The sequence below is a fragment of the Papaver somniferum genome, chromosome 1 (genome assembly GCF_003573695.1).
Source record: "Papaver somniferum cultivar HN1 chromosome 1, ASM357369v1, whole genome shotgun sequence".
Lineage (NCBI taxonomy): Eukaryota > Viridiplantae > Streptophyta > Magnoliopsida > Ranunculales > Papaveraceae > Papaver > Papaver somniferum.
This window is the reverse complement of record NC_039358.1, coordinates 216,230,788-216,374,966: the sequence shown is the minus strand read 5'-3', so window position 1 is coordinate 216,374,966 and position 144,179 is coordinate 216,230,788. Positions and strand designations below refer to the sequence as shown.

General features: G+C 37.1%; 8 protein-coding genes, 1 long non-coding RNA gene and 1 pseudogene across 11 annotated transcripts; 7 read left to right on the top strand and 3 right to left on the bottom strand.

Moving 5' to 3' along the window:
- The first annotated feature begins 30,441 nt into the window (after nt 1-30,441).
- Nucleotides 30,442-31,449, top strand: LOC113360118. The gene has a single exon (XM_026603664.1). It carries the CDS (start codon nt 30,442-30,444, stop codon nt 31,447-31,449), a length of 1,008 nt encoding a protein of 335 aa, XP_026459449.1.
- Nucleotides 31,450-31,704: 255 nt separating this feature from the next.
- On the top strand, nt 31,705-33,193 carry LOC113360109. Its single transcript, XM_026603659.1, has 3 exons — nt 31,705-32,251; nt 32,338-32,459; nt 32,747-33,193. The coding sequence occupies exons 1-3, from the start codon at nt 31,705-31,707 to the stop codon at nt 33,191-33,193; spliced, it is 1,116 nt and encodes a 371-aa protein (XP_026459444.1).
- A 611-nt stretch (nt 33,194-33,804) lies between these two features.
- Nucleotides 33,805-34,416, top strand: LOC113336779 (annotated as a pseudogene).
- A 2,840-nt stretch (nt 34,417-37,256) lies between these two features.
- Nucleotides 37,257-39,398, top strand: LOC113336774 (amino acid transporter AVT1H-like). Its single transcript, XM_026582452.1, has 3 exons — nt 37,257-37,613; nt 38,024-38,631; nt 38,718-39,398. The coding sequence occupies exons 1-3, from the start codon at nt 37,316-37,318 to the stop codon at nt 39,249-39,251; spliced, it is 1,440 nt and encodes a 479-aa protein (XP_026438237.1). The 5' UTR covers nt 37,257-37,315; the 3' UTR covers nt 39,252-39,398.
- A 23,430-nt stretch (nt 39,399-62,828) lies between these two features.
- LOC113336766 lies at nt 62,829-65,830 on the top strand. 2 transcript variants are annotated; one of them, XR_003354012.1, is made up of 4 exons: nt 62,829-63,492; nt 63,572-63,746; nt 63,934-64,678; nt 64,804-65,830. It is a non-coding gene; the product is annotated as an uncharacterized LOC113336766 (long non-coding RNA). The 2 variants fall into 2 exon arrangements; XR_003354010.1 differs by having other exon boundaries at nt 63,572-64,678.
- A 2,241-nt stretch (nt 65,831-68,071) lies between these two features.
- LOC113360099 (amino acid transporter AVT1H-like) lies at nt 68,072-69,755 on the top strand. The gene is made up of 3 exons (XM_026603649.1): nt 68,072-68,348; nt 68,470-69,074; nt 69,222-69,755. Exons 1-3 carry the CDS (start codon nt 68,072-68,074, stop codon nt 69,753-69,755), a joined length of 1,416 nt encoding a protein of 471 aa, XP_026459434.1.
- Nucleotides 69,756-71,302: 1,547 nt separating this feature from the next.
- LOC113360094 (amino acid transporter AVT1H-like) lies at nt 71,303-73,126 on the top strand (the record flags this gene model as incomplete). Its single annotated transcript, XM_026603641.1, has 3 exons — nt 71,303-71,612; nt 71,853-72,457; nt 72,593-73,126. Coding segments are annotated over 3 exons (1,449 nt in total), but the record flags the coding sequence as incomplete, so codon positions are not given.
- Nucleotides 73,127-111,480: 38,354 nt separating this feature from the next.
- LOC113360087 (intracellular protein transport protein USO1-like) lies at nt 111,481-117,703 on the bottom strand. The gene is made up of 6 exons (XM_026603635.1): nt 117,292-117,703; nt 117,133-117,186; nt 116,690-117,064; nt 116,464-116,608; nt 115,927-116,388; nt 111,481-111,866 (listed from the first exon to the last, which is right to left on the bottom strand). The coding sequence occupies exons 1-6, from the start codon at nt 117,565-117,567 to the stop codon at nt 111,481-111,483; spliced, it is 1,698 nt and encodes a 565-aa protein (XP_026459420.1). The 5' UTR covers nt 117,568-117,703.
- A 12,742-nt stretch (nt 117,704-130,445) lies between these two features.
- Nucleotides 130,446-131,647, bottom strand: LOC113336762 (chlorophyllase-2, chloroplastic-like). Its single transcript, XM_026582436.1, has 2 exons — nt 131,318-131,647; nt 130,446-131,234 (listed from the first exon to the last, which is right to left on the bottom strand). The coding sequence occupies exons 1-2, from the start codon at nt 131,585-131,587 to the stop codon at nt 130,545-130,547; spliced, it is 960 nt and encodes a 319-aa protein (XP_026438221.1). The 5' UTR covers nt 131,588-131,647; the 3' UTR covers nt 130,446-130,544.
- A 643-nt stretch (nt 131,648-132,290) lies between these two features.
- On the bottom strand, nt 132,291-137,455 carry LOC113315818 (carbamoyl-phosphate synthase small chain, chloroplastic-like). Of its 2 annotated transcripts, XM_026564069.1 has the most exons (11): nt 137,333-137,455; nt 137,019-137,207; nt 136,803-136,935; nt 135,356-135,444; nt 135,205-135,265; nt 135,045-135,112; nt 134,789-134,917; nt 134,426-134,535; nt 133,992-134,339; nt 132,732-132,897; nt 132,291-132,598 (listed from the first exon to the last, which is right to left on the bottom strand). In XM_026564069.1, exons 2-11 carry the CDS (start codon nt 137,182-137,184, stop codon nt 132,555-132,557), a joined length of 1,314 nt encoding a protein of 437 aa, XP_026419854.1. In that variant the 5' UTR covers nt 137,185-137,207; nt 137,333-137,455; the 3' UTR covers nt 132,291-132,554. The 2 variants fall into 2 exon arrangements, with proteins under 2 accessions (XP_026419854.1, XP_026419859.1); XM_026564074.1 differs by having other exon boundaries at nt 137,019-137,392.
- Nucleotides 137,456-144,179: the final 6,724 nt, after the last annotated feature.

Below are 144,179 nucleotides of genomic sequence, written 5' to 3'. Positions count from 1 at the left end.
AACAACTTTACTTTTGACACAATATGAGACCTTCAAGTTCACGGACGCAAACAATACATATCCCATAAAAATATTGCAATACTTCAAAACAGATTAATACTGCAATAATATCATCCTCCAAATATTTTTAGAATTTAAAACCAATAAACCTAAAAAATAAACATAAGAAGATGAAAACAAAATAGTTATGTGTAGTCACAATCTTCGTTATTCAAAACACTAGTTATTCTTCCAACTAATCCAAAAAGAAGACGTACTAGGCATTAATGAACTTTTCCAAAGTTTCTTCAGAGAACTCCTTCTCGTTATTGAAGAGTCCATTGACAAAGGTATCATTCAACTCCTCCAAATCTTTTGAAAACATTTTCAACTTACTAAGTTCTTTTTCTAGTTTTCGTACAGTGTTTCTAGACTGAGACAGCATTCGTTCATAGTGAATTATATCTTCAAAGGATGCAGTGATCCGAGATTTTAAGTTGTTTCTTTTGCTTATGAAATATTTTACCAGGTTCCTAAAATTTTCATCACTTTGATAAGAAGACAAGAACCAGTTTAAGGAAGGATTTTTACCATTAATTGTAGCCTTCACTTTCTCAAACTTGTGGAGGGAATTCCAGTACACCGACGTACATTAGCTTCCGGAGTTGCATTCCTACTTGTGATGCATCTAGTAACAGGTGCCATGGAACAGAAACTTTTGAGACTCACCGTTTGCGAACGACTAAAACCCTGGACAAACAAAAGATTTTGTATTTTTAGAGATTTATATAGACAAAAACAAAAATAACCAAAAATACATTCCTTGAGCCAAAAGACGCAAATCCCCATTTTCTCAAGACAAACATGGGAACGCGAACGTCTAGGGTTAGGCAGAAACGATGGGACCAAAAAGCTCCCCTTGTTTATCCCATAGTGACTTTCTAAGGTAAGACACATGAGCAGAGATTCTTCTTCTTTTTTTCCTGGAAGCGCTTGTTACATAGGACTTGCTATATTTATAAGTAGGTTGAAAGGACAAGGAGCATTCCGTAGTAACAAACATTTCTTTAGACTCAAATTCTTCAACTTGTGAGTGTCCTTGAGGAATGAGTCTGAGATTATCTCTGAAACTGTCTAAATAATCTTCCCTATTCCTGGATACACATATAGAACCAATATTATAGACCTTGAACTTGCACGGTACAAGATTCCACACAACTTGTCTATGAAGTTGATCTAACTCATCATTCATTGTCTTTTCCCAAGAGAGGTTGTTTAGAGTTATATCAATATTTTCTGGTTCTAATTGGGAAGAACAACAATCAACCGGAAGTTCTCCTCTTGTTTTGATTGTAGAGTCTTCTCCATTTTTAGAAACGATAGATGACACACAAAGTTGAGAATCGCCTAACACATGTAGAAAAAGACCACAATGACTGTCACTACACCATCGAAGGGAATAGGAGGAACGCAAGGCAATATTACCCATATTGTCAGTACTTTTCTGTTTGGAATCTCCTGACAGAATTATATGTCCTTTTTGAGTAACCCAAGGTTGCAAAGTATCCTTGCAAGAATTACTCACAGCCTCCAGACTCTTTAAAGAAGACATGCAGGCTTGTTGAGGATGATTGGATGAGCATCCATATAAGCCAGACCCTTGGCATTTGTCTCAGTGGTTCCTAGTCACATCATTTTTCTCAACAAATAATCATTGAGCATTATCTGAATGGTGAAAATTCTTTAGAAATGAACAACTGGATTCTCTTAGATTCAACGAGAGATTCTTACTAGATATCAAATCCTTAAGAGTTGCAATTTCTGCAACAAGACAAGAATAGATCCGAATTTTTTTCTTCCAATCTCTTTTGAAGAGTAACCAGTTTATCAGACCTTTTCCTACGGTTGTTCTTTAAACCTGGTGAAGCGTCGGTTGAGACTTTATGGTCCATATAGTCAGACCGCCACAAACACATACTTTTGAGGTCTTTAAACTTTTTTTCCTGCTCTGATACCAATTGAAAAAGCGGGGGGTCTAACAACACCACCCAATAATTCGATTAGCAATCTGTATGGACTAACTCCGAAATACTTTTCTAGGGAATCAACTAGACAGTCAGACTCAATCTAGATTAAAGTAGCTCAAGGAGTTAATATCTCTCTCTTGATTTGATTTTTACTCAAGCTAAAAACGATAGCGAGTCTTTATCGATTACAAGGAATAACTTAGACGGTACCAAAGACCAATATCCAAGGATCAATCAATATCAATCAACAACCAAAGGTTGGATTTACAATTGATGATCTTAACGCATAACCTGTATTATTTCAATTATATAAAATATAATGCGGAAAAGAAATAACACAGACACAAGAAGTTTTGTTAACGAGAAAATCGCAAATGCAGAAAAACCCCGGGACCTAGTCCAGATTGAATACACACTGTATTAAGCCGCTACAGACACTAGCCTACTACAAGCTAACTTAAGACTGGACTATAGTTGAAACCCAATCAGTCTCCCGCTAATTCAAGGTACAGTTGTACTCTTACGCCTCTGATCCCATCAGGATACTGCACACTTGATTACCTTAGCTGATCTCACCCACAACTAAGAGCTGATGCAACCCAAAATCACAGACTTGATAATAAACAAATCTGTCTCACACAGAAAAGTCTATCAAAGGATAAATCTGTCTCCCACAGATAAACCCTAGGTTTTTGTTCCGTCTTAAGATATAAAATCAAGGTGAACATGAACCAATTGATAATCCGGTCTTATATTCCCGAAGAACAACCTAGATTAATCAATCACCTCTCAACAATCCTTCTTGATTACACAAGCGGTTTGTCGAGGAATCACAAACAGTGAGACGAAGATATTTGTGACTTCTTTATCTTGCCTATCGGAGAACTCTCACGATCTCAATCCAATCAATAGATTGTACTCGTATGATTGAAGATGCAAGATTAGATCACACAACTACGATAAAAGTAGTATCGGTCTGGCTTCACAATCCCAATGAAGTCTTTAAGTCGTTAACCTGGTTTTAGAGAAGAAAACCAAAGGTTAAAGGAGAATCGACTCTAGCGAGCGCACTAGTATCACACAGACGTGTGGGGACTAGTTTTGCACAATGCTAGATGTGTCCTTTATATAGCCTTCAAATCAGGGTTTTTCCTTAGTTACAAAGCAATCCATATTCGCCGTTAGATGAAAACCTGATTTAGATTCAAGCTAATATTTATCAACCGTTAGATCGAAAACTTAGCTTGTCACACACACTTGGGTAGACGTTTACTGGGTTTGTGAAAACCATGCCCAAACGTGTTTGTGTATGTTGGTTCAACATAGTAACCCAAAAGGTTAACCATATGAGAAATTCATATTAACCTAGTTCTTTTACATCATAACTAGTTCAATTGACTCAAATGAACTAGTTAGAGAGTTGTTCAATTGCTATGAGATCTTATCTAACTACACAAGACACAATTGACACAAAGATGATTCGATTCGATTGAATCGGCTCATAACTTTATAGCCACGGTTTGCATGAAGCATTCCTTAGTAATTTGAGTTTCATGTTCAGAGCACATCTTTAGATCATAACCACTTAAGCTCACAAACAAGTTCGCGGACTTAAGGCAACCGGCAGAGTTTTCCAAACTCAGCAGAAAATCTCGGCAAAGAGACTTCCGCCAGTTTGCAGACTAGGTTCGCGGACTAAACACGCAAACGAGTTTTTGGAAAATCCCAGCAGAAATTCTCGGCAAGAGAACTTCCGTCAGTTCGCGGACTGAGTTCGCAAACTGAGTTTGCGGACTTGGCAAAGCCAATTCCTCCGGTTTCTCTCAATCAAAAAAGTTTGAAAACTTCGGATTAAGGAATACATGGTTATGTAATCTAAACTCTCATTCCAATAATTGAGACATTCCTAGAGGACGTTATATAGCCGTTATTCACAGACCGTTTCACGTCAGAGCAATTCTCAAAATAATTGAAACTTTTCATGACTTTCATCACTAGGTGAAGATAAACTTGATCAAAGCGAAACGCTTTACCAACACACGATTTCGAGAAAAAGATAAGAGTGCATACTCAGCTCGAGATGTCAAATGTGTATGATCCAGTCTATATAACATACGACTTTTTGTCTCATAAGAAGTAGGAGATAGAATAGATAGACTTTTGAGTGACAGATAAATTCAAGTCTCCACATACCTTTTTGTTGATGAAGTTTCACGGTTCCTTGAGTAGATCTTCGTCGTTGTATTATGAATCGCCATGAAGTCCTTGAGCTCAACTACATTTTTTTATCCTAGTCTGAGACTTAGCTATAATAGACTAGAAATCAAGACTCATAGTTTTGATCACTAACATTGACAAACATGCTTGATATAGCAACGCATGCGAGGTCGACAGAGCTATGTTCTAACAGAGGGTATGAGAATAGAAGACAAGAAATCTCCCTAAAGATGTTAATTAGTCATATAATAACCGAGAGATCATGTGCTCAGTTTTACGTGCTTCCTCACCCTTCATAAGATTGAGCACAAGGGTGAGCATGCACATTCCAACACGAATAGTTTGTGTTGAGTTGATCCTTATCTTGTTCGTCACGAGTGACTAAGACCGAATCATCATTCTTGACCTCTTGCTTGGTTTGTTTTCTCTTGTTCCATCTCTTGTTTTTCTTCTTTGAATTGTGATGAAGAGTGTCATTATCACAACCTTTACTAGTACAAGAGATTTCAGACATGATGTCTTTCTTTAGTCTTTCAAGAAGACTCTTGTAATTATTGTCACCAACAATTAACAGCTGACAGTCATTCTTGTGACTAACTTTTGGTCCCTTCTTGGCTATGGAGTACTTCGGGACACATTTAGAGTTGGGTTTCGCATGAGCAACTTTCTACTACATACCATTAGGATCATTGTCCTTTTGAATATTTTGCGAAACACCCTTTCTCCAATTTGGAACATCAGATCTTGTCTTTGCATTTACAAATTTAGCTCTCTTTCTATATTTGGGTCTTTTATGAGATGACATTGTCGAGTAATATGCAAAATTTAAACTATCATTATAATAATTCTTTTGCCTAAACTTAGGACAATACCGATCTGAGTTCTTATGAGGAGAAAACTTAGACAATTCGTTTGATACAATAGAAAGTGCATCTTACGAACTTTGCATCCCCATTGCAAGTGTCCTTTATTACCATAATAATAACAATGCTTAGTATAAATATACGAAGTATGAGTTTTAATGTTACCTTTTTGTGGTTCCTCTTGCATTGGAGCTCGAAGAGTCTTCTTCTTCTTCTTATCCTTGTTCAATGTTGTTGCTTTCTTGACATTAGCAGAAGTTCCTTCTTTGATTACTGCTAGTTGAACACTATTCTTAGGCTTGAATGACTTTTCTTCTTTACAAGAAATATGAGCATCTTTGTCATCAGTGGAAGCCTCTGGTTTAGAAGAATTTGTAGCTTTAACAAATTTTACCTCTTTGCTAATATTTTGAAGCATATATTCCCTTATAGACCAATCCTAGTGTATCACGATGATTTCTACTTGCTTCTAACATTGAGGTTAAATTTTTTGAAATAACATTGAACTTTTTAAGGTCCAAGATTCTTCTTCTAACGTCTTGATTTTATCAATAGCACCAGCTAAATCAGCCTCAAGGTATTTTTCTCGTGAGAGATATACACCTTATTTCTCTTCAAAACTCTTTTGTTGAGAGTTAATCCTTGCATCAGATTCAACAAGTTTCTCTTCCAACAAGTGTATTTTTTCAAGAGAAACATCACGCTCTTTCTCTAACAATTTTGTTTGAGAGATACTAGCACTGGATTTTTCTTCAATACCCTGTATTTGTCGAGAATTAAACATTGCTTCCGATTCAGCACGTTTCTTTTCCGGTAAAAACAGTTCTCTTCGAAGATTTTCACATTCTAATTTCTTAGAATTTAGATCGTTTGCACGATCTTTAAGAAGATATTCAGCAGTGCGAGAACCACAATATTGTCCTTGAATTTTTTTTCTCAACTTCTTGTTCTGTCGACATAGAGGAATCAAGAGATCAATGACATCAGAAGTTTTGAGTTTACTCTTTCCCAAAGGCTTCAATATGTTGGAGTATTTTGAGATATCATCATCCGCATCTCGATCAATATCTGAGTCACCATCATCGGATATTTCATCCAACTTATTTTCTAGGCATGATTCCCAGTTATCACCAATTTTTACATCATTAACAAGATGAACTTGTCCAGTAGATGCCCTTTCATGAGGATCTTCAGATATTGAATCATAGATCTCATCATCAAGTGTTAATTCAAAACTTTTGATGTCTTGTTTTACGTTAACTGAATCATTATCAGGTTCTATAAAAACCATTTCTAGATTCCAGTCTTATAGGTTGGATCGCACCAAACACATATTGTTAGATCTTTTCGTGTTTGCCTGCTCTGATACCAATTGAAAAGGCAAGGGTACCCAAATATACCTCAAGCTAAAACTTTTACTACCTATAAGTCCTTTCTCCAAAAGTGATTGTTTATGGACTGAGTCGAGACAATGCAACTAATCGGTTCACACTTCGCGTGATCGTCTATGGATACGAGATCGAGACAATACAACAATGAAGTATGTTTACTGATAAAAAGGTTCGGACTTAACCAAATACAATAGGATTGCTTATCAAGTAAATATGAATTAACGTTTGTGTAATTTACTTTAATTATAATAAAACAATTATAATGCGGAAATATAAAGTAAATGACACAGCAAGATTTTGTTAACGAGGAAACCGCAAATGCAAAAAAAAACCCGGGACCTTGTCCATAATTGAATACTCTCAGGATTAAGCCGCTACACAAAATTAAACAAACTTCGTATAGTTGAGACCAAGCAACTAAACCTATAGTTCACCTAGTTCCGTATGTATTCCCACACCTCCGACTTATGAATAAGTCACGTACTTGGAACAATTCCTTTGGTTAGTATCCAAACAGTAAAGGAATAACAAATCTATTTGGTATCAACTCTATTCAACCAAGTGATGTGAGTCGGACAAAGGCTCTTCTGTTTATCTTAACATAAACTCCTTCGTCAGGTTCTTAGAACTATCTTATGTTCAATCACCAAAGGTAATTGTTAAGCTTTTGCAATCAATACTTTTAATCACAAAGAATTGTATTGATGACGATCTACACAACTAATCAATCCAATCTACCACAAGGATAAACCGATTATAGTTGGATCCTCTTATACCGAAACAAGTATTGTGCACACCAAAGATTATGAACCCCAAATCATAAATCTTCAATATCTTCTTTGTCTTCAAATCTTCTTAGATCTTCAATAAGCACCTGCACACAACAACTTGAATCTCTTGTGATGAATCACGCACATAACGGAGTCTGTTAACAATGGATTATCACAAGATCGTCTTTAGCACTAACAACAGTATAAAGATCCATGTCGAAATTTCGATCTAGTTTGAGTGAATCTTATATTAGAAGAGAAGATTCTCAAGCATAAACAAACTAGGTACAATCAAAGTTCAACCACCGTTAGTCAATCAAATCAATCGAAAAACACAAGATAAACCGCAATTATCTGGTTTCCCACCAACGGTACTCGTAGAGCTTCTCAATCCCAAAGAAGACTTTAAACTGAGCGGTCGTAAGAGATTTCACCTAATTAGGTTACTCTCCTCTCCGAATAGGCGGCTTCACCAGTAACAACACAACCGAGGAAGTTTGCTGTCACGAAGGATTAGTTTGCTAGATATGCAAACTTCAAGTATTTATAGACAAGGAAGTTTGGACACCAAGGAATTTCCAAAACCGAAAATATTCTCAAAGATATCCAATATATTCCAAATTCGGTTTCCAAAATTCCTGGAAATGCTCTGTCCAAAATAATGACCGAGAATCTCTTTGGAAATCTCAACTAGTAAATGCACATTATTAATTCTCATTTTCCTAAAATAAAATTAAGACCTTAATTAAAAGATTCTTAACTTATTTATGTTTTGATCCTGAGATTTTCTTCCTGTAGCTATTAAGGAATAACTTTGAACAATAAAAGATAAACATTACTGCATGTGTTCAAAGTTTTTCGACATCCTTACTTTTTAAGTCCTCTTTTATACTTACACCCTTGAAACCGATTTGTCAAACTTCCAAACAAGTTTAGAATTGGTTCATCTGATTTTCAAGAACTATGTGATTGATCAAGAACACTCAATCACAAATCATGGGTTTAACGGTTCTACGAAAACAAGTTTCGGTTATACCTCCATGTGAGTACTGTACATAGTCACACTATCTTTCCAGAATTCGGTTGACGAGGTACTAGGATCGGTTCCTCACATATATAGGGTAACTAACTTATATGTGTTGCATATGTCCATAGGATCGGTTCCCCTTTGCCTAAAACCGTGTTGCACATGTCCATGGGATCGGTTTTCCTTTTTTCTATAAACCTTGCTGCACCTCATACAAGGATAGATTCCCCTTTTGATGTGTTGCACCTCTTGTTGGGATCGGTTCCCCTTTACCCAGATTCGGTCAACCACAAATCACAAACTCGATAATACCATCTCAGGTGATTACTTAATATCGGTTTCACTAATATAAGTCATACCAATACATAAGTCAGGCCTTTGTGAACAGTTTTACCAAGAACACAAACAAGTCGTGAGCAGTTATACTAAATCACCCATATTGGATGTTCACAAGAAATGCAATGAATAACAATCCCAATAATGCCTGGCGATTTCCTTTTCGATTCATAAACAAGTTTATGAACTTACTTCCTTAAAACACATGTAAAACATTGTTTCCTAGGATGAAATCCTCACCTCATACCATACATATTAAAAATAACATTTAAACGATTATGTCGATGTCTTATCTACAAAGTTTAATGGTTAAGCAATAAACCTTGTATTGCATTCCTTAATACTATGTCTATCTAGAGTGTTCATGCTTCGCAGTTTTATTTTCAATATGCACGACTTGAAAGATACGTTAGGGAATGAAACAGTTCAAGTCAAATATCACTAACCTCAAGTGGAAGGATGATGTTGTCGTTGTAGCTTCTTACTTCTTCACTTCGTCAAGTCTTCGCAATACTTGTAATGTCTCATATCCTAATATTTTCAAGCTAACCTATACGAAGTTGACTCTAGTACATAATCAAGCGACTCTTAAATGAGTTTTTGTTCACTAAAATATGACAACCAAACTTGACATACCAACGTTTGGTGGGTTCAACCGAGCTATGCTCTAACAATAATAGAATTCAAGCCATCTGAATTCTGCTTAACAAAAGCCTTTTCATCGTTTCAAAAATCCACTAAGCGTTTAAACTCAGTTTCTTAATTTTCTACCTTCGGGTAATTATAACCATCGACGACTAATAGCCATTGTTAGATCACTACCCGGTCAAGCTCGCATGCGTTGCTATCTCAAGCATGTTTGTCAATGTTAGTGATCAAAACTATAATTCTTGATTTCTAGTCTCTTATAGCTAAGTCTCGGACTAGGATAGTAAGTGTAGTTGAGCTCAAGGACTTCATGGCGATTCATCATACAACGATGAATATCTACTCAAGGAACCGTGGAACTTCATCAACAAAAAGGTATGTGGAGACTTGAACTTATCTGTCACTCAAACGTCTATCTATTCTATCTCCTACTCTTTGAGACAAAAGTCGTATGCTATATATATAGACTAGATCATACACATTTGGTATTTCGAGCCGAGTATACCTCGCCTATCTATATCTCGAAATATGTGTTGGTAAGCTTTTCACTTCGACCAAGTTTATCTTTTTTCTAGTGACGAAAGTCATGAATGTTTCAATCACTTTGAAAATTGCTTTGACGAGAAATAGTGTAACAACTATATAACGTCCTATAAAAATGTTTCAATGATTGGAATGAGAGTTTAGATTACATAACCAATGCATTCCTTGAACCGAAGTTTTCAAACTTTGTTGATCAAGAGAACCGGAAGTATGGCAAGTGCCAAGTCCGCGAACTCAGTCTGAAAACTGCCGAAGTTCTCAAACCCGAGAATTTCTGCTGGAGTTGACAAACTACTTGCGTGAGCCAAGTCCGCGAATCCAGTCCGCGAACCGACGTATTTCTCGAACCCGAGAATTTCTGCTGGAGTTTGTAAACTCGATCCGGTGTCTTAAGTCCGCGAACCTAGTCTGCAAACTTGAGAAGGTTATATATCTAAAAATAATTTCTGAACCTAATCTTAAAAGACTAAGGAATGCATTTGCAAACCGTGGCTATTAAAGTTCATGAACCGATTCGAGTGAATAAAATCATCTTTGCTTCAATTGTGTCTTGTGTAGTTACAAAAGATTTCCTTGCAATTGAACAACTCTCTTAACTAGTTCATTTGAGTCAATTGAACTAGTTATGGTGAAGTAGAACATGGTTGGTATGAAATTCTCATATGGTTGACCTCTTTGGGTAGACTATTTTTGAACCAACAATATACACGTTTGGGTGCGGCTAACAAACCTAGAAGCGTACAGTCATTTATGTATGTAAATCTAAGTTTTCGATCTAACGGTTGAGAAATATTAGATTGAATCTAAATCAGGTTTTCATCTAACGGTGAATATTGATTGCTTTGTAACTAAGGCAAAACCCTGATTTGAAAGGCTATATAAAGGAGACATCTAGTATTGTGCAAAACTAATCCCCACACCTTTAACCTTTGGTTTTCTTCTTCTAAAACCAGGTTAACGACTTAAAGACTTCATTGGGATTGTGAAGCCAGACCGATACTACTTTTATCGTAGTTGTGTGATCTGATCTTGCATCTTCTATCGTAACAGTACAATTATATTGATTGGATTGAGATCGTGAGAGTTCTCTGATAGGAAAGATATAAAAAGTAATCACAAACACCTTCGTCTCATCGTTTGTGATTCCACGACATCTTGTTTCGCTATTATACGATTAGGATTGTTGTGAGGTGATTGATTAATCTAGGCTGTTCTTCGGGAATATAAGACTGGATTATCAATTATCTCCTGTTCACCTTGATTATTATCAAAAGACGGAACAAAAACTTTTAAGGTTTTTCTGTGGGAGACAGATTGATCCTTTGATAGACTTGTCTGTGTGAGACAGATTTATTCATTGTTAAAGCCTGCGATTTTGGGTCGTAGCAACTCTTAGTTATGGGTGAGATCAACTAAGGGAATCAAGTGCGCAGTATCCTGCTGGGATCAAAGGCGTAGGGAGTACAACTTTACCTTGGATCAGTGGGAGACTGATTGGGGTTCAACTATAGTCCAGTCCGAAGTTAGCTTGGAGTAGGCTAGTGTCTGTAGCGGTTTAATATAGTGTGTATTCAATCTAGTCTAGGTCCAGGGGTTTTTCTGCATTTGCGGTTTCCTCGTTAAAAAAATTTTGGTGTCTGTTTTATTTCTATTTCCGCATTATGTTTGTTTATATAATTGAAATAATACAGGTTGTGTGTTTGAATCAATCAATTGGAAATCCGACCTTTGGTTGTTGATTGATATTGATTGATCCTTGGACATTGGTCTTTGGTATCGTCCAAGTTATTCCTTGTGTTTGATTATAGACTCGCTTATTTCTATTAGCTTGAGTGAATCAAAACAAGAGAGCGATATTAACTCCTTGAGATACTTTTATCTAGATTGAGCCTGACTGTCTAGTTGATTCTCTAGTAAGTGTTTCGGAGTTAGTCCATACAGATTGCTAATCGAAATATTGGGTGGTGTTGTTAGGCCCCCGCTTTTTCAATTGGTATCAGAGCAGGCAAACACGTTCATGACCTTATAAGTCTGTCTTTGTAGCGATCTGACTCTATGGACAGCTATGCTATCTCAGTTAACGTACCACCAGTCTTCGATGGCTCAAAATACCTATGGTGGAAAATTTCTATGCGTACTTTTCTTCAATCGCGTGATTTCCAATCATGGGTTTATGTTGTCAATGGCTATGAGGTTCCCGTCGTTATAGTTAAAGATGCTATCATGCCTAAAAACATTGGTACATATACTGCTGCTGAGTCTCTTGCTGCAAAGCAAAACTCCGAGGGTTTGAATGCCATAATGCATGCCATTATCCCAGATATTCTACACCATGTGGCTTCTTGCTCCACGTCTAAAGATGCTTGGGATACTTTAGAAACTGTATTTGAAGGCAACACCAGCGAAATGGAAGCTAGGATTCAAAACCTTAATTCCGATGGGAGAACCTTCATATGGCAGAAGAAGATTCATTTGATGAATTTTATCACAAAATGTATGAAATTGTTAATGCATCCTGTGCATTGGGTAGGACTATTCCTGAAAAGGAAATTGTGATGAAGATTCTCAGATCGCTGCCATCTAAATACGAATCTAAAAAACATGCCATCGTTGAGGGAAATAACCTTAATACTCTTTCACGAAATACGCTTGTTGGGAAGCTTAAAATTTTCGATCGCGAACTTAAAGATAAACATCACATGTCTAGTAATCATATTACTACTACTGATGGAAAATCTCACCGCCCTCATCTGATTAATAAAAATGAGAATTGCTTTATTTCTACGTTGTCTCTGCTTATACAACAGCTTCAGAAAATTCTTAGACGAAGTAAAAGAAAGTCTCAAAAAGAGGTTCAATTGATCAAAAAGAGGGATAAGAGAGTTCAGAAAAACTGCACTAGCGAAACTAGTCTCTTGTGCTATAAAAGTATTCATACTCTCAATGGTCCATATTTTAAGGAGAATAAAATAACTAAAGCATGGATGAATACTCTGGATTATGATCCTGAGGATGAAAACCATGGATGTTCTTTTAATCTCCTTGCTGAAAATCACAATCGTGATCCTTATACGACATGTCGAATTATTCCATCCATGTCTCATAAGCTGTGTCAGCAAATGTCACCTGACTTTATGTCACTCCCTAGTCATCTTGACAACAAGAGTGATACAGAAAGACACAAGATGCAACCAAAATTTTCGGGTTCCTTGTGTAAAAATCAGGATCATCTTAGCACAAGTAGTCAAATGCAGTCCTGCTCTGCTAAACGTTGTGTGCAAAAAGGGAAAAAGAAACCTTGTATGAAATTTTTTTTCTCTAAAAATTTGATTTCTAGAACAGTGCAGGACTTGCGCAATTCAACATTCAAGTTCCTCAAAACTGTGATTAAAAGGGAAAAGAATGATGTGCATAACTCCTTTTTAAAGAGTAAGCATAAACTTGATTTAACAAACAATTCCCCTTTTCATGAGAAATATCCCAGTCTGATTGGATTGGAATAAACCGTTATCTTGTTTCTCATGATTCTCTCACCTGCTCCTCTTAAGCAAGAATCATGATTTTCAAGAGGGTTGTAATGGAATGTGTTTGTTATTCTCTAGTCTACTCTTCCCTAGTATCGTTAATTGTTCATGTACGGTTTCTGACTCTGTAAAAGACTTTTTCTGAAGGTAACCGAATTTTGTTAGGGTTTGGTTAAAGGTCGTTTTTGGAATTTTTCCATCTTAATTCCTTTAAATTGAAGCCTTTTTTTCTTCTGAAGGATCATTTCATTTATCTTCTCTATCATGTCCTCCTCTAGCCTTTCTAGCAAAGATAGTGATGTATGGACTGTTCTATTTCCTTCAAAGAAGATTCGGGTTGATTCTTCTGATAACGAAATGTGTTATGACAAGAGTATGTCATCCTCTGATTAAATTCCTTATGTCTCACAATTTGATAAGCTCTCTTTAACCATGAATCTCGTATTGGAGCAAGTACGTGGCCCGAAAAGCGAACTCGAAGCTTCCTCCAAAAGACTTGAAACAAAAATGGATAATCTTGAATCTAGGATTGATCTAATCAAAGATGAGATTGACGAATATAGGGAATATGAGAATAACCTTCAAAGTAAGTGAAATGCATCATAAGAGTCTAATTTTGAGTTGCCTAGTATGTCTTCTTTTTGTCTTAGTTGGAAGAATAACTAATGCTTTGAATAGCGATGATTGTGACTACACATAGCTATTATTTTTGTCTTCTTGTTTTTAGGTTTGTGGTTTAAAATTTTAAAACTATTTGGAGGATGATGTTTTGCAATATTTTTGATTTTGTTATATTGCAACTTGTTATGGGATATTTGTGTTTACGTCCGTGAACTTTGTTGTCCCATATTTTTGTCAAACGTAAAGTCGTTCACGATCGGTAGTCATGGATTGGTTTAAGAATGAATAGACTTTTCACATATATAAAAGTTAAGCCTATATTGTCAACCCTTGACGGAAGATAGGTTAAAATCTTTTGTATCCAAGGATTATTGCTATTGTATATGCTTGTACAAAAGAATGAATCCTTGTGTATTCCACGGTATAGATCTACATTGATCCATCTTCTTGTATTACCGTAAGGCTCCGTGATGTGTCTTATGTTGAGCACGATACAACTAAGTTAATTATTCTTGATTATCTTTGTTGGTTGTTCCGTAAGGTACATTATGTTGAGCATTTTAGAACTAAATTAATCATCTTGTTGGTTATTTAGTTATTAATCCACAAGTTCTCTTGTGTTGATTACATGAACGATTAAGCCAATCACTCTCTTGTATGATTAACTTAGTCGTTACTCCGTAAGTTTACTTATGTTGAGCACAATGAATTAAATTGATCACTTTTGTGGTTAATTTGATTATGTATTCCGATTAGATTATTCATGGGTTTACTTATGAATAATTTTATTGAGTGTTGGATATTAAAATCATTCTCATGGTTTTGGTGTCCAATGAAATCCTTCGTTTCTCTTGAAATTAAGGTCGCTCGTTGTTGTTCCCTTGGGAATGACATCAAATGTGGGAGAGTTCTTTTGAACTTGTGCTTAATGGTCATATCTTGAGGAGTGTGCGGGTGTGGAATTTTAGAGGGGTTATCTTGTATCTTTAAACTCCTTGATGAATGTTGTTAGCTTCGGCTATATGATTGCATCTAAATAAGATGATGTGTGTTTATTTCTCTCAGTCATGAAATGTCTCTTACGGAAATTTCATTATGATCCCGTTCTTGTACCTTTGCCAATTTTATTGACAAAAAGGGGGAGAATTAATATGTAATTCACACTACAAATACATATGGTTTTCGGATCATTGTGTAAGGGGGAGTGGTTTTCATGTGAGATGGAGTATTGACTAAGGGGAAGTGATACATATCACCATAGTATTATTGTTGAAGTTGTGATACAATTGGACTTTGAAACTATGTAATAATACTATTACACTGCATAAAAATGATCGAGACTGATGCTTTCTGATTGTTATAGCTACGGATCTTCAACAACGATGATGCTAAACTTACAACCTTTGGGATCATTGGAGTGCTTGGAAGTGACGAAGATTTCGAGGAATGTTTAAGATTAGAAATGTGGAATAGGAGCTACTAAAGTTTCATTATCTTTTTGGTATTCCATATGTATTGATAGTTTTGTCACTAAAATTGACAAAGGGGGAGATTGTTAGAGCACTGCTCGGTAAAACTCGCATGCGTTGCTATCTCAAGCATGTTTGTCAATGTTAGTGATCAAAACTATAAGTCTTGATTTCTAGTCTCTTATAGATAAGTCTCAGACTAGGATAGTAAGTGTAGTTGAGATCAAGGACTTCATGGCGATTCATCATACAACGATGAAGATCTACTCAAGGAACCGTGGAACTTCATCAACAAAAAGGTATGTGGAGACTTGGACGTATTTGTCACTCAAAAGTCTATCTATTCTATCTCCTACTCTTTGAGACAAAAGTCGTATTCTATATATATAGATTAGATCATACACATTTGGTATTTCGATCCTCGTATACCTCTCCTATCTATATCTCGAAATATGTGTTCGTAAGCTTTTCGCTTCGACCAAGTTTATCTTTACCTAGTGACGAAAGTCGTGAATGTTTCAATCACTTTGAAAATTGCTTTGACGAGAAATAGTGTAACAACTATACACTGTCCTCTAAGAATGTTTCAATGATTGGAATGAGACTTTAGATTACATAACCAATAGATTCCTTGAACCGAAGTTTTCAAACTTTGTTGATCAAGAGAACCGGAAGTATGGCAAGTGCCAAGTCCGCGAACTGCCGAAGTTCTCAAACCCGAAAATTTCTGCTGGAGTTGACAAACTACTTGTGTGAGCCAAGTCCGCGAACCCAGTCCGCGAACCGGCGTAGTTCTCGAACCCTAGAATTTCTGCTGGAGTTTGTAAACTTTATCCGGTGTCTTAAGTCCGCGAACCTAGTCTGCGAACTTGAGAAGGTTATATATCTAAAGATGATTTCTGAACTTAATTTTAAAAGACTAAGGAATGCATTTGCAAACCGAGGCTATTAAATTTCATGAACCGATTCAAGTGAATCAAATCATCTTTGCTTCAATTGTGTTTTGTGTAGTTACATAAGATTTCCTTGCAATTTAACAACTCTCTTAACTAGTTCATTTGAGTCAATTGAACTAGTTATGGTGAAGAAGAACATGGTTGGTATGAAACACTCATATGGTTGACCTCTTTGGGTAGACTATTGTTGAACCAACAATGTACACATTTGGGTCCGATTAACAAACCTAGAAGCGTACAGTCATTTGTGTATGACAAGCTAAGTTTTCGATCTAACGGTTGAGAAATATTAGCTTGAATCTAAATCAGGTTTTCATCTAACAGTGAATATTGATTGCTTTGTAACTAAGGAAAAACCCTGATTTGAAAGGCTATATAAAGGAGACATCTAGTATTGTGCAAAACTAATCCCCACACCTTACGTGTGATATTAGTTTGCGTGCTAGAGTCGTTTCTCCTTTAACCTTTCGTTTTCTTCTTCTAAAACCAGGTTAACAACTTAAAGACTTCATTGGTATTGTGAAGCCAGACCGATACTAATTTTATCTTAGTTGTGTGATCTGATCTTGCATCTTCTATCGTAACAGTACAATCATATTGATTGGCTTGAGATCGTGAGAGTTCTCCGATAGGAAAGATATCAAAAGTAATCACAAACACCTTCGTCTCATCGTTTGTGATTCCACGACATCTTGTTTTGCTACAATACGATTAAGATTGTTGTGAGGTAATTGATTAATCTAGGATGTTCTTCGGGAATATAAGACCGGATTATCAATTGGTTCCTGTTCACCTTGATTATTATCAAAATACAGAACAAAAACTGTTAGGGTTTTTCTATGGGAGACAAATTGATCCTTTGATAGACTTGTCTGTGTGAGACAGATTTTTTTATTGTTAAAACCTGCGATTTTGGGTCGTAACAACTCTTAGTTGTGGGTGAGATCAGCTAAAGGAATCAAGTGCACAATATCCTGCTGGGACCAGAGGCGTAGGGAGTACAACTGTACATTGGATCAATGGGAGACTGATTGGGGTTCAACTATAGTCCAGTCTGAAGTTAGCTTGGAGTAGGCTAGTATCTGTAGCGGCTTAATACAGTGTGTATTCAATCTGGACTAGGTACCGGGGTTTTTATGCATTTGCGGTTTCCTAGTTAACAAAATTCTGGTGTCTGTGTTATTTCTATTTCCGCATTATATTTGTTTATAGAATTGAAATAATACAGGTTGCGCGTTTGAATCAATCAATTGGAAATCCGACCTTTGGTTGTTGATTGATATTGATTGATCCTTGGACATTGGTCTTTGGTACCGTCCAAGTTATTCTTTGTGTTTGATTATAGACTCGCTGATTTCTATTAGCTTGAGTGAATCAAAACAAGAGAGAGATATTAACTCCTTGAGATACTTTTATCTAGATTGAGTCTGACTGTCTAGTTGATTCTATAGAAAGTGTTTCGGAGTTAGTCCATACAGATTTCTAATCGAAATATTGGGTGGTGTTGTTAGACCCCTGCTTTTTCATCCATGTATTAAAGTCTCGTGATTGAAGAAAAGATCTCATAGCAGATTTCCGCCATAGATAGTTTGTTCCGTCAAATATTGGCGGTACGTTAATTGAAGTCGATTCATGAGAAGTCGAGTTCATTCTTATAGGTTGGATCGCACCAAACACAAATTGTTAGATCTTTTCGTGTTTGCCTGCTCTGTTACCAATTGAAAAGACGAGGGTACCCAAATATACCTCAATATAAAACTTTTCCACCTATAATTCCTTTCTCCGAAAGTGATTGTCTATGGACTGAGTCGAGACAATACAACAAATCGGTTCACACTTTGTGTGATCGTCTATGGATACGAGATCTAGACAATTAGGGGTGTCAACGGGTCCTATCGGGTCCGGGTAGTATACTATCTGGAACCGGACCCAGTAATTTTAATAGATTCAGGGTCCTAACGGTTCGGAATCCGGTTCCTAAATTGATGGACCCGGAACCAGACCCGGTAAAAATCTTAAATACCCGTCGGATCCGGGTATTTTTCGGGTCCTCTAAAATCAACAATATTTTTTGATAATCTATTTTTATATTTGTTATATTATCTTGAATCTCATAATTTTTTATATAAAATTATTATTATATCTATGTAAATGTTTAAATTAAGACTAAACATAAGAAAATGAAGCATAATCGAAAAAAATTTAAACGAAATCATACGAAATCTCTCTATTTAAAATAAAAATAACAAGTAAAAGATTAATATTCGGGTACTCGGCGGGTAATACCCGTTAGGACCCGAAAACTTATCGGTTCCTAACGGGTCTACCTTTCGGGTAGTGATTTTTCTAACGGGTCCAATCTTAGGACGCGGAACCGAACCCGACACACCCGGGTCCGGTTCGGTTCTGGTTAATCGGGTACCCATTGGCAGCCCTAGATACAATACAACAACGAAGTATGTTTACTTGATAAAAGGTTCAGACTTAACCAAACACAATAGGATTACTATCAAGTAAATAGGAATTGACGTTTGTGTAATTCACTTTAAATTATAATAACAACAATTATAATTGCGGAAAATAAAAGTAAATGACACAGCAAGATTTTGTTAATGAGGAAACCACAAATGCAGAAAAACCCCTGGACCTTGTCCAGAATTGAATACTCTCAGGATTAAGCCGTTATACAAAATCAAACCAACTTCGTATAGTTGAGACCAAGCAACTAAACCTATAGTTCACCTAGTTCCGTCTGTATTCTCATGCCTCCGACCTGTAATAAGTCAAGTACTTGGAGCAATTTAAAGGCACAACAAATCTGTTTGGTATCAACTCTTTTCAACCAAGTGATGTGACTTCGACAAAAGGATATTCTGTTTACCTCAATATACTCCTTTGTCAGGTTCTTAGATTTATCTTATCATCAACTACCAAAGTAATTGTTAAGATTTTTCAATCAATACTTTTAATCACAAAGAATTGTATTGATGCTCGTCTACACAACTAATCAATCCAATCTACCACAAGGATAAACCGATTATAGTTGGATCCTATTTTACCGAAACAAGTATTGTGCACACTAAAGATTATGAACACAAATCAGAAATCTTCAAAGTCTTCTTTGTCTTCAAATCTTCTTAGATCTTCAATAGACACTTGCACACAATCAACCTGAATCTCTTGTGATCAATCACGCACAGAACAGAGTCTGTTAACAATGGATTATCACAAGATGTCTTTAGATCTACAAACATTCTAAATATCCCCGTCGAAACTTCGATCTAGTTTGAGTGAATCTTATATCAGAAGAGAATATTCTCAAGCATAAAAAAACTAGGTGCAATCAATGTTCAACCACCGTTAGTCAATCAAATCAATCGAAAACAAAAGATAAACCGTAATTATATAGTTTCCCACCAACGGTATTAATATAGCTTCTCAATCCCAAAGAAGTCTTTAAACTGAGCGGACGGATTTCTCCTAATTAGGTTACTTTCCTCTCCGAATAAGCGGCTCCACCTGTAACAACACAACTGAGGTAGTTTTGCTGGCTCTGAGGATTAGTTTGCTAGAAATGCAAGCTTTGATATTTATAAACCAAGAAAGTTTGGACACCAAGGAATTTCCAAAACCGAAAATATTCTCAAGATATGCAATATATTCCAAATTCAGTTTCCATAATTCCTGGAAATGCTTTGTCCAAATAATGACCGAAAATCTCTTAGAAAAATCTCCAACTAATAAATGCACATTACTAATTTTCATTTTCCAAAAATAAAATTACAAACCTTAATTAAAATCTTTGAACAATTAAAGATAAGTGTTACTGCACATGTTCAAAGTATGTCGACATCTTTACTTTGTAAGTCCTCTTTCATACTTACAATCTTGAAACTGATTTGCCACACTTCCAAACAAGTTTAGAATTGGTTCATCTGACTTTCAAGAACTACGTGATTGATCAAGAACACTCAATAACCAAACATGGGTTTCACGGTTCTACCAAAACAAGTTTCGGTTCTACCTCCATGTGAGTACTTTGCATAGTCACGTTAGTTACCGAAATTCGGTTGACTAGGTACTAGGAACGGTTCCCCACATATATATGGTATCTAACTTGTACGTGTTGCACATGTCCATAGGATCGGTTCCCCTTTGCCTAAAAACTTGTTGCACATGTCCATAGGATCGGTTCCCCTTTATATTAAAAACTTGCTACACCTCATACAAGGATCGATTCCCCTTTGTGATAGGTTGCAACTTTTACTAGGATCGGTTCCCCTTTACCCAGAGTAGGTCATACCAATAACACTAAATCGATCATACCATCTCAGGTGATTACTTAAGATCGGTTTCACTAATAAAAGTCATACCAATACAAATGTCAGGCCTTTGTGAATAGTTTTACCAATAACATAAACAAGTCATGAGCGGTTATACTAATCACACATATTGGTAATTCAAAAGATATGCAATGAATAACAATACCAATAATGCCTGGCGATTTCCCTTTCGATTCACAAAACAAGTTCATGAATTTACTTCCTTTAAACAAATGTAAAGCATTGTTTCCTAGGATGATATCTTCACCTTATACCATACATAATCACAATAACATTCAAACGATTATGTCGATGTCTTATATACAAAGTTTAATGGTTAAGAAATAAACCTTGTATTGTATTCCTTAATACTATGTCTAACTAGAGTGTAATCATTCATGCTTCACATTTATGTTTTCAATATGCACGACTTGAAAGATACGTTAGGGAATGAAACAGTTCAAGTAAAATATCACTAACCTCAAGTGGAATGATGATGTTGTTGTTGTAGCTCTTTACTTCTTCACTTCTTCAAGTCTTCGCAATACTTGTAATGTCTCATATCCTAATACTTTCAAGCTAACATATACGAAGATGACTCTAGTACATAATCAAGCGACTCTTTAAATGAGTTTTGACTCACTAAAATATGACAACCAAACTTGACATACCAACGCTTGGTGGGTTCAACCGAGCAATGCTCTAACATAGCCAATGCGTGAAGTCAGTAAAGATATTGAATATATTATAATAATGGCCAAACAAACTCCTCCAGAATTTAGTAGCATAAGGGAAAGTTATGAGAGTATGAGTGATATCTTCACTAGCATTATTGCATAGGGTGCAGGTGGAGTCAATGTAGTTGAGGATGCTCGCAGATTTGGCATTTGTTGGTAGTATTCCTTGAGCACATTTCTACACAAACATATGGATTGAAGGAGAGGCATCAAGCTTCCATATCTGGCTCCAAGCAGGATTATAGCTGTCATTCTTGTATTTGTCATGAATTTTTCTATCATAAAGTGATTTAACAGTGAACTTTCCATTATCAATTAGTCCCCAAGTGATAGAGTCTTCATGTTGTAAATTCTTTCTGGCGGATTGAATAGCTGCCTGATCTTCTGTAGAGAACCAAAGGTTAATGATGTTCATATCACAATTTATTCTACTATCTATCAGTTGATTGACAGTGTTTAGAGTGGTAGGGCATTGAGGAGGTTTTGGTAGGATATTATCTTTTTTATCAATTCATCTGTCCTACCAAATCCTTATCAATCAATCTGTCCTCCCAATAAACAAATGACCCTTGATCGTTTGCGTGTTATTTCAAGAAATCACTCCAACCTTTTAAACAGAGAAGTAGTCGCAAGAGCGCGTTGGGATTCCCCTGGCTAGCCAAAGCCCACAAAAAAAATATTTTTTTAACTGCCTAATAATGATAAGATTTGTATTATCCATATACTAGGTCTCAACCCGTGACATAACGACACGGGTAAGGATATGTGTTTCAAATGTATCCATCGATTCATACATGTCGTAATTGTCTGAGAAGAATCGAACCGATCGATCCAGGTCTAATTTTTTTGAGGAGTTGGTTAATAAACATGTCCTTATCCTCGAATCTTTTAATATTGTGTATGTAAGTCATACAACCCTTTGGGACAAACATAGTTAATCGTTAGAGCAAATCCTATGGGAAGTAGAACATTACTTCGTTCGCTACTTCAAAAAAATATCATCAAAGATCATTCACCAAACTTGTAACAAAACTAAAAACACCTAAAATTACTTTAAAATCAATTAGATTAATCTTGCAAAATCTTTTAACATTAGAATTTAATTTTTCTTTTTGATATAAATTGTTGGGTTTCCAATCTAAGTAGATTTGTGTTCATTAATTTTCCTAAAATTTATAGTAATATTTAATTCTTGATCCATTTCTTTCCTTGGCTCTTTACCTATTATCTTGAACTATTCCTCAAGCATGCATAATTACACGAAGTTGGGTAGAAATGACAAAAACAGAAATCATGACAAAAAAGGGAATAAAGAGAGATGTGAGAAACTGAATCGATTACAATTAATTCACGCGTCGCCTTGCATAATCCCATGAAGTAGGGGAGAAATAATGACAGAAATAGAAACCATGACAAAAAAATGAATAAAGAAATATGTGAGAAACTGAACCGATTACAATTAATTCGGTGTAGCCTTGTGTTTCGTCAATTTTTTTTATAGGTTTCATTTTTCTTCCTGCCCCCCATCCGGCAGATCTTAAAATCACAATATTTTCTTTTTTGGAAAAATCTGGCCTTTAAAAATTATTTTAATTTAAAAAAAAAGTAATTTGAAAACTAAAATCAAATTAAAACAAAGCAAAGAAAATTAAGTACAAAATTAACCAAGGGTGACTAAATAATTTACCTATCTTAGGACACCTTTTCTCACCCTACTACCGCTACTTCTTCCACCACCACATTATCGTCACCACTCCACCAGTCTCACCAATACCCACAACCATTATTCCCACCGTTGATCCACCACCACCACCCACCATCACAACCACCATTAGTGCTTAATTTACTTATCTTAAGACCCCGTTTCTCACCCTACTACCACTACTTCTTCCACCACCACATTATCGTCACCACTCCACCAGTCTCACCAATGTCCACCACCATTATCCCTACCACTGCCCACCATCACAACCACCATTAATGGTTACTGATATGGTTAATATCAAATAAATTTATTATGTATCAACAAAAATATATTCATTTGATTAATTAAAGAAACTTTTATTATGAAATATCAATTGAACATTTATTATTATATTTTAATTAAATGTGATCATTAATAGCGGTAGATTTATGTTCTACGAGTATAAATTTAATCGTTCTTTATCTAGTCTAAGTTGTCCAAACTTTTTTTTTGATTCTGGAAATGTAATCAATTTTATTTTAATACTAAAAACCGTAATTTGTTCGATCGGGTACTATAAATAGGTGGGATCCCATTTGGGTGATCCAGCGGTCATGATTATATCATCTTATATGATTTAGTATCCTCCTCAAAATATTTGTGTTTTGTCCTTACCAGTTATGCTAAAAACAGCCAACCACATCTATCACAATAAAATGATGTGATTTTGTAAAGACACAAAACTATTATTGTCCACTACTATTCACTAACATCCACCATCGTACGTAAAAACAGCCACGCCCACTAGTTTTTCCACCACCAGTAATGTTACCACCTCCACCACTCACAAATACCCGCCACTGTTTCCACCACCCACTGCTTCTTTCACTACCACCATTAAAAATTATTAATATAATTTTTAACCGGGGTCACTGTAGTACAATGGTAAAGTCACTGGGAGATGATGTCAGTTACATGAGTTCGAAACTCGCCAACACCAAATTCTTAGCCGATCAATGTATATATAGTTTTTAATTTATTAATAAAATATGTATTCATTAGATTCATTAAATGAACATTCATCATGAGCAATTAATAGGACACTAATTAATAAAGTATTTATAATGGTTAGTTCAAAAAACCACGGCCATAAATTTATCCCTCGACAAATTTCGGCCGCTCTTTATCTAGCCTAACTTGTCCAAACTCTGTTTTGTATTCTAGACATGGTATAAACTTAGTTATACTTAAGATCAGGATATACCTGGAGAACTTGAATGCAGATGATTATAAGGTTGGGTATATATCCTCCGTCCCGGCTACGATGTGGTCGGGCCACATCAAACAAGTATGTGGCCCGTCTTATTACACGTATTAGAAAATTAGTTTTAAAATAAAAAGTATCCTACTTTTTCTCATATAAAACACATAAAACTACTTTTAACTACTTATTCTAAAAATTTGCCCCCTCTAAATTCCCTAAAAAGTAAAAAGCTAATGGTTTCTAATACGTGTCAAGAAAATAACAGGATCACATACTTGTTTGATGTGGCCCGACCACATTGTAACGGCTTTTTCTACCGCGCGTATAAAGAGTTAGACATTTTCTAAGCGCTTTATCTCTATACAACTTGCATAGAGCTATTATTACTCATTAAGGCATTAAAATATCCTTCAGGTCCCCTCCCACACACATTCACTTTGCAGTGTCACCAAAGATCTACAACAGTGTCCGTAGATTTTACAATGTTGTAGTAACATCTTTGTTACAACAGTGTCATTAGATATTATATAATTTTTCAACAGAATCACTAGATTTTATATAATTTTTCTAAAGGAAAACCTCAATCGGATTTTGGTATCGGAAGACAACTTTACCTTTAAATCTCTAATAATTGGCAAAATTTTGTCTTTGAATTTATTATTTTACAAATTCACGGGCTTGTTCAACAATACGATGTCTGTCATATGGGTTGTTTTTCTATAGGGAAATCCTCACACTCCTCTATATCTGTTGAGCCTCTCCCACAATCAGCAAGAACTCAACACCAGCCGGCTAAGTTGTATTAGGCGTTAGGCGACGCGCCAAACCCTTCACCTAGCGCCCAGGGCATCTAAGGCGCGCCAAGACGCCCGAGGAAATATTAGAAAACACAAATTTTGGTCACACTTTGGTGCCTTGGGTCTAGGCTTCACTTGGGAGCCTCGTGCGCCTAAAGAGCCTAGGCGAGCACGTAGGGAGCCTTTTAAAACATAACCGGCTGGTTAGTTCCTTCTCAAAATTGCAAATCATAGTAGAAAATCGCTGGAGTGATAGGTTTTCCTATGATTTTTTGTTCGGTGATGCAACACTGTAGTGGGGACACACATACATACCTTGGCATCTAGGATTAAGGTAAGGTTTCACCTTGCAACTTTCAGAGAAAATGCAGCGATACCCAGGAATGTGATTCCCATTTAATGTACAAACTATCGTCCTGGCATGAAAAAGTGGTTGGATATTTTTGTGCTTCTTCAAAGGATTTATTCCTTATAGAGCTCAATCAAGAACCACGGGGTTGAATTTAGGTACTTAAATAAGATTCAGTGCATCGAACCTGAACTTCCCATACTCACCTACAAACGCATAAATGTAGGGACTGAAAGATAAGAAGGCGGCCTTGCGGTGCCCTCAGATTGATCCATCTGTACCTTGTCCAATACATTTTTGTCCCTACTGGCAAGCCTTTCTTGCACTTTTTCCTACCGTCACATGATCTTTTACACTCGTAATAGTATTCTGCCTCGAGCAGGTTGCACCCTATGTTATACCCCCTTCCAGTCACAGCCGACCACAAAAAACTTGTTCGTTGTAGATGAGGGTAAATCGACTTCCATATTTGATGCTTGATTTACACAGCACCAAATCGCCAGACAAACTGTCACATAATTTTGGTATCATGTGGGTACCATATGCGAAACCATGCAGCCACTTATAAAGTATTACTGTGTGAACTTTATTCATTAGTAAAGTATTATTAAACTATTACCAAACATCATGAAAAGACTCAAAACCAACCCCAACTCGGAAGAAGAAAGAAGTGTAATGTGCATCAATTGGTAATACCTTGGGTTGGTTGCGCAAATAAATTTCGATCGGTAGAATCAGAGTAAACCCTTTCTCACCACCCTTCCTAATCGTACCTTTGATAGAACTCCACTTTTATCCTCTCGTTCAATTTATCATGGTTCTGCAAATGAAATAGAGGAAACGGTATTAGAGCAACCACAGTCATGGAGGGGACTAAATACTAAAAGCCATACTAAAAACTAAAAAAAATTGGGTACAGTGGAGGTGAAATGCAGTGGTGAAAGACTAAAATTTAATCAAGCGGACGATATAATAGCGCCCCAAGTTAAACGTAAGTATAACGAGCGTATGACAGTGAGGCGTGGGTATTGTGAACGTACGTATGAGACGCTGGTATTGTGCACGCTTGGATAGGGGCGTAAGTATTACAAACGCATGTAGTGAGACGGGGATAAAAGATGCGTTTCATGGGACGTTGTACACGACAAACACACAGGTCCCCATTTTGGGCGGATATATTAACCACGCCTGGTGTGAGGCGCAGGTATTATATGAGTTTGGCTGCGCGGAGCTAATAACTGCGCCCCATTCAAACGTTGGTTTTATTTCCGCCTGAATACAAACGTTCATTATACTTGCGTCTAATCTCAAACGCTATTAATACATGCGCCCCACTATATGTTGATTTGGTCTGGTTAGTGACTACATTTAGTTTCAAACCCTAATTTTCCATACCATATATAGCTTTAGTCCCGTCCACTGTGGCTGGTTTTTGGACCAAATTTGGGTATAGTACCCGAATTTGGTCATGACTGTGGATGCTCTTAGGTAACCTATATTGAAACTTCAAAAACCCAAAAATCTATTCAAGAGAAGCCCTTCGGAACAATGGTTATTGATGACGACCTCGCCCTTAATTACTTTTCGTTTTATAATGAAAACGGGGACGTGTCTTTTGATATGTGGCGTTTTAACTATTGCCAGAACATGCCTTTTCCAAACAGTTTTCCATGTATTAGTATTAGTGACTGTTCGTTCCAAACGACGCGTACTTCTTATAAAACTTTCTTAACCTTTCCGGATATGACATGACATTTCCTGATTTGACATGTCATTTGACGTGGCACTCTAATATTTCATCATTTCTGAAAACAAAACTAGTCATAAAAATCCAAGGTGACCAAACTGGTTGTACAAAAACCCCACTCAAATGTTGGGATCCATTAAAACTCCATCGTAAACAAAATTAATACAAAAATCCCAAATTTTTAAAAATTGATACAAAAACCCCAAATTTAAATGTTGGTTTCATCAAATTTTATTTTGGTTTCATCAAATTTATGATGAAACCAAAATAAAATTTGATGAAACCAACATTTAAATTTGGGGTTTTTGTGTTAATTTTGTTTTGATGGGGTTTTTGTGTTACTTTTGTTTTGATGGGTTTTTTATGGAAGGATGGTGACTAGGGGTGTCAACGGGTCCGGGTCCTCCCGGGTATCGCTAGACCCGGACTCGGACCCTACTTATAAAGGTCGGGTCCGGTTCCTAACGGTTCCGGGTCCGGTTTCTAAATTTGTGGACCCAGAACCGGACCCGTTTAAATACCCGGGTACCCGTCGGTTCCGGGTACCCATTGGGTCTAAAGAAAACTATTTAAAAAAATTCAAAAACTTAATATATTTCTCTTTTTAGCTTGGATTTAAGTAATTTTATAAAAAATTATTATTATTTCTTATGAATGTACTAAATAAAGATTAAATATAAGAGAAAAAATTTAAATGAGTAAAATATCAAAGCTAAAACTAGAAAAAATACTTATAATTTTGCTAAAAACATGAATAAAAGAATGAATAAACAGGTACCCGATACCCACAGGTACCCAATGGGTATTACCCGTTTGGACCTGTTTAAATTCGGGTCCAATCGGGTAATTACCCGCCGGGTCCTAAGTAGCTAATGGGTCCAACTTTAGGACACGGAACCGGACCCTGATATACCGGGTCCGGTTCCAGATCCGGATAATGGGTACCCATTGACAGCCCTAATGGTGACACCCCAGAGATGTCACCATCCTTTAAACCAAAATAAAATTTGATGAAACCAACATTTAAATTTGGGGTTTTTATGTTAGTTTTATTTTGATGGAGTTTTTGTGTTACTTTTGTTTTGATGGGTTTTTGTATCAATTTTGTTTAAGATGGAGTTTTAATGGATCCCAACATTTGAGTGGGGTTTTTGTACCACAAGTTTGATCACCTTGGGTTTTTATGACTAATTTTGACCAAAAAAAGAAAAAAATATAGTATATGTTTTACTGATATGAGCGGCTCAGCCGCAATTCCGAATTTCTTTTTTTGCATGAGTAAAAGTGTTAAATGTTTCTTCTTTTCTAAAAATAGAAGTAGTTTTTAAATTAGAAGCAAGAAAAGTTTTTTTGCTTCCCAAAAAGATTTTCTCTAGCTTCTGAAAGGCATTGTGAAACTTAGCTCCCAAACTATCCCTTGCACGCTCTCTTAGAGAGTGTTAGGCTAATCCCTATGAGCTAAATTGAAGTACTAGATTGGCCAAAAAGTGTTGTAAATCAAAAAATAAGTGTTGGAAAAAAGTTAACATTGATAGTTGATAGTTCTCTCACCTAGCAAGTGCTCGCAGTCCAAGTATCAGCGAGATTGAAACGTTGAACCGTTCGGCGCTTAAAAAATGGTCTAAACGCTGAACCGTTCAGCGCTGGGAATTTTTTTTCTGATCTAACGGCTGAGATTTAAAGCGCAACACGGTTCGGCGTTATATGGTGGTCCCGCTGCTAGACTAGCCATCCCATAAGATTTAAGAGGTTGCCCATACTGACGTGGATGGCCAATCTAGCAGCTAGATATCTAGCCCATAGAACTAAGACTTAGAAAGGTTCTACGCGTGAGGAAGTAAAAGTAGAAGTTATAATACCTCCTAGAAGTTAGCAGCATTTGCTTTTATATATAAGTCATCATTTTGATTCTGTCCCCAAAATTACATTGGGTTATTAGACTTATTCATTAAGACGATAATCTACTTTTAGTATTTGGATTCAGTCTTGTAGTCTTCTGGTTAATTACATGGGTCATGGCCCAAGCACAACGTCAAATTTACGATGCTAGGGTCTAAATTTTTGGCTTACAATAAGATTCCAATAGTTGATTTTTGGCTGGATAAATTATTTATTTTTTTTGTCCGGAGAATTGGCTCGGATAATATAATCAATAGTAACTACTATCCAAGGTAGTCAATTTCGGCCATCTCGGCCGAAATTCCGCCGAAATTTTCCTTTTCGACTCGTGACATAGCGGAATACGAAATTCCGGTGATACGAAAAGTGACCGAAAAAATCGATTATCGGCCGAAATTCCACCGATTTTACCCCCGAGATAGGGTGTTTTAGTAATTTAACCTAACTAATCCTAATATCTATTCCATAGATTCACTCTTCTCCACTTCGTTTCTTCTTCAGTCTCCGACTCTCTCTCACATAATCGAAGCAAGGTATGTTAATCGAAGCAAGATTAGGGTTTGTGGTGTTAATCGAAGCTAGATTTATATATTTTGACTTTTGAGAACTTTTCTATCATATTGTGAGTCCTTTTGATGTTAATCTGAGATTAGGGTTTTGACTATCAATTGAAGCTTTCTTTGTTTAATTACTGAATTTGTTTTTCATGGGTTCTTTTTGATTTGTCATGGGTTCTTGTTGATTTGCTGGTGAGGTCATTAAATATTGAGTTCACTTCATAGTTGTGACAGTGTTTGATGCATGTTAGGGTTCTTGTTGATTTGCTTTAGTAATGAAGAATTGGGTGTTCGGTTTCCTCAGGTAGCAGTATTAACTGCTGGTTAAGCTCAAGAAGTATTTAATTTTGATTTGGGTGGCTCAAGTAATAGTCTTCTTTCAGCTGGATGTAAATCTGAGGTAGGCATCCATTCTATGCTTCTCTCAGGTAGGAATGTGGTTGAGGTGATGTTTGTGTCATTATCTGATATCAATTTATGGACTATACATCGATGTTCATAAGTAGAGTTTTATTAGGCAGTGGTAATAATTTTGTGCTAATAATTAGTTGTATTAGCCAGTGGTGTACCAAGTTCAGTTGGCTCCCAATTGTAAGAAAGTTCAGTTGGGTAATAGAGTTTGCTTATTGTTCTCATAATTTCAATTTGACATGAATTTCAGGTTGTGATTATGGATTCTTCTAATGCATCCAATTCTAACAAATCAAACACTACATGTGGTCAATACTCCCTCAATCTTCTAGTCTGACTCAAAAAAGAGATCCAGCATGGAAATGGGCTACGTGCAAAGATCCTGCATTTCCGAAGAAACTAAGTTGTACGCTTTGTAACAAAGAAATGCGTGGTGGTGGAATTACTAGGCTTAAGCAGCATATCACACAAGTCAAAGGGAATGTTTCATCATGTATGAAAGCAACAGTTGAAACTATAAATGAAATTAGACAAAATGACAGTGTAAAGAAGTTAAAGAAAGCTCACAGGGATAACGTTGATGCTATGTATCGTCGCACACAATCTGATGAGAAGTCTGATGCTGATACTGATGATGAGGACCATGAGGTACAAGAAGTTGAAAAGGATTCTAATGTGGGCAGTAGTAATCAAGTAGTTGTTCAGAGTCAAAGTAAAAGAAAATTCAAGAGCCAAAGTAGTTCTAGGGGTCCAATGGATTTACTCATGCAGACAGACCACCAGAAAACTCAGCAAGCCACTCTTGACAGAAACAGTTCAGCGAAAGAGAAGTTAAAGAAAGATGCATGGAAAAGCATTTCAGCTTGGATGACTGAGAACTCTATATCTTTTAATACTGTTCGATGTCCAAGTTTCCAACAAATGATCTATGCAATTGGTGAATATGGTAAAGCTATGCCTGCGCCATCTTACCATCAGATTCGCACAAATCTTTTCAAGGACCAGTTAGTAGAAACAAAGAAGTTTGTTGATACATTTAGGATACATTGGAAGAGGTATGGATGTTCTATTATGTCCGATGGTTGGACAGATGGGAAAAAGCGACATCTTATTAACTTTTTGGTGAATTGTCCGAAAGGGTCAGTTTTCTTGAAGTCTGTAGATGCGTCAAACAGAACCAATGATGCTGATTTCATACGTGAGCTTGTAAAGGAGGTAATTGAAGATGTCGGGAAAGAAAATGTGGTTCAATTCATTACTGACAATGGTTCAAATTTTAAAAAGGCTGGGAAAGATTTAATGCTTGAATAACCGAATCTATTTTGGACTCCTTGTGGTGCTCATTGTGTCCAGTTGATGCTAGAAGAACTTGGTGACAAGCTTATGCGAATCAAGACAGCCGTCATTCTAGGTAAAAGACTTGTTACTTACATTTATGCTCATTTTCAAGTATTGTGCTTGATGAGGGAGTTGACACGTGCAGACTTACATAGGTCTACAAAGACTAGATTTGCAACTCAGTATTACACACTAAAAAGTCTTCAAAAGTATAAAACTCCTTTACAAATGGTGTTTGTGAATGATAGGTGGGCAAAAACTAGATTTTCAAAAGAAACTCTTGGAATTAATGCACTTAAAATTGTTACAAGTAGCACATTTTGGGAAGATGTTGATTATGCTTGTAGTGTGCTGAAGCCTTTAGTTAAGGTTGTAAGGTTGGTGGACATCGAGCGCAAACCTACAATGCCTTCTTTTTATGATGCAATGAGGATATCAAGGAATCAACTAGAGGAGAAATTCAGTGAAGATGATGATACGTGGGGTGTAATTAAGGGTTGCTTTGAGAAAAGATGGAAGAATAACTTTAATCATGCTCTACATTGTGCGGCATACTATTTGAATCCTTCCATATTCTACACTATTGAAGCTTATGAAATGGATAGTGATCCAAAGTACATAGAAATCAAAAGAGGACTTCATACAGCAATGCAAAGGCTTATACCCAATGAAGATGAACTTGATGCTGCTACGGGTGAATTGAGAAAGTATGCTGATGCTGTTGGGATCTTGGGATCTCCGCCTTGCAAAAGAAGAAGAAATAAGGATCAACCTCGTAAGCTTGTTTGTTCTTTAAGTTTAAAGTTTGACTACATTTGTGTTAGATAGATTTTATAACTACTTTGTTTATATTTATAACAGATGAATGGTGGATTACATTTGGAGGAATCGATGCGCCAAACCTACAAAAATTTGCAATCAGAGTATTGAGTCTTACTTGTTCTGCTTCCCCATGTGAGCGAAACTGGAGCACATTTCAAAATGTAAGTATTCTAATCTTTTACACTAATTAGTAATATTCTGAATATGCACGAACCATGCAATTCCAGTACCTATATTTTGAATTAATTGATTGTGGAGTGTTGTATTACTGTTAAGACTTGACCATAACTCATTTCCCTTAAGTGCTCTGTATAGTAGGTCGATTGAACTAGGAACATAACATGCCTGTATACCCCTATGTTCTTATGACAACAAGCAACAAAAAAATTAGCATGTGCTTACTATTAAGTATTTTAGTTGAATTACTTACTTATCTTATGTATTTCAGTTGCACTCGCAAAAACGAAATCGCATAACGCAACAGAAATTGAATGATAGTGTTTTTATCCAGTATAATAAGAAATTGCAGCGTCGTTACCTAGAAATCCAACAATATAACGATAATGATAAAGCTAATGATCCATTTTTTCTGGAGGAGCATGATGAAAATGATGAATGGTTGGAGTTACGAAATTTGAATGACTTGGAGGTTCATGGTGATTATGTAACTTTTGATGATTTTCAAGTGATAGTTAGTGAAGAACGTGGGACTGTTGGTAGTAAAGGTGCCAGTATTTCTCGAAGTAAGTCTACGTATCCAACTAACTCGGAGTATGATGGATATGATACTGATGACTTGATGTTGGACACTCAAAATGGGCTACTCGGTGGTGTCGGGAATGATGGAGTTACTTTAGATGATGATATCTATGATGAATCAAATTATATTGATTAGAATTGTAATATCCTTGTTGTTCCTTTACTTCGTACACATTTTGTAACGTTTACTTAGTGCGTGAGACTGCTTTTCTTGGTTGTGCAATCATGATACATTCTTGATAACCTCTGGAACTGGCTGTGGATGTGAAATGCTTCCAATTTTATTTGTGAATGGAATTAATTGTTACTAATAGTCTTTCAGAACTCTGGCCTCAGCACAATTTCTCATCAATCCATATGAGAGTTAGTGTTTACGCCTGGTAATTGAACCTGTCAACAAACACTTCTTATTATAAAAGTTGGGACCGAAATTACACCGAAATTTGAAAACGGAATCTCCCCGAAACAACGTTGTACCAGTGTCTCGCTCGGGACCGAGATAAACCGGAATCCGAAATTAACTACCTTGCTACTATCTCACAAAATCTTCTGTTGTCACAAGATCTTTGATTGAGAACAAAAAATTATAAAGAAAAGAAAAATACATCTCATCATGTCATCAGCCTTTGCTCAATTCATCCATTCTCAGTTTCTATATAAACTCATTCAACTAAGATCAAATTCATCAAAATCAGTTCAATATCTTCCATTAGTTTGATAACTACTTATATATCTGGGGAAACAATCTGTAGCAATTATTTTCAATGGCTGATCATCACCATACCATTTCAGGTCTAGTTGGGAAGCTTGTAACTGAAATGGAAGTCAATTGCAATGCTGACAAATATTACGAAATTTGGAAGCACCATGAGGACATTCCAAATGCAATGCCACATATTTACACTAGCGTCAAAGTCGTCGAAGGACACGGAACTACTTCGGGTTGTATCAAGCAATGGGATTATGTTCATGGTATGTGTTTATACAGATTTGAACCACAAATATCGTGCATGACAAATTAAATTTAAGTACGTTTATAACTGTTACGTGTGTGTTGTGTGTATATTATGTTAGTATATGCAGACGGTAAAACAGAGACTGTCCAGGAGACAAACGACATACACCGACGAAACTAGGACGATACATCATAGTGCGGTTGGTGGAGACATTATGAATGATTACAAGAAATTTGATGCAACTCTTGTAGTTAATCCAAAGGCTAACGGACAAGGGAGCATTGCGAGTTGGACCATCGATTATGAGAAGGTTAACGAGGATTCACCAGTTCCTATTGCCTATTTGGGTTTCTTCCAAAAGAACATTGAAGACTTGAACTCTCACCTTTGCGATTCTGAATGAAGTGTCTATCGATGATGTATATGGAATGGACCTATTGGTGTGCAGTGGACAAATTCAGTATTGGGTGTATGGTGTTCACTGTGTGATTGTGGAAGTGTATGTGCACAGACTACCACAAAATGTGTAATTTAAATAATGTGCATGACTCGTGTGTGTTTGTTTTATTTATTTTCACTGTGGATCACTCCTTTGTAAGTTTGTACTCTTTCTTTCTGTTTGTGAATCATAAACTTGTAGCAAGGCCCGTTCAAAATATTCAATCCTAACAAGACTATTTTTATGGGATTATTAATAGTACCTATGGATGATCTACGTCCCGTTTGAAATTTTTTGTCAAGAGAAGAACAAAATCTTGAATGGCGATGCAATTGATTTTGGGTTTCCGAGTCTAGTAACTATAAGGAAAAATGCATTAGGCAAACTACAAGGAAGGGCGATAGTTTGGCCTCAGAGTGAACAAAGAATGTTGAATAGCTAGGGAGACTGCATAAGATCATACTGGTTCTGACGTTGAATGCGTAATTTGCTTAATTAGTGGTTTTTGTGTTTTACGGAACTGCCCGGTAGAAGAGTAAAATCTTTGGTGGGTAGTGGTACTTTGGTACGTACTGATTTACCACAGATCAGTTACTTTTATTGAGATCGTTGGCGTACAGAGAATACTGTTCCGTCTTAGTTTTTATTGAGTTGATGCTTTTGTGGTTGTGGGCATGTCATGGTAACAATGCATGCTAATTGAAAGGGAAATATGAGCTTTTGTTTTTGATATTCATATGATGAAATTGGTGTTTCCTGAAAACCACATTCAATCTAATTTTTTTCGAATTTTTTCTCTTTACGAAAAGTTTAAAGTTCATACCTGCTGTTTTGATTCTTATTCTCCAATAACTGATTAGGCTCACATCAAACTTTGTACTTTTGTTTCTGGTTTTCCATATTTACCATCCCACTCTACCAATAAGGTCTGCTCTCATATATCATATTAAAAGCATACGATACGTGTGCCTAGCTAACTTAGAATTGTACGTACTTATAAAGAATCCAGACGATCGACGTGAAACTATTCTAAACATCTTCTTTACTAGTAATTTTATTTTGCATGTGTTTATTGGTGGAATATAATCTTTGATACGATAGAAATTATTCTTGATTTAATGGTGAATGAGAATCAAATCTTACCACAATATGGGAACAATATACTGTTCCTTTAAATTCCCACCAAAGCTGGAGATTGATGAAGAATTCATGCATGTGGCATGTCGAATCTATTTCATTTCACTTACCTTCTCCCTAATTCTTATACAGTAACAAGATATGCTTGGATCCTGTTATACATTAGACCCATTTAAATTATATTAAATCAACTTCGGATCTTACTTATCTAAGGAATCCACTTAAACTTAGCAGTAGCTCTTTTTTATTACTTCGAAAAATATTTGATTCTCCATGGGTCAAAAGTTGCTTTAAAAGGAAGAATATAATTATATGTGCAGATATATTGATAATTGCATTTCTGGAAGAACAATTTTTTGGAGAATGATCCGGACATTGTACCTCTTCAAATATATTGTACTCCCACCGTTCCACTTTATTGATATTTTAGGATTTATTTTCTGTTCCAAAAAAGATGAAAATTTTACTAGTATTTTCCCTAAATTTTCTCTGATTTATTTTTTTCTTTTTTTGAGAGAAAAGGGACAAAATTGAATCAAATTTAACGCTCATCAAAGTAATGAGTGAAAAAGAGTTACAGAAAGTAAAAGAAAAGAAACTCAGCTGTGACCAGTTATAGCTCTCTGATTTATCCTTGCTTTGGAATCACACCGGAGCATAAATTCTCATCTTAATCAACACACAAACAATTACTCTAATTTTTAAATATTTTCCATGGACGATATATATTCTAATCTATAAAAATTTGGTACATCCCAAATAAATTACTCCCTCCGTACCTATTATATAGGCGGAATTTTGAATTTTGGTTGTACCACTAGATAGGCGGATTACTATTTCCAAGGTGAATATTTCCATACATGCCCTTATTAATGGTACATAAATAATTGGGTTTTAATAGGACAAGGGGTAAAACATGAAAAAACATAAAAAATTATGAATCCAATGTGCTTTTCTTAATCTAAGAGAATTTTCTCTCACCACCTATATATGTGGTACGGAGGGAGTACAATGGGATTAATAACTTTTTCTAAAATCTAGAAACTAAAAACTAGATCATTTAGTTTTTTTAAAGGTATTAATATGGTTAGAATTGGAAAATTTTAATTCTCTCCGTTGTTCCCTAATCTACGTGAAAAACTCTACGACATTGAGTATTAGCATCATACTATATATTATTTTGCATGAATCCAATCAAAGTATAAAAGTGGTCGAAGGAATAATGATATAGAACCAATACTTGTTAATTCAGTTGATAGGAATCAAAGAACAACTGGAGATGCTGTCGACATTCTCTTTTATGCATGGGTGAATATTGTTAGGCGAAAAACAAAAAGAGATCTATGCAACTACCGAATCATCAACTTCTTCTTCAGTACCCATTACACAAATTCATTGCTTGGTGACATCATTTTATCTATTAAACTTTTATTATTACTAAATTAAACTCACTTTCTCAATAGATAACAAATTCTTTTTACCCAATTTGCATACAAAATACGAACAGCAATGATTCTCTATTTGGACTGAATCATTTAGTGGTACAGGAGTCTATCTAATTGAGATTCTAAGATGCATGCATGCGTAAGCTAACATGAAGTTACGCATCAAATCTGCTTATAAATGTACTCCAATAATCCTCTGATTTTATACCAAGCTAAGTTAGTTTATCTCCTAAAATACACACTCGATATTTCTGTTTAATTGCCAGTCAGTCAATAATATTATGTCTTCAGTGTTTAAGTGGATGAACTCGCTCATTTGGAAGTTTTCACCATGCGTAGAACTGGATACTTCTGCCTTACCTACTCGAAAGAAGGTACTGACTGAATCTGTGAATGGTGTGAGCTTAAGAACTAAGTGGGGCAGTTGCGACGTTTGCGTGGAGGAGAACAAGGTCTGTAAATGTGACCAAGGAAAAGATGATGAAGTGATGGCAATAATCAATGAAAATGGCGAAAAACATATAAAGGCTGATAGCTCCTTTACTCATTCTGTCATTAACATGGTTGGAATGCTTATAGGTAACTAAAATTCATTGAGTTCTTTCCGTAAATACTTTGGGATGGGAAAAAAGTTTGAGCTGAATCGGATGACGCGGAGTAAAGGTGGGGTCAAATGAGTCAACATAAATAGTCTGTTCTGATACCATGTTAGAATACGGACATTCAACTCAAAACCAATTGGTAATTAGTGAAAAGGCCCAAAAAATTATAAACCGCAGGATCTTAGATTGCCCAGACAATGTGGGACTAATAATCTCAACAGCGTGAAAGTTGGCAAGTGGGCCGAGGAACTGACTTTCTTGCCGCTGCGTGGCTCCACCCCGGTGTGGGCTGCCCATGATTTTACTTATTTTTCAATGTTTATTTCTATGCGTAATCGATATCACAGGTGGAGGTTTAATCAACAGTTTCTTTTTCATATTTGCTAGGGCTTGGACAACTATCAACTCCCTATGCTCTACAAAATGGTGGCTGGGCTTCAGTGTTCTTACTTATAGGACTTGGAATAGCATGCGCATACACTTCACACTTACTAGGAAAATGTCTTGAGAAGAATGCAAAATCAAGGAATTACTCGGATATTGGACAACAAGCATTTGGCATGAAGGGAAGAGTTATAGCGACAACCTTCATATACATGGAAATCTTCATGGCCCTAGTTTCGTACACAATCTCACTTAGTGATAATTTGACTACAGTTTTTGCTGGAACAAACATTCATATGACATGGCTTCATCTATCTACATCTCAAATCTTAACCATGATTGCAGTTATTGTTGCATTGCCTAGTTTATGGTTAAGAGATCTCTCTTCGATATCGTTCCTTTCAACCGGTGGTATTCTCATGTCATTTCTCATCTTTATCACAGTACTGGGTACTGCAGCAGTTGGTGGTGTTAAAGTTAACCAGCCAATACCTATTTTACAACTTCATAATATTCCTGTCATATCAGGTCTTTACATATTTAGTTTTGCGGGTCATATTGTTTACCCCGACCTTTACAAATCCATGAAGGACCCCTCCAAGTTCACAAAGGTACACAATCCAAATTTGTAATAATCACATATAACGGAATTGTGCATCGTTTTTGATTTAACTCATGATCCTGTGTTCATTTTCAGGTCTCTGTTGTGAGCTTCAGCATTGTTACGATTTTATATACATCTCTTGCTTTTATGGGTGCAAAAATGTTTGGACCAGGAGTAAATTCTCAAATCACCCTCAGTATGCCTAAGCATCTCATACTTACTAAAATTGCATTATGGGCGACGGTCCTAACGCCTATGACAAAGTATGCACTTGAATTTGCTCCTATAGCAATGCAACTCGATCATAAACTTCCTTCTTCAATGAGTTCTCAGATGCGGATGTTTATTAGAGGTAGTTTAGGATCGATAATGTTGATTGGAATCCTAGGTTTAGCCTTATCGATACCTTACTTTCAATATGTTCTTGGTCTCACTGGCTCCCTTGTTAGTACTAGTATTTGTATCATATTTCCTGGTGCTTTTTACACCAAAATCTTTTGGTCTCAACTCTCGAAACCTCTTTTGGTTCTAAATTTTGTCCTCATAGGGTTTGGTTCTATTTGTGGCCTATTCGGTACTATTACATCCTTTAATTCACTGATAAATACCATCCAAAATACCCACTAATTTCTCGCCTTTTCGGCTTCTCTACCTTGCAATGCAAAGACCCACTTATGTTGTACTGTCCGTTGTCTACTTTTCAGTTTTATCACCTTGTAAGAGAGATCCTCTCGTGTACTCTGCCATCGTAATGAATAAAGTCATTTTATTGTACGTTGTCTGGATGTAAGAAAAATGAACTCTAAGTCTCTAACCATAGAAAAAGTCCTGTAATTATAAAATAATATCATTTTAACCATGTCAGCAAATCTGTCTATGTTTAAGTTCATTGGGCGCTATATAATGTTAATTTGACCACTTTTGGACATTGCATCTGGCGCATGAATAGCTGGAGGGGCACTAGTTTCCTTCGCCAAAATATGTACTATTACAGTTACAAATTAATGAACTGATCACCTAGTATATCATAAGCAACTAGTTCCCGGTGCTCGAGATGAATAAAAACAAATGTATCCAACACTAAACAGCCTTTAAGTTGCAGACCTGATACCAACCAACTTGCATTTCCTCAGGCCATTGTTAATAAATTATGAGTATCGAGAAGGATCATCGATTACAGAAAACTAAATGAAAGACAAATTAAGAATACAAGAACTTAACGTGGTTCGGCACTAACGCCTACGTCCACGGACAGAAACCCCGTATGGTGAATTAGATTATTGATCTCCAGAGAGTTTGATCATTCTGGGATCAGTTACATTTACATAATGAATCCTATTTATAGGTTTATTTAATAAGCAGTAAACCTAGAGCAACAAACTATTTTGACCAGGTACACTATACTTATCTAGCTACAATACAGGATTATATGCGAGAGACTTGGTCTTCCGATTATCTTCACATACTAACTTCCAACAGATTCCAACACCCCCCCTCAAGTTGGACACGGAGAGAAATGAAGTGTGCAACTTGGACAATATCTTGAAAAGAAACCTTGTAATTTAAACTTTGCATGACGTACTTCGACCATGGCATGGATGCTTCATTCACGTACTTGGACCGCGGCAGTTGATCTTTATGAGCAGGCTTCCTTAGGTAACATAAGCCAGCAGTTTGATCTCTTATCTTCCTTAAGTGGACACTGATATGCTCAGAAATTGCTATTGATTAAGCAATTGGAGTGGTGTTCGAAGTGTACACTGTACCTTGAACTTGAACTTGCATTCTTCAAAAGAATCTGTTAGCATAGACTTCGATCTTCAAAACACACAGATGAGCAAAATGACTTGAATGGGCTTGGTTGGTTAGATTTCTAACCAAGACATGACATTATAGACAAACCAAAAACCTGGAGAAGATGATGGTCGTCTATGAGGGTTTCACAGGACTTGCCTGGAACTTCACATCCTGTAGAGAAAGTGAAAGTTTCTGAAAGAACAGAACATGAATATCGCACAACGTATTCCCTGTTGATTGTTTGAGAATAGGGAGACCCTTGCACAAGCAACTTTGATGAAACTTGATAAAGATGCTGAAAAATTTGATTTAGATGGGTAAACCCAGATGTTGATACCCTCTGAAAATATAAGATCTGAACATCCAAATTATATTTGGAGAATAGAAAGATATAAATCCTTTCCAAATATCAATCATCAGTAGATAATACAAGAAGTTGATTTTATTGTACCCATTACAATAGGGTTGGATTGATTCGAACTCAAGTTCGAAAGAAATTGATTGAAACTGATAAAAAGAATCCCTGATAAAAATATGATCAGTAGATTATAATTTGATGATTAGGAAACCAAAGGTTCGTGATATTTAAGCCAAGTCTTGCCGTGAATAATGGCAAAGAATTTTTTTTTTTTTATAGCATATTAACACATCTTGTTTCACTCTGTATTCACAGATCTCAAGGGAATACAAAAGGATGCCAATAGATGATATGATCCGTTAGGTACTGAAGAGCATAGTACCTCATGAAAACTGAAGCATAAGATGGATTGAAGTTCAGAGATAAAGGAAGAGTACAACTTGAAAAATCTCTGGAATAGAATTTTGTAACCCAAAACTATGTAGGTTGAACTTCGATCACCAATCACGGACATTGATGAGCAAGCCGAAGACACCAATACGTACCAGAAAATTAGTACCTGGATGAGCAAAATATATTGCTTTAATGGGCTTGCTTTGATAATTTCTAACCAAGACGAGACAAACATCCCTGCCTGTAACAGTTGATGGAGTCTGATTGCGGTGAACTGATGATGGAGTCTGATCGTTCAGAGGAATATATTAGCTCATAAAACCCCTAAGAAGATCTTGGATAAAGATCTGAAAAATATACATGATAATCAAAAAGAGTTTTCGTGAGTGAAATTGTATTCGGAAAGGGTCCGAGGAAATCCATGGAGAATGGATTGTGATTGTGTTGTGATGAATATATCCCAAAAAAAATGGTACATGAGCAGGACAGAGTCAAAGAGTTGAAGTAGATAACTCTTGAAAATAAAAATATGAGCACATGGAATAGCTGACCATGGATTTGGAAAGCATAAAGTATTCCGGAACTGTGAGTGTTCTTCACAAAGAGAAGAAACCAAAAAAAAAAATTCAACCGAATGTTCTTGACAAATTGAACAAACAGAAAAATTTAACTACTATTGGAAATCAAATCCAAAAGATCACTACTTTCATAGATGATAAAGGAAATATATTTGATATGAAATTATTGGACGTGTCATATATATATCCAACAAAAAATGGAGTACCAAAAAGGTAGCAGGAGAATTTTCTATAGATAACCATTGCAATGGCTATAGATGCGAACCATTACTGATCTATGGTGGAACACCATTAATGGAAAGATAACAATTAGTTACTGCGAGTTTGCAATACATAAAAACTGAGTGAAACAAGTTTGATTCTTGTTATCATAGCATTGTAGTCTAGCACTTGTAGACGATATTTAAGGAGATAAAACTGAACATGGAAATATGTTCAGAAATTTTGAGATATCTAAAATATGGAATGGTATATTTGGTAATGAATGGATTTCCGATTTTTTTTTTTTTTTTTTAGATATCAAAGAAAATATTCGGAATAAAGATATCTCTGGAAAGAATGAGTTTAATTTCCAGAAATATAGAAAATATTTTCACTAAATGAGATTACCAAAAACGATAAAGATAGAACATATGAAAAATATTAGGTCTTAATAAAACAAGACCTCAGTGAAATAAACTTGGAGAATCCGACAGTGATCAGTTTAATTGAATCAGAGATGAGACAAACTTTGATTAACATCAAAATCGTGTCGGACTAATGAAATTAAGATACCACTTGGTCTATGATCGATACCCAATGTCATAAAGCTATGAGAAGAAACTCATAATCATGAGAAAGTACCAACAAATAGTACGATAATACAAAAGATGTATTTCTCTTTTGGAAATAAGATCGCAAAAGATGTATTTTCCGAAGATTAATTCTGTTCACAGAAAAATAATAAGAAGAGTTATGTTAATTGATGATAACTCTCTTTGACGTCCAGAGAAAACCATGAATATTGGTTTCTCTGTTTATTAATAGCACGTAGTGATAAGCTATCGATGAGAATAAAAACTAATTATGCAATCTGTAACCCAGAATGAAAAGTTTGTTAAAGAGAAAGAATTGTAATATGATAATCTTCCTCATTAAAACTTTGGGTAGAAATGGCAAGCAACGGTTTACTTTTGATCGCTTGAGGACCTATCATCAGTCAATACACGATAAGCATGAAGGGATTGCATAAAATGAATTGAAACAAGAGTTAAATCAGTCTGATAACAGACGCAAAAAAAAAAAAAATACTGATGCAGAAGAAATTCGAGCGGATCTCCCCGCTCTGATACCATAATAAATTATGAGTATCGAGACGGATCATCGATTACAGAAAACTAAATCAAAGACAAATTAAGAACACAAGAACTTTACGTGGTTCGGCGCTAACGCCTACGTCCATGGACAGAAACCCCGTAGGGTGAATTAGATTATTGATCTCCAGAGAGTTTGATCATTCTGGGATCAGTTACATTTACATAATGAATCATATTTATAGGTTTATTTAATAAGTAGTAAACCTAGAGCAACAAACTATCTTGACCAGGTACACTATACTTATCTAGCTACAATACAGGATTATATGCGAGAGACTTGGTCTTCCGATTATCTTCACATACTAACTTCCAACAGATTCCAACAATTGTTTATATTATTTATTTTTCTGATCGGTAAATAAAATTTATTGTAAGAAGAAAGAGAGTACATGAAATGTGGTCCTATTAAGTTTATCAGTACCTTGATAAACTATTCACATCTACGGGATGTTGTAATACATATTAGTTTTTCTATTCTTATGTTCTAATAACTACTAGTTTTCCTATTCTTTAGCTTATTAGGTTTTGTTCTTTCTATTATGTAGTAGTACATATTATTTTGCTTTTTCTGTGTATATATATATCTCAATGAAAAGTATCTCAACACAGTTGTGTGAGAAACCAAAATCCTGATTTCTTTATGGTACACAAGAGCTAGGTTAGTTTTTTTTCACTGCATCTTCATCCCCATGGCTGTTGAATACGAGCCTACCTCTTTGTAGATGGTGGATTTTCGACAAAGGCAAAAATCGTAAATCCATAATTATACGAACCTCTGATCCAGCAATCAGGCGTGAGTATTGAGACACGGGTCTCTCATCGAATTCTCTGACTGAGAATACTTTCTCTTAGAGTTGTAGATGGTGGATTTTTGACAAAGGCTAAAATCGTAAACTCATAATTATACGAAGCTCTGATTCAACAATCAGACGTGAGTATCGAGACACGGGTCTCTCATCTAATTCTCAACGGAGAGTACTTTCTCTCAGAGTACATGTAGATATGTAATCTCACGACTGGACAACGAAATATCTCATGAATACTGAATACTTTCAGTGATTATTTCTATATAATATCACGAGATGGACGGCTCCTAGACAGCTTGCTCTGCTAGTATAGAGCGATAACGTCTTCAGGAACAAACAACAAGTTTACCCTGACTATATAAAGGATATGACTTACCGACAAGCTCATACCGGGATAATTAATGCTCCTAGACAGCCTGCTCTGCTAGTATAGAGCCACAAAGTTAATTATTCCTAATTAAGATTAATTTTTTCGTGACATTCACTACTGAATTCCCAGAATAATCTATCATTGCTCCTATTCCATGGTCGAATCCACGACTGGTCCCATGGAATGGCAATAACAATTTATCCTATTCCATGGTCGAATCCACAACTGGTTCCACGGAATGACAATAAACAATTGTACTGATTCTATGATCGAATCCACAACTTGATCTCATAGAATAGCAATAACTATATTACTCTGATTTCGTGATCGAATCCACAACTGGCCTCATAAATGGTAATAGATAAATATTAATTACTCTGATTCTATGGTCGAATCTACGATCCCATGGAATGGTAATGATCACTTTATTATTATGAATTCATAGTCGAATCCTCAACTGATCTTATGAATTAACAATAAACATCTTATTGCTCAGTTTTGTAAAATATTCTCCACCGAATTCCACAAATAGTAATAAATAATCAACAATCGGGCGTCTGAGCTACCTCTAAGTAAGCCCCGATTCAAATGGTGAAGGTGTATTCAACGACGATACACTAACAGTCACCGCACGAACGAGTATTTCAAAAATACAACGAAACGATGAACCTATGCAAAATAGAGAAGAAAATAATAAATAATTAAAAATATTGACCAGGGTGCTGGGAGCACGAACACACGACCGACCGACCGTGTCGTGGTCAATCCCACGCCAGTTTATATTTTTAATGCATTTTTATTATTTTCCATGATTTGATGAAAATTCTCTCATTTTATCAAATCTCCTTCGTATCGAGGAAACTCCTCGGTATCATGGTACTTCCATAAATCCATAAAAAATAATATAAAATTAAGGAAAGGAGTTTGGGGCATGACCATTGGCAAACCGGCCATGCCTTGGTCCCAACCGGCCCCACACCCCATGGTTCCTTATTATTTTATTATTATTGTTATTTCTCTAATTTCATGAAAAAACTCCTTGATTTCATGGTATTTTTTGGTCAAATCATCATATAATAATAAAATAAAATAAAATAATGAAAACTTGTGGGACCGGGCCACTAGTCGGTCCCACACGCCCCTTGCTTTATTATTTTATATTTATTTATCCTATTTTTCCTTGAATTCATCAAATTACTTGATTTTATGGTATTTCTCTCAAATTAGGAAAAATTCCCTCAAATCATCAAAAATACCTAAAAATATTAAAAAATTATGAAAAACTCGTGGGACCGGTCCATAGCCGGTCGACCATGCCTCAACGGTGCCACACGCCCTTGTTTTTATTATTTTAATATTTTTTGCTTCCCTGAACTCATGAAAACTCCTTCAATTCATGGAAACTCCCTAAATTCATCAAATTTCTCAAAATTCATGAATTTTTCATAAAATCATCAAAATATTATAAAATTAAGGAAAAGGCACCACGGGACGGTGGTCACGACCGTCCGACCATGCCTTGACCACGACGGTCTCACGCCTCCTCATTTCTTATTTTATAATTATCTTTCATCATCTCATGGTGTTTTTCTCAGTTTCGTCGAAACCCTAATTTTGGCATATTTTCTCGAATGGATGCTCAATTGCACACAAGAAAATATCAAAATTCTCAGGACTGAGACGCGGACGCCTTGGGTACACGAGCATGCTATCTTGACCGACCAATATTGGCTCTTTGGCTCACGGAAACCAGTCCCATCAATTTTCACAGTTTTGACCTAATTTGCACAATTGCTCGTATTAGGTCCAAAACTCTTCCAAACACTTTGGATTTTTCATGAAGTGATCGTCAGGCGGTCACGTGACAACCCAGGGCCGGTTTCGTGACCCCATGGTCGGTCCTTCGCCTCGTCATAATTAATTAGGTTTTCTAACCTAAGGCTCAGACGAGCATTTTTGAATAAATGATTAAGCCAGCATTTAATCATTCTTCCACCAAAAAATCGTCAACTCTTCAGGAGTTCTTCGTATTTGCTCACGTGAGTATATGGACACTACATGGTTGATCCACGGTCCCATGTAGTCGCTCCCTCCTTCGTCCCATGGTTAAACTTCTGACGAACCATGAATTGATCAAATTAGGGTTTCTGAATCCAAGGATCATCATTCCAGATTCCAACCTTAATAATTTTACGACGGCCTCATGGTCATTAATTTTATTAATTATTCTTGGTTCAACGACAAGTATTCTAATTAATATTTTTGGTACGCAGCCAATAAGCCATCAGATGAGCAACACATGCTCAGACGATCAAATATTCAACAATTCATCACATGAGCAACACTTGCTCAGATGATAAATATTTTCTCAAACCAAGGAATATTGATTCAACAATCAATATTCAACGATCCATCGAATTTGCAATACTTGCTCACTTCATCGTAAGAACTATACCTCTGTCTCATGACATGTTCAATTCATGAGTTTCAGAACATCATGTTCAACTCAGCAACTACATGGACTCATCGTCCCATCAAACCACGAAGTCATCAATTGACTAACAAACCATGAGACTTCAATCGTGTCACTTGGGGGGATATCACTTTGGGTTTTTGGTCTGGCGGTCTATGACACGTGTGTTCAAACACACATGGAATGTGAGCAAGTCGTGCAATCGGTTGAAGGAATTCACGAGGTAGTGGGTGTAAAATCGACCAAGTCTCCACACGTTGAGCAACTGGTTTCAAACACGATCTCCACTTCCCCACTCCTTGATTCCATCAACTATCACACTTCATGGAATCATGGTGTCTAAAATTCCAGCAATATAAATAAGTCTCTGAATCATGATTGAATGATCGGCATCAACAGTATCATCAATCTCATGTCAAACTGACAACACGAGATCAACAACTCATCAATTGAGAAATTACTCTAAACTGAGAAATTTCAATCATTCAGAACTTATCATATTCAGAATTCACAACACACCTACAATCTTTGATTACCATTGATTCCACACATTTCTCAGCTTCCCTCCTACAGATCAACCCATCCTCTCTTGTGACCGAATTTACTCTGGAACGACCATTATCTTGGTTTAGGCCGGAGTACTACAGATTGATCTCTCGAATTCAAAGCACCCCCTTTGCAGCGGTGCATCTGTGTGAGGTTTAACATTTCGCTCGGTTCGAGGAGTCTCCTCTGTACGGTCGTCTCCTCAATTCCTTAAAAACCAGAAAATCGTTTTTCCCCATCTACATATTGGCGACCACAGTGGGAGATTAATCTCTCGGTTGCAATCTAACAATTTCATAAGATGGTTGATCTTAGGTCAGGCTCAGCTACAAATCCCTATGGAAACCGCGCTAGCACTAGCAACAACAACAATCAGAATATCTCGGAGACGGTTCCGACCTCCAACACTGATGGTGGTGATATTATTCCTCCTCACGCCGAAGGTCATCCACTGTCCGGACGACACCCTGAAGAAGTCAGAGGAAATCCACCACCTACCATTGCTGATCTTATCAAAGCGCAGGAGACTCTTGCAAAGAATCAGACTAACATGGCTGCTACACAGAAGGAGCTGTGTAATTATCTCAAAACTCTTACTGACAAGATGTCAGAGAAAACTCAAGAGAAGGGAAAATAGAAGGAGAAATCTCATACGACGATCCTGAAGTAATTTCAATCCATACAGTAGAAGACGACGAAGTCCGCAATATGCTGCAGACAACTCGTCAGCGAAGGGATCATCGAATTTCATCACTCGCGAGGATCTGGAGAACCTCTTGGAGAACCTTCGAAAAGACAAAACATCGCATGTCCATCGTCATCAACCTCCTTATCCTGCCGCTACGCAGAGGATTCCACTCCCCAAAGGTTACGTTTCTCCAACTTTCACCTTGTATGATGGAACTGGCAATGCTCGGGAACATGTCTCTCATTTTCTCGAAGCCCTGGGAAAACATGAACATAATCATGTCGTTCGTCTCAAGGAATTCTCAAAATCTCTGAAAGGAAGGGCATACACCTGGTACAACAACATCGCACCAGGGACTATCAACAATTGGGGAGAAATGATTAACGCATTCTACAGGAAGTAATTCTTCGTGTCAGAGCAAGTCACTCTCTCTGACCTTGGAAGAATGTTTCAGAGGGTCAGTGAAATCCCTATGACTACGTGAAAAGATTCAGAGTCCATGCCCTGGACTGTCATGATCCAAACGTCGCAGAGCAACAACTGGTAGACTTGTGTATCAACGGCATGATCCCAGTCTAGAATGCTTTATTTGAAAATCTTCGATTCCAGACTTTCTCAGAACTTCATGAAGCCGCGAAGAGATCGGCAACCACTGCACCCGCTCTATTAGAAAGGGAAAATCCCACAAAGACTGAAGAATCACGGGACACTCGAGGAAGAAGACGTCTGATCAACAAGCAGTACAACCTGCATCCTTCCACAAATGCTGTCGCGGAAGGGAGAAAACGGAAAGTTGAACCACAGCATAAACCTACTTCCTCCACCCCTTCAAAGGCGCAAAAGAAGGATAACGTGCAATCTCCTCCTCAGCGTACGGAATGATCTCAATCTACAGAGCCTTGCTAGAGAATCTGCGATTCCAAACTTTCTCAGAATTTCATGAAGCAGCCGAGCAGTCAGCAACTACCACACATGCTTTACTAGAAAGAAAAAGACCTAGAATGAGAACCTCGTGATACTCAACGTCTCTTCAACAGACAATACAACCTCCAACCTTCCGTTGTTGCTGAAGGAAGCAAAAGGAAAGCCGAATCACCACAACAGAAGCATATATATCCAATCTCTCAGAAAGGATAACCAATCCTGAAATGCACAAACCTCGACACGATATCAACGAATGGGGAAATGATCTGGGACTCAAACTTCCATCTTCCCACCGAAGAAGTGATCGAGTTACTGGAATTATGGGTTCAAGATGATGCAATTTACTATTCATCATAGAGGGCCAACTGAAGAAAAAAATGGAGAATCCAAGGTACTGTCATATTCATAGACTCATCAATCATCCAACAAGTATCTGCAACATAGAAGGTTTATCCACCATGGCTTCAAATGGGGACTGAAGGAGTACACAAGGATCCTCTCTCAATCAGAGCCTTTACACTCTCTGAACAAATAGTCAAAGAAGCAGTTCAACTGTTGATCGAGCATATCTGTGAATTTCTCTATCCATCAAAGGCACAAAAGGAAATGCATGTTCACAACACCGAATTACATTGTGTCACGTATGTCCATTCCGGAACTACTCCTTGAACCTTCATTCATGGAAAAGAAGATGCAAGACTACGGACTTCTTACCACGGTCCATCTCTGAGGAAATGAATTCAGGAGAATGATTGATCGCTGCTAACACCGCCATCAACATCATTTCACTGAAAACCCTTAGATGCAGTCATATGAATCATTCGACGAGAAGCTACTCATGATCCCATCAGAAACCATGAAGGAACGCTCAGAGATACCTTTGGCTACATCACTCAAAGTGAACATAAGCTCAACCTGGAAAGAACGAAGTTTCACATAATCAGGATGATCCAGAATATGATATGTTCTTCAGACGAGCGTGGATCCATGCTGACAAAGCGCCTTTGGTTCCACATCTCTCGAATGAAGAAATTTCTGATCCAGAAGATTTGACGGACATTCCATCATCAGAGTACTTTGAGGAATTTCAAACTCTGACGAGGTTGAAGCAAAAACCTGCAAAAGATGCATAGACATTCATCAAGAGGTTCCGCACTCAAGCAAGTCTCATTCCATGTTTATGTCATTTATTTCCCCACATGCTATCCTGGGGACTTAATTATGCTAGCAACTTTACAAGACGTTATGAATAGTAGCTTCACCGCATTAATATTTTACCAAGTGGTTGAATCTGACACCGCTTCGAATCGAGCATCTCACTGAGACATTCACTACTAAGAGATGACGGAAGCATGGCAAAGAACACTTTGGGAATTTCTCCACAGACTTGCAAGAATGACCACGGGTGCCACAAAATCATAAATCCCAGATGTCTACACAAATGTTGAATCCTACTATCGCAGTAAGATGCCAAATCAACAGCAGATACACGGGACCGAGACGATCAATCCTAAGACGTTCGACGCTTCATCTCTCAAGCATATAAGAAGCCATCGAATTATACTCCCAATCAAAGAGTACTACTTCGATAATAGCGCCTCCAGCTTCACCATAGTATCTTGACGGTGACACAATGGTTCAACACCGACACGATCAAAGTGTGGCTAAATTACAATCAATAAGTCTTCATTATCCCATGATAAGGCTTCTGAAGCAGACGCAACATCATTCATACATGAATGGCGCTAACTCCTTCAACATACACTAGGCAACCTGAGGTGATTCCATGAAACGTCATCAACGGGATTGCTCTACATCACAGCCCCTGCATGATTGAGGAACTTTCTCTCTTCACCAATCACATCTAGTATGAAAAATGCTGATGCTATCTACCGCAAATATGTCGACTCACTGACAAAGCCAGTTCATGGTAAAGTTATCCTTTCAGGAGCATTCATGTTGAACTCTCAGTACACCTTCATCTTACGGATGCTCAACTCATCAACTAGTTCATAAATGTAAAAGGCTCACTGGATGAAGGAGCAAAGATTATATCTATAATCATGGTTCTAGATTTTTCGGTCTTTGGAGCAACTTCAACCATGGTATCAAGTTTAACAATAATCTCTAGAGGAACACCATCCATGATCTCACAATCGACAAGGATCTCTGGATCATAATCATTCATAGTCTCAGCACCAACAACGGTCTCAGGAGCAACATCCTCAGGGCTTCATCAACTAATCATTCTCTGAAGTGTTACACATGAAGCGGACTTCTCTAAGAACCAATGATTAATATCAAGATGTGCATACCTGATGACATGCTCACATGAAAGTATTCCCAAAGCTGGAACGACTGGTGGGCATAACCCAAAGTCTTCTACAAGATGTTCTTATCACCTATACAAATGAGATACAACACACTCCATGCCATGGGTTTGAAAAAACGTACCAATGGGTGAGGAATGGGACAATGCTTCCTCAACGAAATATGTTATTGTATGTCTCTTCTAAAACATACCAAAAGGGCGCATCAATCGGACATACGAGCTGAAAGATATGACCTCTACCGTCAGGTCTACGAAATCTGAAAAATTTGTACGGGATTACAAATTACAAATTTGAACTCTTCGTTGGATGACCTCTACAACTCCAAATTGAGTGATTCTTGTCTCATGAGATAACTCAGTCTCCTAGATTCAAAAGTTGGGGTCAAGCATCAAATTCTGACGTCGTATGAGGTTCCTACATCTTACAGAGCGTACAACATGCAAGCAGCAATTTTTAGACGGGATTCATAACTTCCACAGTCGATCGATGTCCACCAGGTCTTTTCGCTAAGTCCTTCATCAAGGTACCTCCAACTTATTCCACCCGAGTCCTCTATCTAAGTCTTTCCAGAAGAAGAGAAAACAAAGGGAGAGATTTAACAAAATACTGGGGACTGACGGTCCACTGATCATGACGATCAGTTTCACAGTCCAAGACTCGTGGCACCAGACTCTCATGTTCTAATTATTCATCATAAAAGTAATTCTACCACCGGGACATGAAACCATGGTCATTACATCATCCCATCTCGAGAGCATCCTCAGCTATGGTCCCGTGACCAGGGTTTCAGAAGTGATGTTTCCACCACTGACAGAAGCAAGATGGCACTGCAAGCACCATGATCATGTATTAATCAAGGGATCCTGATCTCAAACAAATGAATGACATTAAAAGCCTTCACCAACCGTTCAAGACACAAACGAATGGTCTAAAGACACAACATGAGTGTTTTACAGCAAGCTCGTCTGAGATGATTTTACACTGTTTATGTGCAAACCGAAGATCTGGGAGAAATTGGTGAAGAATTTTGTGACGGGTCGTACACCATTCTTTTCGTACGGATGTCCTCTACAACATATCCAAAATTCACAATAATTGAAGAAACGAGCGAAGAGTTGTGGCCAAAACATTGGACCACATGCCAGCTGAAAATTTTCTGAAGGTCTCCTGGAAGTTTACTGTTTGGTCGATTTCGGATCCTAGACATGCTCAAAACTCACAAAGATTCTTTTACAAAGTTTGGAAATTTCTTGGGCATGAGGATACATGGGTAGACCGCGAAAATCCAACATCGAACGAAGATTCTACAACAATTTCAATGAAGACCTAACTTCTGAATTTTCTGATGACGAATTATGGAGAAATTCTTCGTTCATCCACATATGAATCAGGATATACACCATCAACGCAAATCCTGACTTCATCGTCAGCCGATAGTCTCATTTCCTAAAGTCGGCAGTGCTTCTGCTGATAAGGGACGACTTACAGATGATTGAGAGACATACAAAGTATCAGCTTTCCCGCGTCTCTGAAAGGTCGATTCATCCCAGGATGAACATCTGCAAAAGTCTTCATGTTTGACTTGATATTTCTGGAACGTTCTCCGGAAGATCCAGAAGGGTGGTTGTAACCATAAGTCACCACTATCTAAGGCGAAATATATGGAGTCATGGATATACCAATAACAAACACGCAATAATAATGGTAATCCTCAACTCTTACCTATTTACGGTTTCACGAACTTAGTGATAATAACGTAAAAACCTCGAAAAACTTGCTCGCTTCTTCAAACTTTCCAAGACGAGCAAAATTCATTATTTAAAGTCAACACCTGACTTTTCATGAAACTATGAATAATTCGCATACCCTTTCATGTGAACATTCGCTGATTTTCTACATGTGTGCATACGCTATAAAATCTCCAAACTCATACATACATAATTTCATCACGTATACAATTGCTTGCTTTCAGCAATTGCTCAAAAATCATAAATTGATTTTCATGAAACCGTGGACGACCCACGTAAAAATTTTACTGAATGAACATCCACTTGTTTTTCAAAATTGGACAAACGTCCATTCTACAGTTGTGAAAACTCACAGACATTATTTCACCATGTATAATTGTCTACTTTCAATAGTTGTTCAAAATCAAAACATGATATGTAAATATTTAACGTGAAACTCACGTAAATTTGAAAAATATATCTATATATTTTTGCTCCCTCGCACGAGCATCTGTCTTTGAAGCGAGAGTATATTTTCAAAAATTCGTGAACGCTCACATATCCGAAAATAAAAAATTTCATAAAAGCTCATAGACAAAGTTTTATCATTAGACTCAGGTCTATTTTGTTTGTTCCTTACACTAACGAACGAACGAGCATCTATTCCTAAAACAAGGATTTCTTTTCATGGGCTCGGCCCGCGAATCCTAAGCGACCAAGGTCCCGTCGTCCAGACCACTGGTTCAGCACCAATTTATGCTCATCAAAGGATGCTCTATCATGCCACTGGGATCTTCATTCAAGTCGTGGTTTGCTCGTACTATCAAAATTCGGTAACGTCTTAACTTACGACTAAGTTCAATTACTTATATTGTTAGGACCGGAAAATCACCATTCAATGCTGACTGAGGAACACGACTTTCCTCACTAAGCAGGGGACTTAATGTAGATGGTGGATTTTCGACAAAGGCTAAAATCGTAAATCCATAATTATACGAACCTCTGATCCAGCAATCAGACGTGAGTATTGAGACACAGTTCTCTCATCGAATTCTCTGACTGAGAATACTTTTTCTCAGGGTTGTAGATGGTGGATTTTCGACAAAGGTTAAAATCGTAAACTCATAATTATACGAAGCTCTGATTCAGCAATCAGACGTGAGTATCGAGACACGAGTCTCTCATCGAATTCTCAACGGAGAGTACTTTTTCTCAGAGTACGTGTAGATATGTAGTCTCACGACTGGACAACTGCATATCTCATGAATACCGAATACTTTCAGTGATTATTTCTATATAGTATCACGAGATGGACGGCTCCTAGATAGCTTGCTCTGCTAGTATAGAGAGATAACGTCTTCAGGAACAAACAACAAGTTTACCCTGAATATATAAAGGATATGACTTACCGACAAGCTCATATCGGGATAATTAATGCTCCTAGACATCCTGCTCTGCTAGTATAGAGCCACAAAGTTAATTATTCCTAATTAAGATTAATTCTGTCGTGACATTCACTACTGAATTCCCAGAATAATCTATCATTGCCCATATTCCATGGTCGAATCCACGACTGGTCCCATGGAATGGCAATAAAAATTGCTCATATTCCATGGTCGAATCCAAGACTGGACCCACGGAATAGCAATAAACAATTGTTCGGATTCTACGATCGAATCCACAGCTTGATCTTATAGAATAGCAATAACTATATTACTCCGGTTTCGTGATCGAATCCACAACTAGTCTCATAAATGGTAATAGATAAATCTTAAGTACTCTGATTCTATGGTCGAATCTACGATCCCATGGAATGGTAATGCTCACTTTATTATTCTGAATTTGTAGTCGAATCCTCAGCTGATCTTATGAATTAATAATAAACATCTTATTGCTCAGTTTTGTGAATTATTCTCCACCGAATTCCACAATTAGTAATGAATAATCAACAACCGGGCGTCTGAGCTACCTCTAAGTAAACCCCGATTCAAATGGTGAAGGTGTATTCAACGACGATACACTAACATTCACCGCACGAACGAGTATTTCAAAAATACAACGAAACGATGAACCTATGCAAAATAGAGAAGAAAATAATAAATAATTAAAAATATTGACCAGGATGCTGGGAGCACGGACACACGACCGACTGACCGTGTCGTGGTCAATCCCACGCCAGTTTTATACTTTTAATGCATTTTTATTATTTTCCATGATTTGATGAAAATTCTCTCATTTTATAAAATCTCATTCGTCTCGAGGAAACTCCTCGGTTTCATGGTACTTCCATAAATCCATAAAAAATAATATAAAATTAAGAAAAGGAGTTTGGGGCGTGACCATTGGCCAACCAGACATGCCGTGGTCCCAACCGGCCCAACACCCCACGGTTTCTTATTATTTTATTGTTATTGTTATTTCTCTAATTTCATGAAAAAACTCCTTGATTTCATGGTATTTTTTGCACAAATCATCATATAATAATAAAATAAAATTATGAAAACTTGTGGGACCGGGCCACTAGCCGGCTGGCCATGCCCTGGCCGGTCCCACACGCCCTTTGCTTTATTATTTTATAGTTATTTATCCTATTTTTCCTTGAATTCATCAAATTCCTTGATTTTATGGTATTTCTCTCAAATTAGGAAAAATTCCCTCAAACCATCAAAAATACCTAAAAATATTAAAAAATTATGAAAAACTCGTGGGACCGGTCCATAACCGGCCGGCCATGCCTCCACGGTGCCACACGCCCTTGTTTTATTATTTTAATTTTTTTTGCTTCCCTGAACTCATGAAAACTCCTTCAATTCATGGAAACTCCCTAAATTCATCAAATTTCTCAAAATTCATGAATTTTCCATAAAATCATCAAAATATTATAAAATTAAGGAAAAGGAACCACGGGACCGTGGTCACGACCGTCCGACCATGCCTTGACCACGACGGTCCCACGCCTCCTCATTCCTTATTTTATAATTATTTTTCATCATCTCATGGTGTTTTCCTCAGTTTCGTCGAAACCCTAATTTTGGCATATTTTCTCGAATGGATGCTCAATTGCACGCCAGAAAATATCAAAATTATCAGGACTGAGACGCGGACGCCTTGGGGACACGATCACGCTATCTTGACCTACCAAGATTGGTTATTTGGCTCACGGAAGCCGATCCCACCAATTTTCACAGTTTTGACCTAATTTGCACAATTGCTCGTATTAGGTCCAAAACTCTTCCAAACACTTTGGATTTTTTATGAAGTGATCGTCAGGCGGTCACGTGACAACCCAGGGCCGGTTTTGTGACTCCACGGTCGGTCCCTCGCCTCGTCATAATTAATTAGGTTTTCTCACCTAAGGCTCAGACGAGCATTTTTGAATAAATGATTAAGCTAGCATTTAATCATTCTTACACCAACAAATCGTCAACTCTTCAGGAGTTCTTCGTATTTGCTCGCGAGAGCATATGGACACTACATGGTTGATCTACGGTCCCATGTAGTCGCTCCCTCCTTCGTCCCATGGTTAAACTTCTGACGAACCATGAACTGATCGAATTAGGGTTTCTGAATCCAAGGATCATCATTCCAGATTCCAACCTTAATAATTTTACGACGGCCTCATGGTCATTAAATTTATTAATTATGCTCGGTTCAACGACCAGTATTCTAATTAATATTTTTGGTACGCTGCCAATAAGCCATCAGATGAGCAACACATGCTCAGACGATCAAATATTCAACAATTCATCACATGAGCAACACTTGCTCAGATGATAAATATTTTCTCAAACCAAGGAATATTTATTCAACGATCCATCGAATGAGCAATACTTGCTCACTTCATCGTAAGAACTATACCTCTGTCTCATGACATGTTCAATTCATGAGTTTCAGAACATCATGTTCAACTCAACAACTACATGGACTCATCGTCCCATCAAACCACAAAGTCATCAATTGAATAACAAACCACGAGACGTCAATCGTGTCACTTGGGGGGATATCACTTAGGGTTTTTGGTCTGGCGGTCTACGGCACATGTGTTCAAACACACGATGGAATGTGAGCAAGTCGTGCAATCGGCTGAAGGAATTCACGAGGTAGTGGGTGTCAAATCGACCAAGTCTCCACACGTTGAGCAACTGGTTTCAAACACGATCTCCACTTCCCCACTCCTTGATTCCATCAACTGTCACACTTCATGGAATCATGGTGTCTAAAATTCCAGCAATATAAATAAGTCTCTGAATCATGATTGAATGATCGACATCAACAGTATCATCAATCTCATGTCAAACTTACAACACGAGATCAACAACTCATCAATCGAGCAATTACTCTAAACTGAGCAATTTCAATCATTCAGAACTTATCATATTCAGAATTCACAACACACCTACAATCTTTGATTACCATTGGTTCCACACATTTCTCAGCTTCCCTCCTACAGATCAACCCATCCTCTCTTGTGACCGAATTTACTCTGGAACGACCATTGTCTTGGTTTAGGCCGGAGTACTACATATTGATCTCTCGAATTCAAAGCACCCCCTTTGCAGCGGTGCATCTGTGTGAGGTTTAACATTTCGCTCGGTTCGAGGAGTCTCCTCCGTACGGTCGTCTCCTCAATTCCTTAAAAACCAGCAAATATTTTTTCCCCGTCTACACTCTTCAATGGTTTTTGATAAGGATTCTGGTCTTTCAACCAGCCCTTACTATGTTCACCCAGCAGAAAACCCAACCTATGTCATCTTCACACCTCTTCTTAATGGTACTACGAAGAAACCAATTAATCCAGTTGATCTCCTTCATTGGACACGATGTGATGATTTAGTTGGAAGTTGGATCTCCAACTCTATAGATCCAGAAATTCGACCCAACACCGTGAACTTTCCATCTACTCATGAACAATGGAAGGAGATCAAGTCTCGTTTTTGACACCATAATGCATCTAAACTTCATGCGTTCAAGCAAGTAATCGCAACTTTGAAGCATCACAACTTGAGTGTTGCGATGTATTATACCCATCTCAAATCTCTTCGGGATCAATTGGATGCTTTCAGGCCAATTGAACCGTGTATTTGCGGAGCAGGTAAAAATTATGTTGATCATCATAATCAGGATAGGTCAGTAGAGTTTTTGCAGGACTTACATTATAGATTTTCTCCCCTGCGAAGTCAAATTCTCCTCGTGGAACCTGTGTTATCCTCTAAAAAGATCTACAACCATGTCAGGCAAGAAGAGGAGCAACAAGGTATCAATTCTTCTCATGTTCCTTCAATTGAATCAGCAAGTTTGAATGTTTCTCGTGGTGACTATAGACATCCACGGCCGTTTGCACAAACTGGAACCAATGGTGCCAATACGGGAAACAAGCGTCCTAGACCATTTTGTGAACACTATAATAAACATGGTCACACCAAGGAAACCTGCTGGAAGCTCAATGGTTATCCCAAAGATTTACCCAGTCCCCATGACATGGATTATCATCATATTGCTGCTGTTATTTCCGCTCCTGCCGCACCTAACATTTCCGCTGCTCGGATGTATTAGATCCTTCTGGAAGTTGTACTGTAATCGGTTTAGAAACCAATATATAAGATGAAAATAGAGAAAGTTTAGAACAAATACACTACAGGAAATATATACATCTGCAACTGGAGTTCGACAACTCTTTACTAAAAGTCGTAGAACATCCTATGTTTTACAACTTTTTTTCAAAGGAAGAGTCGTAGAATGGCATCAGTACTAACCCCCATGACCAAAGGGTTGCGACAAAAAAACAAACGACAACCCTTTAAGCAAAACAGTTGTGACGCCATTTAGCTTTCACAACCTTTTTCCGGATATGTAGTTCATAATCCTATCACAACCAGTCGTTGAAGATAAGCAAAATATGGGAAAAAAAGAATAGTTTTGGGGGGATTCGAACATGAACCTACTATGTGTTAGTCTAACCCATCAACCATCCTTAGACTTCACAAGTTTGAGTTTTTTGTGTTGTTAAGTAAAAATATAGGATGTTGGAAAATGAGGTTGTAGGGGTTTGATTCTGAGCCTCCTACGTGGAAGTCCACACCATCAACCATGCCTACACTACCACAATTTTGTAAGGTTTTTGGTTTTGTTTTTATACTAACATCATGTCAACCTTTGACGACTTTTATAAGAATTGTAATAACAAAATATGATGTTCAAAAATAAGTCACACTCACCTGAGCCGCAAACAGCGCGAAGCCTTCTCTGTAAACAATCACAGACATTCTACAATGACAATGCACTTCTGTTAAATTTTTGTAATGGATGGTTAATTTTTTTCACTTCTGCAAAATTTTATGACAAAAATTTTCGAACCAGGTTCAGTATCGAAGTCTATTATGTGTCAGTGCAAGTCATCAACCAGCCTTCCGGATTCACAATATTGGTCGTTTTGTGCTTTTCTTTGTCATCACTATTGACAACCTTTACAAGAGTTGTCGTAGAGGTATAAACACTTCTGCTAAATTTTTCTCAGTTCTGTTAAATTTTTTTGTCATCACTATTCACAACCTTTATAAGAGTTGTCGTAGAGGTAAACACTTCTGCTAAATTTTTCTCATTTCTGCTAAATTTCATTCACTTCTGCAAAAAATTTCTCACTTCTGCTAAAAAATATTCTAGTCTCCGGTTCTGCTAATTTTTTCTCACTTCTGCTAAAAACTATTTTCTCTAACACCCCCTACTAAATTCTAGATATTTAGGCGTTTCGAGATTGGGTAGAAATATCCAAAAGAGGGTTTGTTTAAGGTTTTAGAGAATATTCTGATGGAATCTTACCTGTAAATGGTTCATATTTACGAGTTTTCATGATATATCCTTCTAAATTTGGAGTGAGAACCACTTCGGACATTGAGGGTTCATGGTTCGTATGCCCTTGAACCACATTTAAAGCCAGGTTATGCATACAATATGCCAGAATAGGGTTTGTTTAAATTTTTCAGGGAATATTCTGAAGGAATCTTACATGTAAATTAATGGATTTATCGTTCTTACCAAGTTTCCGACTTATAGTAGTCCACTCCTGGCCAGGTTTCGACCTCAGAGCAAGGGTTTGCATACAATATGCCAGAATAGGGTTTGTTTAAGGTTTCGTGGAATATTCAGAAGGAATCTTACCTGTAAACAGATGGATTCATCGTTCTTACCAAGTTTCTGGCTTATAATGGTCACTCAAGGCCAGGTTTCAATCTCGGAGCCAAGTTATGCATACAATATGCCAAAATAGGGTTTGTCTAAAGTTTCGGGGAATATTCTGAAGGAATCTTACATGTAAATGGATGGATTCATCGTTCTTATCAAGTTTCCGACTTATAGCTTCATGATTCATAGTTTGTTTTTCGTTATACCGAATTTGAAGTTCGGATCGACACTGAGCTTCATATTTATCTATTTCGATGATATATCATGCTACATTTGAATTCAGAACCCTTCCAGAGCTTCCTGGTTCATAATTTCTATGTCGTTATACCATATTTGAAGTTCAAATCGACTCTGAGCTTCATATTTATCGATTTCGAAGATGTATCATGCCAAGTTTGAAGTCAGAACCCTCCCGAAGCTTCATGATTCATAGTTTGTTTGTCGTTATACCGAATTTGAAGTTCGAATCGATACTGAGCTTCATATTTATCGATTTCGATGATGTATCATGCTAAGTTTGAAGTCAGAACCTTCTCGGAGCTTCTTAGTTCATAGTTTCTATGCAGTTATACTATATTTGAATTTCGAATGGACTTCGAGCTTCATATTTATCGATTTCGATGATATATCATGCTATGTTTGAATTCAGAACCCTCCCAGAGCTTCTTGGTTCATATTTTCTATGTCGTTATACCATATTTGAAGTTCGAATCGACTCTGAGCTTCATATTTATCGATTTCGATGATGTATCATGCCAAGTTTGAAGTCAGATCCCTCTCGGAGCTTCATGATTCATTGTTTGTTTGTCGTTATACCTAATTTGAAGTTCGAATCGACACTGAGCTTCATATTTATCGATTTCGATGATATATCATGCTACGTTTGAATTCAGAACCCTCCCAGAGCTTCTTGGTTCATAGTTTCTATGTCGTTTTACCATATTTGAAGTTCGAATTGACACTAAGCTTCATATTTATCGATTTCGATGACGTATCATACTAAGTTTCAAGTCAGAACCTTCTCGGAGCTTCTTAGTTCATAGTTTCTATGCCGTTATACCATATTTGAATTTCGAATCGACTTCGAGCTTCATATTTATCGATTTCGATGATATATCATGCTACGTTTGAAGTCAGAACCCTCATAGAGCTTCTTGGTTCATAGCATATTTGAAGTTCGATTCGACTCTGAGCTTCATATTTATCGATTTCGATGATGTATCATGCCAAGTTTAAACTCAGAACCCTCCCGAAGCTTCATGATTCATAGTTTGTTTGTCGTTATACCGTATTTGAAGTTCGGATCGACACTGAGCTTGATATTTATCGATTTCGATGATGTATTATGCTAAGTATGAAGTCAGAACCTTTTCGGAGCTTCTTAGTTCATAGTTTCTATGTCGTTATACCATATTTGAATTTCGAATCCACTTCAAGCTTCATATTTATCGATTTCGATGATATATCATGCTACGTTTGAAGTCAGAACCCTCCCAGAGCTTCTTGGTTCATAGTTTCTATGTCGTTATACCATATTTGAAGTTCGAATCGATTCTGAGCTTCATATTTATCAATTTCGATGATGTATCATGTCAATAAGTCAGAGCGCTCCTGAAGCTTCATGATTCATAGTTTGTTTGTCGTTATACCCAATTTGAAGTTCGAATCGATACTGAGCTTCATATTTGTCGATTTCGATGATGTATCATGCTAAGTTTGAAGTCAGAACCCTCTCAGAGCTTCTTGGTTCATAGTTTTTATGACGTTATACCATATTTGAATTTCGAACCGACCGTGAGCTTCATATTTATCGGTTTCGATGATATATCATGCTACGTTTGAAATCAGAACCCTCCCAGAGCTTCTTGGTTCATAGTTTCTATGTCGTTATACCATATTTGAAGTTCGAATCGACTCTGAGCTTCATATTTATCGATTTCGATGATGTATCATGCTACGTTTGAAGTCAGAAACCTCCCCGAGCTTCTTGGTTCATAGTTTCTATGTCTTTATACCATATTTGAATTTCAAATCGACTCTGAGCTTCATATTCATCGATTTCGATGATATATCATGCTACTTTTGAAGTCAGAACCCTCTCAGAGCTTCTTCGTTCATAGTTTCTATGTCGTTATACCATATTTGAAGTTTGAATCGACTCCGAGCTTCATATTTATCGATTTCGATGATATATCATGCTACGTTTGAAGTGTGAACTGAAGCTACTTCATGACCTGTATGACTAGTCAAAATTACTTCATGACCTATGTTACTAGTTGAAAACCGGAAGAAAAAAGAGAAAGCACAAAAACACAAAGAGAAAACACAAAGAAAACACAAAGAGCTTCGTATTTATCGATTTCAATGGTGTATCCTGCTAACCCCGAGTCTTCTAGTGTGAACTAAAGCTACTTCATGACCTGTATGACTAGTCGAAATTACTTCACGACCTATGTGACTAGTCAAAATTTAACAGAAGCACATAGAGAAAGCACAAAGAAAACACACTTTCCTTGATCCGTATGATAGTCTTAAATCAAATCTCTACCGTCCAAAGATATCCCTAATCCGTATGACCATCCTTTAAATCAATCCGTATCGTTCAAAGATAGGTATATAGAAGATCAAAAGAAAGTTTCCCACACTTTCTTCACTTTCCTCTCTTATCTTTCGTCTATAACCTCATAAAACTTCCGCCTCCGAAAAAACCCTAAGGTTAAGATCAAATCTTCTGTTATGGGATTGCATCATTGAATCTGTAATGATAATACAAAGGCTAAGATTGTGATTTCTTTTTCATTTTCACTGTATTTAGTCAATTCTCTTTACATGAAACCGAGATTTGTTTTTCATTTTTGTATATTCTGATTAGATTTGTTGAAAACCCAGACTGGATTTGGGGTTTTTAGTTAGATTCATGAAAATTGTTTTGCCCAATTTTGAATCTCGTGTTTTGGTTTTGTTCAATTTTTAGATTTGTTGTTTGGGTTTAGGTATGAAAAGCCAGTGATGTATGGATAATATTTGCTACTCTTGATGGGGGTGAAAGCCCCCTTTTTTGATTTAATGATTTTTCATATCATCCCTAACCCTTTTTTTTTTATTTAATGATTTTTTTTTTTAGCTCTGTTTTGGGTAGAACTAATTTCTAAGTTGATTTGCCTTATTTATTCTATACTTCTGGACAACAGTATACTCCAGTGATAGATATTAGGAGTATCGGCTGCATATTTGCTTAAGTATTAACAGGGAAACCTCTGTTTCCTGGTAAAAATGTTGTTCACCAGTTGGATTTGATGATTGACCTGCTTGGTACGCCCTCGTTGGATACTATTTCTCAGGTATGATATATTTTTTTTTTCTTCTTATCTTACTGTTTGAGTTGTACTCTTTTCTTAGAGATGATTCTGATGTGAATAGGTTTGTGTTCTATGTGTACGTCCGCAATGACAAGGCCAGGAAATACCTTACCAGCATGAGGAAGAAGCAGCCGGTGTCACTCGCGCAGAAGCTCCCAAATGCTGATCCTTTTGCTGTCAAACTTTTAGAAAGGCTCTTAGCGTTTGATCCAAAGGATAGACCAACTGCAGAAGACGTAAACATGATTCTTTTTGCACTTTTAGTCTCAAAAATCTCATAGAGATAATTATCCAGTTCTTAAATTTAAGCTTACTTTTAATGACATCTGGATTTTGCTGGCTAGCTTTGTTGGTGATGCCCCAAAATCTCATATCTTATTGTTTTGTTTCTTGTAAATTGTCTGAATACCATGTTTTGGCCAGGCATTGGCTGATCCATACTTTAAAAGCTTGTCAAGGGCAGAGAGGGAACCACTTTGCCATCCAATCACCAAGCTAGAGTGAGTTTAAGAGGTATTGCCTTTCTATTGAAGGGCGAGTATGACATTATAAGTCGGAAAGGGAATTGTGTTAGGATTTCATTGAAAGGTGAGTATGACATTGTTAGGATTTCATCCTTCATACACTTCAGTTGCAGGTAATGAAGTGTTTTCCATTCTATATATTTCCCATTTGCTTTCAATTCTAATGTCTCCCCATGCAGGTAGTCATGTTACATTTGTAATTAAAATCTGATGCCTGTGTGAAATGTGTGAATTCAAGCATGGATGAATTGTACTGTCTAAGCTGGAACATGCGTTCTTACTTGTGCACTTTGATTGTTTTAGAAGTTCATAACTGTCCTTGTTTATATATCTCTAAATATCTGTTGACTGTGGATTGTTGCAGGCCCTTTTGGCCGAGGACAGATGCAGAAGCCTTTTGAAGAGTCAACTTTTGCTCCGAATAGATTGTTTTTGTGCAGTCTTTGTTTTCAATAGATTGTTTTTCATGTTTTTGATAGAGTTGGGGGAAAACCATGGAATACCATAATCCTGGTCAAGGATCATGCCTGCTCGCTTCAAGGTTAAAAAAGTTCAACTCCATGGTGATGAATTGGCCACTGTAGAAGTTTTGGATCCTGACTTTGGAGAGGCGGCAATTGGACGGGCTGCACCAGTTGATACAGGTATATAAGTTTATAAACTTGCCAGCTTCTTTATGAAGTTATATTTCTTGATTAACTTGTCTTCTGAAAGTATAATTTATCTTATTTATCAGTGAGTAAAAATATTGTGTATTTCTGGATTGCAGATAGAGATGCAGTTCTTTGATTCTGGCAGTTCATCGGCATCTTCTCTAATATCATGTACCGACAGCGTATGCAGCTCTGTTCAAACTGCTGAGGCTGGTTGTTCTGAAAATTCTCAGTGTAGTTACCAATTCAAGTATCTAGATGGTACTGGGAAAGCAGGGTTTTATGTGTTAGACATGTTGGATTTTGGCACAGTTACTGGCAATTCTCTGATGTCTAACTCTTCAGCTCCCGTTGTTTTATGGTTAGACCAGTCCCATCTGAATGAGCAATTGAAATATATTGTCTTAAAGAATTTGAGAAGGGAATGAATCAGTTTCGGGTATGGCTGAATTTGAGAAGGAATTTGATGAATGTTAGGAGCTATAATATGCAGTCTGTGAATGGTTTTACAGAGAAGCTGTAATATTGGAAGCTCCGGGATTCAGGGTTTTAGTTGTAAGAATGTCATTGCAGGGAAATGGTTGCTGCTGCAGCTGAACTGAAGGTGCCGTGTAATTCAAGTTGCAGGTAGTTTTTGTGGTTCTCTGTGAGTTGTTGCCATGGACTAGGTGGTTGGAATCTACAGAAGATGACATTGCAGTAGTGCAGGTTATGTTGCTGGTGTGCAAATGCTTTGTGCTGAGTTGCTCGAGTTTGAGTTCAAGATGCAGGGATTTGGAGAATAAAGCTGTTAAAGTTGATTACAAGGTAACTGTGGTGATTACAAGCTGATGATTGCAGTTGTTGTACGGAAGCTACAGATGGTAGTGATGCTGTCTGAGGTGGTGGTGCAATAGAATGGAAGAATTGGTGTTGAGATGCAAGCAATGGTACATGGTGCTAGAGCTGCAGTTGGAAATGGAAGTGTTAAATGGTGACACTGAATGTAATGGCCTGAGCTGTTGAAATTAAAGCTGAAATGTATGCTTAGGTGAATGAATGTAAATGTCTTACACTGGCAGGTTAATGTGAATGGGAAATACTTTCGGCAATTCAGTTTTAGCCCTAATTTTTTCTTTCAAAATATTTTTATGCACACAACTCCAAATAAAAGTTGTAGATACACATTCATCTACTGAAATTAGAAGTTGTTAATTCAAATATTACAACCTTTAAATATGTTGTGGTAGAGACTATGACAACACTAGACAAAGGTTGTGAAAGAAAGTATAGCAATATAAATAAGATTTGTGCGATATTTTTCAATCACTTTTAACAAATGTAGCAATAGTGCTATTCACAACCATTAGAGAAGTTGTGTTATAGAATTTTACTACACAGATTAAATGTTGTGAAATCAGGTCTTACAACATAAATAAGAGTTGTGTTAGGCTTCCAAAGTAAAATCGAGAGAGAATCACAACTGAACCACAAAGTAGTCCAAACGTGAACCACAACTACGTTTACGACTCTTAGCTCGAAGTCGTAGTAAATCGGGGACCTTCTGCAACCCCCTCCACAACCTATCGAAAAGTGTCGTCGTAGGTCTACTACGACACTTGTGGGGGTTGTCAAAGTATGTTTGTCCGTAGTGATATGGTGTGTAGCACCACTATCAACTATCCATATATTATTTGAACATGATAAAACCTTACCTGCAAAGTTGGCATATGGAGCTACATCATGGCCTCCATTGTCTGGTTCAAGTAAAGATAGTTTACGAGCATATTGAGCAGCGAAATGTTAGGTGCAGCAGGCGCAACAGGTGCAGCAGGAGTGGTAATAGCAGCAGCAGTATGCGAATCCATGGCACGGGGCCTGGGTAAATCTTTGGGATAACCATTGAGCTTCCAGCAGGTTGCCTTTGTGTGGCCATGTTTATTATAGTGTTCGCAAAATGGTCTGGGACGTTTGTTTCCCGTATTGGCACCATTAGTCACCACGAGAAACATTGAAAGTTGCTGATTCAATTGAAGGAACAAGAGAAGAATTGATACCTTGTTGATCCTTTTCTTGCATGACATGGTTGTAGATCTTTGCATAGGATGGATAGGTTCCATGAGGAGAATTTGATTTCGCATGGGAGAAAATCTATCATGTAAGCCCTGCAAAAACTCCATTGATCTATCCTGATTATGATGATCAGCATAATTTTTACCTGCTCCGCAAATACACGGTTCAATTGGCCTGAAAGCATCCAATTGATCCTAAAGAGATTTGAGACGGGTATAATACATCGCAACACTCAAGTTTTCCTGCTTCAAAGTTGTGATTGCTTGCTTCAACGCACAAAGTTTAGATGCATCATGGTGTGAAAAACGAGACTTGATCTCCATCCATTGTTCACGAACAGATGGAAAGTTCATGGTGCTGGGTCGAATTTCTCTGTAGATCCAACTGCCAACTAAATCATCACAGTGTGTCCAATAAAGGAGATCAGCTGGATTAATTGGTTTCTTCACAGTACCATCAATGTAGCATGTCTTCCCTTTGGCGCTTAGGGCTTTGGTCATGCCTCTTCCCCAAGTGCAATAGTTATCACTATTAAGAAGAGGTGTGAAGATGACAGAGGTTGGGTTGTCTGTTGGGTGAACATAGTAAGGGCTAGTTGGAGAAAGACCAGAATCCTTATCAGAAACCATTGAAGAGGTAGGCTCGTCTTTAATAGCCATGGGGATGAGGATGCAGTGAAAAAAAACTAACCTAGCTCTTGTATACCATAATGAAATCAAGGGAGACTAAACCTAGCTAAAGAATAGGAAGACTAGCAGTTGTTATAACATAAAAATAGGAGAACTAATATGTTTTACAACATCCTGTACGTGTGAATAGTTTATCAAGGGACCGGTAAACTTAATACATCCCCTGACCAAAATGGGAAAAACAAAAGGCCAACCCAGAAGCCTAAAGCAAGAACAAAATACAATACACCACGCAGTTGATGCATATAAGCATCTTGCTCTTGCACCACCAAAAAATAAAAAAGCATTCTAGGAGGCACTTATAAAATTTGATGCCACCTGACATGACAATGGTCCCGAACTCCCGATAGGGTTAGCTTTTGTACTTTAGCTTATTTTATCTTTGTTGCATTGATTCGAGAAATAAGTTGAATAGCAGAACTTGATCTTTTACGAAAAGGCCGATTAATTCTTTTTCTCCACAGTTCCCACGAAATTGCAGCTGTCTTTGCGAGTTGTTCTAGGCCAAGCAGCTAGAGCAGTCTCTTAATAAACTATGCTTTTATCTATGTCTACATACAAGTTAGTAAAGAAAGAGAGGTAGCTGGATTGGGACTCGATTGAAATCATCTCCTAACTTAAGAAAAAATCACAAAATTTAGTTATGAATTGTCAAGTTAATGGCTCGGAGGAAAACACGAGTACTTTGTGTGGGTCCAATACTAAGACCATCAGAGATGTATCCGGCATTGTTGCTAGGGAAAATAGTAAAATGTCAAATGAAGTCATGATTAACATCAATTACGGGGAAGAAAGCTCTATGATTGGTAGTGGTAATGGTAATAATGATAATGTTCCTGAAATGAAGGTGCAAGAACAACACGCTAAGGCAGATAGTTCCTTTCTTCATTCAGTTATCAACATGTCCGGAACTCTGATAGGTATTTTCTACTACTAATCTAGATATAACTAGATGTATGTATATAGGTGTGGCTATATGTTATGCAGTTCTATGAAGCAAGATTCTCATTTTCTTTGCACTTCCTCCTTAAAATTAAGCAGGTCTTGGACAACTATCGACACCCTACGCAGTACAAAATGGTGGATGGGCTTCGGCTTTCCTTCTCATAGGATTCGGAATACTATGTGCATATACTTCACATCTATTAGCAGAATGTCTCAAAAATAATGCCAAGTTAAGAAACTATCTAGACATTGCACAGTTTTCTTTCGGGAAGAAAGGAAGGGTTATGGTTTCAATCTTCATGTACATGGAAATCTTTATGTCCCTAGTCTCATTCACGATTTCGCTTCACAATAACTTGGGTCAAGTATTTCTTGGAGCTAAACTCCTCAATTTGTCATGGATTAATACAGCTCAAGCTCTGACAGTAATTGCAATTATATTAGTATTACCCACAGTATGGCTGAGAGATCTTTCGAAGATATCATTTCTTTCTGTGGCGGGTATTCTCATGTCGCTTGTAATTTTTGTCACAATAGGATGTACGGCCGCATTTGGTGGTATTAAAACTAACCAATCTATACCAGTGCTTCAACTCAACAAAATTCCTGCAGTATCTGGTTTATATATTTACAGTTTTGCTGCTCATGTCCTCTTTCCTGATATTTACAAATCGATGAGAGACCCTTCTCAGTTCTCTAAGGTGTGTACCTCATTACATTTTTTTTAGTTTGATTCTTATAGACAGCTAGCTACTTTCCTCTGACAGCTTAAATATATCGGGATACAAATGTCGATTATATTTGAACATATATATGATTACTAATATCCCTCATTTCCTGGAAATTAGGTATCCATTGCGAGCTTTGGCCTGGTTACAGTCTTCTATACGGGATTGGGGTTCATGGGGGCGAAGTTATTTGGTTCTGGAGTGAGCTCACAAGTTACCCTCAGCATGCCGAGACATCTCATTATTACAAAGATAGCATTGTGGGCTGTCGTCTTAACGTCATTGACAAAATATGCATTTCAACTCGTTCCAGTAGCATCCGTAGTTGAATGCAAACTTCCTTCTTCGATGAGTTCAAAAATGAGAAAGTTCATTAGGGGTACTGTAGGATCCTTACTGCTAATATTTGTTCTAATTTTAGCTCTCACGGTTCCTTACTTTGAAAACGTTCTCGGCTTAACCGGTTCACTTGTTAGTATCAGTGTCGCAATCATATATCCTTGTGCGTTTTACATTAAGATCTTTAGGCCTCAGTTATCAAAGCTAGGTCTAGCATTCAATGTATTTTTCATTATCTTTGGTCTATTTTTGGGGATTATAGGTACCATTACATCCTCAAAATCACTTGTTCAAAACGTTGGAAGACAATGGTAATAAATCCATATTTGCTCATTTTGGAATTTTTGTTGATGTGTATTTGTTTGTTAGTTCCATAACCCTCCAAGTTGGTTCGCAGAAGTTCATTAAAAAAAAATTGATAAAAGTGTTAGATAAGTCGGTCTTTTTATGTCAGTGGAGCTACCTCTGTTTGACTCCATTGGGAACTCTATAATGTTGGACTCCTTGGCCGGCCATTGCATCTGGCACAAGAATAGCTAGAGGGGGGGCACTTGTTTCCTTACTCAAAATATGTACTATTACAGTTGCAAATTAATGGACTGACCTCCGATACCAAAAAAAACTACTCCCTGCCTACCACATATATAGGCGAAGGGACCAATTCCCTTAGATTAAGATACTTTTATTGATTTTTTACATTTCTAATTATTTTGACTATTTTATCCTTAATTATATTCCCAATATTAGAGACACTAAATTGTGATGATTTCCAAGCAAATAAATAAGGATAATATAAGTAAAAAATCGTTTCGAAATTTGGACTCCGCCTATATAGTATACAAGGAAAAATGAAAATCTCCCCTAAATAATAGGTACGGAGGGGGTAGTTGGCTATTTCTAGAGATGAATACAAACAGACGTGTATTTTGATATATTAAACTAGTTCTCTGTATCCAACACTAAATGGCTCATCCAAGTTGCAAATCTGCCAAGTAACTTGCATTTCCTCATGCATTTATTTGGAGTTTATAAGATGTGTAAGTGTATGAAATCATTAATGGCCTAGAAACCGAGTTGAATTGAAATGAAAAAAACAAAATAAAAAATGATAAGATGACTAGAAACCGAGTAGGATTTTAAAGTCAACTCAATAAACTTCAAGCAACTTGCCGTATTTTTGTAGTTTTGCTTCATACTAATGAATACTGTCATACCCAATTTGGACGGTTGGGGTAAGCCTATAAATAATCCATGACCATTTTTTTTATTCGAGGGTGAATGATGGGTCTCATATGAAAGCAGATTGCCAGAGACACAAATAAAATTTGATGGCATCTGATTACAATGGTTGGACTCCGAACAGATAATTAACCATCAAGAAGAAGGCCAAATGGGCTCATTAAAAAGAAATGTTGTAGCTTATTTTTATTAGCTTTAACAGAGAGTCCCCGGAAGGTCCATCATTTCTCCATAGTTCCACTTCCCACGAAATTGCAGACTTTAATGATGTCAGTCAGAAACTGTCTTCGCGACTCGGTTGAGACCAAGTGGCTAGAGCAGTCGCTGAATAAACTTTTTCCAATTTCAGTATTGTATGAGAAAAATTGGAAAACGCTTACCTTAATTTAGATTATGCGGCTCTTCAATTACATCCTATACATCCTTTCATCGTTGATATAGAGTCTATATGCAAGTTACTATCGACAGAAAGTCAACATCTTTTTTCGAAATCTGAATCCTGGAATAGCAATATATATATAGGCTTCAAATTTCATGTATGTACAAATACTCATCTAATCATCTTTGCTCTCCATTTATATACACAAGTGAGCAAAGAAAGAGAGGTAGCTGGATATTGAAATCAAGTGAAAAAAAAATCATCAAATCTGGTTACGTATTGTCAAGTTTATTGCTTGGAGGAAAACACAAGTTCTACTTTGGGTGAATCCGATACGAAGACCACCGGAGATGCATTATCCGGTATTGTTTCTCCGGAGAATAAGAAAGAGTCAAAGGAAATCATCGTTGATATTAATTATTACAAAGGAGGAAGCTCTACAAATGACCATGGTAATGGTTATGATGTTCATGAGACTAAGGATCAACAACAATATGCCAAGGCTGATAGTTCCTTTCTTCATTCAGTTCTCAACATGTCTGGAATTCTCATAGGTATGTTCTACTACTTGGCTACACTTTCTATGTTTCAAAATGAGAAGAAAAAAAGAAAAACTAGAATTCAGGTTGGCATGTGTTGGAATAGTTCCACATTGACTAGGCAACCTGGGCATCTATTGATGAGTTTCTAGCAATCCCATGATTAATACACGTCTCCAGACCCAGCTAGTTGTATATAGGTGTGGTTAGTTCTAATGAAGCAAAATTCTCTTTTTCTTTGTATGTATTAAACAGGTCTTGGACAGCTATCGACACCCTACGCAGTACAAAATGGTGGATGGGCTTCGGCTTTCCTTCTCATAGGATTTGGAATAATATGTGCATATACTTCACATCTATTAGCCGAATGTCTCAAAAACAACGTCAAGTTAAGAAACTATCCAGACATTGCACAGTATACTTTTGGGAAGAAAGGAAGGCTTATAGCTTCAATCTTCATGTACATGGAAATCTTTATGTCGCTAGTTTCATTCACCATTTCGCTTCACGATAATTTGGGTCAAGTATTTCTTGGAGCTAAACTCCTAGATTTGTCATGGATCAATACAGCTCAAGCTCTGACAGTAATTGCAATTGTAATAGCATTACCCACTGTATGGTTAAGGGATCTTTCGAAGATATCATTTCTTTCTACGGCGGGTATACTCATGTCGCTTGTTATCTTTGTCACGGTAGGATGTACTGCTGCATTTGGTGGTGTCAAAGCTAACCAATCTGTACCAGTGCTTCAACTACGAAACATACCTGCAGTATCTGGTTTATATATCTTCAGTTTTGCTTCTCATGTCCTCTTCCCAGATATTTACAAATCCATGAAAGATCCTTCTCAATTCACTAAGGTGTGTACCTAATTACATTTTTTAGTTTGATTCTTATAGACATCTAGCTACTTTTCTCTGACAACTTAAATATATCGATTATATTTTGAACATATACATATAATTACTAATATTTCTCATTTCCTGGAAATTTAGGTATCCATTGCGAGCTTTGGCTTGGTTACAATATTCTACACGGCATTGGGGTTCATGGGTGCCAAGTTGTTCGGGTCTGGAGTGAGCTCACAAATCACGCTTAGCATGCCAAGACATCTCATTATCACAAAAATAGCATTGTGGGCAGTAGTCTTGACACCATTGACAAAATATGCATTTGAACTTGTTCCAGTAGCATCGGCAGTGGAACGGAAACTACCTTCTTCAATGAGTGTAAAAATGAAAATGTTCATTAGGGGTACTGTAGGATCCTTACTGCTCATATTTGTTCTAATTTTAGCCCTCGCGGTTCCTTATTTTGAAAACGTTCTTGGCTTAACTGGTTCACTAGTTAGCATTAGTGTCTCAATAATATACCCTTGTGCTGTTTACATTAAGATCTTTAGGCCTCGGTTATCAAAGATAGCTCTAGCGTTCAATGTAGTTCTTATAATTTTTGGTTTAGTTTTGGGGATTATGGGGACTGTTTCATCCTCAAAATCACTTGTACGAAACCTTGGAAAACAATGGTAATAGATCTATATATTTTCAAGTTTTTGATGATGCGAATTTGTTTGAGTTACACATAAGATAGCACGTCAGTTAAGGAAACAAAAACTAATAATGCGTGTAAGGCAATTATTTCGATAAAAACTAGAAACATAATATTTCGATAATAAAAACAGTAGAAAGTTTCGAAACATGTCAGTAAAGGTTGATTACAGGCGGGCAAGGCTGCTTACATGCCACATGAAATGCTTACCATTTGTCTTGATGACAGAATCCAACATTTCCAACTTAACATCGTAACTGTAGAACTCATCGATTCCACGTCCCTCGTATTTTGACAAAAAATGTAGGTACACGAAATAGGATTGCCATGTGTCATACCAAGTAAGGTAAGAAAATCATAGTCAAAGATCCATGTCAGTGACCTGTCAAATCAGTCAACATCAGAAGGCGAAATACAAATCCCAATCACGAGATAACTTTCCATCCCGAATAAAGTACTAAGGCGAATCACGACAAGATTACTTGGCGAAGAAGATAACCCGCGAAGTAGAAACAGTAGGGCGCAAGAAAAAGGATAGGTGTCCCGACAAGACCACGTGAAGTCAGCGAAAGATGGGGAAAAACTTTATAGAATATGCTCCGGGCGAAGCATAAAGTAACCTCGGCGAGATGATATGAGATGTATGCCACTAAGGTTGCTTAGGCCTATAAATAGAGACCTTTGGACAATGTAAAGGGAGAGATGTTTTGGAGAGGGTAAGGTCTAGCATAGGAGAGAGAGAGAGAGTTAGGGTTTCCTTGTAATTCATAGGCTGAGAGAAGGGATTAGGGTTTCCTTGTAGAGTGTAACTTGTATTTCGCTTGAGATTAATAAATAAGTTTAAGTTCTAGTGTTTATTATGTCTTAGATCTTGCATATTCTCCATGTGGGTGTGTTGCTGAATTTTCAATAATCACATTTTGGTGTCCAGAAACAGGGAACTTAGATTGGGGATTTATCCTCATCTAAGAGTTAGAAAAGGAAATAAGTTGTCTTAGAGATTGTAGAGGTTATAGATCTAGCGAGTTGTTTGAAGTTAGGGTTGTAGATCTTGAGTTTTTACGTTTGTATACAAGGTTAGAGAAATAGAATAGGAAGAGATCTTGGAATTTCGCGTGGAGAGCAGAGAAAGATCGTGGAGGTTGAAGATTGTTAGATGGCCATGACACCAGATCGAGCAAGGCATGTGATAGCAACAAGAAGAAGCCAACGTATAGAGGCGAGGAGAGGAAGGATGGAACGGGCCGGAATATCAGCTGTAGGAGACAGACGAGAAGAGAACCAGCGGCAGACGGAGGAAAATGGCCTCAGGGAAGGTTCAGTGCACACATCCGATACAGACACCGTTGTTGAGGAGGAGATGACTCTCGAGGAGATGGAAGAGAATATCGGAGAAGAAAACATGACGTTGGACCATATAAGGGAGACGCTCTATCGTGAACGAGAACGGGACCGGGTCTTGGCGGAACAACAAGTATAGTTGGAAAGGCATAATGCTAGGTTGAGGCAACAAAACCGGCAGCTTAACGAAAACGTGGAGATGAATGTCATAGATTCGGAAGGAAACACTGTATCTTCGGAGGAAGATGAACTGCGGCGAAGGAGATATGACCACTAGGAAGATGAAGGAGGACGAAGAAGAAGACGACGAGCGAACGAATACGAAGAAAGAGACTTGAGAAGAGCACTGGAGGTCTCACAATGGGAAGATCAGAGGCGGAGACATGAGGAGGAACAAAGGCAGGATGACGAACTGCAACGTCGGGCGAACCTTATCCGAGACGAGGAGGAAAGGCGACGACCAGGCGAAGGGAGGCTTAGCGTGATGAGAGGCCGTCACCATGAGGAGGATGGAGGAAACTTGAACCAAGAAGTCCTGAACGAGTTGAGAGACATGAGGGCTTTAATTAATAACTCACGAAGAGGTGGAAGAATACAGTTAGTAGAAGCAATAGAGGAAGCATATAAATCGCCATTCACCTATGAGATCATGCATACGGACATCCCGGAGAAATGTGTATTACCAACGCTTGCAAGCATATTCAGTGAATCGGAAAGTGCAGTGAAACATTGAAATAATATACCCTTTCGTTGATGCAATGGGGACGAAATGACGCAATACTTTGTCGATATTTCCCCGCGAGCTTAACAGGGGAGGCATTAGCCTGGTTTGATGGACTCCCGGAAAAGTCAATATCATCATTCAAAGATTTGCAGAGGATATTCTTGACGACGTACATAAGAAGAAACTTGTTGAGACCTGGGATAAAGACATTGTTCAACTTGAGGAGAAGGCCAACAGAAAGCTTGCGGGGGTTGGTCACGAGATGGAGAATAGTGTGCAGCGAGTTAGCCGGAGAGTTGATGAACGAAACTTCATCTTAGCCTTCGTGAATGCTTTGATACCAACGGACCTACTGTACACACAGATATTCATTATTCGAAACTCGATAACGATGAATGAGCTGAGGGAGTACCAGGAGGAATACATAGCTTTGGAGGAAAAGCAAAGACAGGTCAGCGAAATGACGTTGGCCCCAGCGAAAGAAGGGAATTCTAGGCTATTACCAAGAGCGGTGCACGCAGTGGAGGATAAACTCAGGGGAGGAAAGGGACAGCCAGTAGTTCCCGTCCCAGCGAAGCTTGTGTCCGTCTCGAGTGGAGATCAGGAGTGGATTGATCAACAAAGGTATGAGGAGTCAAAACGAAGAAATCATGAGCCAGGAAGCTATAATACGGGATACCAACCTAGGAATAATCAAGGAGCCAGATACGGGGAAAGGAGGTCCAATGGACCAATCTTTGAAGATGTGAAACTCCCACGACTTAACACAACTGTGGAAAAAGTGTGGGAGGCAATAGTGCTGACAGAGGAAATCCCTCCCCCGCCAGGGTTTCGAAGTCATGAATTTTGTAAGTATCATCGCTTCCATGGACACCAAACAGGTGATTGCATGAACGTTCGGCGAATTGTACTTCGCTTGATAGACCAAGGGAAACTCGCGCATTTCCTAGAGGGTTATGTTCCATCCCCGCCACCTCGTGAGAATCAGCCAATATACCGGATCGAGATAGACCGGGGAAAGCACCAATTAAACTGTAATTCGATAATTCACGAGGCAAGAAGTCTCCAAGACTTTCATGACAATGTGCTTAAAAGAGTACACAAAAGGGATTTCGAGGGAAACGAAATATTCAGCGCCATGACGAAAGAGCCGCTAGAGAAATGGCAGAAGAGGGAGATAACCTTCTCGGCGAAGGATGCACCTGATGGGGAAACTTTGCACACAAATCCTCTGGTCGTGACCTTGGGATTCGGAAAATATTCCAGATGGGAGGAAGAGCAAGCTTAGGAAAGGAGAATTTGAAAAATAGACAGAATCTTAGTTGATACTGGGAGTTCAGTCGATATCCTCTTTTACCATACCTTTAGAACCATGGGATACAAGGACTCGGATCTGGTACCTTCTACATATAACATATATGGGTTCAATGGGGTAGCGTCTAAGCCGAATGGGGAACTGACCGTGAAGATTCTCGCTGGCGAACTAGAGATGAAGGTCACATTCTGTGTCGTAGATGTCGATTCTCCCTACAGTGTTCTCATAGTGCGGCCTTGGATACATGGAATAAAGGGAGTTGCGTCGACATATCACCAGGCGATCCGGTTCCCAATGCCAAGTGGAATCGGTGAGATAAGTGGAGATCTGAGAGACGCAAAAGAATGGATAACAAAAGACGTGCATAACTACGAGAAGAAGTTAAGAAAGAAGATGGAACAAAGGAAAAAAGTCAGCGAAGAAAAAAGAGCCGAACAGCTGATGGTGTTTACGATAGAGTCTAACAAAGAATTGAGCGGAACGCAGGAGGATGAGGAGGAAACCAATGAAGCAAAAATTCGTATCAAGGAAGGTAATAACGCAATTCCAGAGGAAGGAGTCCAGGTCAATCAAAAACAAGGTGGAAAGGCCAAGAAGGGGAAGGTTGCTGAAGGAAATGAAATGACAAAGAATAAAAAGGAAACTCCAACGACAAAGGAGAAGCAAATTCCACGAGAAGGAGGAAAAATGAACCGGTCAAGAGGCAAAAGGGTACAGGGACAAGAGGCCTAGGAAAGCGTTGAAATACAAAATTCACAGAATAAATTGAAAGAAAGTCGCGAAGACGAGGGATGGCCCAGTTAGAGGAATAACTTTACTAATAGAGGCGAAGGAAAGAGGATCTGGTCAGGAAACGAATAAGGTTTGTAGTTGCAGGAAATCCTACACTACACCCCTCGTATGATTTTATTATTAATCACCTCATTTTAGGTTTAAACTCTTTATTTTATTGAACAATCTTTGAATATTTTTACAAGAAAAGATAAAGAATCAAGAATGATCTCTGTTCTAGACTTTCTCTCTCTTGTTTACTTGTTTCTTACTCAAAAAAGATATCTCTCCTTTCTTTACAACTCGAACGACTATTTATAAGAAAATACGTAGTGGATGACAGCTAATTTGTCCTTTATTTTCGGATATGATCTGCGATATTCACGCAACCTTACAATTGTTAATTTCGCAAACTCTCTAATCTTCGTAGGACTATCACATCTTTCTCGTGATTTTAGATGACGTCATTTATTCTATCATTTCTGAAACTGTTCTGCGACGCTGTTATGCTGTGTCATTGATAATTTCGCTGAAACATTATCATTGCGAGATTCTGATCCTACATCTTGCCTCTTCTCATATCTTCTCTGCAAAGTAGAGAATGATATGAGAAATGCCGCAGCTGCTTGTGTTTTCATATTCTGCATTTATCACACTATTCTTTCATCCATTTGTTTCTTGATACGTCTTCTGTAACCGAAACTTTTCAACCTCTCACGTCTCTTCGTCTTAATGGTGTTTATTTTTTCGAGTAAATAAAATCTCCTTTATATATTCATCTTACTCTTCTTTCTATTTATTTTTTTACTTTCTCTTCTATTTTTATTCTCTCGTCTCTGCAATTCTGTTATTCTTCTGCAAGTTCTGTTGCTGTAACTTTTTCTTCCTTCAATCCTTTTACTTTCCATACATTCCCATACTCTATATTCAAACATGGCTCCAAGTGGTCATAGATATGAGAAGAATTTACAAGATGTCCAAAAAGATCTTGCTGATAAAGGTTTCATACTCTCCACCATTCCTGGTGAGAATGTCAAATCAATTCTTTCTGTCAAGCTTTTATCTGATCAATATTGTGATGATCAATCAATCATAATTTCGCTAGGTCAGATTCTCGCAGGTCTCCCCATCCCTCTTTATAATCCAGGTCTTCCTTTATTTTATGAAATTCTCGCTCATTCGGGATTTTCGCGAGCCATCTTCCAACTGAGTGGGGACTGCATCCGTCTAATGCTAGAGTTCGCTAATCGTGGTGCTGGTAGAGGATCTCTGTACTCCAAAGAACTTAGGGATCCTAAGTTCGAAAAACTAGAGATAGTTGCTGAGAAGTATACAGTGGCGAATTTCTTTGAGAATCATGAACTTATCTCCATGAAGGAAAGATAATATTGATGAAGAAAAAGTTCTCATGCAAGATATTGACTGGCATTCTGGTAAAAACACAACTCCTCGCGAATCCAAAGATGATAAATGGTGTGTTTTCCCTTTACTGCTAAAAGGACCCTACATTGCTGGGTCTAATACTCTTCCTGCGAATCTCGCTGCTTATCAACCTTGGGTTTTTCTTGGCCTGAAAAGGAAAAAGAGGTATGTTTTCCCCTTTAACTCATTTTATATTTCTTCATTGATTTTTTTTTATTCTGTTCGCTAACTCTTGCGACATTCCGCAGATCCAAAAACTGAAAGATAGTTATAACAGGACTGGGAAATCTAGTACTATGTTAGCTCTTCGCTCATATACAGATGAGGTAAGAAATTTTCTCTTATGATTTTAAATATTACTGTTTCTTCCATGCTTCCATTTCTTATTTCTATCTGTGTGTGAAGATTATTGCTGAAGTAGAAGAATCTGCTGATGTTGCGAAGATTGGTGATAAAGGGAAAGGTGCTCTTCGCAAGGAAAAATCAACTGGTCCTCCTCCAAAGAAAAGGAAAGTTCGTTCTTCTTCCCCTTCAAATATTCCTCCTCACGAAAATTCTGAAAGTGATAAGGGTGATGAGGACAACGATGGTATTGCTACAAGTGAAGATTCTCCACCTGAATCTTCTATGGCTAAGTTATCTGGCCTCTTTTCTGATTCTCTACAAGGAATGGGAGATAGCCAATTCGCAGATACTTGTAAATCTCTCGCTACCCTTTGCGATGTTCCTTTACTAGATGGTGATATATCTCTTCATGGAGTTTCTAGATCAGTGACTCCCGATTTTTTGCATTCTCTCAATAGTCTTGTATATTTTTATCCTTTTACTTCTTCATTGTTGTAATCCAAAATTTCTTTCTATATTAATATTTTTTATTTTTTCGCAGGATGTAAAAGCTTCTTTTGCTGTTGCCTCAGATCTAGGGAGAAGACGTGAAAATCTTGAAAAGAAGAATCTTCAATTTCGCAAAAAGAATGAAGAATTGGAAGCTGAAGTTAAAGGTCTTCGCGAGAAAAATAGACAATTAGAAATTGATTCTTCCTCGTATAAGAACAAAATTTCTAGTCTTCAGCAAGCTAATAATCAGCTTTACGGTATGTTACTTTTCTCTTTTCTCTTTATTCATTCATCCCGTTGTTTTATCTTATTTAAACGATCCTTTTTGCAGACATTTATGGTCTTTCTGATAAAGCTACCCTTCTTCGTTCATTTCCTAATGCCTTGGATGATAATACCCTTCTTGAGCGTCTTAACAATTCCTTAAATAGCTTCTCAAATGATAGAATTTCTTCTCTTTCTATAAATGATCTTAGATCTAAATTTCGCCTCTTAGAAATTGATAATAGATCTAGTTTAGGCTTAGACAACCGATTTAAGCGTCTCCTTCTTGATTCTAAAGAGAAAATCAATGAGTTAAGAACCAAAATTAGTGGTCTCATAGATGATAAGGATCGCATCTCTGATCAAGGTGCCAAGGCTCTGGCGAGGTTCCAAGAGGCTCTTCTTTAAGTTCAACTTGAACGAGATGAAGCTAACCGCAAGAATATCGAACTCTGCGAAAGGGAAAATCAAATTCGTTCTCGTCTTCTTATAAGTAGTGAGGATGAATTTTTTTGGGTTGCGAAAATCTTAGATGATGCTAGAAAAGACTTAGGTGTAAATGTTAGTCTTCAAGTTGAGCATACAGCTTTGATTAGAGATATGATTTCTGACAGAGAAGGTTACTAACTGCTCTTCTTTACTAATTTTTTTCTTCTTATGAATTCTCATCAAGTTAATAATGGATTGTCTTTTGCTCGCAGATTCTGAAAATAGATATCGTGAAAAGATTGAGGAACTCGAAGATGAAAAGGAGGAACTCGCAAAGAATATTTCTTCTCGCAACGACAAGTATTCTAGATTAAAGAATCAAATCAAGATCACTGTTTCGAATTTTAAGAATGATACTATGCATTTTCGCAATCAAACTATCCAAATGGTTTGTGATAATCATAATATCCCACATTATGATTATCCTTGTCTTGTAGAACAAATCCCACAGAATACTCCCAGTTTGATTATCTCTGATAGCGAAGCTGACGATGAAGAATCTGATAGTAATGGAAGTTCTGATGGTGACGAAGATTCTGACGCAGACGAAGAAGGGAATAAGTCTAATGAAGATAATGAAGGATTAACCAAGAAGTAGTCTTCATTTCTTTCTTTGATCTTTTGTAATACTTGTACATTTATCTCTTCTTTCTGTACATTTATGTTTCTTTCATTTTGACCTGCATTAATTAAAACAATTCTTCTTTGCAATACAGTTAATCAATATAATCATTAATTCTTGAATCTTTGAGTAAATCTATCATATGGGAGCAAATAACATTTTCTAATTTCATGCATTCCCATACTTGCCTCTGTTATTTGAATCCAAATGATAGATTTCATAAATTTTTCTTATTGTAAAACTTCGCAATCTTATGCGAAGTGAATTTTGTTTCTTTTCAAAATCTCATTCCTGTGTGGCCTTATTTTTCCTTCCTAATTAAAGGTCTTATTATGCCACCTCTTGTCATTGCGACAAAATCGCAGGACGTCCTTGCACTTTCATGCAAAAACCCATTGATCTTGCCTTAACTTTTTCTTTTGTATTATGGCCTCTTCAGGAATGTTGCGACAATATAACAGGCCTAAATATTCTTGCGAAAATAAATCCCCATGACATTGCCGTCTTGCGACGAAATCGCAGGATGTCTTCGCACTTTCATGCGAAAACTGATAGACACATTTTTGTGTTTAATTTGATCTCAATACTATATATTGTTGGCACTCGAGTTTGTACTAATTTTGGTGTTTTATGTGTTTGTAGGCACCTTTGGAAAATAAACATTTTTTGGAAGTTGGTAAAAGCCTCGGAAGACACGTGTTATTCGGACTCTCACCGTTAGATAAGGGGAACCTCAATTACTAAGGGGCACCCCAGGTCACCCCAAAAGGCATCTGCTATTCGCACCCCAGTACAGGATTAGGGGGATGTCATCTTCTCCATTTGAATTTTTTTTTTGGCGGGAAAATGGAGAACACTTCTGCAGATTTTTGATCGAATTGTTGAACGTGTTCTAAGGAGATTCAATGGCTGATTTTTGGTAGATAGTTGTGATATGGCCTATTAAACACACTGTGGGCATTTGGTTCGACCAGAATTGGATAGAATCAGCTAAACAATTCACGGGTTGAAAACAGGGCAGTTCGTGTATATCACGGGTTTCACGTGATTTGGAGAAGATTCAACGTGTTTTGTGCGTGCATGGAAGACCCTCACAGCCTGTTGGAGCGTGAAGGAGTTAAATATGGTAATTTGGAGGCTTGAAAACGCGTGAGAAGATGAAACAGGAAAGAAAATATTCCCAGAAATATTTTCTTTACTGCCGAGTTAAAGAGAATTATATGGAGTGAATGAGCGAGATTCGATGGGTCTGTTGGCTATAAATAGGTTGTTGGGGTTGAGTAGAAAGGGTGTCGAGAGTTTGGGGTCGATAGGAGAGCTCAGGAGCGAGAAATCAAGAGTTGATGAAACTATGTTTCTGCTGCAGCTGCTGATGAAGAACACCAAGAACACGAAGAACAGACTCGCAGGGACAGTCGTTTATCAACAGTGAAAGATTCACAGGCGTGGATTAGGTGTGGGTCGTAGGTGCTGGTCTTAGAGCTACAGTAACAATAGCACTTCTTCTGTGTCGTTTATTTTGGACGCTTTCTGTGGGTCGCACATTCACTGTTTTATTATTTCGTCTCCATTTTCATCCTTGTAAACACCCTTTGAGCAATAAAAATGAATTTTGAGCGTGTTTTCAATATGCGGATCTAGAACCCATCATTGGGACGACGGAGGAAGTTGTTTTTCACCCATGTGGTAATTCTATTTAATTTCTTTATGAATATTTGCACTATTATAATTGATTTATGATTTTTCTTGATTATTTGTGATTTCGTTTGACGTCGCATGCTGAGTCTTAGGTACTTTTGATGCGTCATGCTTGTGATTTACATATAATTCTTTATAAAATCTACCTTGGCAAAAATTTAGAGTCGATGTTTGTTATTTTGTGAGCTTTAATTATCCGGAATTAAATATTGAACTGCATGAATGTGAGAATTGGTGGAATCCCGAATGCCAGTAACTCTCTTCATCTTGTTAATATTTTTGTATATATAATTTTATTAAATCCAAAAATTTAATTTCCTTCACAAGTCTGAAACGAATCTTATTTACTACTACAATGACATCAAAAATCATAATCATTTTGGCGCCGCCGACGGGGACTTGTCTTTAGGCTAGAGTTTTTAGATTTTTTTTTCTTTTTTAGGTTTTTATTTGTTTTATTTTATTTGTTCTTCTTTACGTTTTAGGGTTTTTGTCTTTTCCTTACAGAATTTGGAATTGGAGCGAAAGAATATTTTGCCAAAGTTATTGGTGAATACTTAAAGACTTGGAGTAAAAGGCAAAGCGAAAGGAGCGAAAGAAGAAGATTTTTTTTATTTAATAAAAAAAAATAAAAAAAAGAGAGACATTTTTATTTTTTTTAGATATTATTTTTTATTTTTTTAGACTTTTCTTTTTCTTTTGAACTTTATTTTTATTTTTATTTTGGACTTTGGACTGGACATTTGGACTTTAATTTTTTAAACCCTACGAAAGGGTAATTAAGTATACACTGTTTGCAGGGAAGGACGACGATTACCATATCGTCTCGGTCCCTCGGGTTCGTACATGACATAGGAGTCGTGGCCCCAGTCGACTACAACGGTTCTTCGCCCGTCTGGTACGGGAGGTAAGTTGGTCGAAACACTCGCGAATCTCCTGTCAGCGAGTTATTGTCTTCCTTCATGTGGATATATGTCGAGGAACTGAATACGGCTGTTTTAATTTTCTAGTAAAGGGAAAGGCCTGGACAAATCAAGATAAGGACTCGGATTTCATCACCGTTTCCTTCTTGCCCTCCTTAGGAACACGTAACCAACGCGAACCTAAGCCTTAAAATTTGGACTGGAACGAGACCGATAAGGTAACGAGCTTAATAGGAAATTCATTCGAAAAATATTGGTTACTCTGTTAAGCATACTTCAAATTTCTTGATAGTTTCTGTAAGTTGAATGCGTGACTGCGCCGCCTCTTAATACCGGTGAGGCTTTGGGTATCAAAGCTCCACTGATCTTCCCTCGCCTCGATTCAACTTACTTTAACTCGGATTGATTCCAGAGGGGTTTGCTTAAATTGTAACGAATTCCCTTTCGAAGGATTAGAAGCTGGTCTAGAAACAATCTAAGGGAGCCATCATGCTTTTTGTTTGCTAGATAAAATAGGCTTGTTGTGGTCGAGTCAGCCTTCTTTGTGCTTGTGTAGAATTCCCTTGCAGATATGATGTCGAACTGGTATGATAGAATCCAATACAACGAGTATCGACCTGAATTTGAATATGGACATCATCGGTTTTATGACCATGATGCGAATAGTAGTTGGGAACGTCAACCTTTTCAAGGTTATGGTTCATACCATAGTGAGACCAATTACTATCCACACGCGAATTGGTCTTACGAGCAAGAAAATCAAGAACATTATAGTACTAGTTACGCGTTTTTGGAAAATCACTTAAAAACTAGTCCTGATTATGATATTTCTGAACCTGTTCCTTCTATAGAAGAGACCCAACAACGGATTGAAAGGACATATAAGCGTTTAGTTGCAATGAATAGGTTGTTGGGGTTGATTAGAAAGGGTGTCGAGAGTTTGGGGTCGATAGTAGAGCTCAGGAGCGAGAAATCAAGAGTTGATGAAACTTTGTTTCTGCTGCAGCTGCTGATGAAGAACACCAAGAACACGAATAACAGACTCGCAGGGAAAGTCGTTTATCAACAGTGAAAGACTCACAAGCGTGGGTTAGGTGTGGGTCGTAGGTGCGGGTCTTAGAGCTACAGTAAAAATAACACTTCTTCTGTGTCGTTTATTTTGGACGCTTTCTGTGGGTCGCACATTCACTGTTTTATTATTTCGTCTCCATTTTCATCCTTGTAAACACCCTTTGAGCAATAAAAATGAATTTTGAGCGTGTTTTCAATATGCGGAGCTAGAACCCATCATTGGGACGACGGAGGAAGTTGTTTTTCACCCATGTGGTAATTCTATTTAATTTCTTTATGAATATTTGCACTATTATAATTGATTTATGATTTTTCTTGATTATTTGTGATTTCGTTTGACGTCGCATGCTTAGTCTTAGGTACTTTTGATGCGTCATGCTTGTGATTTACATATAATTCTTTATAAAATATACCTTGGCAAAGATTTAGAGTCGATGTTTGTTATTTTATGAGCTTTAATTGTCCGGAATTAAATATTGAACTGCATGAATGTGAGAATTGGTGGAATCCTGAGTGCCAGTAACTCTCTTCATCTTGTTAATATTTTTGTATATATAATTTTATTAAATCTAAAAATTTTATTTCCTTCACAAGTCTGAAACGAATCTTATTTACTACTACAATGACATCAAAAATCATAATCAAAAACTCATTGATCTCGTCTTATCTTTTTCTTTTGTATTATTGCATCTTCAGGATTGTTGCACAAATATGACAAGTCTTAATATCCTTGCGAATAAAAAGTCTCATGATATTTGCGTCTTAAGACACTTATCAGCTCCCTAATGGAGGGTGTCGCCCTTATCTCCCCCCTAGTTGCCCCTTCAAGGAGACGTACTTCTACCATACAACTCCTCCCTTCCAGTCTTAACAACAACCAGTTTTTTTCGCAGCCTCTTATCCCTTTTACCTATAAGGCTTATGGTTACGAGACTACATCCTAAGTGGGGTTTTCTTTGGGCCGAGTACAGTATAAGTCAAGACTTTTCAAGAATGGCAAGGACGCTTCAAACGCCCCCGGCACTCTTGACTCAACCGTGTACCTCGGCGCCTTCATCAGATCTGCACTCCTTGGGAGAGTCCTTATTACCTTAGTCGCCCAACCCAAGTCATATGCTTAAGCTGAGAATCCACGGTGACTCTCCCTGATGGGCTTTATTGACCCCAAATCTCCATGACTCAGGTTCCGGGGGTGGTGTAGCCTTTCCCTGAGCCATGCTACAGGTACCCCCTTATATGACGTACTTTAGGTCTTACATTTTCCTTTTGCGAAATTGTATTCGCGAACTAGGGTGTACACCATAAAGGTTCGCCTCTTTCTCTTTTGTCATTCTTCTCTGATTATTTTCTGTAAAATCCATAATCTCTGCGAGAGTCTCGCAAATCATTATATTATATCTGAATTTCGCAATCTCAATTTTGTTGTTCAATCAAATTATTTTTGAGAATTTTACTTATTGCGAGAGTATCGCAACAACTTAATCATTCATACATTTCTTGTTTTTATTACCTTTGCCATCCTCTACTTCTTTATTATTTTCTACTAATGCTTCTTTGGTAGTGGTATGTTCATCCTTTTTATTCTGAGCTAGCATTAATTTCGCAACATCTCTTCTTCTTTCCTTTCGATTGTATCCACCATCAACCTCTCACTTCTTTGTACATCTTTGATTTTTTGTCGCCAGTTTTCCTTCTTGTTTGCTCTTCCTTCGCAAGATTCTATCTCAGTTTCGTAACATCTCTTTATTTCGACCCAATCTCCCTTTATGATTCCTACACCATTGGGGTGAGGGAATTTGATGCATTGGTGGAAATTTGAAGCTACACCTAGAATTCCATGTAGCCAAGGTCGACCAATTAACGCATTGTAAGGTGATTCTACATCAATGACACAAAATGAAATTTCAGAAGATATTCCCTTCAATGGAATTCGCATAGTAACCTCCCCTTTAGGCTTGTTAGTTGTACCATTAAAACCATATATCTTATATGTTGACGGTATAAGATCATCATCTCTTCCACCCATGGTTTTATAGGTATGATAAAATAAGATGTTCACAAAGCTTCCAGTATCGACTAAAATTCTATTGATTTCCCGTGAATCTCCATCTTCATCATCCTCATCTTCTTTCGGTTTTGGATTAATTTATAATTTTATTACCAACGGATTGTCATGCACCTCTTCTCCTTCGGGAATTTCTTTTGCAATAAAAGAAATGATCTGTTTCTGCCATTCCTCTAGTGGCGATATTTTCGCAATATTCAAAATTTCTCTTCCATCATTATCTCTTGCGAACACTCTACTCAAAACATTATCATGAAAATCTTCAATTGTCTTATATGAATGTACGATAAAGTGACAGAACAGATTTTTTGCTTTTGCACCAACTTCTATGAAGAATGTTTCTTTCTTTTTCATCATATTCACTTTGTGATGTTCTGGTGGTGGTGGTAATGGATGAGATTGCGGATGCCCTACCAGAAAGTCGTTTAGTTTTCCTTGATCTATCATTCTCAAAATAATTCTTTTTACATTTCTGCAATCATTTGTGATATGTCCATGAAAATAATGATAAGAACAAAATTCATGACTCATGTGGTTTGGAGGAGGTTCCGTTCCCATGTTCCACTGTGCTGGTATATTTTCCATCAAGATTATAGCTTCCCATATCTTCTCCACACTTGCATTTAGAGGTGGCATCTTGATTTCTTCCCATATTACCTTGTGACTTCCTTGTCCTTTATTATAGTTTTGTCTTTGACCTCCATAAGTTTCTTGCGGTTGATCGAACCTTTGAATCTTGTTATTTCCTCCACGATTGTAGAAATTTCTTTCTCTCTCAGACTCTTCTTGATCTCGGCTTCCCATAGATACCAATTTCTGCTCATTGTTACTTGTCACCTTCTCTTGTTGTACTTGCGAAGTATTCACCACTGTGTTTATTAGCTTGGGTAATAAGCTTGCATTCGTTGTTTGTGAGCTGGTGTTCGCAACTGGATATGATTCCATTTCATTTTTCCTTTCCTCTAAAGCAATGTATTCTTCTTGAAGTTCTCGCAATTCAGTCATTGTAATCGTATTCTTGACTCTGAAAATTTGGACATACAATAGGTTTGTTGCAAACATAGCATGGATAAATGATAATATGAGATATCTCTCATCTACACGGCCAGCCATTTCGCTACACATAGTTCTCCATCTTTTAGTCAAGTGTTTCAAACTTTCGCCAATCCTTTGTTTTAATCCAAACACATCTTCTATACCAGGTCGTGAGGAATTATTACTTATGTATGCTCCCAAGAATGTAGTATGCAAATGATTGAAGCAGGTTATTGTATTCTTTGGTAAACCTTCAAACCATTTTAACGCTTCTCCTGTTAAGCTGGATGCCAAATATTTTCACAATACCGCATCATGATTTTCCCTTTGTAACATGCACCTCACATAGGCTTTAATGTGCTGAATTGCGGAAGTTGTTCCATCAAAAATGCTGGTTAATGCGGGAAAATTGCATTTCGGTGGTATTCCTCCTAATTGTACTTCCCTTGTAAATGGTGTTTTCGCGGCTTCTTCTATTGCTTCATCCAATTGTCTTCTACCTACTTCTCCTCTGTTATTTAGCATTCCTCTCATTTCTTCTAATTCTTTCAAGATTTATTTATTTACACCTGAATCTTGATCCATTGGTATCTTTAATTTTGCTTCTCTTCTTCTGCGTTCACGTCTATCTTCTCTCGCGAAATTTTGCATCTCTTCTTCATTATCTACATCTCGTCTTCTTCTGAGATTCTCTTCCTCATCTCTATCTTGAATTCACAAATGATGATGCCTTTCATTTTCCCCTCCATTATTTTGTTCATTTCTTATCAATTCAATTCGCTGTCTTTCAGCCATTCTCTTTACTCTATCATACTCCTCATTGAGATTATCACTATTCCGGTTTTGTATACGCCTTCTTTCTCGATTGTCATGATTGTTCTGGCGAATTGTCTCCTGAAGCTCTTGTTCTTCCATTTCCGCTCTCAATCTTTCACGTTTGCAGATTAAACGTGCTTGTTCAGCATAATATCTTTCAATTTCTTCTTCAATTGTCTGTTGTTTTCTTTGAGTTTCTCTCACATGTAAAATTCTTCTTCCTTCCTCTTGATTTCCTTCGCCATCTTGGTTATTTTGTCCCTGATTTTTTCCTTTCTCTTGATTTCTTCCAATTTTCCCATCATCAAAAGTTTCATTTTGTGGAACGTAACGATCATCAGTTCTTTCTATATTTTCGCGATATTTTTCATTAGGATTTGATATTTCTTCTTGAATATTATTTCCAGCATTGATTGTGGGTGAATTTCGCCTCATTTCTCTTCTAGTCGATCTTGAATATGATTTTGTAATACTTCTCGATCTTTTATTCTGTAGTCTTATATTCTCCATCCTTAATTCGTGATAATGCCTTGTTAAATTTGCACGTTCTTCTGCCTCAGCTCTTCTTTCTTCATGTATTCTTCGTCTCAATGTTTCTAACACTCTAATTTCCTCACCTCCATGAATTATTCCTTCATCTGCTTCTTGATTTCTCTCTTCCTGTCTATAATTTATATTTTGTTGCTCTTCTTCTATTTCTTCTGCTGAATTTGATCGCCAAGTGTGTACGCTTACCCTGTCATAATCTGTATTCCTCTCTTGAACTAGTGTTTGTTGAATTGGCAGTTGAATTTGATTTTCTCTATTATTTCTCATTCTAGCAGATTCTCCCATTTCACTTCTTTCTCTTCCAGCAATTCTTTTGCTTCTTCTAATAGTAGTCGGTTGTTCGGATGTATTTCTTCTTCTAGCCATTTCTTCAATGTTAACAGTATTGCAAGAAATTATGAAAAATTATTAATCAATCACTTTAAATTTTCACAAATCTTTATATCAATCTTTAGCTTTTTCTAGAATAATCTTCAACTCCTCCCTGTTTCTAGCACCATTATGTAGTTGCAGGAAATCATACACTACACCCCTCGTATGATTTTATTATTAATCACCTCATTTTAGGTTTAAACTCTTTATTTTATTGAACAATATTTGAATATTTTTACAAGAAAAGATAAAGAAATCAAGAATGATCTCTGTTCTAGACTTTCTCTTTCCCGTTTACTTGTTTCTTACTCAAAAAAGATCTCTCTCCTTTCTTTACAACTCGAACGACTATTTATAAGAAAATACGTAGTGGATGACAGCTAATCTGTCCTTTATTTTCAGATATGATCTGCGATATTCTCGCAACCTTACAATTTTTAATTTCGCAAACTCTCTAATCTTCGCAGGACTATCATATCTTTCTCGTGATTTTAGATGACGTGATTTATTCTATCATTTCTGAAACTGTTCTGCGACGTTGTTATGCTGTGTCATTGATAATTTCGCTGAAACATTATCATTGCGAGATTTTGATCCTACAAGGTTAGAAAGGGAAAATGAGAAGTTGATCATCAGAAATAATAATTTGAAAAGGAAGCAGGCAGATAGTAATATGCAGGAGGAGATATTGGGAGAAGCACGAGCTAAAGAAAAACATTACACGCGAAAACGAGAAGGCCTAAGACGAGGTGATCAAAAGGAGCGAGAAAACTTGAAGAAGGCCATAGAAAGCAGCAGAAGAAAATTCAGGGAAAGGGAATATCGAATGCAACAATCAATAGCAGTTACTCGAGGAAGAAACAATATCCCCAAGGAAAGGAGAGAAAGTGATTTACAAATGGTAAACAAATGCTCAAGGAATGAACCGTGCAAGCCAGAAATAACATCGCTTTTCTCGTTAAGGCAAAAGGAGCATGAGAGCTTGCGAAGTCTCGTCGCAAGGTAGGAAGCAGTATGCAAATAATTGAAGGGAAGAATCTCGGAAGAGGAGTTGGTGCGATCATTCATATATGCTTTATCAACCGGGCAGCCGTTATTTTCTGCACTATTCAAGATAAGAAATGCAGTACGAATGGAGGAGTTGAAAAAAGACCAAGCCGAGCACATTCGCATGGAAGAAGAATAGGAAAGATACAATGAGATAAGATAAATGTATTCGCTTTATTTTGATGAAAAAAAATGAAATGATCGATGTACTCAATTTTCAAGAGCATAGCAATAAGAATTTGATGAAATGTTGATGAAATAAATATTCGCCGATTAACCAAAGATAGTCAGACCTCAATATTAGGAGGCAAATAATGAATATGAAATAAAAAGTTTCCAGGGAAACTTAAAACCTTCGCCTAGGAAGGCTGGGAACCCACGGCATGCACCCTAGTTCGCATGAAAATGCAAGAGGCAAAGACCTAACGCATGTCGTGGACAATTCTCAGACAGAAAGCTAGGGGAAATGATAAGACCTATCCGCCGAGGGTCCCTTTTATGATGGCCTTCGGTAAAGGATGAAAAAATATGACCAAGGCGTCGACGTATTCGGTTGAGCTGCGGGTGCCTGGGACGTCTGGAGTGTTATCGTCCATGTCCGTCTGGCAAGTCATGGCTACGATGCACTCTATACCAAATAAACCCCACTTAGGGTGTGACTTCGTAACTACGAGCCTTATCGGCGAAGAGGATAAGAGGTCGCAAAAACAAATGAATGTCGTAATAAACGAATGGGAGGAGAACAACATGCATGTTAGGGTTAACCTCCTTGAAGGGGCACTCGGGGGGAATATAAAGGGATGACACCCTCCATATTAGGGAGTTGTGTGACCAAAAAAGACGGCAATGTCATGGGGATGCTATTCATGGGAATAGATAGGCCTGTCATATTGTCGCAAAAAGAAAACTTATCAAAAATGTTAAGGCGAGGTTGATGGATTGCTATTCGCAAAAATAGCAAGCGCTTGAGACTTCACCGAAGTAATACCCTTAAAAACAGGGTGAGGCGCAATAAGACCTTAATTAGGAGGCGCAATAAGACCTCATAAGCAAGAAATAGACACAACTACTAAAAAAACGAAGTTATAAAGAGCATTCTCAGAACCATCTCGTCTCGATTGGATAATTCCAAAAATAACAAGAGGCAAGTATATACTTTTATTTTATTTTTTCTTTTGGCATTATCCGCACGAAACTACAAAGCGCTTAAGATACAATCTAAGGCTACAGGACAGGGCAAGAAGGAACCAGAAGCAAAAAACTAAGACCAGGCGCATGCTTTAGCAACAAGTGCTCCTCACTCTTTTTTAGCATTCTCAACCTCGCCGAAAAGCAAAAGGCAGCAGGGATAAGTGAAGAAAGAAAGACGTAACTAAGGGTGATTTGAAAGATAAAGGCAGAAACGGACATGAAAACTCGCAAAATAATAAGAAGCAAGTATATACTTAAAGGCTTCGCTATTCTTTTGAGAGTTTCCATGGTCAGTATATACTTGAGGCAAATGGCGGAAATCAAATAAACACACGCTTGATAAAACAGAAGCATAATATCATGATAAAGTGTTTGCCCCCCAAGCTTGGGAGCGCCCATAAAAAATTATTAGTTATAAAACACTAATCTGAGATGAGAGAAGACAAAACTAAAACTGCTACTAAAGAATCGCACCATCGATGATGGTTGACTCAGGGATCTTGCCGCCTGCCTCGGTAATGTTAAGTAGAAGCTCCCTTGGACCCCTCGTTTTCCTTCGCGGTGTCAACTTCTGGTTCCTCGTCGTCATCAAGAGACAATTACTTGTTGGTAGGATCAGCTACTTCATCCTGAGGCTTCTCATCATCAGAAAAAACCTCCAAAAGAAAAGAAGGAGGAGGAATGCCATGCTCAGCACAATAGTCATTGAAGAGTGGAAGTAAATAGTCTTGGATACCTTCTTGGAAGAATCGATGATCTCGTCCATATTATCATTTATACTCTCAATCTCCTCATTAAGAAGAGAAACATCACCACGAGCTTCATCTTTATCCCTGGTGATACGAAGGACCTGACTCTCATGACGCTCATCTGATTCTGCGAAGATAAGAGAAACTACATTAGAAACAAGGAAGTAAGTCGGGTCAAACAAAGATAATAATACACCTAAAAACTACCTTCTGCCTGAAGGATAGTAGTATTTAAAGTACTCTGAGCATCAGAGTATAGATGATCGAGCTTGGCGACTTTGAGGTTGGAATCTTCGAGTTGAACACATAACTCATGATACATTCTATCCCAACCTTCACCGTGAGAGGATTTCAAAGTGCTCTTGTCAGACTGAATGGCGAGAGCTCCTTTTCCACGGAGACTTGCAGGCTTGATCGGAGGGGAGGATTTCGCAGGTTTTGGACGAGAGGAAGTTGCTAATTTAGCTTGCAGGAGTTCCACCTTTATCTTCAAACAATCAACCTCCTCGTTTAGACTATCCACAGTGTTCCAAGACCTACGAAGAGTAGCTGCGAGCTCGGTTTTGCTTTTGATCACTCGATCGTAATCTTCCTCCAGTTTCTTATAATTGGCTATCGACGAAAAATGGAGGCTCGCAAGGTAGTAAGAGAATTAAAGACCCGTTGAAGCTCTGACTTAAGGCGCAAGTTGTCATTGTGGAGATGGAGGTTCAGTTCCTCGTTACGGGAGCATTCAACTGACAGACGGTCCACTTGCAAGCAAAGGGTCTCGGCCTTTTCATTAAGGATGGAGTTCTCAGAAACATAAATATCATTTTGAGTTGTAAGGTTCACCATCTCAGCGCGAATATCTTCCAGCGAGGAGGAAGCTTCGTCGGCGTTCATTTGACGTTGCATGCATCGAGCTTGACGAAGCATAAAATAAGAAAATAATGGAAGCAAAGGCAAGAACAATAGAGGGACGTCCAAGAAAAAATAACTTACTCAAAAGCTTCTCTATCTTTTGGTCTTGCTCGCAGGGATGATCTTTTTCTTTCTGGAGGTCCTCCGGTAAAGCATTGATTTTAGCTTCATCCTTCCTAGCCATCTCGCGAATAAGCCGAATTTCCACGAGGGTGGCCATGTGACGGTAGACTTCCTGCGAATTAAATTTTAACTCGGAAAATAGATCTCGGAGACGAAAAGAAAAAATGGCAGAAGAGGCACAAAGAAATCACCTGGTTCATCAAGGAAGAGTGCTGCTGGAGAGACAGATTCATTGAAGCACTCAAAAGCGCTGACGAGTCTTGGGATAGGAAGTCGTCAGAAACAAAGGAGGATAAAGACTCCAAAGCACGAGATCTCATAGCCGGATCTTCCTGAGCCTTGTGGTAGATACCTCGAAGGAATTGCATATCGGGGTCGAAGAGAGGATTTGACATTACAGGCCGGACAGGTTGCTTTCCCTTCTCGCCAGAAGGAGGTACCTCCGAAGAACTCTTAGGATGTTCAAATCTTGGCTGAATAGGGGAATCGGCGACCTTGGGACGGATAACAGAATCAGCTTCTTTCGGAGGAGCAGGATCACTAACTGAAGGGGACTGTTGCTTAGTGCGAACGGGACAACCAAGGAGAACGGCGGGCTGTATTGCAGCTAAGGCATCCACATCCAGGGTCTTTCACGACCTCTTAGATGCACCAGATGGAGGAGCACTTGTCTGCGAAATCAAAAGTTACGAACCAAAAAGGCTAAAATTTACAAATAAAAGGCGATAAGGATGGTACCTGAGAAGAAGGAGGAGGAGTAGGATGAGAACGTTTATTGTGACCCTTGGCTAGTTCACCCTGAGAAGAGGCATGACATCAGGATAGATAATTATCACAAAATCGCTAACAACAGACGAAAATGATACTTGTTCAGGGGGAGTCTTCTTAGAAACCTTCTTATCCTGTCGCGCCTTGACAAGTCCAGCAGCAGGCATCACATACTAAAACGAATTGAGAAACATAAGTACAATTGATAATTCCAAATAATACAAATCGCAGTAGGAAAAATCATACCTCGCTAGGAACAGTCCAGCGAAGTCTCCAAGGTTCACATCCCGCGAGGTAACAATGTCTGGGAAGGGGACCATTGCGAGGAAAGCCCTTTTCGTTGTAACCCCAGACGAAGGGACCGCCGACTACTATAGGAAACCTCGCCCAGTCATCAACAGAGAGATGAAGTTGGGAATCCACATCCAGTAAAAGCTACTTAAGGTGGGGGGGGGGGTGGAGAAACCACCTTCCTAACAAGCTCAAGACCCCACTCCTGATGCTCCCTGGTGCTTGTAAACACAGCTGAATAGTTATCCATGAAAGAGTCTATGTTGAAATCCAAGGAATCAAATTCGTCCGCTGAAGAAGGGAGTTGCGAGATACCATCGCGAGAACGGACTTTGAACTCGTTGGCAATCCGAATCGCATTACCAGTAAGCTAGAAAAGCCCGCAATGCAGCCTACCGAGAATCTCCAAGAAAATGGGGTTTGAAGGATCATACAAGGGGAAAGATAGTCCCTCTCTCAACTGACCTAGAGAGATTATCACCTTATCAGCAGACCAAGTGTCTGAACCAAGCCACCGGTAGTTCAGTTCCATCTCTTGGGTAGCAAGAACAGCGGGATCTGGGGAAGAATCAACAGCTGGAGTTAAGGTTAAACCTCACTCTTGGAGCTCGGCTTGAAATTCCTCGAGAGTTTTAAGCGAAGCAGATGCAAAAACACCTTTAGGAGACATGGTGATGAAGAAAGTAGAGGATTTCGGGAAAATAAGGTAAAAGTAAGAGCAGAGATCAAACAAGAAAAGAGCAGAGATTGGAAGAGGCAGAAAAGAAACTCAAGTAAGAGTGGAGAAGTATATTTATAGCAAGAAGAAGGGACCGGCAAAAACGGAAAGCGGCATGATCGAAGTAAAGGTGACCGATGACGGACGGTTACCTAGGGAACGTGGCCACGTGGAATTATGGGTATGGAGAACGTGACGGTTAAGGAAACTGAAACGGTTCTTATTCCATCCTCGCAGCAACTTGGACAGAATAAGAAAAGGCAAAATGTAGGTACACGAAATAGGATTGCCACGTGTCATACCAAGTAAGGTAAGGAAATCATAGTCAAAGATCTGTGTCAGTGACCTGTCAAATCAGTCAACATCAGTAGGCGAAATACAAATCCCAAGCACGAGATAACTTTCCACCCCGAATAAAGTACTAAGGCGAAGTCACGACAAGATTACTTGGCGAAGAAGATAATCCGCGAAGTAGAAACAGTAAGGCGCAAGAGAAAGGACAGGTGTCCCGACAAGACCACGTGAAGTCAGCAAAAGAAGGGGAAAAACTTTATGGAATGTGCTCCGGGCGAAGCATAAAGTAACCTCCGCGAGATGATATGAGTTGTATGCCACTAAGGTTGCTTAAGCCTATAAATAGAGACCTTTGGACAATGTAAAGGTAGAGATATTTTGGAGAGGGTAAGGTCTAGCATAGGAGAGAGAGAGAGAGAGTTAGGGTTTCCTTGTAATTCATAGGATGGGAGAAGGGATTAGGGTTTCCTTGTAACCCACGAGTGTAACTTGTATTTCTCTTGAGATTAATAAATAAGTTCAAGTTCTAGTGTTTATTATGTCTTAGATCTTGCATATTCTCCATTTGGGTGTGTTGCTGGATTTCCAGTAATCACAAAAAAAAATGATCTTAGGTGTTGGATGCATGACAACAGCTACAATAAAAAGAGAAGAATCTGAATGAATGAATGAATGAATGAATGAATGAAGGTTCTTTGCACAATAGTGTTATGAAACATATCAACAATATTATACATTTGTATCCATTCATGTTGATGCCCATTCTTTTTCTTTTCCTCATCCTTCTTCAAAATCCATAATTTCAAGTTCCCCTTTATATACGATTGATTCTTCAAGATGAACTAGCATAGAATTATACGTGTAACTAACGAAACTTAGTGATCCTTTAACCTCGACTGATTCTTCAAGACGAACTGGCATAGAATCATCCGTGTAGCTTAGGAAACATAGTGATCCTTCAACCTCGAGTATCCCGGGTTTATTATGTGAACCTCCTTCCGGATACTTTATTGTGTAAAATACTTCGTCACTAACATCAAAACTAAGTATTTCATTCTTATAAGTTAACCAATTAAAAGATCCATTTGCGAACACTTTTGTAAAACCATTTACCAAACAAGAAACTCTTTTCGGAAAATCAATATCTCTCCATGAATCATTTCCGGGACCAACAGTGACAATCTTCAAGGACCACTGGCACTGATCAGGTGGGCAACGAAGATCCAAACATAACAGAGAACCTTGTACTTTTCCTTGACTGAATCGAATACTAAATGATGATAATAATTTTCATTATTTCTTGACACAAACGCATTGGATTCAGGAAGATCATAAGAACAACCTGTAACTGGATTATAAACATGACGACTGCTGGATGCTTCATCTTCCGCATATAAAAGTAGTAAACCATATAGGGTACTTTGAATAAATAACTTTATTTATCAAGTAAACCACTTCTGGTCTAAACTGAAAATATTTTTCTTCTTTCTTATCAAAATCAAATAAAACAATACTATTTGGTGTGGTATCCTTAGGTGAGTCATCATCATCATCACTATGACCATCACCGTCACCACCATTGTCATCCCAAGGAAAATCATCATCTTTATCAAAACCATTATCATAATAGGTACAATATTTATAAAGACTGATAAATCCACGGTTACTATTATAAGTTTGACGACAACGATGTAAATTGATAAATTCCGGATTATTGATGATTAAATTATACCATGATTTGGATACACATTTGAATCTCATTAAACTATCAATGGGTACTCTTGTTAGTATATCATATATGATAATATCATATCGAAGATGTAGGAGTAGAATATCGCACATATCAATAAGTATGCGAAGTAAGGATTATCTGATGTAAGCAAGGACTATCGCACATGTCAAAAATGAAGTGACGTATTGGATGATGTCAGCAAGATCACGAGTAAAGTGTGATGTTCTATGCGAGGCATATTCAGTGCGAGAATGAGTGATTGTAAATGAGTGATTGTAAATGAGCGAATGTATCGCACAATGATTCCGAAAATAGTGGATCTCTTAGCTATCATCCACTATGAGGAATCACTACATAAAGGAAGGAAGTCATCACAAAGAGGAGAGATCTTTTAGTGAGTGTTAGACAAGAAACTAGGAGAGAGAAAGTTTATTTGGAGAGCAAGTAAAGTCATTGTAAAATCATTGTAAGGTCAATATATCCAATTATAATCTTTGAAAGTTAATAAAGAATTCATTATGATTACTTGAGTGATAGTCTAGATACATTGGGGTGTGGTTGTAGGTTTTCTTGCAACTATATTTTTGGCGCTAGAAACAGCTTTGGGTGATAAATCCTGGTAGTAAATTCGTAGAATCTTGGAATAAATAAGATCTGGAAATTGAAGATGGCAAGACTTGGATCTACTATTGAACAGGGAACAGCATCCAGAAGGAGCAATAGAATTGTTGAAAGAAGAAGAATTACAAATATTGATCAACAAGAAGAAAGAGTAAAAGAAAATCAAGGAAACGAAAATCCAATTGGACCTCAGCGTGAACAAGAGCGGAATAATGATATTAATTATGATAGAGTGAGCGTTCATACTTCGAAAACAAGTTCGACTGAAGAGGAAATACAAAGAACTAGAGATACATGAAGAATTGAGGAGAATGATGAGAATATGACAATTGCAGAGCTTAGACAAAGATTGCTTACAGAACGACAAAGAGAAGATGAAGAGCGTGCGAATTTGATACGTCAAAATGATGAATTAAGAGTGTAGAATCAGAATCTCGCAACGATAATGTCTTACGAAATTATCAACAACACAACACAACAGCGTCGCAGAACAATTTCAGAAATGATACGATGAACGACGTCAGCTAGAATCACGAGAAATATGTGATATTCCTGCGAAAATTAGAGAGCTTGCGAGATTAACATTTGTAAGGTTGCGAGAATGTCGCAGACCATACTCGAAAATAAAGGACAGATTAGCTGTCATCCACTATGTATTTCCCTATAAATAGTCGTTCAAGTTGTAAAGAAAGGGAGAGATCTTCTTGAGTAAGAAACAAGTAAATAGGAGAGAGAAAGTCTAGAGCAGAGGTCATTCTTGATTCCTTTATCTTTTCTTATAAGAACATTCAAAGATTGATCACTAAAATTAAGAGTGTAAATCTAAACATGAGTTGAGTAATAATGAAATCATATGAGGGGTGTAGTGTAGGATTTTCTGCAACTACATAATGGCGCTAGAAACAGGGACGTATTGAAGATTATTCTAGAAAAAAATGAAGATTAATATTGAGATTTGTGAAGATTTAGAGTGATTGATTAAGAATTTTACATAATTTCTTGCAATTTGTTAACATTGAAGAAATGGCTAGAAGAATAAATACATTTGAACAACCGACTACTTAGAAGAAGCAAGAGAATTGCTGGAAGAGAAAGAAGTGAAATGGGAGAATCTACTAGAATGAGAATAATAGAGAAAATCAAATTCAACCCAATTCAACAAACACTAGTACAAGGAGGAATCAGATTATGATAGGGTGAGTATACACACTTGGCAATCAAATTCAGCAGAAGAAGTAGAAGAAGAGCACAAACCAGAACCATAGACAGGTAGAGAGAAATCAAGAAGCAGATGAAGGAATAATTCATGGAGATGAGGAAATTGGAGCGTTAGAAACGTTGAGACGAAGAATACATGAAGAAAGAAGAGCTGAGGCAGAAGAACGTGCAAATCTAACAAGGCAAAATCACGAATTGAGATGGAAAATATGAGACTACAGAGTAGAAGATCGAGAAGTATTACAAAATCATATTCAAGATCGACTAGAAGAGAGATGAGGCGAAACTCACCCACAATTAATGTTATTCAAGAAGAAATATCAAATCCTAATGAAGAATATCGCGAAAATAGAGAAAGAGCTGATGATCGTTATGTTCCACAAAATGAAACTTTTGATGATAGGAAAATGGTAGAAATCAAGAGAATGGACAACGTCAGGGACAAATGATCAAGATGGCGAAGGAAATCGAGAGGAAGGAAGGATAATTTTACATGAGAGAGAAACTCAAAGAAATCAACAACAATTGAAGAAGAAATTGAAAGACATTATGCTGAAACACACGTTTAATTTGCGAACGTGAAAGATTGAGAGCGGAAATGGAAGAACAAGAGCTTCAGGAGACAATTCGCCAGAACAATCACGACAATCGAAAAGAAGCGTACAAAACCGAATAACGGTAATATCAATGAAGATATGATAATACAGAGGATGGCTGAAAGACAGCGAATGGAATCAATAATAAATGAAAAAAATCATGAAAGGGAAAGTGAGAGACATAATCATATGCGAATTCAAGATAGAGATGAAGAAGAAACTCGCAGAAGAAGACGAGATGAGGATAATGAAGAAGAAATGCAAAATTTCGAGAGAGAAGAAAGATATGAACGCAGAAGAAGGGAGGCGAAATTAAAAAGACCAATGGATCAAAATTCAGGTGTAAATAAACAAATCTTGAAATAGTTAAAAGAAATGAGAGGAATGCTAAATAATAGAGGAGAAGTAGGCAGAAGACAATTGGATGAATCTATAGAAAAAGCTGCGAAAACTCCATTTACAAGGGAAGTACAATTAGGAGGAATACCACCGAAATGCAATTCGCCCGCATTAACCAGCATTTTTGATGGAACAACTTGTGCAATTCAACACATTAAAGCCTACGTGAGGTGCATGTTGCAATGGGAAAATCATGATGTTGTATTATGCAAGTATTTCACATCCAGCTTAACAGGGGAGGCGTTAAAATGGTTCGAAGGTCTACCAAAGAATACAATAACATCCTTCAATCATCTACAGACTACATTCCTAGGGGAATATATAAGTAATAATTCTTCGCGACCTGGTATAGAAGACGTGTTTGGATTAAAACAGAGGATTGGGGAAAGTCTGAAACACCTGACTAAAAGATGGAGAACTATGTGTAGCGAAATGGCTGGCCGTGTAGATGAGAGATATCTTATATTGTCATTTATCAATGCCATGTTTGCAACAAACTTATTGTATGTCCAAATTTTCAGAGTCAAGAATACGATCACAATGACTGAATTGCGAGAACTTCAAGAAAAATACATTGCTCTAGAGAAAAGGCAAAATGAAATGGAGTCGTACCAAGTTGCGAACACCAGCTCACAAAAAGCGAATGCAAGCTTATTACCTAAGCTAATAAACACAGTAGCGAATACTTCGCAAGTACAACAAGAGAAGGTGGCGGGTAACAATCAACAGAAACTGGTGTCTATGGGAAGCCGAGATCAAGAGGAGTATGAAAGAGAAAGAAATTTCTACAATCTTGGTGGAAATAACAAGATTCAAAGACTCGATCAACCACAAGAAACTTATGGAGGTCAAAGACAAAACTATAATAGAGGATAAGGAGGTCACAAGGTAATATGGGAAGAAATCAAGATGCCACCTTTAAATGCAAGTGTGGAGAAAATATGGGAAGCTATAATTTTGATGGAGAATATACCAACACCATGGAACATGGGAACAGAACCACCTCCAAACCACAGAAGACGTGAGTTTTGTTCTTATCATCATTTTCATGGACATACAACAAATGATTGCAGAAATGTAAAAAGAATTATTTTGAGAATGATAGATCAAGGAAAACTAAACCACTTTTTGGTAGGGCATCCACAATCTCAACCATTGCCACCACCACCACCAGAGCATCACAAAGTAAACACGATGAAAAAAAGGAAACATTCTTCATAGAAGTTGGTGCAAAACCAAAGAATATATTGTGTCACTCTATCGTACATTCATATAAGACAATCGAAGATTTTCATGACAATGTTTTGAGTAGAGTATTCGCAAGAGATAACGATGGAAGAGAAATTATGAATATTGCGAAAATCTCGCCACTAGAAGAGGTGCATGATAATCCATTAGTAGTAAAATTAGAAATTAATCCAAAACCGAAAGAAGATGAGGATGATGAAGCTGAAGCTGAAGATTCATGGGAAATTAATAGAATTCTAATCGATAATGGAAGCTCTGTGAACATCTTATTTTATCATACTTATAAAACTATGGGAGGAAGAGATAATGATCTTATACCATCAACATATAAGATATATGGTTTTAATGGTACTGCTAACAAGCCTAAAGGGGAGGTTACTATGCGAATTCCATTGAAGGGAATATCTTCTGAAATCTTATTATGTGTCATTGATGTAGAATCACCCTACAATGCGTTAATTGGTCGACCTTGGCTACATGGGATTCTAGGTGTATCTTCAACTTTCCACCAGTGCATCACATTCCCTCACCCCAGCGGTGTAGGAGTCATAAAGGGAGATTGGGTTGAAGGAAAGAGGTGTTACGAAATTGAGATAGAATCTTGCGAAGGAAGAGCAAACAAGAAGGAAAACTGGCGACACAAAATCAAAGATACACAGAGAAGTGAGAGGTTGATGGTGGATGCAATCGAAAGAATAGAAGAAGAGATGTTGCAAAACTAATGCTAGCTCAGAATAAAAATGATAAACATACCACTACTAAGGAAGCAGTAGCAGAAAATAATAAAGAAGCAGAGGATGGCAAAGGTAATAAAAACAAGAAATTATGAATGATTAAGTTGTTGCGACATTCTCGCAATAAGTAAGATTCTCAAAAATACATTTTATTGAATGAAAAAATTGAGATTGCGAAATCCAAATACAATATGATGATGTGCGAGACTCTCGCAGAGATAATGAATTTTACAGAAGACAATCAGAGAAAAATGACAAAGGAGAAAGAGGCGAACCTTTATGGCGTACACCCTAGTTCCCGAATGCAATTTCGCAAGAGGAAAATGTAAGACCTAAAGTACGTCATATAAGGGGGTACCTGTTGCATGGCTCAGGGAAAGGCTACACCGCCACCGGAACCTGAGTCATGGAGATTTTGGGGTCAATAAAGCCCATCCGGGAGAGGCACCTTGGATTCTCAGCTTAAGCATATGACTTAGGTTGGAAGAGTAAGGTAATAAGGACTCTCCCAAGGAGTGCAGATCTGATCAAGGCGCCGAGGTACACGGTTGAGTCAAGAGTGCCAGGGACGTTTGAAGCGTACTTTGCCATTCTTGACAAGTCTTGACTTATACTGCACTCGGCCTGAAGAAAACCCCACTTAGGGTGCAGTCTCGTAACCATAAGACCTATAGGTAAAAGGTATAAGAGGCTGCGAAAACAACTGGTTGTTGTTAATACTGGATGATAGGAGCTAACCTTGTATGGTAGAAGTACGCCTCCTTGAAGGGGCAACCAGGGGGAGATAAGGGCGGCACCCTCCATTAGGGAGCTGATAAGTGTCTAAAGACGCAAATGTCATGAGGCTTTGTATTCGCAAGGGTATTAAGGCTTGTCATATTTGTGCAAAAATCCTATAGAGGCAATAATACAAAAGAAAAAGATAACACGAGATCAATGGGTTTTCTCATGAAAGTGCGAAGACGTCCCGCGATTTCGTCGCAAGACGGCAATGTCATGGGGATTTATTTTTCGCAAGAATATTTATGCCTGTCATATTGTCGCAACATTCCTGAAGAGGACACAATACAAAAGAAAAAGTTAAGGCAAGATCAATGGGTTTTTGCATGAAAGTGCAAGGACGTCCTGCGATTTTGTCGCAATGACAAGAGGTGGCATAATAAGACCTTTAATTAGGAAGGCAAAATAAGACCACACAGGATGAGATTTTGATAAGAATCAAAATTCACTTCGCATAAGATTGCGAAGTTATACATAATTAACTGCGAAATTGAGGCATAAAATAAGAAAAATTTATAAAATTTCTCATTTGGATACAAATAACAGAGGAAGGTATGGGAATGAATGAATTAGAAAATGTTATTTGTTTCCATATGATAGATTTACACAAAGATTCAAAAATTAATGATTATATTGATTAACTGTGTTGCAAGGAAGAATTGTTTTAATGAATGCAGGTCAAAATGAAAGAAACACAAATATACAGAAAAAAGGAATAAATGTACAAGCATTACAGAGAATCAAATAAAGAAACAAAGACTACTTCTTAGTTGATCCTTCATTATCTTCATCAGACTTGTTCCCTTCTTTGTCTGCGTCAGAATCTTCATCACCATCAGAACCTTCATCACCATCAGATTCTTCATCATCCGCTTCGCTATCAGAAATAATCAGACTGGGAGTATTTTGTGGGATCTCTTCCAAGAGACAAGGATAATAAGAATGAGGGATATTATGATCGTCAAAAACCATTTGGATAGTTTGATTGCGAAAAAGCATAACATCATTCTTAAAATTCGCAACAGTGATCTTGATTTGATTCTTTAATCTAGAATACTTGTCGTTGCGAGAAGAAAGATTCTTTGTGAGTTCCTCCTTTTCAGCTTCGAGTTCCTCAATCTTTTCACGATATCTACTTTCAGAATATGCTAGCAAAAGACAATCAATTATTAACTTGATGAAAATTCATAAGAAGCAAAAGATTAGTAAAGAAGAGCAGTTAGCAACCTTCTCTGTCAGAAATCATATCTCTAATCAAAGTTGTATTCTCAACTTGGAGACTAACATTTACACTTAAATCTTTTATGGCATCATCTAAGGTTTTCGCAGCCCAAACAAATTCATCCTCATTACTTATAAGAAGACGAGAACAAATTTGGTTTTCCCTTTCGCAGAGCTCGATGTTCTTGCGGCTAGATTCATCTCGTTCAAGTTGAACTTCAATAAGAGTCTCTTGGAATTTCGCCAAAGCCTTAGCACCTTGATCAGAGATGCGATCCTTATCATCTATGAGACCGCTAATTTTGGTTCTTAACTCATTGGTTTTCTCTTTAGAATCAAGAAAGAGACGCTTATATCGGTTGGCTAAGCCTAAACTAGATCTATGGTCAATTTCTAAGAGGCGAAATTTAGATCTAATCTCATTTAGAGAAAGAGATGAAATTCTATCATTTGAGAAACTATTTAAGGAATTATTAAAACGCTCAAGAAGGGTATCATTATCTAAGGCATTAGGAAATGAATGAAGAAGGGTAGCTTCATCAGAAAGACCATAAATGTCTGCAAAAAGGATCATTTAAATAAGATAAAACAACAGGATGAATGAATGAAGGGAAAAGAGAAAGTAACATACCTATTAGCTTGTTGAAGACTAGAGATTTTGTTCTTATACGAGGAAGAATCAATTTCTAGTTGTCTATTTTTCTCGCGAAGACCTTTAACTTCAGCTTCCAATTCTTCATTCTTTGTGCGAAATTGAAGATTCTTCTTTTCAAGATTTTTGGGTCTCCTCTCTAGATCTGAGGCAACAACTAAATAAGCTTTTCCAGCTTGCGAGAAAATATAAAAAATATTAATATAGAAAGATATTTTGAGTTATGACAATGAAGAAGTAAAAGGATGAAAGTATACCAGACTATTAAGAGAATGCAAGAAGTCGGGAGTCACTGATCTAGAAACTCCACGAAGAGAACTATCACCATCCAATAAAGGGACATCGCAAATTGTAGCGAGAGCTTTGCAGGTATTAGCGAATTGGCTATCTCCCATTCCTTGCAGAGAATCAGAAAAGAGGCCAGAGAGCTTAGCCATAGAAGATTCAGGTGGAAAATCTTCACTTGCGGCAAGGTCATCATTATCCTCATCATCCTTGTGACTTTAATAATTTTCATGAGAATGAATATTTGAAGGAGAAGAAGAATGGACTTTCCTTTTATTTGAAGGAGGACCAGTTGATTTTTCCCTGCGAAGAGCACCTTTGCCTTTATTACCAGTCTTCGCAACATCGACAGGTTCTTCTATTTCAGCAATAATCTTCACACACAGATAGAAATAAGGAATGGAAGCAATGGTATACTGTTTAAAATCATAAGAAAACATTTCTTACCTCATATGTGTATGAGCGAAGAGCTAACAGAGTACTAGCTTTCCTAGTCCTGTTATAACTATCTTTCAGCTTTTGGATCTGCAGAATGTCGCAAGAGTTAGCGAACAAAATAATAAAGAAAAATACATAAATATAAAGTGAGCTAAACGGTAAGAAGCATACCTTTTCCTCCTTCTCGGTCCAAGAGAAAACCTAAGGTTGATAAGCAGCGAGATTCGCAGGAAGAACATTTGACCAGCAATGTAAGGTCCTTTTAGCATTAAAGGAAAAACACACCATTTATCATCTTTGGATTGGCGAGGAGTTGTGTTCTTACCAGAATGCCAGTCAATGTCTTGCATGAGAATTTTAGCTTCATAAATGTTATCTTTCCTTTTTAAGCGAATACCCCAGCGAGTATTCTCTTTCTTCATGGAGATCAGTTCATAGTTCTCAAAGAAACTCGCTACTGTGTATTTATCAGCAATTATCTCTAGGTCTGCGAATTTAGGATCCCTAAGTTCTTTGGAATACAGAGATCCTTTACCAGCACCACGGTTAGCGAACTCTAGCATCAGATGGATGCAGTCCCCACTCAGTTGGAAAATAGCTCGCGAAAATCCTGAGTGAGCGAGAATTTCATAGAATATAGGAATATCTAGGTCATAAAGAGGGATGGGGAGACCTGCGAGAATATGACATAGAGAAATTGTGATTGATTGATCATCACAATACTGATCATAGAAAAGTTTGACAGAAAAAATTGACTTGGCACTTTCACCAGGAATGGTAGAGAGTGTGAAACCTTTCTCAGCAAGATATTTTTAGACATCTTTTAAATTCTTCTCATGTCTATGACCACTTGGAGGCATATTTGAATATAGAGTATGGGAATGAATAAAAAGTAAGAAGATTGAAGGGGGAAAAATTACAGTAGCAGAACTTGCAGAAGAATAACAGAGTTGCAGAGATGAGAGAATAAAAAGAGAAGAGAAAGTAAAAAGAAAGTGGAAAGAAGAGTAAGAAGAGTATATAAAGGAGATTTTTTTACTCGAAGAAATAAACACCATTAAGACGAAAAGACGTGAGCGGTTGAAAAGCAGCGGTACAAAAGACATGTCAAGAAACAAATGGAAGAAAGAATACGTGTGATAAATGCAGAATATGAAGAGATGAATAGCTGCGGCATTTATCACATCATTCTCTACTTTGCAGAGAAGATATGGGAAGAGGCAAGATGTAGGATCAGAATCTCGCAAGGATAATGTCTTAGCGAAATTATCTACAACACAACACAACAGCGTCGCAGAACAATTTCAGAAATGATATAATAAACGACGTCAGCTAGAATCACGAGAAAGATGTGATAGTCGTGCGAAAATTAGAGAGCTTGCGATATTAACATTTGTAAGGTTGCGAGAATGTCGCAGACCATAACCGAAAATAAAGGACAGATTAACTGTCATCCACTATGTATTTCCCTATAAATAGGCGTTCAAGTTGTAAAGAAAGGAAGAGATCTTTTTGAGTAAGAAACAAGTAAATAGGAGAGAGAAAGTCTAGAGAAGAGGTCATTCTTGATTCCTTTATCTTTTCTTGTAAGAACATTCAAAGATTGATCAATAAAATTAAGAGTGTAAATCTAAAAATGAGTTGAGTAATAATGAAATCATATGAGGGGTGTAGTGTAGGATTTCCTACAACTACAAAGAGAAGAGAATCTTAGATTGCAAGAACAGAGATCGACAAGTGCTACACGATCCAGGTCGAGATCAAGCAGGAGTTCATCAAGACAAAGTCGATCTAATCAAGAAGATACTAGGGGAAGACAACACATGGAATCTATTGAAGAAAACATGCAAGAAGATGATAATCAACAGGACCAACAAAGGGGAAGGAATGTAGCTCGGGATTTGGGAAATAATCGACATGAGCATCCGCGTGAACTTCTACATCACACAAATAATAATTTTGAAAGAGAAGAACAGGATCGAAAGCAAGGACAGATGATATTGCATGGAATAGAAATGTTGAGAGCAGAGAATGAACGCGAAAGGGAAGCTACACGTGTGAGGAACGAAAGAGACATACAAAGAAGAAGGGAAGAAATTGAAGAGAGAGAATTGCAAGAAGCATTACGTCAAAATAACCATGATAATCGAGTAAGGCGGCGCGAACGTCATCGCATGAATGATATAGAGCAAGGATGGGTTGCACCACAAGAAAGAGAAATATCAAGACATCGACATGATATCATAGGTGAAGAGGAACGACATGATAGAGCACAGATTGAAACGAACACTGACAGGCGTAGGAGAAAGAGAGAAGAAACTGAAGAATATGAGATAGAAGAAGCAATACGTCAGAATAATCATGAGAATAGACTGAGGCAAGCAAGATTAAAAAGACCTATGCGAGAAGATATAGATCAAAGCTTCAGTGAAGAAATTCTTAAAGAAATGGCGGAATTAAGAGAAATGATGACTGCGAAAAGAAATGGTGGAAGGAGACATTTAGAAGAAGCAGTGGAGGAAACTGGGAAAACTCCCTTTACAAAGAAGATTCAAAGTGCAATGATACCGTCTAAGTGCAGTTTACCAGCATTCACTAGCATATTTGATGGAAGCACCAGTGCGATACAACACGTAAAAGCTTACACACGATCTTTTTTGCAGTGGGAGAACAATGATGCAGTAATGTGTAAATATTTTGATGCGATCCTGGCAGGAGAAGCTCTGAAATGGTTTGAAGGACTACCAATAGAATCCATTATATCATTACACCACTTACAGAACGTCTTTTTAGGACAATATATCAGCAATAATATGTCAAGACCAGGGATTGAGACGGCATTTGGACTTCGCAGAAGAACAAATGAGAGCTTGCGTCATCTGAAACACGCTCGAGAACCATGTGTAGTAAAATGGGAAGACGAGTGGATGAGCGACACCTTATTCTTGCATTTATTAATTCTCTTTTCGCTACAGATTTATTATATACACAAATCTTTAGGATAAAGGATACAATAACAATGCCAGAGCTGCGCGAATTTCAAGAAGAGTACATAGCACTTGAGGAGAAACAAAGAGATATGGAGTCATACCCGTTTGCGGTACCTGATGCGAGAGGTGAAAATGTAAGTTTACTCCCAAGACTGACAAATGTTGTTGCGAGTACATCGCAGGGAAACCAAGGAAGGAGTATTACAGAAATGGAACAAAAGCTAATAGCCATGGGAAGTGCAGATCAAGCAGAATTTGACAAAGAGTATAGAAATAGACAATTTCAAAATCATGGAGGTAGTAATAAGATTCAAAGAGTGGATAATCCTCCAAAAAGTTCAGAAGGTCAACAACCATATTATAATAACAGACAAGGAACTGGAAGGATAGTATGGGAACAGATAATTCTGCCGAAGCTGAACACTACAGTAGATAAAGTATGGGAAGATGTCATCCTAATCGAAGAAATCAAATAAACACATAATGTAGGGGATGAACCACCACCAGGGAGGAGAAGCAGAGAATTTTGTGTATATCATCGCTTTCATGGTCGCACAACAAGTAATTGTAGAAATGTGAGGAAAATCATATTGTTAATGATTGAACAAGGAAAATTGGATCATTTCTTAGCACAACAACCAAAGAATTTACCACCACCACCACCAGGAGGAAATGTATATGCAAAGGAGAAAGGGAAGGGTACATTTGTAATTGAAGTAGGCGCGAAAGCGAAGAACCTATATTGTAATTCAATTGTACATTCATTCAGAAGTATAGAAGGCTTCCATGACATTCTTAAGAAGGGTGTATGTGAGAGATGCTGATGGAAAGGAAATTCTTAATCTTGAAAAATATCACCATTAAAGGATTGGAAAAAACAGACTATCTCGTTTAGTGCGGAAGAAACACCAGGAGGAGGGGAGTCGCATGAATGTCCATTAGTAGTGAGATTAGGAATTAATCTGAAGCCAAAAGTAGAAGATGATGAAGAAGATGAAGCAAACACTTGGGGAATAAATAGAATACTTATAGATCCCAGAAATTCTGTTGACATTCTCTTTTATTCTACATATAAAACCATGGGTGGAAGGGACGACGAATTGATTCCTTGAACGTACAAAATTTATGGCTTCAATGGAACTGCGAACAAGCCAAAAGGTGAGGTGATTATGAGGATTCTTCTTCATAATATTCCTACAGATATTGTCTTCTGTGTTGTAGATGTCGAATCTCCCTATAATGCTCTAATTGGAATACCATGGCTGCATAGTATCTTGGGTATGGCCTCAACATTTCATCAGTGCATAAAATTTCTTTTACCTCAGGGTGTTGGTATTATAAGAGGAGACACAGTTGAAAGTAGAAATTGTCAAGAAATTGACATTGACAAATGCGAAGAAAGAGAGAGTAGCGAAGAAATTGGAAAAAACATGTCGCAAATCAAAGAGCTGAGAGGTTAATAGTGGATACAGTATAGTTGAGAGTTGGACAAACAGAAAAGCAGAGTACTGAAACAAGTTTTTCTGTGGATAATTATACTAAACGAACCAGAATTATTACTCCTACTGAAGGAGGAAAAATGCAGAGGCAGAAGTTGTTTTCTCAAGACAAAAATAAAGGGTGCAATAGTTACCGCACAGAGAAGATTGAAAGGGGTATGCGAAATAGTATTCTGAACAGTATCTGCGAGCTTAAAAAGATACAAAATGAAGGGGATAAATGAGTAATATGTAGAATGCATATGTTTTTCTTTATGAGAAACAAATTCATAAGAAATCCATGTACTAGAGTTATATAAACTCAAAATTTGAAAATGGAATGACAAATTCTAGTTTCATGAAGTGATACCATGTTGAGAAAAGAAAAATTAAAATCTTTATAATAAGACCTTATTAAAAGACACCAGAAGTGATTTTAATCAGATTGGATAGGAATTCAGATGTGGCGTGCAACCTAATTCGTATACATGAAAGAGGAAAAAAAGTAAGACATATCGCACGTCATAGTAGGAGAACCTAGAAAGCATGACTCAAGGGAAAGCTATACCGACCCTGGAACTTGAGTCATGGAGATTTGGGGTGAGAAAAAACGAAAATGCCCATCCGGGAGAGGTACCTTAAATTTTCATTCTAAGATAATAATCTTAAATTGAGAGCCTAAGGTGAGAAAGTCTCTCCTAAGGAGTGCAGAAACTCAATCAGGGCGCCGAGGTACACGGTTGAGTCAAGAGTGCATGGGGCGTCTGGAGCGTACCTTGCCACTCTTGACAAGTCCTGACTATGATGCACTCCTTCCGAAGATACCCCACTTATGAGACTGCGAAATCAACTGGTTGATGAATTAACCATATGGGAAGAGCCATAACCTTAACCCGGTAGAGGTAAGCTTCCTTGAAGGGGCAATCAGGGGGAAGATAAGGACGGCACCCTCCATTAGGGAGCTGAATTGTGTCAAAAGACGTAAATGTCATAAGACTTTTTACTCAAGGGAGTATTAAGACTTATCATATTTATGCGATAAAACCTGAAGAGAAAATAATACAAGAAAAAAATAAAATGAGGTCAATGGGTCGATACATTACAGTGTAAAGACCGCCTACGATCTCATCGCACAGAATTGAGGCAAGAATAAGACCTTTACATAGGAAGGCAAAATAAGACCTTGTGAGAAACATAAAATTTTATACTAATTTTGTTTTGCAGGAATTTACAGGGAAAAAAGAATACTGCGAACGTATTCGCACCAAATGGATGAAGAACTATAAAATAAAATTAATCATGCTAAGTCTATCAAGATGTGTCAATTAACAGAGGAAAGAATGGGAATACAAAGGGAATGTAATTTTCCCCATTTGATAGACTCATATACATGCGAGAGAATGATATTTTGGACGTGAATGCGAACAAAGGGAATTTATATTAAAGGAGTGAAAATTAATGCTCAAAAAGTGCATGTTTTTAAGGTTACATGAAAATATTCAGAAGGCAAAGAATTTACAAAGAATTTACAACAAGTGAAAATGATTAATCTTCATCTCGCTCAGCCTCAGAACCACTTATTTCTTCTTCAGATTCTTCATCTTCTCCCTCACTGTCTGAAATATCATAAATATGTTCATTTTCAGGAATTTCTGGAAATTTATACTTTGTAAGAGGGATGCTATTCTCAACGCATACTTTCTTAACAGCAGCTTCGCGAGCACGATTAGCATCATTTCTATTGTTCGAAACCATGATGATGAAGTTCTTCTTCAATTGCTGATACTTAGAGTCGCGAGAAGATAAATCTTTTTCTTCAGAAGCTAAACGAGTTTCTAATTCTTTAATCTTCTGAAGATTATTATTCTCTTCCTTAGAAGCTAAGCGAGTTTCTAATTCTTCAATCTTCTGAAGATAATTCTTCTCCTTATCTGCGAAATATGAATAAACGAGTTAGGATATATAAAAGAAGATGTTATTCCCAAAGAAAAGACAAGTATTAAAAGAGCAATATTTGACCTTCATAATTGGAAACAATTTCTTTAACCAATGCGGAATTGTTAGAGCATAGCTTGGTCGACCTCGCATGCGTTGCTATCTCAAGCATGTTTGTCAATGTTAGTGATCAAAACTATGAGTCTTGATTTCTACCCTACATTGCTAAGTCTCGGACTAGGATTGAAGAGTGTAGTTGAGCTCAAGGACTTCATGGCGATTCATCATACAACGACGAAGATCTACTCAAGGAACCGTGGAACTTCATCAACAAAAAGGTATGTGGAGACTTGAACTTATCTATCACTCAAAAGTCTATCTCTTCTATCTCCTACTTCTTATGAGACAAAAGTCGTATGCCATATAGACTGGATCATACACATTTGATATTTCGAGCAGAGTATATCTCGCCTATCTATATCTCGAAATCATGTGTTGGTAAAGCGTTTCGCTTTGATCAAGTTTATCTTCACCTAGTGACGAAAGTCATGAAAAGTTTCAATTACTTTGAGAATTGCTCTGACGCGAAACGGTCTGTGAATAACGGTTATATAACGTCCTCTGAGAATGTCTTAATGATTGGAATGAGAGTTTAGATTACATAACCATGTATTCCTTAATCCGAAGTTTTTGAACTTTGTTAATTGAGAGAAACCGGAGGAATTGGCTTTGCCAAGTCCGTGAAATGACGGAAGTTCTTGTACCGAGAATTTCTGTTGGGATTTTCCAAAAACTCGTTTGCGTGTAAGTCTGCGAACCTAGTTCGCGAACTGGCGAAAGTCTCTTTGCCGAGATTTTCTGCTGAGTTTAGAAAACTCCATCGGTTGTCTTAAGTCCGTGAACTTGTTTGTGAGCTTAAGAGGTTATGATCTAAAGATGTGCTCTGAACATGAAACTTAAATTACTAAGGAATTCTTTATGCAAACCGTGGCTATATAGTTCATGAGTCGATTCAATCGAATCGAATCATCTTTGTTGCAATTGTGTCTTGTGTAGTTACATAAGATCTCATAGCAATTGAACAACTCTTTAACTAGTTCATTTGAGTCAATTGAATTAGTTATAGTGAAGAAGAACAAGGTTAATATGAAATTCTCATATGGTTAACCTTTTGGGTTACTATGTTGAACCAACATACACGTACACGTTTGGGCATGGTTTTCACAAACCCAGTAAACGTCTACCCAAGTGTGTGTGACAAGCTAAGCTTTCGATCTAACGGTTGATAAATATTAGCTTGAATCTAAATCAGGTTTTCATCTAATGGTGAATATGGATTGCTTTGTAACTAAGGCAAAACCCTGATTTGAAGACTATATAAAGGAGACATCTAGCATTATGCAAAACTAATCCCCACACCTCTGTGTGATACTAGTGCGCTCGTTAGAGTCGATTCTCCTTTAACCTTTGGTTTTCTTTTCTAAAACCAGATTAACGACTTAAAGACTTCATTGGGATTGTGAAGCCAGGCCGATACTACTTTTATCGTAGTTGTGTGATATGATCTTTCATCTTCTATCGTACGAGTACAATCTTTGATTGGCTTGAGATCGTGAGAGTTCTCCGATAGGAAAGATAAAGAAGTCACAAACATCTTCGTATCAATGTTTGTGATTCCTCGACAAACCGCCTGTGTAGTCAGGAAGGACTGTAGAGAGGTGATTGATTAATCTAGGCCGTTCTTCAGGAATATAAGACCGGATTATCAATTAGCTCTTGTTCACCTTGATTTCATATCTTAAGACGGAACAAAACCTAGGGTTTATCTGTGGAAGACAGATTTATCCTTTGATAGACTTTTCTGTGTGAGACAGATTTGTTTATTATCAAGTCTACGATTTTGGGTTGCAGCAACTCTTGGTTGTGGGTGAGATCAGCTAAGGGAATCAAGTGCGCAGTATCCTGCTGGGATCAGAGGCGTAGGAGTACAACTGTACCTTAGATCGGTGGGAGACTGATTGTGGTTCAACTATAGTCCAGTCTGAAGTAGCATGGAGTAGGCTAGTGTTATAGTTTTTAAAGTGGTAGTAAAAGTTCGTTGCTCGGACTTGTAAAGATTTAAAAAATAAAAATATATACAAAAAATATTAACACTGGTGCGAGAAACTGGGGCTTAGGATTCGGCCAAATTCATTTCTTAAATGGTTCAGAAATTAATTCTAGGCAATTATAATTCAAAACAAAATGAATATTAACTCTATTCTTTGCCAAAGTAGATTTTATAAAATATTACTTGTATTTCTTAAGCATGGCATATCAAAAATCCCTAGGACTAAGCATAAACCATCAAATGAAATCACAAATAATTAATTAAAATCTTAATTCAATTAAAATTGGTGCAAAAATTAAATAAAGAATTAAATAAAATTACCACATGGATGAATTAAGGCTTCCTCCGTCGCCCCAGTGTTGGGGTTTAGCTCCTCATATTAATCATAATCTCAAAATACATGTATAAAGCTCAAAAGTTGATTAAAGGGAGTAAAACAATTGAACTAGAAAAATTGTAACAGAAATAACTGTTGCAAAGGCGCTGTTCAACTGTTACAAGAAGAACGATACAAATGTGATGCTGTTGCAAGACCCAAACTATGACCCACACTACGACCCACGCCTGTGAGTCTTTGTCACTGTTGATAAACCACTGCTCTTGCGAGTCCATTCTTCATGTTCTTCATCTTCATCACGAACAGCAGCAGCAGAGAGAATTCGTGATTCTTCCTCTGCAACTTCCTCTCTTCTCCTCCCAACTCTCGACAACCGTTCTATGACATCCCAGAATCATTTATATAGTCACATCACCTCCAAATCTCCGCCATCAATTCGAATAATCTTCCACTAATGAGCTTTATTCTCGGAAAATATTTTCTATCAGAGTTACGTAATTGTTTCCTTCTTTACCTTGTTCACGCGTCTGCATGGTGTTGAAATTCTACCACCATGTTTATTACGCGTCTCTGATGAAGTAACGCACGCTGTATACACACGAAATCATTCCAAAGATAGCTAAAAATCCCGAGAATATCTTCCATGTGACGTGCTTTCCCTGTTTTTCTTCTCTCGGATTAACTAGCCAATTTGGATCAAAACCAACACCCATATGACGCCTTTTAAGCCCAAATAAACCTTTCCGAAGAATTACAGCGATTTAATCTCGCTAAAACACTTCCAAATCACGAACCAAAAATCTGCCAGAGAATAACTTTCTTTTCCCGCCAAAAATTGATTTTGAATTTTGAGAAGATGACCTCCCCCTATCCTGTATAGGTGTCCGAATAGCAGATGCCTTGGGTGACCTGGGGGTGCCCCTTAGTAATTAGGTTACCCCTTATCCAAAATTGGGAGTCCAAATAACACGTGTCCTCCGGGTGCCAAAATCAACTTTTCGAGCCGAATTTTCCAAAAATGTTTATTTCCTAAAAATACATAAAAACACAATATTAGTACAAAAATAGAGTTCCAACAATACGGACATTGAGGACAAATTAGACACAAAAATGTGTCTATCAGCTAGTGTCTGTTGCGGCTTAATACAGTGTGTATTCAATATGGACTAGGTCCCGGGGTTTTTCTGCATTTGCGGTTTCCTCGTTAAAAAAACTTCTAGTGTTTGTGTTATTTCTTTTCCGCATTATATTTTATATAATTGAAATAATACAGGTTGTGCGTTCGTGATCATCAATTGGAAATCCAACCTTTGGTTGTTGATTGATATTGAATGATCCTTGGACATTGGTCTTTGGCACCGTCCAAGTTATTCCTTGTATTTGATAAAGACTCGCTATTGATTTTAGCTTGAGTAAAAATCAAATCAAGAGAGACATATTAACTCTTTGAGATACTTTATCTAGATTGAGTCTGACTGTCTAGTTGATTCTCTAGCAAAGTATTTTGGAGTTAGTCCATACAGATTGCTAAGAGGAATATTGGGTGGTGTTGTTAGACCCCCGCTTTTTCAGGAATGATCAGCCTGAAGACTCACGTTTATAGCTAAACCCTCTCTAGCATCATTCAGAACCCTAGCAGCCCAACTAAATTCAGCTTCGCTTTCTATGAGAAGCTGAGAGTGAATTAAATTTCTTTCTTCGACAAGTATGTTATTTTCGCTCACAGCTAAATCACGTTCTTTTTGAACCTCAACAATGGATTCTTGGAATTTTTCTTGTGCTTTCGCACCCTTAAGAGCAATCTCATCTTTCTCATCAATAAGCTTATTCTTCTTTGTTTCCAAAACTTGAATTTGTTCTTGGCTCTCATGAAGACGATGTTTAAAGTTATTAAATGTAGTCAATAAAGATCTATGGCTTTTTCTAAGAGCAGCATATTTCATCCTTAATTCCTCCAAACTCAAATTTTCAAATATTTGGTTGGGATGGTTATTTAAAGAAGAATTAAGGTGTTCTAAAAGGGTTTCACCATCAGGAAGATTGGCAGCCTCATCCGAAAGGTTATACAGGTCTGCGAATATAACAAAATAATAAATGTGAATTATCGCATAAAAATAGAAGAACAAGTAAAATAAAGGCTACACACCAATGAGTTCATCATTTCTTTCTCGGGCTCTGCGAATCAAATCAGAATTGGTCGAATTTTCAGCTTTAAGCTTAGCATTTTCTTTCTCAAGCTTAATAAGTTTTCTTTGGTAGTCCGTGGAGATTACATAAGATAAACGGGCTCCCTGCAAAAATGAAAGGAGGTATTACGGTTATGAATAAATCAAGATTAAAGAGAAGACAAAAGGTAAAATTGCAAATATTACCAAAGAGTCGATTGTGAATTGGAGGTTTGGATTTATCGCAGAGGCAGCTCCACGAAGAGGTGGATCATCTAAAGTAGGAGCATCGCATATTTTAGAGACCATTCTAAAGGCACGATTTAATTCTTCATTATCAACAGCAGTCAAAAGATCTCCAGCAAAAAGATTGGACAACTCTTTCAAAGAAGAAGGAACTGATGAATCATCAGAAGCAGAGATATCATCCTCACTAGACTCCGAACTTGAAGAAGAATCATATCTTTTACGCTTCCTAGAGAGTTCATCCATTGAAAATGTCCTTTTTGATGAATATTTAGATGTAGGACTTTTGGGAATATTCTTTCCTTTAATTGAAGTCTTATCACCCAAAGATTTCACCTACGCGAATAATCAAGATAAGAAAAAGAGGCAACAATATTGTTAAAATCAAAAAGAATGTTTCTTACTTTATTATTCTGCGAAGCTGATGCATGGTGTGAAGTCTTGACTCTCTTAGCAGCCTACAAAAAACGGGACCATTATGCGAGATTGAGAAGATTTATGCGACTATAAGAAATTGGAAGGAAATTATGTGAAATTGAGAACATTTATGCGAAGCCCCATACCACTTTCTTTGTCTCAACTTCCGAAAATACAAATTCCCAAGGTTGGTAAGAAGATAACTTTTCGGGAAGAGGAATATCAGAACCATCTTCAGCTTTACCAGAAATATAAGGACCCTCTAAAATGACAGGGAAATTAAGCCAGCTTGAGTCATTAGATCTGCGAGCAGAATTGTTAGATTTGTCATTCCAATCAACATCTCGCATGATCCTATCAACTTCAGCGATACCATCTTTTCTTCTTAGGCGAACGGCCCATTTAGTTATATTGCTTTTCATAATTGCAACATAATAATTTTTGAAGAAGTTATCAAGAGTATATTGGGAAGAATCAATGACCTTATCACGATGCGATTCTTTTCGCACCTCATAAGTATAAGAAGTCCCTAAACCAGTTGCGCGACGAGAATATTCATATGTTATTTTGATCGCATCACCATTTAGTTAGAATATTCCCCGTGCGAATCGAGCAGCAGCAAGAATTTCATAGAATAGGGGTATTTCTGGGTTAAACAAGGGAATTGGAAGAATGGAAAGTTGTTCCAATGAAATAATAACTCTTTGATTATTCCATTGATCAGAATTGATCAAATCAAGACTGAGTTTGGATGAATAGTCAGATGATGGGGGAAGAGAAAGTGAGTAACCTCTCGAATGGAATTCATTCCTCAACATGTTGAATTCTGTCTCCATCTTCTTTCCAGCAGGAGCCATTTTTAGAATGGGAATGGAGATGGATATATTAAAAAAATAAAAAAAATAAGTTGTTTGATGAAATGAATTTAGCTTTGATTAGAGAAAGCAGTAGCAGAGAAGATGAAACAAGAAAGTAGAAAGAAGAAAGAAGAAGACGAAAGAAGATATATAAGGAAAGGTTAGTCACATTTTTCAAGGTTTCATTAATGCGAGGAATGAATGGATAAAAACAGGCGGTTAAAAGGACTTGTCAAATAATAAGTGGTTAAAAATACACACGTAATTAAGGAAAACTTGAATTCCGGAGGAGTGTCGGCAAGATAGAATACGAAAAGATATACACATACGATATTATAGGATGGAAATTTCTCATATCGCTCACTTCACAATGTAAGAGAAATGAGAAGAGGCAAAATGTATGAGTGGAATATCGCACATATCAATAAGTATGCGAAGTAAGGATTATCTGATGTAAGCGAGGACTATCGCACATGTCAAAAATGAAGTGACGTATTGGATGATGTCAGCAAGATCACAAGTAAAGTGCAATGTTCTATGCGAGGTATATTCTATGCGAGAATGAGTGATTGTAAATGAGCGAATGTATCGCACAGTGATTCCGAAAATAGTGGATCTCTTAGTTGTCATCCACTATGAGGAATCACTATATAAAGGAAGGAAGTCATCACAAAGAGGAGAGATCTTTTAGTGAGTGTTAGAAAAGAAACTAGGAAAGAGAAAGTTTATTTGGAGAGCAAGTAAAGTCATTGTAAAATCATTGTAAGGTCAATATATCCAATTATAATCTTTAAAAGTTAATAAGGAATTCATTATGATTACTTGAGTGATAGTCTAGATACATTGGGGTGTGGTTGTAGGTTTTCCTGCAACTACAGAAGATGACGAAGAGAATTACTGAGTCCTTATGAATCACCATTGCAAACTTTGTTCTCCTTGTTCCTCGTCATCATCACTCTGTTCTTCTGTGTTTCTGCTTCTATATTAATTTCTGCTTCTATATTAATATACGCCATTGAAGGTTTGAGTTTTGAGACACGATTGAGCAGTGCAAGAATATCCTAAATACAATCTATATATAGTGTATATAAGGAATCCTAATTCTAAGCAAATTCTAATTCAAGCAATCACGACCAAATAAGGCAAGTAGCTTGCAGACACTAAATAAGCTAACAAAGAACTTAATAAGGAAACTCATAGAGTAATGGTGGTGGTGTCGCCACTAGGAACAGATATATGAGCCCTGCAAAGTTGCACCTACCAGAGGCAGAGAGAAATCCGGATTTACACCTGCCTATTTGGAGCCTTGGTTCGAGTTGGCTCCGAAAATTCATGTACCAGCAAGGCTCGACCTTTGCAACCTAAAGGGAAAATTTATATGCGGCTAACTGGAAGTGGCCTGGTATTCGAAGTTGGGAGTGCTCTCTCCACGGGCACTCCCAACTAAATCACAATGCATAATCCAAATACTTTACATAATCATGGTACTCCAAACAATGTGCTTTGCATAATGTGCAAACAGTACTCGCATGGTCAGTTTGAAAATACAGTACATCTTAACGTGAGGAAATCAACGCTGGCTCCAACCAGCATATAAAACATCGTAAGAGTAACATTCAAACTGATTTCTTTATGATACTTTAAAACACTCAAAATAATAACCTTATATTTGCATAGAAATTGAGAGAAATGTACAAGAAAATACTAACACAATGAAAAAAGCTAAGCTTGTCGCCAACCAAATTACAATGCACTACGTACTGTTGTGCTGAACGTCTATTACTAACTAGCCGTCTTATATTTATAATACATCATACATATCATTGTACGGAGTTCTCATAATATTTGGTTTATGTTTGGGGATTTTGGGTACGGTTTCATCCTCAAAATCATCACTTGTACAAAACATTGGCAGAAATTGGAAGTAAATCTATATATTTGTTCACTTTGGTATTTTTGATGATGTGAATTCGTTTGACTGGGGTTTAAACCTAGGGTTTGCTGAAGTCGTCATATCTGCTTAATCTGGCGGTCTCAAAGCTAGTAGATCAAAGTTGTTTGCGCAGTGCGTGTTCAAAAAAATAAGGGATAATTGGAGTTTAGTACTCAGATTTGGATCAACATTAGGCTTTGGTCTAACATTTGTCCAACGTTAGGGCTTGGTACCTGGACTGCACGTTTGACTCGCGTTGACTAGGTTAAGTCAAAACTTTTGTTTAGTAATTATTAATAAATTCATATAATAGTGTAATTATGTAACGAGATTACAGTTATACCCTTAAGTGTATTAATATTTACACAATAACCATTGTTATAGCTCAGGCACCCAACGCCACAAACTCATTCTCAGTTCTAACCATTTTGTCTTCCCAGTATGAACTAGTAGAATCCATGGAAGTAATCACCACCTGCACCAGTTCTCATCACAGCAACAACAAATCAACCCATCTTCTCAGTTCATCCTAACTCTTGTTATAAATCAACCATATATGTTGTCATCTTCTAATCCACCACAATCACATGAATCAGACAACATGAAAATCTTTAGAATCTGCTGCTGTAATTCTTCAGTTCATCTGCAGCTTCAAACATCAACATCAGCTGTAATTCTTCTTCACCTTGTGTTCTTGACTGCAACAGGTGCAAACCCCCCATTGATCTCAGCTCCAAACTATATTTTTTTCTGTAATTCAAACCCAACAGGTCCATCTCATCTTCACCTAATTCGGTTCAAAATCTCCAGATACAAAACCCGAACTTCTCAAGCATCAATAACATCTACTACTCATTTCTCATCTCGATTCAGCGTTGATTTTTCGATCTCAGACAGCACCTCAATTCATCTCTGAATCTCCTCTCTACACATCACAACCCATCTGAGCTTGATTTCTCATCTTGAAGGGACACTTTCATCTCAGATACACTGATTACCATAGACTCATAACATCGCCGAACTTCCAATTACATTTAAAAGTCAGATGCAACATTCAATTATAGATACAACAGAAACCCAGTTCTTCTCAAAGTTATAAGAACCCTAATTTCACCATCAATTCGAAATCAAACTATCTCAATGCCAAATTCAAAATTAAATCAAACCCCAACTGCCAATTTTTTCATTGATTCTGAATACACCATGTAACATCTCGTATGAACCCATGAACATCAACATCTCATATGCTCTTCTCCCAAATCAAGCACCCACTTCTTCGATTCAACAACAGTTCTTCATATCACTTCTAAATCTTACCCCAAAAATTAACACAAACTCTGTTTGTTCTAAATCTCCTCAATCAAAGCATATTATTAATCTCTGCTAACCCTAATTTTTTATTTTCCATTTCTTTACTGATTCAAACAGTGACGATTTCTTCTCGAATTAACACAACCATCTTCATGGAAGTGACACCAACAAACATCTGGTAATATTCATTCACAACTCATCCCCGTTATCGATTTGAAGCTACAACAAAGAGTATGGGAAGAAGAAGAAGAAGAGAACTGGAAATAGATAACATCGGGTTCTAGGTTACTGAGAATAAGCCCACTTCAAGGGTACACTTGTAATCTCGTTATTCTTATAATATTTTTATTGGAAAATTTGTTGTTTGGTCCTAGGACCAAAAAATTAGTTATAGCAGGGTCCAACCGGAGAATAATCTTAGCTTAGGGTCAATATTTGTTTAAAATATAGAAAAGACATATTTAGCCCCTGGCGTCGAGCGTGTGAATAGACCATGGTTTAGTTTCAGTACATATCATCTGTACTGGTTTAAATTCAGCATAAAAAATATATAGTCTATATTGGTTGCACTACAAAATATTCACCTCTCTCTCTTCTACTTATCCATATTGGAACTAAAAATTCCTCAATAAAAACAACAGTTCGTCGAGCATCTAATTGGCAGTCATCTGTAAAAGAAACAAGTACACCTCTTTGGAAGTCAAGTACTCAGAAATTATTCCAGTTTAAGATAGCCACTTCGCGCTCTATTTTAGCGAGTAACCGTCTTACTGAGTGGCACCAATTAACAAGCTTCCTGGTAATACAAATACAATGAAGAATTTATCATTCGCGGCATCAAACACAAAAACAGACACAAAAAGAACAATTGTAAAAAGATTTTCATACAAATTACCAATATTTTTCTCTCAAATAAAACTTTAAAAGCAGCCAGCCAGACGAAACTGACTGGAATTAAATCAAGAAAACTAGATATCATTGTCAACCACATCATATATTTGCACGGTAGGGAGCACTATTCTAACTTTTGATTGGAATACCAACATCGTGGCAATAAGACATGGATTCATGTAGTCAAATATGGTGAATCAAAATCAGTATATTAAAAATGTACTCAGTTTATTCTCAGTACATAAGAAAATGTCCCCATTGCCTAGTTCAATGAAATTATCATATTTCTAATCAATAATTGAAGCAGCAACACTTGTAATCCATGAACAGAAAGAGAGATCGAAGAAGTATAAAAATTCTAGTCCACTATAGCCATATGAACAAATGTATAAACTCCAATAACATACTAAAATTCTAATCAATCCTCACAATACCTCACATATGCCCTCCACTCAATGTAAAAAGCTTCAGCTGCATCTGCAAGAGTTTGCTATTAGATATTTGAGAAATAACACAATACAACATTTATATACACTGACTTTATCTGGAATGCAAAGTTTATGCACCGAGAAAAAACACAGTAGAGTACTTATACAGTGATTTTTTTCTGGAATGCATCATTTATATACTGAGAAAATAACACACTATAAGTTTTATATACTGAGAAATAACATGGTACAACTTTTATACACTGACTTTCTCTGAGGTGCAGCTTTTATATACTGATTTTTCATTAAATTAACAAACAAAATAAATAAACAAATGTAAAGTAAATGATCTAACCACTATATTCCAGCAACATGTTACTACAAGGAACAAACAATTCATTTAAACATTAATTGGTCACTAAATAATCACGATACGTGCATTCACTTGGTCATTGTCTTGGAGGTAGTTTTGAATCCAAGAACGTTACTTTTAACATCACCACAATGTACTATGCACGTGTATATAGTTTTAAACTAGAATCGTATGGGATGTCAGAAAAGATACATATACATCTGAATCGTATTAATTTACCTCTTTTGTGTTCCCTCCTGCTCAATCAAAATTAATGATTTTGCTTCCACTATAATGGCCTCTAATCTCAACTTCCATGGAACTACCATCTACCCGAACCCCTTGAGCCAAAACATTGCCAACTTCGAAAACGCACAATTAGCTTCTTCTTAACTAACAAAATCAATATACATAAAATTAGATAACCTTCCGTTTTTTTTCAGTATGGCATATATGTACTAATAGATCAAACAATCTCTAACAACTAAAAAAACATTATGTAAAAAAAATCTAACAATCAACTAGTTTTTGGTCAGTACTACATATACGTACTGTTAATTCATACACAAAAGCAAACTGAAACAACCTAAAACCAACAAAGTAGAACTAGTGTAATTAAATCTAGCAACAAACTGAGCAAAAAACATGACTAAAAATCAACTGCATGTCAGAAAAAAAAGGGAATGAATCTATGAATATAACAAAATATATACAGTTTTTTTCAGTACGCTATATATGTACTGCTGGATCATACCAAATGAGTGATGAATCTATGAATAAAACTGAACAAAAAATATTTTTTATCAGTATGCCATATATGTACTGTTGGATCATGCCAAAACTATGATTTTTTTTTTTAAAGAAATGGATCATAAACACAAAATATGAACAAACAAAACAAAAAAAAAAAAAAAAATTAAGGATATATGAAATTATAAATTAGTGATGTACGCTACGTAAGGTTCAATAGTATCTCAAAAATATGGTTCAATACCATCCCAAAATTAATGCCTTTTACTTCCCCCATTACCAATAGAAATCTTAAAACGTTTATGCGTTTCGAAAACTATGCCAACTAACAAAGAGTAATAATCCCCCATAATCATTTCCAATCTACAAAAAACGCACTCAATTTCTTGAAACCACAATAAATATACACTCAATTCATTTTTCAGTCTATAAAAGATGTACTCAATTTGTTTCCATTCAATTCATCAAATATCCTGCATAATCATTTCCAGTCCATAAAAGATGTACCCAATTTCTCGACAGTACATCAAATACACACTCAATTCATTCAATTTTTTAAATAAAAAAAGGCCTCTATTCATCTTGTACATCAACAAATAACACCCCTGGTAATCTTTCATATGTTTATAACAACAAAAATCATCCTTGAATAAACCCAATCCACACCAATTACTGAATAATCTAAACAATTTTTGTTCTGTAATGAACACATGAACTGCTCAATAAAAAAATTCCATTATTCATCAGAAATACAAACCAATTCACAGATCAACAATCAAACATTCAAAATTAGATCTATACTACTGTAACTAATAGATCTAACAGAATAATCACCCAGATTTCAGCAAGAACCTACAAAAACAAACTATCATAACAAATACAAAACTCGATCAAGGAAGGATAATAGACTGAAAATGTTAATACCCTAAAGAAAAAATAAAAATCTCACCATTTTTTTGGGGTGCTAGAAAGGATCAATCGAAAGAGATAAAGAGGAGTAAATTTATGGCATAAAATCTTGCGGAATCTGATCAAATCGATCAAAGACCTTGGAAGAATCTTCATCGCCAGAGCTTTCCTGACCGAGAAAACAAATGAATTAGGATCTAGTTCTGTTATTCATGTATATTAAGGTTCTTTTCGGTATTTTGAAAAAGATTACACGTGTGGTTGGACTAGTGGATAAAAATTTGGGTCCAAAATTTTTATGGCGAATTTCCTGTTTAGTCCAGAAAACCCGACCCGGGTTAATCTGTAGTCCAGCGGGATAAAACATTTGCTGGCTGGTCCAAACAAAGTTTCAAAAAACGTAAAATTACAAAGCTACCCATGAGAAGAGTCCGTGTAAAACTTTAATCATCTTATACAGTCCAGCGGCAGAAATCAGTTTTATCTTCTTTTGTATTCACTCAAATCTGAAGATCTATAGTACGATTTTGAGTTCCAGTTTCTTTATTTTTCCTGATTTCAATTTCATCTTCTTTATTTTAGTAATAACTTTAAATCTAGGGCACGATTTTGAGTTTTATCTGAAAATCTAGGTCACAAAACCCAAAGAAGAAGAAAATCAATGGGAAAACCCTAGATTCGGTGAAATCAAACAAGATTTTCCTATTTTTTTTGATGGAAATTCGTTTTGGATCTGATTTTGTTATTCGTTTTCTTGTTACTCCTTCACCAACAAAAAAAAGGAAGAGAAACATTGTTACTCCTCCACCATCAACAACAAATACAGAGAAAACATTGTTACTCCTTCATCAACAAAATGGAAGAAAGCATTTTTACCAAAAGAAGGTACAAATCTAAAATTCACTTCTAATTTCGTTTCTAAAAGGAACAATACATATCAAGATGTAATGTTCGATAGTTAGATTAGTGTTATGTGCATGATCTAATAGTACATATTACATATTGGTAGTACTTATTAATATGTAATGTTGAATAATTGGATTATTGTTGCGTGTACGATGCAGTACATATGAATATATATTTTTGTATTATGTAAACCCTATTTACGCTCTCTATAAGCATCAATACATATCAATATGTATTGTTGTACTGTGTTACTTTGTACATATGAATATGTGTTGTTGTATTATGTGAAACCCTCTTTATGCTCTCTATAAGCATTAATACATATAAATATGTAATGTTGTACTGTGTTACTTTGTACATATGAATATGTATTGTTTTCCTTGTTGTTGTGTGTATGCATCTGTACATATCAATACGTTCTATTGTACTATGTAAAACTCTTTTTTAGTTCTCTGTAAGCATCAGTGCATATCAATATGTATTGTTGTACTAAAATCTCTTTTATGCTCCCCACAAGCATCATTATATATCAATATGTACTTTATCCAAAAGTGATTCGTTGATGCAGTACATATAATTATATATCGCATAGACCCTTAACCCTAGTTTATGCTTGAATATGAAACTACAGTACATATTGACATGTACTAGGTTATTAATTGATATACCATATTAATATGTACTGTAATAGATACGGATATGTACTGTGTAAAAGCATTAGTTACTGATATGTATCATGTGAAACCAGTGAACCTTATTTCTTTTGTACCGCAGAACTAGCCTTATTTCTTTTCTCCTTATCTTGACTAGTACTGTAGAAAACTTGCACTTGTATTAGGTCATATCAACATGTGCTACCTTGCAAGAGGAAAATAACATGTAAAACCAGCATGTTTCTGATAAGAAATATTGATGTGTAATGCTTGAAAAACGGGGTAGTTTTTGACAATGTCAACTGTCGCCAGTACATATTCGATTATACTGGTAAAAACTGCAGTACATATCTGGTTGTCCTGTGATAAACTTGGTGGTTTTTGACAGTGTCAACTGCCAGTACATATTTTCTTATATCGTGAAAAACTAGGTGATTTTATTTCCCTTTCAATAAATATTTGTTGCAAAAATTGGTTTTAACATTAAGCTTTTACGGAAAAACTTATTAGTTGCAGCGATGTGCACATGTTGCGGTGTACAAATATCTAGAATTTATCAAGTCAGCAGAAGCTTGAGATTATGAATGTGTTGCATAGAAAACGGGTGCTAAAAAGACTGTAAAGTTCGGAATTGAAGGCATTGATCGTCACTTATTGTATTACAGCAAGGCATAACTCTGCTTGTTTCAAATTCTCCTTTTGTTTCAGTGTACAAAGTTTACTTAATGCAAGTTCCCCTCCTGAGTACATTGTTTTATATACTGTGGTTTCTCCGGATACATCATTTATATACTGTAGTTTTTCCATAGCATATCATTTGTATACTGTGAGTTCAACTCATATTTCCCAATAAAATCTTTTTATTTTGATAAACAAAGTATATACAATAATCTTCCAAAGTACAGGACTCATAAATCCTACTACAAAGGCAGGGCTAGGAAAAGGTTCAAAAAAATATTGGAAACCTTGAATACAGGCAGTACATCATCTACTGTAAAACCTGATGCACAAACTCAATTTTTTTTGTAATGTATAGTGGCATTGAAAAGTAAAGTGGCGTTAAAAATTATGAAGCCTTAAATAGTGGCATTACATATCTTGTTGTAATGTAAAACCTGGCAGCAAAGAAAATTCTGCCAAAAAAACATAGCTCAACAACTCATCAAGTTGATGAGATATTTCCTCCAATCTCTCTCTCATCCTTGATGTCTACAACCTCAATGACTTGTAGCTGCATCTCCAGTGGCCATAACCGTTGTTGTTGTTTGTTTTTTGAATTTAAGCTTCTTCTCAAACATCACCATAGCTTGTTATATTTCATACATCCCCTTCCGCAAAACTATCATCTGTCAAAGACGTAATAAAAACTATCAAGAGTCAATGACTTAACCATTAAGGACTAGAGAACGCTAAAAATACAGAACACCCAAAGAATCTAGCACACTCCTGCAAACAACATCAAGATTAGAATAAAAACACATTAAGAAATAGACATAAATGAATTAGTACATTTTGATATGTACTGAGTAAAAACCTAGTACATATTGATATGTATTAAGTGAAAACCTAGTACATATTGAGATGTTCTAGACTGTTTGCGGCAATTGGAAGTTGCTGACTCTTAGGATTATTTTGAACTATAATACTTACATCCTTGGCAGCCTTTGCTCGGATGCCTGCACTCAAATTCTTCAGGTGTTCAAAAAGGGGGACTAAACCACCAATTGTATGCAAATCTGTGACACACATATAAACTAATTACATTATATAATAAAAAAAATCCCAAATTAATAAGGTATCAACTTACCATTTTCCATGTCAATGAATTCAACATGCTCTTGCAATTCATCCAACATAGCTGCCAATTATTAAAACAGACACAAAAAGTAACAAATTAAAATCCAAGCTGACTCAAAAAATTACAAATTAAAATCCAAAGTGATATACATCTCATCATGTAAACAAATGTTTGCTTATTAATCTAGCAAATAAACATCAGGATTCGAAAAAAATGCATTAAGAATTCACATAGACAGACACAAATGAATTAGTACATGTTAATATGTAATCTCCCCACAATGTTCCTGGTCCTTCACCACATTGTAAACAACTTCTGGCACAATTTCTCAGTCAAACACCGGTTCCATGGGAACACTGCAAGGGGCATATAAATTTTCTATCCATATTTATATTATATTCCCTTAATATTATTGCATCAAAGTACATAGTTCATATTCGTTTAGATGTTTTACATTCTCACACTGAATCCAGAATTATGTCAAATGAAAAAAAGAGCACACAATAATTGAATGCTGAGAAGGTACCAGCAGCAACACTATTTTTCTTTTCCCGAGTTTGAAAATTCAGGGCAACAACAATCACATATCCCTGTTACCTGCTCAGCATATGTATAATCACAACAACCATTGAATGATAAATGAAGTAAAAAGAATTGCAAACTCTAGCACAAGTCTACATGTTAGAGCTAGTACATATAAATATGTACTGAGTGAAAACCTAGGACATATTAATATGTACCAAGTTAGATCATTTCCCTGCATCGTCAAATGTAAATGTTACCCATGGCCTCCGAATAGGAAAAGTGAATCCAACCTCAATACCATTTTTCATCAGATTGGTGAATTATAAATTTACTATGGAGTGTTTTATATAAGATAAATCATGAAAGAAAAATGTGTTGAATTCCTATTCATATTTATATACGCGCCATATTACTGCCTCAAAGTACATAGTGCAACTTCATTTAGATGTTTTACTTTCTCACACAGAATCCAGAATTACGTCAAATAAAAAGAAAAACATAATAATAGATCGCTTCGAAGGTACCTGCAGCAACAATGCTTTTCCTTTCCCGAGGTTGCAAAGTTAGGACAATGTATGTATCCATGTTACTTGCTCGACAAACAGTTAAATCTTATAACCACAACAACCATTGAATGATAAATGAAGTACAAAAAATTGCAATACAAATCTACATGTTAGAGCTAGTGAAAACCTAGGACATATTAATATGTACTGAATCAAAGCCTAGTACATAACGATATATCTTACTTAACCATTGGTCTCAACTCGCATAATTAGCAAAAAATCACTTCACACACACAGTAGGTTCAACATACAAATAAAGAAAAAAAATAATTCAATAACATCATATAGTATATACCTTGAGAAACTTCTGCATTTTACACATGCATGGTGTAACAACTTGATTTCACACGTATTGACACTAAAAATGTTACTTACATCTAAGAATACAAAAACAACATAAACATCTATAAAACTTAAAGATCTTAAACCAAAATCAGTTCAACCGAATTTGTAACGAACTAAATTCCGAATATTCAATCAAATCAACAATTAATAATAGTACTTGAACAATTTTACCCAATTCTAAATCCCTTACTAATCCATGGCTAATTAGTTGTCTACGGACTCATATACTTCACATTTCATATGTTTGTTACTATCAGATTATAAAAATGATGAAAAACCTAGTTCTCGCGTCATGAAAAGAAAAATCAGGAAAATCAATCAATAAGAAATCGACGAGGAGCCGCCAATTAAACCCTAAAAATATAAAATTAAAGATGAGGAAAACAAACATTAACAATTATCATCGTCACTGATTTTGGTTTGCAGAGAATTAGATTTCCTTGGCTTTTCTCCATCAATCGCCATGGCTTTTCTCCATCAATCGCCATGGCAAAGCTCTTCGTCGGAGAAGAAACTGAAAGAAGGAACTAGATCCAGAATGTTATCATCGTACGAGGGCACTTTAGGCATTTAGGAAAAAACGCTTCATAACTCTCACACGTGTTTGGACTGGGGGTTAATTCTTTTGGTCCAAAAACATAAAATCGGACTACCGCTTAAAAGATATCTAATGATGGACTACACATTAAGCGGGTTCTGGTAAACAGGATTAACCAGTAATTCCTAGAATTTTTATTTGTTATAAAAAGGGACCTCCGGTTACTGGGCTTTAGTGGGTGGACCTGCCACTAACTAAGAACACTATAATAGTACCTATAGGTAATTCCTACATTTTTATTTTACAAATTCATTAAAGTCTAGTCATAAACAGTCAATGTAGGTCAACGTTTGGTCCAGATACCAAACACTAACGTTGGACAAATGTTAAACCAAAGTCTAGTATTGGTCAAAATCTGAGTACTAAACTCTAATTATCCCAAAAAAACAAAACAAAACAAAACAAAAAAGGTTTAGAACCACATACTTGATCCGTAGCATGGGCCTAAATCTTGAAACTAACCATATACAAACATCGAACAAATTAAAAAAACGTGAAATAAACTTCCTTGAAATGGGATACATGTTCTTTTTGATTGATATTTGCTAGGAAACATATAGTATTCAACAACTGTGAATCAGTCCTTTAAAAACTCAACAGTTTCAAGCTCAACAGGAAGACTAATATCTTTCCCATCCTTGATAGCATTTAAGTGACCATGATCACCTTCAAGATATGCTTTCATAAAAGCAATAGTGATCCCCCCAACAAATCTCCTCATAGGCTCCCTCGACTTCCCACTCTTACAAGCACGGTAAGTAGCGAGCCCTTTAACCCCTCTAGTTACGTCGTCGAGTGTATCCATATGTCCGTAATCCTTGACGAGAAAATGATAAGCGGGCGATTGACATTCATTGAAATACTCTTTATGGTTTACACCTTTTGGAGCACAAGCATGAATAAGTGCACTGGTCCTTTTCTCTCCGAGGCCGGATCCAACAACTAAAGCCGCCATATCTAGGTCGAAAGAGCGAGGAACATAGGTTAGAACGACTGGAGGCAATTGCATACCTTTCCTGGGTCCTTCAACTGGATCAATACCCACTAGAGCTGAGTACTTGATCAATGAAGTATCACCATTGCTACTAGGAGGGTTACTAGTGTAAGATAGAGCTAAAGCAAATGCAAGCTTGCCACCTCTACTGTGACCACCAAGTGCTGCCTTGGATAGATTAGGTCGAACCATTGGAGGCAGTACGGAACCGAGTCCATTTGACAACCATTCAGTTACTCCTTTTGCCGACTCCATTTCATCTATTTCGAATAACTGTGTAAAGGTAGAAAATGAAACAGTTAAGCAGGGAAGTGCAAAGAGAGGTATAAAGAAGTTAGAAGAATCGTTTAACTTACCTGAGGGGCCACGACAATGAAACCATGAGAAGCAATGTGTTGTATTAGTTGAGAATAGAAAGAATTCTCGAGCATAAAACCATGGAGAAATACTAGTATTGGGAATTCTCCTTCCTCAGTTGGCGTCCCAATCAAAAGAGGCACTGTTAGAGGACTAACAGTGCTCTGAGGATTGACGGGAAATACGGATACCGTGTAATTTCCCAACTGGAAAACATTCATTGAAGAAGCAGAAGAAGAAGCAGAAGCTAGAAGACATGCAGAAGACATTTGAAATCCGTCTAAACTTGTGATTTGCAATTCCAGTGTTCCTAGTCCTGCAATAGTTTTCAAGCTAATATATATATATAGTACCATTAAGATAAGGTCGGTTCTTATTTTCAGCACTTGGAACCGCAAACATGTATCTCCATTTTTAGCACATTATTATTACTAGCTCTTTTTAATAAGGTTTGCAAATTTTGCGTTGTCTGTGTCAACATTTGGACGCATTTGAAAGAACATAAGAAAAAGGGGTACCACAAGAGAAAAAACAAACTACTCTCCGAGAGAAGGATGTGGTTCAAAATCAAAACAGTGAACTTAGAGATATTGATGCACACGTTTTTCTTTTTCTTTTTTTTGGTAAACCACGATATAGATTGCAAAGAAAAAACCAAAGTCTTACTGCGCACACGGCAAGCACCTGGTGCTTAACCTCTCACAGTTCGAGTTTCTAGTTATTTCTCATTATCTTTGATTTATCTTTGCGAATTATGGGTGTCATTTCATCCTCAAAATCACTTGTGCAAAACCTAGTTAGTAATTCGCCAAATCATTCTTACCAATGATGGTATGAAAAGAGTGCCAAGCTGTTCGCAAAGGGCTAGTTTATACTGATGGTTCTTTCAAACTGAACCCACTGAACTTACCCTAATGTGTTAGCTTCTAAAAAGCAACTGCCCAAGGAAACTTTTCAGCCTCATGGCTTCAGGATATAATCTGATGATTTCCCTTGCTAATGTTTCTACACCTACTCAGAAAATCAAATAACCTTTCGTCATTGCTTGTATAACATGCGTTACACGCATATAATAAACATTGCCGAAGTTTATAAACACGACAGACAAGAAAGATTACAACAAAAAATTGAGCATAAAAATATAAAGATGGTTTGAGTATATTCAAACTCTCTCTGCTAGGTAGTCAACTTCCACCTACATGCTGAGCTTTTTCGAAGGAGGAAACCATGGAGGTCTTATAATTTGGCTTGCTCCATCAAAGTTATGAATTCCCCAAAAACTGTGCAAGAATTATCAGCTTGGGTCAGGGTTCAAAAGAATCACAATAAAACTGAATCCTGTTTGTTTATACAAAATCACAGTAATAATGTAACATTACTGTGGTGCAGGGAAGGGAAAGACTTGTCACTTACCAGAATCAGAGTCATGAGGTCCAGGAGATGCTTCAGGATGGTATTGAAGTGACATGATATTTAACGCAGGGAAAGCGAGGCCAGCACAGCTATCGTCATTTAGATTGATATGTGTCACCTGTACACCTTCTGGAAGCGATTCAGGGTCTACTGCATAATTGTGATTCTGCCAACCAACCAAACAACAAAATAATTATTGTGAAGCACAATTAATATCTTTTGCCATTAAACAGAAAATATGAATTCGCAAGTAAAGTCATATTCGATGCGAGTATGATGCCAGTCATAATACGACAGAATTCAAATACAGCAGCATCATATTTGCCACAAATAAATCTATGGAAACGCAAGACACTGGCAGATGAAGATGCCATTAATTTGACTTTGGCATGCCACTCCTGGAAACTGCAGCAACTGTAGTACATAAAGGGTTCCTACACCACATGTATATAAGGGCCTATTATACTTTTGAATACTGATAAAATAAGGTAAGCTCAATCATATTTAGATGAGCCATATGGCTGCTCTCCATGGTTAAATTTTGTAGTTTTACAAACTCCCCGTGATCTCAGAGTGTAGCATACCCTTGTTTATTGTTCTAAAAATTAACTATGTCTGCTGTATTTTATTTTTGTGTCATTAGTCAACATTAAGAGCTTAACAATTTTGCTGTCTTAATAATGATGTCTTCTAGTTTTTGTTTTCTTATTTTTTTCTCCATGCATTTCCTGGAACTATCTACCTAGCAATAAGGATATACAACGAGGCAAACTCCGAAGTTTTAATCATACATTTTACTACTTGTTGCATTTCCTGGAACTATCTACCTTATCGGACTCATCAACCATTTCTTCATATCTATAGATGTAGTACATAATGTCCCTAGACCTCACCTAAAGGCTAACAGTTCGCTCACCTGAGTTTACTGTCCTAGGGGGTGGGGGTGGGGGGGTGGGGGGGGGGGGGGGGGGGGGGGGGGGGGGGTGGGGGAATTTAAGTGGGCTTCTTGTTTCTAGTCCAACTATGGTGCACTGGACATTATGTATTTTCGCAAGTCCAGGTGCCTTTTTTGATCTATAAACAACCACAGCTAAGGAAATTGAAAAAAGCATGCAGTAGTTGGACACTTCTGCCGCGCACGCACTGAATCATTCCATTAAGCGTTGCCAGTAACCACACTGTATAATTGAACAACTTCACACAAGCTATATTTACGGATACTCTCCCAATGTAGAAGATATAAATAAAATCTAAACAAACCTGAGCGCTGATTTCGACACGGTTTTTACGGATGTCACGAACCGGATGGTTTCCTCCATGATGACCAAACTTCATTTTGAAGGTTTTACCACCCAATGCCTGACCAATCAATTGATGACCCATGCAAATACCAAAAACAGGAACTTTTCCGATTATTTCTTTTACTGTTTCGACAGCATAGGGAACTGCAGAAGGGTCTCCTGGACCATTACTGAAAAGAACTCCATCTGGATTTAACTTAAGAGCCTCTGAGGCTTTCCATGTTGAGGGTACCACAGTAATTTTACATCCAGCCGACGTTAAGCGCCTTAATATGTTGTGCTTGATCCCAAAATCATACGCAACAACCTTTCAAAGCACCCACAAAAAACAGTTCAGAAATTCCACATATAACTTTACTGGCACAACATTGTTAAATGAGTTGCAATACTTACATGAAATCTCTTCCCAACACTATCGCTAGTGTTGAATTCCCATTCTGAACCTGTCTTATCCACCCATTCGTATGGAGCATTGCAGGTAACACCACTTATGAGATCGACACCTGCACAGTGAATATCAGAAGTCCGGATTAATTTTTACAGCTTATGTGGAAAAGAATATAGACTGTGTAAGCCTTTACAGTAAAAGATTATACACGACTTAAGTTACATGACCACCTGTCTAAAATGAAATGTACCCATGATTCATTTAGGCCAATAAATAAAAATTAAATGGTTATAGTAAGCACGAGCTGAACGACAAATGGGGTGAACATATGAGAGTAAGTTATGAGAGCCATGTCCCCAGAAACTTACCAACAATATCCCAATTATGAGACATATCAAGAAGATCTTTGTCAGTTTTTGATCCATCTGTGCTAAGTACACCTTTAAGACTTCCCTCTTGCCTTAGTCTACGAGTAATTGCACGTGTATCCACATCATCTATTGTTGTTTATTAAAGCAAATAAAATCAACGTATCAGGTGAGACCAGAAGCACAATCTACTGATATAAACTTTAAATGCTGTGTGATATAAACCACAAAAGTAAAAAACCTAAATAGAAATTACATATTCCCATGATGTTCCTTTTAGCCAAGTAATCACTCAGGGGTTCTGTGCATCTCCAATTCGAAGTGCTACATAAAGTTATCATAAGACATCAGAATGACTAGGAGAAGAACGCATACTCTGACTGCAGAGTTATATAACAAATAATGAGAAAGCATACCTCGGACTTAAACTTCTGACAACTAAACCGCCAAGGAAGCATTGTTGTGACTCTTCGTCATCTGCTCAGAAAGGCATCATAACTTTAAATTTCGAAGACTAGAGAGATTAAAGTTTCCCCAATTTATCAGTAACAAAAACACTGCACTTACCTAGGTTAATTCCTGTATTTCCAATATGAGGATTTGTCATTAAAACAAATTGGCCAGCATAACTAGGGTCCGTCAAAATCTCTTGGTACCTGTAAAACAGCATTAAATTCTAGATCACTTTACAATTAATACAGAAAGCAGAAGGATTGCAAGTTTAATACTTACCCTTATTAGACCTAACAACAAGCTTTACTTGTTGTTTTTACCCTTTACTGTAAGTGTAATACTTACCCTCGCACTCTAGTATGCTTCGGACTATGCCCTAGGGTTGTGTCATGTCCTTATCATTTGCATCTTTATTGCACTTACAGATAGAAAGATGAAACTGATAAGGACATGACAAAGTCCTAGGACATAATCCTAAGCATATTCCTAACAGATAGAACTATAGTGTAAGCATATCCCTACGACAGAACTAGAGTGTAATCATATTCTAAGGATAAGTATTACACTTGCACCGCATTTACAGTGAAGGATAAAAGCAACAAAACTTGTTATATCTAATAACCTTGCAATAAATATGGACTTTCTAACCTAGGGCACCCAAATGACGCAACAATTGACAGAACCTGCAGACACTAATTTTATCGAACATTGGAGCTTGAACAAGCAAAATTAAAAGAACAAAGATTTGTACAAACAAAAATTTTCTGTCACGGGTTTAGGAACTCCATGCCACCCACCAAATCTAGGTTACTTTACTACAAATCGTAAGTACATATGACCACATAGATTAGCCACTCAACTGTCAAAACACTGAGCAACGAACTCCCTCAGGCTTCGTCTATTGCATCTCCTTGTCGCAAATGAATCAGAGAGCTACAAAAACTAGGTAGTAAAAGAAAGAGCCAGGCTATTTAGTAAACAAATCCCTATAGAAAAATTCAATTTTTATATCCGAAAATGCTTTACTGAGAATGCTAAAACATCTCCAAAAATAGCTTTCAGAAGTGGAAGTTGCTGGTTAGGAAAGGATCAATAGGTTTACGAGGCAACCCCCATTGTATTTAAGTTTCAGATACACGTAACTCCAAAACAAGTTGCATATCTTGCAATGTGCTATTAAAACTGGTAACTTGAATCATATATTATGAGAGAAGATTACCAAGAGGGTAAAAACACTTCCATCTACAACATTTCCTCATATTCACTAACCTACTTAAAGAAAACCGAGGCAATATAGTGATATACATCACCATAATAAGCACAAGCAACACATACACACATTCACAGCGAGCAAAGTAAAACAAAATCATATAAAAGAGAGGACCCTGTTCACCAAATGAAAAATCCATTTTATCCTACAACAAAATTCAAAAAACAGAAATGGTGCAAATACCAAATGCCCTTACACCAAATCATGTGAGACAAACAAAACAATTAATCAATGTTGCTTTCAGAGATCAATTATAATCACACCCTTTCGCCACAAAACTAATTTACTCACCCTGTCAAAGATGTATTGAACACAACTTCACCAACTTGAGTCCCTGTAGCACCAAAAGATTTAGCATTCCATACAGAACCATCTTCAAGCACAAGTCTTGCATCTGCTATCTTCCATGGTCTATCCTTAACACCTACAACCCCACAATACAAAAATGGAAAATTAAAGAAAAAAATCAAAAAATCAAAAATCGAACCTGTGCATGTAAGTAAGTACCTAGAGGAGTGTCAATAGAGCCATTTGAGGTAGATAGAGAAGCGGAGCACCGAACAATGGTGAAACACTTGACAGTAGATTCATTTCGAGATGTTGTTCTCCGAGATGAAGAGGAGAAAAATGGAGAATTACTCAACAATGAAGTTGCAGCTGCTCTTGTCGCCATTGTCCCTCTTGCTATTGTTGCAGCTGCAACCACAGGAAAAGGTTCAGTTTAACCTAATTAATTTCTTATTTTTTAACTGAATCAGAAAGATAACCCAAAGAAATCTGACATGAATCTGAAATTAAAGAAAAATGGGCAATGAATATACTTGAATTTTAGGGCAGCAAATTGTTATTACTGCAGCCTTGAGAGAGAGAGGGAGATAGTGAGATCGAAAATTGAAAAGAGACAGAAAAACCCTAATAAATAGATAAAGCGATAAACCCTTAGCTAACGGGCCTTAGCTGAGGGCTTCCACTTAAAAAAGGAAAGCCTTTAAGGTAGCATATACTCCCTCAGCCCGCTATTAGATGACATATTTAGTTTAAAATTTTGTCCCATCGTTAGTTGACCTATCTCATAAATAATTGAATATTTCTAAAATTATCATTTTGATTGATTATCGGTAGTATAAGAAATATGTATAATTTGATATTCATATTTATACTTGTTGCGTAGGTGTTTTAAAATGCTTTTCAATGATATAAAGTTTACAAAAATCCATGATATAATTTGAGAGATAAATCATTTCTGTTCAGGGCTTTAGCCCATAGATGTGTGTCCCAATAGTAGAGAGGGCCTTATTCCTATTGTATATAAAGGATGTAACACATACTAACTCTAAGTAATGGAATATTCTTCTCTCTTGTGTCTCTTTATATTTCACATACACTACAAAACGTTATCGAGCACGAGCTCTAACCCTGCGGCAATGAATTTTGATTTTTTATTTTTGGGTTGCTATCAAATAAACTACGTTGGGATCGATGGAATCATTATCATCGATGGAATCATTATCATCAAATCAGATAAGTTGGATCAGTTTTCTCTTATTTATTTATTTTCCCTTCCCCTGTTTTTGATATTGACATATTTAAATTGATTGGGTTTATTAAATCTATGTTGGAAATGGATTGATTGATTGGGTTTATTAAATATGGGTGAATATTGATTTAATCAGGAATTAGGAATTGTTTTGATTAATCACTTGCAATAAGGATTTATTTTGATTATTTTTTGGGTACTGTATATGTACTAATTAGGGTTAAGAATTATTTTGGTCAATCTCAGGTCAGGATTTATTTTGATTGTTGTCCTGGTACCATGTACGAACTATGTAGGGTTAGGAATTGCTTTGGTCAGGTTAATCAATATCTAATCGTTCGTAATATGGGGTTTGATTTGAATGATGTAGGATCCAAATATCGCACAAGTATTTGTAAGTGTGCGAGATTCATAAAAGGATGTGCGATAATGTCGCACGGAGAATAGGAAATAAAAGGAAATAGGAAATAAAAAGAAATATGAAATAAAAGGAAATATGAGCTGTCATCCACTAGGTAGCATCCTATATAAAGAGAAAGGTAGGAGAGAGAGAGAGCAGAACTTGTATTATTATCTTCTTATTCTTCCCCAAAAATAAGAGAAAGAGAGAGAGCTCCAAATACTCATTAATGGAGTCTCGATGTAATTCATATGTAATTCAATGATCATAGTGAAACCTAACCCCGTGGATGTAGATCAAATTGATCGAACCACGTAAAAAAATTTTCTTATTTTTTATTTTCATTATCTTTATCTTTATTTTCATATCAAATAAGTTTAGATGTAGAAATCATAGTCATGATAATACAAGGGGTGTGTTGTAGGATTTCCTGCAACTACATTTTGGCGCTAGAAACAGGGACGAGTAAAGGATTTATCCTTCCTGTAACTTGTTGATTCAAGAAATTTTCATGAAGATTAGCTACTGTTAATATTTTTCTAGATCTACAAAATTTAGGTTCAAAAATGGAAATTTTATGGAAGAAATCACACTTTCAGGGAGTAAACATCATCAACAATTCAAAGACATGAAAATAGTGAGAGAAAAAATTAGTTGTTGTGTGAAATTTAAGGAGAAAATGGAAGTTTCAGTGGAAGATTTTCATGTTCAGGAGAAGAAGGCAAATGTGAAAGAAATTAAGGAAGGACGAAGAATAGATAAGAGGCGGATGCTGCAATTTCTATCAGACAGAAATTTGCACAGATGGTTTGAGCTGGAGCGAGTAAGCGATAGGTCACGGGTTCGAATTTTGCGGAGACACATATTCTTCATTTTCTTCTCATTTGCATGGGAGAATAAAAGAATAAGAGAAATACATTGTGCGTTTATTTCGCAAAGAAGTTCTTGAACAATTGGTCAAGAGAACAATATGTACGTTCGTGGTCGCAAGTTCGAACTTCCCTGCGAGCATAGTTTTCTTCTTTTTACAGATAGCGAAAAAATGAATAAATTCGCAATATTGTTTCATTAGTTCGCAAACAAGAGGTAGCACAGTTGGTCAAGCTTCGCTAGAGTGAGTTGTAAGACTCGAGTTTGAATCCCTCATCAAGCTTAATTTTTCGCACATTTTTGAAATCCTAAAGGCGAAGAAATGGAAGAAAGTACAACATTGTATGTTTCTTTTGCAAGCAACAAGTAGAGCAGATGGTCAGAGAAGGAGTATGCAAACTAGAGGACATGGGTTCGATTCTCCCTGCAACCAAATAATTTTTGCTTCGCAAATATTCATTTCGCAGAGTTGATATTTGATTACTTCGCACAGTCTTTGATTATTTCGCAAGAGAGGGTTAGCACAGTTGGTCAGGAGGCATGAATGCAAGCAGCAGGTCGCGGGATCAATTCTTGCTTTCCGCATGTTTATTTTTATTATGCGAAATTTATACAGAATTTCCTCTTACACAGTTGGAATTTGATTAGCACAGTTGTCTTAGCACAGTTGGTATGGTGCGAGAAAATCCAAGAAGCAGATCAATGGTTCAAGTCTCACTTCTCACACTTCTTTTTGCTGCGCGAAATTCATACATTTCAAGGCATTTATTCACTTCTTTGACAACAACAACAGCGACTCACATGAAAGATAAGTACCACTTCCTTGAACATTTTACTTTATACTAAGAACGAATAAAAAGATTTTTGATTTGATTTATAAAAAGCGATTCTATCGCACGATTAGAAAGATTTCAAGATCTCAAAAATTATAAAGATTACTAAGATTTCAAGATTACAAAGACTTCAAAATTACAAAGATTGCGAGATTTCAAAATTACAGAAAACTGAGAAAATTCAATTTATATATTTCTCTAGAATATTTCTTTTGCAGAGAATAAAAAGATTTTTGATTTGATTTACAAAACGCGATAGAATCGCAGAATTACAAAGATTTCACAACTACAAAGATTTCAGAGTTACCATGTATTAGAATTTCTCTTGAATTTTTATTTTGATTCAAATGATATGATATTATGAGAATGAAAGAATGAATAAAAAAGATGAATGAGAGAATAAAGAAACGCGAACATTTTGCAGAAACAAAGAGACACGAAAATTTCGCAGAAACGCGAATAAAATTTCGCAGATAGGGGCGAACCTTTATGGCGTACACCCTAGTTCGCGAATAAAATTTCGCAAGAGGCAAATGTAAGACCTAAAGTACGTCATATAAGGGGGTACTTGTAGCATGACTCAGGGAAAAGGTTACACCGCCCCTGGAACCTGAGTCATGGAGATTTGGGGTCAATAAAGCCCATCCGGGAGAGGCACCTTGGATTCTCAGCCTAAGCATATGACTTAGGTTGGGCGACTAAGGTAATAAGGACTCTCCCAAGAAGTGCAGAATCTGATCAAGACGCCGAGGCACACGGTTGAGTCAAGAGTGCCAGGGGCGTTTGAAGCGTCTTTGACATTCTTGACAAGTCTTGGCTTATACTGCACTCGGCCCGAAGAAAACCCCACTTAGGGTGCAGTCTCGTAACCATAAGCCCTATAGGTAAAAGGGATAAGAGGCTACGAAAACAACTGGTTGTTGTTAAGACCGGATGGGAGTAGCTAACCTTGTATGGTAGAAGTACGCCTCCTTGAAGGGGTAACCAGGGGGAGATAAGGGAGGCACCCTCCATTAGGGAGATGATAAGTGTCTTAAGACGCAAATATCATGAAGCTTTTTACTCGCAAGGGTATTAAGGCTTGTCATATTTGTGCAACAATCCTGAAGAGGCAATAATACTAGAGAAAAAGATAAGACGAGATCAATGGGTCATTACATGAAAGTGTAAAGACGTCCTGCGATTTCGTCGCAAGACGGCAATGTCATGGGGCTTTATTTTCGCAAGAATATTTAGGCTTGTCATATTGTCGCAACAATCCTGAAGAGGCAATAATACAAAAGAAAAAGTTAAGACAAGATCAATGGGTTTTTGCATGAAAGTGCAAAGACGTCCTGCGATTTTGTCGCAATGACAAGAGGTGGAAAAATAAGACCTTTAACTAGGAAGGCAAAATAAGACCACATAAGAAAATGAGTAAGCAATTAAGCTTGCGAGAATGATTATATGTAAGCAAACAAGATTGCGAATATGTACATGGAAATGAAACTGAGGAAGTCAAAATGTCGCAGACTTGATATTATGATCATACTGTTATGAGATACTAATAGTGTAGGAAAAAGGAAAGATGAAACACAAGTAAGAACTTGTGAGGAACAATAACTACACGAAAAGGAATGCATACACTAAAGAAAAAGCCAGAGAAATGGATAATGGAGGCAATTTAAAGCTACATCAATTTTAGCGTGCAAAATGAGCTAAGTAACGCAAACATTAGCTATACATTGCAATAGATAAGCATTCTCATCATACAAACATCATACTCGCATCATAAAAGCATTGCATAAGCATTTCATAGCATAAACATCGCATACACATTTCATAACATAATCATCACATAAGCATTATATTCGCACAAGTACTTTACAAAACTGTACGGAATAATATTGCAGAACTTCGCAATAATATCGCAGAAGTTCGCAGAATTTTTCAGAATTTCGCAGGATTATTCAGAATTTCGCAGGATTATTCAGAATTTCGCAGGATTGTTCAGAATTTCGCAGGATTATTCAGAATTTCGCAGAATGTGTCAGAATTTCGCAGGATTATTCAGAATTTCGCAGAATGTGTCAGAATTTCGTAGGATTATTCAGAATGTATCAGAATTTCGCAGAATGTGTCAGAATTTTGCAAAATGTGATTATTTCGCAGAATGTGATTATTCCGAACGATATGATCATTTCGCTCAATTATTTCGCACAATTATAAGCAACTTGAAGAGATTATACTATTGCATGAGCACAAAACATGAGACAGAGGAAAGATGAGAATGAAGAAACAATTCGCACATTCAACATTTTCTCAAAGATTCAACCCTCATAGATAAAGAACAGAGGCAACTATGGATTACCAAGAAAACATTTTATGTTCTTTATCTTCTCGGCAAGAATCACCAAAAATGGAGTAATAATTTCGCATGAATAGAGGCAATACTTATTATTCTCATTCAAGGACGGATACTTCTTACATTTCGAGAATCGAATATTTCTTATACTTCATCAAGGATACTTCATGCTTCTTATACTTCTTCAAGGATACTTCATACTTCGCATACTTCAAAAGATGATACTTCTTATTTACTTCGCAACATTCCGGAACTTCACAAAAGAATATAGGCAAGTACGTACTTTTCAAATTCAGTATTCTTTCGCTCGTTCCTTCATCAACAAAGATCAAAGACTACTCCAACAACACGTATCTCGTTCCAACAACTACAACAACGGATTTTTTCCTGAAGATCGCTCTTCAAGCAATATTCAAGAAAAAAGAGGCAAGATGTAGGATCCAAATATCGCACAAGTATTTGTAAGTGTGCGAGATTCATAAAAGGATGTGCGATAATGTCGCACGGAGAAAAGGAAATAAAAGGAAATAGGAAATAAAAAGGAAATATGAAATAAAAGGAAATATGAGCTGTCATCCACTAGGTAGCATCATATATAGAAAGGAAAGAGAGAGAGCAGAACTTGTATTATTATCTTCTTATTATTCCCCAAAAACCAGAGAGAGAGAGAGAGAGCTCCAAATACTCATTAATGAAGTCCCAATGTAATTCATATGTAATTCAATGATCATAGTGAAACCTAACCCCGTGGATGTAGATCAAATTGATCGAACCACGTAAATTTTGTGTCTTATTTTCTATTTTCATTATCTTTATCTTTATTTTCATATCAAATAAGTTTAGATCTAGAAATCATAGTCATGATAATACAAGGGGTGTGTTGTAGGATTTCCTGCAACTACAAAGGATTCAGATCGGCAACATATCTTCGCGTTTGAGAAGAAGAAGAAAAGCCGTGAAAGTAGAATCCTCGGTTCGGTCCAACCCGGTTCGTCCAACTTGGTCCGGTCCAACTTGTGTCGGTCCAACCTGTCCCGGTCCGGCCAGATCTGTCATGTTCCAGCAGCCATATGTCCCGGTTAAAGTTGTCCTGTCCCGTTCTAGTTTTGTCCGTGCAACTGCATTAGCACGATTTCCGCTTGAACTTTGAAGGAGAAAGGTGGCGGACTATGTGGACGTTATTCTTATTCTTGGCAGAACACACATGTATATCCCGGGTAAGATTGGTGTGACAAGCAAAGACACACAGAAGCTTGCAAGTATACAAGGCCAAGTTATGATATAGAAGGTAAGCAGGGGGTCATTCCGCAGGGAGTGGGAGCAAACTAGAGAGTTTCCTAAGCTAGCAATGGAGACAGAGCACAAGACACTAAGGCGGAAAGCAAGGAACCAAGGCTGAGAGCCAAGGGCAGGGGGATTTTGTGCACTATTTTCAGTGCACATCAACTTCAAAAAGCAAGAAAAACAGACAAGTAAAACAGCAAGGGAAGTAAACTGAAATTATAAGTGATTGCAAAGGATTTGTGGCTAAGCCAAAGCTTAGAATCCACCTTGTGTCCTAATCAAATAACATGTTTCTAGGTTGAGTTGAGTCCAATGCATACAATAGAAAAGAAAGAAAAACAGCTTGCTAACAGAAATACCCCTAGTATTGACTGTCTTTTGACAGCACAATCAATCACAA

Coding starts and splice junctions, on each gene's coding strand:
- LOC113360118 (XM_026603664.1), top strand. CDS start 30,442: ATGTGGTCAATACTCCCTCAATCTTCTAGTCTGACTCAAAAAAGAGAT.
- LOC113360109 (XM_026603659.1), top strand. CDS start 31,705: ATGGTGTTTGTGAATGATAGGTGGGCAAAAACTAGATTTTCAAAAGAA. Junction 32,252..32,337: donor AAGAAATAAGGATCAACCTC/GTAAGCTTGTTT, acceptor TATTTATAACAG/ATGAATGGTGGATTACATTT. Junction 32,460..32,746: donor ACTGGAGCACATTTCAAAAT/GTAAGTATTCTA, acceptor TATGTATTTCAG/TTGCACTCGCAAAAACGAAA.
- LOC113336774 (XM_026582452.1), top strand. CDS start 37,316: ATGTCTTCAGTGTTTAAGTGGATGAACTCGCTCATTTGGAAGTTTTCA. Junction 37,614..38,023: donor CATGGTTGGAATGCTTATAG/GTAACTAAAATT, acceptor CATATTTGCTAG/GGCTTGGACAACTATCAACT. Junction 38,632..38,717: donor ACCCCTCCAAGTTCACAAAG/GTACACAATCCA, acceptor GTTCATTTTCAG/GTCTCTGTTGTGAGCTTCAG.
- LOC113360099 (XM_026603649.1), top strand. CDS start 68,072: ATGAATTGTCAAGTTAATGGCTCGGAGGAAAACACGAGTACTTTGTGT. Junction 68,349..68,469: donor CATGTCCGGAACTCTGATAG/GTATTTTCTACT, acceptor AAAATTAAGCAG/GTCTTGGACAACTATCGACA. Junction 69,075..69,221: donor ACCCTTCTCAGTTCTCTAAG/GTGTGTACCTCA, acceptor CCTGGAAATTAG/GTATCCATTGCGAGCTTTGG.
- LOC113360087 (XM_026603635.1), bottom strand. CDS start 117,567: ATGAAAAGCAATATAACTAAATGGGCCGTTCGCCTAAGAAGAAAAGAT. Junction 117,187..117,291: donor AAGTTGAGACAAAGAAAGTG/GTATGGGGCTTC, acceptor CGTTTTTTGTAG/GCTGCTAAGAGAGTCAAGAC. Junction 117,065..117,132: donor CAGCTTCGCAGAATAATAAA/GTAAGAAACATT, acceptor TTATTCGCGTAG/GTGAAATCTTTGGGTGATAA.
- LOC113336762 (XM_026582436.1), bottom strand. CDS start 131,587: ATGTCTTCTGCATGTCTTCTAGCTTCTGCTTCTTCTTCTGCTTCTTCA. Junction 131,235..131,317: donor TCATTGTCGTGGCCCCTCAG/GTAAGTTAAACG, acceptor ACCTTTACACAG/TTATTCGAAATAGATGAAAT.
- LOC113315818 (XM_026564069.1), bottom strand. CDS start 137,184: ATGGCGACAAGAGCAGCTGCAACTTCATTGTTGAGTAATTCTCCATTT. Junction 135,445..136,802: donor TTCAATACATCTTTGACAGG/GTGAGTAAATTA, acceptor GCTGTTTTACAG/GTACCAAGAGATTTTGACGG. Junction 132,898..133,991: donor GTGTCGAAATCAGCGCTCAG/GTTTGTTTAGAT, acceptor GTTGGTTGGCAG/AATCACAATTATGCAGTAGA.